The following is a 144179-nucleotide window of genomic DNA, read 5'->3' as shown; positions in this document are numbered from 1 at the left end:
CTCACCCCTCCACACAGCTCACCCCCTCCACACAGCGCACCCCCTCCACACAACGCACCCCCTCCATACAACTCACCCCCTCCACACAGTGCACCCCCTCCATACAGTGCACCCCCTCCACACAACTCACCCCTTCCACACAGTGCACCCCCTCCACACAGTGCACCCCCTCCACACAGTGCACCCCCTCCACACAACTCACCCCTCCACACAGTGCACCCCCTCCACACAGCGCACCCCCTCCACACAGTGCACCCCCTCCACACAACTCACCCCTCCACACAGCTCACCCCCTCCACACAGCGCACCCCCTCCACAAAGCGCACCTCCTCCACACAGCGCACCCCCTCCATACAGTGCACCCCCTCCATACAGTGCACCCCCTCCACACAGTGCACCCCCTCCATACAGTGCACCCCCTCCACACAACTCACCCCCTCCACACAGCGCACCCCCTCCACACAGTGCACCCCCTCCATACAGTGCACCCCCTCCATACAGTGCACCCCCTCCACACAACTCACCCCTCAACACAGCGCACCCCCTCCACACAGTGCACCCCCTCCACACAACTCACCCCTCAACACAGCGCACCCCCTCCACACAGTGCACCCCCTCCACACAACTCACCCCTCAACACAGTGCACCCCCTCCACACAGTGCACCCCCTCCACACAACTCACCCCTCAACACAGCGCACCCCCTCCACACAGTGCACCCCCTCCACACAGTGCACCCCCTCCACACAGTGCACCCCCTCCACACAGTGCACCCCCTCCATACAGTGCACCCCCTCCATACAGTGCACCCCCTCCACACAACTCACCCCTCAACACAGTGCACCCCCTCCACACAACTCACCCCCTCCACACAGCGCACCCCCTCCATACAACTCACCCCTTCCACACAGTGCACCCCCTCCACACAGCGCACCCCCTCCACACAACTCACCCCTTCCACACAGTGCACCCCCTCCACACAACTCACCCCTCCACACAGCTCACCCCCTCCACACAGCGCACCCCCTCCACACAGCGCACCCCCTCCACACAACGCACCCCCTCCATACAACTCACCCCTTCCACACAGTGCACCCCCTCCATACAACGCACCCCCTCCACACAGCGCACCCCCTCCACACAACGCACCCCCTCCACACAGCGCACCCCCTCCACACAACTCATCCCTCCACATAGCTCAACCCCCTCCACGCAGCGCACCTCCTCCACATTCAGCAACAGACTGGTTCCAGCAAGATGCAGTACAGAACGCCACAGGAGATCCTTCTTCCCTGTGGCTATCAAACTGTACAACTCCTCCCCCTTCGGTCGTGGGGTGGACTGACCCCCCTTCCCCCCCCCCCCACCCCCAATCTTTGCACATCCCCAATCCTTTCCACTCATCACTTTAATTTCATGTTTCATGTATTTTGTGCTTTATGACTGTTGCCATCAATTTCCTTCCTGGGATAAATAAAGTTCTATTGTATCGTATCGTATTGTTGTCACATCCCTTATAATAGACTCCATCATACTTTCCAACTATTGACGTTAATTCAACCACCTACAGTTCCCCATTTTCTCTCTCTGTCCTTTTTTAATCAGTGGAAATTTATTTATCCTCTCTAATTTGCAGGGGCCATTACATAGGCTAATGGGCAAAAGTTACAAAGGGCAGGGATGAAAACACAGAAGGTGTGAGACAAAGCACTGAAGATCTGTGGATTTTGAAGCTAGAGGAAGGAATGTAGGCAGAAGGGGAGGCGGGGGGGGAGGGGGGGAGGAAGTGGGGGATGGGACACACACCTATTTGAAGACAAAGATCTATCTTGGCTCTATTATACCCATTCACTGTTAGCCCTAGACATTAGAGAAAACTATACTTCCGAGTTTCCCCAATTATCATCCCTACGAAAAAGGTGCTGCTGAGCTATTTTTAAAGAGTTCAAGTTCAAGTTCAAACACTTTATTGTCCCCGTGGGGCAATTTACAAAGACACGTAGAGTAGTACAAAAACTATTGGGGGGTGGGGGTGGGATTAGTAGGGTGATCAGTGGGACAGGAGGGGTGGTTGGGAATTGAGGAGCTGAACAGCCTTGGGGACAAAGGTTGCCCCTCTCCTCTGTGTCCTGCAGCCTGGGCAGCGAAGCCGGCGTCCTGAGGGGAGCCACTCAAACGCAGAGAACAGGACGTGTGAGAGGTCCTGTACAATCCTGCCAGCTGACCTTAGCATCTGCTGGTCGCACAGGGTGGAGACGGCTCTGACAGGGAGTCCAATAATTCTGGAACAGTCTGTGGCTGTGCTCTGCAGGCGGTTTCTGTTCTGAAGGCTGATGGAGTGGAGCCAGCAGGTGAAGGAGAACGTGATGACGCTCTCAATGAAGGAGAAGTAAAACGTTATGAGGATGTTCTTGCTGACCCCAAAGGAGTTGAGCTTCCTTAGGAGATACTGCCGCTGCTGCCATTTCCTGAGGATATCCTCTGTGTTGGAGGCAAATTTCAGCAGGTTGTCAAAGTCTGTGCTCAACTACTTGTATTCCTCAAAAATCTCCACAGGCTTCCCGTGGATAGTGGTGATGACTAGAGAGTGGCAATTAGATCAATACTGACAGTGCTTTCATCTAATTAATATTTGTTTGGCTGTTTTGAATTTCTGTTATGATTGGTGTGCTTATTTAGATGTGAATTTTTGTTAATAAATACATTGTTCTGTCTACTTAGCAGATTGCACATTCTTACATTCTTTCTTAAAAGTTGTTATTTCAACCCTCTACCTTGCTGTTTTCCGGTCGGCTTCAACCACAGATCTATCTACTTTCTATCATTCTAAGGTGCTGCTTCGCAGATATTCAGCTTGCAAGTAACCACAAGCATTGCCAAGCCACTTGGCGCCATCAAATTGATGAAGAAATTAAGAAACTTTCCCTGTCATTGTATTGTTACATTCGCCATGAATGTCTTCAAATTACTGTAAATTGCTTAATTTGTCTATAAATTGTTGCTTTTTAACTTCAATGTAAAATTAATCTCTCCATAATGATGCAAAGTAATCACCTGTAAGATTTATTTTTGAAGCCTTTGATGTGATGAGTTATGATTGTATGTTGGCCAGAGCTGGGTATTAATATTGGCTTGCTCTATGCACGTAGCTTATTCTCCTTGCGGACATTGGCAATGGTTTGCAAGTTGTACCTTCACCTAATACACCGATCAGCCAAAACATTATGACCTGATGAGCCAAAACATTATGACCACCTGGCTAATATGCTGTTGGTCTTCCGTGAGCAGTCCCCGTACACAGCAGGATGCGATGCACTGTGTATTGTAACACATTCCTCCTGTGACCACCATTAAAGTTTTCTGTGACTTCCATCAGTTCGGATCAGACGGGATAGCCTTCATTGCCCTCGTGCATTGATGAGCCTTGGGCGTCCAACCACCGGTTTGTGGTTTGTCCCTCCTCGGACCATTGTCGGTAGGTACTCACCACTGCTGACTGGGAGCACCCCACAAGCCTTGCCGTTTCAGAGATGCTCTGACCCAGTCGTCTGGCTATAACAATTTGGCCCTCATCAAAGTCGCTCAGGTCTTTACTCCTGCCCATTTCTCCTGCATCCAACACATCTCACGGCATCTAACTTCAAGAGCTGACTGTTTACTTGCTGCCTAATATATCCCACCCCTTGACAGGTGCCATTGTAACAAGATAATCAATGTTATTTACTTCGCCTGTCAGTGGTCATAATGTTTTGGCTGATCGGTATATGTGCCAACTAAGTTCTAACTTCGATGGTGGTCAGAGTTGACATCTTTTGCACCCCTCAATCTGTAAGTTGGGTTTCAATCTGATTTTGCAAACTTATGGCACAGTGGCACAGCGGTAGCGTTGCTGCCTTAGAGCACCAGAGACCCAGGTTCAATCCTGACTATGGGTGCTGTCTGTACAGAGATTGTACGTTCTCCCAGTGACTGCGTGGGCTTTCTCCGGGTATTCCGGTTGCCTCCCACACTCCAAAGACGTACAGGTGTGTAGGTTAATTGGCTTCTGTAAGTTGTACAAATTGTCCCGAGTGTGTAGGAGAGTGTTAGTGTACGGGCTGTTCGCTGGTTGGCGTGGGCTCGCTGGGCCGAAGGGTAGCAGACATTGCAGTTAACACACCTTTTTTCAAACAGCATTGTCAGACATTTCACATGCATCTGAGGAAGCAAATGGGATCTTTATTTAACATTCCATCGCGCCTGAATAATATCCTCCATTATGAATGTGTTGAGCATCTGTTTATAATTTTGTGTTAAATTCCAGGAACAGGGCTCAAACACAAACCCTTCTAATTCAGCTTTAGACATTAGACTTTGGAGATACAGCGTGGAAACAGGCCCTTTGCCTCACTGCTTGACGGTCGGAGATCGCCCGTTACACTAGCACTATCCTACACACTGCGGCCAATTTACAATTTACTGAAGCCAAATAACCTACAAACTCGTACGTTTTGGGAGTGTGGAGGAAACCGGAGTACTCGGAGAAAACCCACGTGGTCACAGGAAGAGCGTACATACTCCACACAGACACGGCCCGCAGTCAGGATCGAACCTGGGGTCTCTAGCGCTGCAAGGCAGCAACTCAACCTCTGCGCCACTGTGCCACTGTGCCGCCCAGCTGAGGGGTTATGAACTAAACTAAAATTATATATATTTTACATATTGCAGACATGCAATTTAAACGAGACTCTAGGATAACATATTCCCCCACTCTGAAAGTTCCTTGCTACATGATTTTAATATAAATACCTCTTGTGGTTACTGACGTGATGGTCTGTTAATCAAAGGCAAATAAGGAATGGTACAATGATAACCATCATCTCAACATGTTATATTGCAGTAATTCTCTAGTTCCTTGAGATTTACATTAACAAAACTTACAAACTATGGTTTTGGAACTTGTTTTGTTAACTCGGTTTAGTTTACAGATACAGCATGGAAACAGACCCTTCGGCCCACTGGGTCCACGCCGACCATCCTGTAGTCAGGATAGAACTCGGGTCGTTGGCACTTTGAGGCAGAAAATCTACAGCTGCACCACTGTGCCACCCAAAACTTGAAATATGATTTTAATGTAAAAACCATTTATGGCTTTTAACATGACTTCTGTCAATAAAAGGTAAATAAGGGAATGCCACTATGATAACCATTAGGTCAACATGTTAAATAGCAATTACTTTTTAGGTCCTTCAAATTTGTATTAACATAATTTCCAAATTATGCCTTTGGAATTTATTTTGTTATCTCAGTCTGTTCTGCAATGTAATTGTACCTGTAGATCAAAATAATTTGCTTACTGATTTAAGATGTGTTGAGTAGTTTATTGGGTTAAATGTGTTTGGTAGCAGACAGAAAAATCATTTACGTTTAAATTTTTTAAAAATCTGAAAATGCTCAGCAACTTTGGGAGTATCTGTAGATTTTGTTTTTATTTGGTGAACAAAGGTTATTTTTTTAATTAAGTTATTCTGAGTCAATGTTTCGGTAGAAACCCTTTAAAGTAATTAACGCAAAGTATTAATTCTGTTTCCCTCTCCAGTGAACCTACCTGAGCTGTTTCCTGTATTTTGGCTTTTCACTAGACCGTGGGCCCGTTCCAAACCTCTCCTGCATTGGTGCAGCACCTGCTCCTTCCCCCCTCCCCCCTTCCCCCCTCCCCCCTTCCCCCCTCCCCTCCCCTCCCCTCCCCCCTCCCCTCCACCCCTCCCTCCACTCCATCACTCTCAACCCCCCTTATCCTCCCGCCCCCCCTCCCTCCACCCCCCCCCCCCTCCCTAGGAGATAGATTTAAACTTTTAAATGTGAATAACTTAAAAAATATAACACCGATTTCAATGAAACTTCTTCCATCAACACCAAAGGGACGACGGTGAGTAAAGTGGGCCTAAAATCATCGCGCTATCGTGTACCATTTTGGCTGTAGTTCAGGAAGAAACAAACAAACAAACAAGAATTTTAGTATATAGATTGCAGATTTTAAGCATCTGCAGTATTTTGCTTTTGTATTCATTTTTAGTTTAAGTGTCAGTTGGACCAAACTGACACTTGTCGACTGTAATAAAATGCTTTTGCTTTCTTCTTCGAGTTTCAAGGGCCCTCAATTTCAAACATAAACGCATCAACTGGGAAATGGCAGCATGGTGGCGCAGCGGCAGAGTTGTTGCCTTACAGCACCAGAGACCCGGGCTTGATACCGACTATGGGTGCTTGTCTGTATGGAGTTTGTACCCTCTGTGACCACATGGGTTTTCTACGGGTGCTCCGGTTACCTCCCACACTCCAAAGATATACAGGTTTATAGGTTAATTTAGTTCAGGTAAACACTGTAAATTGTTCCTGGTGCATAGGATAGTGTTAATACAGGGATCGCTGGACGACACGAATTCGGTGGGCTGAAAGACCTGTTTCCACGCCGTATCTGAATCAGAATACATGTTAACATTAAAATTGACAAGACTGAAAGTGGAATTGAGTCAGAAAGTGACCGGAAAATGGGGAGACAATAGGGAGATAAGGAGAGATAGAGAAGGTAATGGAACAACAATGAAAGTGTAAATTGAACTGAAAGTATCTGAAAACTGACTGGAAATAAACAAAGTTAAATAAAGATAGATCTTTTGCTTACTTCCATCTGTTAACAAGCTCACGGGAAATTTAAAATAAATCCTTGAAATACAGTATAGGGTTTGAACAACAGTCTCCACAAATAGTGACTAAATGGAGGTATTGGCAAATGTGTTTTGATAATTAAGTTCTCCACAGAGACTAGATGCATTGATGTTGAATACTTACTCTCACTGCCAATTTACAAAATGTTGGCCACATTGATTTGTAAAGTAAACTGTTTTACTTAAGTAACATGAAGATGGATTTTCTTGCTCTTATAGTGTTTAAAGTTCTGTTACATTTTTCTTTAAATAAATTCATTTATTTTTGGGAATTTATTAGCAAAGGGCAAAGTGTAATCTTAACATCACCAACCAAGAATGTGGGACAAATAAGATGGCATGCACTAGAAACAAGCTTATGCTTCTGTCTGTAGAGAAGAGTTGTTGCTCAGTTGAACAAACTAAACTAAACTAAACTAACTATAGAACAACCAGGTCCTATCGCAACGTTTAAGAAACGTTTAGATAGGTACATGGATAGGATAGGTTTAGAGGGAAATGGGCCAAATGCAAGCAGGTGGAACTAGTGTAGGGGGTGGGACACGATGGTCAGTGGGCGCAATTTGGGCTGAAGGGCCTGTTTCCCCGCTGTATGACTCTATGACTCTATAAGCAGCTGCAATGGGTGTGTTGCTGATATCTTGCCCACATAAAGTGCTGCTATTTTGCTAACTTTGCTTTGCTGAAGCCTTATAGCCAAATATCAAATGGGCTATCTGCCGGTAAATGCTCACAAACATCAAGAGTCAAGAGTGCTTTTGTGCTTTTGTGTTTTATGTCCACACAATGAAATTCTTACTTGCAGCAGCACAACTGAATATGTAAACATGGTGCTCTGTAAACAATATAATAATTATAATCCATGAAAAAAAGCTGGTATAATATTGGTATAATGTTGGTATAATAATTGGTTGAAATATATGGTGCACTTTTATTATCTGATAGATAGATAGATAGATAGATAGATAGATAGATAGATAGATAGATAGATAGATAGATAGATAGACAGACAGACAGACAGACAGACAGACAGACAGACAGACAGACAGACAGACAGACAGACAGACAGACAGACAGACAGACAGACAGACAGACAGACAGACAGATAGATAGATAGATAGATAGATAGATAGATAGATAGATAGATAGATAGATAGATAGATAGATAGATAGATAGATAGATAGATAGATAGATAGATAGATAGATAGATACACATAAATAAATACAGACACATAAAAACAAACAAACAATAATAGTGCTATAGAATCTTGTCTCCATAATAAACAAATAGTCACACCTCAGAAATATATGATGGACTACAAATGCTCTGAGGTATCCTGTGTGTAAGAAAGAACCGCAGTTGCTGGTTTACACCAAAGGTAGACACAAAATGCTGGAGTAACTCAGCGGGACAGGCAGCATCTTTGGAGAGAAGGAATGGACGAAGTTTCGGGTTGAGACCATTCTTCAGACTGAGAGTCAGGAGGGAGGGAATCACAGAGATATGGAAGGGAAGGTGTGAAAACGAGAAATCAAAGGGGACAAACCTCAAGTAAAATGTAGAATGGGATTATTTTATGTCGACCTTTCCAATTAATTTACAACTTTACCAACCTTTTAAGAGAAGTTTATGCCAATAAGACAGTTTTTGGCTGCTTGTCTTCTGTGGTTTACACATTGTAGAATCTATAATATGTAATGTGAAACAGGAGAATGCAAAACAATCCATGTTCTTTAAACAAGATGAACCAACGCTCTTGTCAGTTAAATAAACCATTTGCTAATTGAAGCTTTTATTGAAACAGCTTGGACAAATAGTTGGTTTGGAGGAAATATCTTGTTGCTTGCCAGAGCCAATGTTAGCATTATGAATCCATGTCCAAAATTCCTTACCTGCAGTTATGTATGCATTAACACAATTGTTTATCATACGTCTTCCAATTAAATTCTATTGTTCAAATGTAGTTTATAGTTGTACTGCCATCTGGAGGATCAGATCAGACCTACAAGCCCCAAGATAATCACTCTGGAGGCTGGAAACTTAAATAGGCAATAGACAACAGGTGCAGGAGTAGGCCATTCGGCCCTTCGAGCCAGCACCGCCATTCAATGTGGTCATGGCTGATCATTCTCAATCAGTACCCCGTTCCTGCCTTCTCCCCATACCCCCTGACTCCGCTATACTTAAGAGCTCTATCTAGCTCTCTCTTGAATGCATTCAGAGAATTGGCCTCCACTGCCTTCTGAGGCAGAGAATTCCACAGATTCACAACTCTCTGACTGAGGCCCCTTGTTCTGGACTCCCCCAACATTGGGAACATGTTTCCTGCCTCTAACGTGTCCAACCCCTTAATAATCTTATACGTTTCGATAAGATCCCCTCTCATCCTTTTAAATTCCAGTGTATACTTAAAATAATGGTTCAATGGTTCAAGGGTACTGTTCCAAGGGACAGGTTCAAGGATCTGACTAGTAGAACAGGAAAAAAGGTACACTCGTCCGTTAAGTTACAAATCAGTTTTATTGGCATGAGGGAGAACAAAAACAATATTTATCTCGGTATGTGCGGGGCCCATTTTACAGCAGCATACCTCCCTCTCTCTCTGCCTCCGTCCGCGGTGCTGATCGCAACCCAGCCGGTCGGTGAACTCCTCTCGTCAAGAACTACCTGATGGCTTACCGGCCGGCAGCTGCCTTTATACAGGCAGAAATCAGTCGATGAAATAACTGCCGGTAAGTCCTGGCTGATAGCGCTGCTCCCAAATTCAAACTACAAGGGGACTGCATCCCAGCAAGGCCCCTCTCCCCTGGAAACAAAGCGCTATCAGCTGCAGACTGGCACGTAAAGCAATACACACAGCGCTGCAGACATGGTGCACAATGGTAATACACACAGCGCTGCAGACATGGTGCACAATGGTAATACACACAGCGCTGCAGACTTGGCGCGTAAAGCAACACACACAGCGCTGAGACTTGGTGCACAAAGGTAATACACACAGCGCTACAGACTTGGTGCACAAAGGAAATACCCACAGCGCTGCAGACTTACCGCGTAAAGGAAATACACACGGCGCTGCCGGTTTGGAGCGCAAAGTTTTAATCAGAGCGCTGTCGGCTTAGCGCGCGGTAATTTAAACAAAGCGCTGCCGGCTGCAGTGCTATGGGTTCTAAACTTAGCGCTACCGGACACAGCGCTATGAGCTTTAAACTTAGCACTACGGGTTTTACACATAGCGCTATGGGTTACACACTGTTTGGGCAAAATTCTGGTATAACTGGTACTTTATTGTCACCTGTACCGAGGGACAGTGAAATTCATTTTTGTATACAGTTCAGGTCAAGTATCACTATACATAAGCACTTAGATACATCTTAGATAAGCATCTCATATACAGTACAAGTGTATAACAGTAGCGCACTGAGACAGGATACAGAGTCGCCATATTTGGTACCAATTTCAAGTCCTAGTTGTTGTAAGGGCAGGGTTCTTGATCTGACCACGACGGCCCATTGTCCTGGCAGCGTTGCAGGGTCGGCCTGGCCAAGTGTAGCCCTGGTGTCTTCCACCATTGTAGGCCGTGTGGGGTCCACGTCAAGTCAAGTCAAGTCAAATTTATTTGTCACATACACATACTCGATGTGCAGTGAAATGAAAGTGGCAATGCCTGTGGGTTGTGCACAAAAAGAATTACAGTTACAGCATATAAATAAAGTTAATAAGTTACTAAACATAGCACAAAAAGTGTCGACAAAAATTTAGTCTCTGGGGTTATAAAAGTTGACAGTCCTGATGGCCTGTGGGAAGAAGCTCCGTCTCATCCTCTCCGTTTTCACAGCGTGACAGCGGAGGCGTTTGCCTGATCGTAGCATCTGGAACAGTCCGTTACTGGGGTGGCAGGGGTCCCTCATGATCTTGCTTGCTCTGGATCTGCACCTCCTGATGTATAGGTCCTGCAGGGGGACGAGTGTAGTTCCCATGGTGTGTTCTGCCGAACGCACTACTCTCTGCAGGGCCATCCTGTCCTGGGCAGAGCTGTTCCCAAACCAGACTGTAATGTTGCCGGACAGGATGCTCTCTACAGCCCCAGAGTAGAAGCAATGAAGGATCCTCAGCGACACTCTGAATTTCCTCAGTTGTCTAAGGTGGTAAAGGTGCTGCTTAGCCTTACCCACCAGTGCGGCAATGTGCGTTGCCCACGTCAGATCCTCTGCGATGCGGACTCCCAAGTATTTGAAACTGCTCACCCTATCCACAATAGTCCCATTTATCTCCAGTGGCGTGTACGTCCTTGGATGTTTAGCCCTTTAAACCGTGCTCGGTCTCTTGGAGTGGCACCCAGTCCAGCCGAACCCCAGGCTGTTTCCGGGCCTCCAGCGGCCCACTCCACCATCGCTGTTGCACTGCCATCCGCAGCCGGTCTGCTTATCGGCTCTCCGTCTGACTCCTTCCTCTCTGGGCAGGTGAGCCGGGCCTTCTGGGTGAGTTCCCGGTCCACGGGGCAGGTGCTCCTACTAATAGCCCAGGTCTTTGTATCCACAGCAAGGATGCCCACTCTTTTAGCTGCTCATTGATCTTGACCAACATTTCCACAGATCTAGCACCATCCATGATTCAGAGGTCGCCCTTACCCCTGGATATGTCCTGTGACCCGCAGTGCTTCTTTTTAGTTTGGAGTTACAGCATGGAAGCAGGCCCTTCGACCCACCATGTTCTATGATATCCCACTTTCCCATCTGTTCCCTACACGCCAGGGGCAATTTTTTGGGGATGTGGGAGGAAACTGGAGGACCCGAAGGAAATTCAGGTCACAGAGAGAATATGCAAACTCCACACTGACAGTTCCAGTGGTCAGGGTGGAAGATAGACATAAAATGCTGGCGTAACTCTCTGCAACAACATCTGTAACAAGCAACATCTCTGCAGAGAAGGAGGAATGGGTAACGTTTTGGGTCGAGACTTTTCTTCAGACTGATGGATCAGGTCAGGACAGAACCTGGTTCTCTGGCGATGTGAAGTGAATGTGGCAATAATAAACCTAAGCAGGCGGCAGTGGAGTTGCTGTCTTACAACACCATACACCCAGGTTCAATCCTGACTACAGGTGCTGTTCGTGTGGAGTTTGCACATTTTCCCTGTGACCGCATGGGCTTTCCTCGGTTTCCTCCCACACTCCAAAGACGTGCAGATTTGTAGGTGAATTGGCTTTGATAAAGATTGGAAATTGTCCCTAGTGTGTAGGATAGTGCTTGTGTACGGAGATCGCTGGTCGGTACGGACTCAGTGGGCCGAAGGGCCTGTTTCCGCGCTGCATCTTTAAACTAAACTAAACTAAAAAGGAGACAATGAGATCCAGTCTGAGGCCAATAGCCACTTCGTTGCAAAGGCTCAGCAACAATCCTGTCGCCCCGTGCCTCTTCATGCTGAAGACACTGTGGAGGCACAGCGGCTGTGCGCTGTGTCATTCAGGTTATTTTCATCGTGGGCCCGATCCAACTCCTGTTTTCTTCAGTCTTCTCAGATTCATCTCTTTGCAGAATCTGAGCAGGACTCTGTTGAAGGAGGATATGAACAGGGATGACGTGTCTCACCTTGTGCACAGAAGCAGCCTGAAACCTTGGGGAAATGGTGATCTGCCACTGATGTTCAAGAACAAAGGAATCGAGAACCAGAGGACATGGGTTTATGGTTTAACAGGAACCTGAGGCGTAACTGTTTTACACATGGTGGGTGTATGGAACGAGCTGCCGGAGGAGGTAGTTGAGGCAGGTACTATCACAACGTTTAAGAAACAGTTATACAGGTGCATGGATAGGATAGGTTTAGAGGGATATTGGCCAAAATCAGGCACGTGGAACGAACGTTGATGGGACATGGGGGTCGGTGTGGGCAAGTTGGGCCGATGGGTCTGTTTCCACACTGTATGACTCTCTGACTCTATAACAAGAGGGCCAAGGTTTACAGTGAGAAGGGAAAGATTTAATAGGAACTGTAGGGGATACTTTTATTTTAAAACACAGAGTGGCGGATATATTGAATGAGTTGCCAGAGGAAATAGTTGAGGCAGCCACTATCGCAACATGTAAAGGGCATTTGGGAAGGTACATGGAAAGGATAGGTTTAGAGGGATGTGAGGCAGGCTCAAGCAGGTGGAACCAGCTTGGATGGGTCATCTTGGTCAGCTTGGATGGGTCATCTTGGTCAGCTTGGACAGGCCAAAGCACCTGTATCGGTGCCACACGACTCTAAAATGTTGGAAATATTTTGGAGGGCAGGCAGCACCCATGAAGAATGAAAGTGTTCTGTTGGTCTGAATTCTATCAGGATGATTTATATTAAACCAGTTTAAAATTCCTTTTGAAAGATAATAGGGAAATGCACAAAATTGAAAATTATTATTTCAAAAGGATAGATTTAATTGTGGAAAATATGCATGATTAACATGCAGAGAATTAGTTCCACATGACTTCAAATGCACAGAACCATACAGTATGTTTGCATCGGAAAATTCTCCTTCCTCTGGTGTAAATTTTGCTGAGTTAGTAACACCTCTGAGTCAGAAAGTTGTGGATCTTGTAATCTTACACCAGCTCAGTTCAGTGCCTTGTTGAAGGTGTATTTGTTCAACTGAGGTCAGAATCACATCGAACTCTTTGGAATAGAGAATCTTCTTGACTTTCTGCACTGTCCCTGCTCTTCACACGGCATCCAAAGGTAACTAGCTGGTTATTACTGTGCTGTTGATCCAGTGTGTAAAATAGCAGCCAAATGTGGCTTCATTACAATGATTTATCTTGTTTAAAGAGCTTTGTGTTGCAATAAGATTCTTGTTGCTGAGCCCTTGCAACTTCTGTGAATTGCAATAAGATTCAAAGTGAATAGCCTTCTACATTTCATATTCCTAATCCTGTAAATTCATGGTAGAGCAAAACATTATCAGAGCAAACGATAGTGGACACAAAGTGTTAAGGGTTGAAACACCTGTTGACTACTGGTCTTATATTCCTGTAAGTAATATTATGAATTTTGGTTACTACTTGTAGAAACACAGGTACAGATTGCTATACTCCTTGGATAGACACGAAATGCTGGAGTAACTCAGCAGCTCAGCATCTCTGGAGAAAAAGAATAGATGAAATTAAGCTGTATGATTTCCCTCCAGAGGGAAATTTCCTTCCATAAACTAAACCACTTGTGGTTTACTTTGCATTCCCTCACTTGGTAAAAGAAATTTACAGTGTAAAGTGGCACTGGATGCGTTACGATCACCAGACTGAGAGTCAGGGAGGGGGAAACTAGAGGAATGGGGGTAAGCAACACTTCGTACTAGCTTTCAGTCCAAGTTTACATCAAAAGCTTGAAATTATTTTTGGTACACACCTTCACATCAGTTGTGATCGAGATGTGAAGGGGAAGGTGGAGAAACAACCTAGGTGAGTTATTAGCTGACGGAGATGTTACTGGGGTATCCATTGTACCTAAAGGTCTGATGAATGTTATACGATACGATACGGTAACACTTTATTCATCCCCGGAGGGAAATTGGTCTGTCGACAGTCACAACACACAAGGTACACGAAGACTTGAAATTAAACGCAAAAAGAAAAAGAAAAAGAAAAAGACAAGCGACTGTTGGCTGGCTGCCGTGAGCACAGCGCCTTCACCAGAACAAATGAATGAACAAACAAACACAGACTTATCCCCTGGGCAGAGGATTCTAAACTAGAGTGCCCCCCCCCCCCCCCCCCGCCGGGTCCCCACCGTCCCTCACGGCGGTTCCCCCACGTGGGGTCCCCACCGTCTGTCATGGCGGTCCCCCCACGCCAGGTCCCCACCGTCTGTCATGGCGGTCCCCCCACGCCAGGTCCTCACCGTCCCTCACAGCGGTCCCCCACGCCGGGTCCTCACCGTCTGTCATGGTTGTCCCCACACGCCGGGTCCCCACCGTCCCTCACGGCGGTTCCCCCACACCGGGTCTCCATTGTTCTTTAAGGCCGTTCCCTCCCATGCCGGGTGTCCACTGGGTAATCTCTGATAGCCCAGGTTCAGCATTGCAGAGCTGTACGGTCTAATTCAAGAAAATCTTTGAATATTGTAAATGTTGCCCCGTATTTCATGTGGAATAGAATTGCCTTGACTTGTTTATATATAATTACAATGCCACAATTGTGGGCAAGACAAATGTATATGCTGAGATAGAGGTCAATCAATGGGGCAGCCAGGTGGCACAGCGGTAGAGTTGCTGCCTCACAGCGCCACAGACCCGGTTCGATCCTGACTATGGGTGCTGTCTGCATGGAGTTTGTACGTTCTCCCCGTGACCACATGGGTTTTCCCGGGGTGCTCCGGTTTCCTCCCACATTCCAAAAACGTACAGGTTTTTTAGGTTAATTTGGCTTCGGTAAAATTGTAAATTGTCCCTAGTATGTAGGATAGTGCAGTGTGTTGGGATCGCTGGTTGTAGCGGTCACAGTGGGCTGAAGGGCCTGTTTCCGCACTATATCACTAAATTAAACTAAACAATGCGCTTTAAAATTATCCTCAAATACTTAACAGAGCTCAATACAGAGAGTCATAGAGTCATCGAGCATCAAGCCCTTTGGCCCAACTCACTCATGCCAACCAAGGTGCTCCATGTAAGCTAGTCTCATTCATGTGTGTTTGGCCTCTAAACCTTTCCCATCCATGTACCTTTACGTGTCTTTTCAATGCTGTTATTGTATCAGTCTGATCATTCCATATAACCTCCACCCTCCATGCTCACCCTTAGCACATACTAATCAAGAAAAATAATAATCTGTTGGGGGCATTGGAATTGCACATATTTAGTATGATTCTCATCAATAGGGATAGTTGATAGGATAGTGGTGATGGTGGGTTGAGTCGAACAGAGTCAAAGACTGATGGTGTGCTTGGCACGATCTGCCATTTGAAGGTTCATTCCCCGACCTTGACTGTTATGCTGAAGTTATTGAACTTAATGTTAATGTATCAGGTCCCCAGGTTAATGCCTGGAATTGACTGCCACATCTATCCCCTGTAGGTACAAGTATAAAGTTGCATCTCTTTCACCAAGGCTCCCAAGACCATATCCACAACCACACATCGCTCCCCTGTACGGCAATTCTAAGTAGTCTGTGGAAAGAAGCTTGATGGGGCTTCCTACAGTCACGTTCCCCGTTCCTCAGCAAGTAGTGCTGTCTGCCATTGTGTTTCCTAGGGCAATTTTCAGTTCATAAGTCATCAGAGCAGAATTGGGCCATTGGGCCCATCTGGCCTACTCCGCCATTCAATCATGGCTAATCTATCCTTTTCCCTCAACCCCATTCTCCTGCCTTCTCCCCATAACCCCTGACATCCATACTAATCAAGAATCTGTCAATCTCTCCTTTAAAAATACCCAATGACTGGTCCTCCACAGTCGTCTGTGGCAATGAATTCCACGGATTCACCATCCTCTGACTAATGAATTTCCTGTTTATCTCCTTTCAAAAGGTGAGTCATTTTGTTCTGAGGCTGTGCCCTCTAGTAGCGGAAACATCCTCTCACCATCCACTCTATCCAGGTCTTTCACTATTCAACAAGTTTCCATATGGTGCCTCTTCATCTGAACTCCAGCGAGTACAGGCCCAGTGCTGTCAAATGCTCATCATTCTCGTAAACCTCCTCTGGACTCTCTCCAACACCAGCACATTCCTCTTCAAATATGGAGCCCAAAACTGCTCACAATCCTTCAAATGTGATCTGGCAGTGCCTTATAAAGCCTGTTTGTTTTTTTAATATTCTAGTCCTCTGGAAATAAATGCTAAATGCTCAGGTTAATCCTGAGCCTCAGCTCCACTACTGATGCCCGTAGTCGACAGAAAATGTGGCTAGTGCTGGCAGCATGCAACAAAGGTGAGAGATGCACCAAGGTATGGTGCCAGACTGTGTTTGAACTTGCCCCCACGCTCACGTCTCCACTCTTCCCACGACCACATAGGCCATTTGCAAATCTGCAGTTCCAATTGTTCAAGACCTAGCTTTCAAGATGTCCCACTGTGACTGTTCCCAGAGTCCTACCTCGAGACTTCCCCAATGGCATTTGGTTAGTTTACTATCATCACTGGCTTTTGAGCAATTATACATCACCAATGATCAAAAACATTGAAGGGCAGTTCAAATAGACTTAATGAAAACATGACATAAAATTGAAATAATCTTTTTAACAAATAAAATCATACATTACAAAATTAAAAGCATAATAAATTGAAGTAAAGCACTCTGAACTAGGGTCCCAACCAGGAAGATCACCGGTCCATCCACAGATGCTGCCTGACCTACCAAGTTCCTCCAACAGTTTGTAAGTTATAAGAGCAGAATTGAGCCTTTCGACCAATCAAGTCTACTCCACCATCCAATCATGGCTGATCTATTTTTGCCTCTAAATCCCATTCTCCTGCCTTCTCCCCATAACCCCTGACACCCTGCTTGAAACTGAAGTAGACAATCGTCAGCTTCATTACTTATACTTACCATTTTAATTAATTGTGGGGAGTTGTGGATGGAGTCTGTCTCATAAACTATCCCCCCCCCCCCCCACCATCTACACTTCACGATGCCTCTGCAAAACAGCCAACATAATCTAGGACCATGTTCACTCCCTCTTCTGCCCTCTCCAATCAGACAGAATATACAAAGGCTTGAAAGCGTTTTCCACCAGATTCAGGAACAGTCTACTCCCGACTGCTACCATTCTACTGAACAGCCCTCCCATAAGCTAGGATGTAGTCATAATCTTCCAACCTACCTCATTGTGGACTGCACTTTTTCTATTAATCTGCACTTTCTCTAACTCTAACACTATGACGTTGTAACACTACACTCTGTACTCTGGTATTTTTTTATTTGCACTACCTGCTGTACTTGTGTATGGGTTGATTGTACTCATGTACAGTATGATTTGACTGGATAGCTCACAAACATTATTCCACTGTATTTCGAAACAAGTGACAATAATACATCAATACCAACATCAATAATTCAAGTCAGCAACCCAGTTCAAATAAATGGGTTTGTGTTAAATAGAGTGGATATGGACAGGATGTTTCCACTAGTGGGAGAGTCTAGGACTAGAGGTCAGAGCCTTAGAATTAAAGGATGTTCTTTTAGGAAGGAGGTGAGGAGTAATTTATTTTGTCAGAGGGTGGTGAATCTGTAGAATTCTTTGCCACAGAAGGCTGCAGAGTCCAGGTCAGTGGATATTTTTAAGGCAGAGATAGATAGATTTTTGATTAGTACAGATGTCAGAGGTAATGGGGAGAAGGCAGGAGAATGGGGTTAGGAGGGAGAGATAGATCAGCCATGATTGAATGGCGGAGTGGATTTGATGGGCAGAATGGCCTAATTCTACTCCTGTCTCTTATAACCACCTTATGAAATACACATCTGGCTTCTCAGCCCAGGTTGGCAACTGGTGGAGCAGAGGATATTTGTATCAGCATCTCATTTCACATCTGCCACCGAGAAGAAGGTATAGGAGTCTGAGAACAGCAACGTCTTGGTTCAAGAACAATGTCTGCACAGCAATCATCAGGCTCTTGAACATTAAAAACACCAACTAAACTACGAATATGAACTGGCTTATTTACACAACGGACTTTTTTACACTAATATTGTTTTTTTTAATTTAGAATCTGGCACCAGAGGTCATAGCCTCAGAATCAAAGGATGTACCCTTAGAATGGAGATGAGGAGGAATTTATGTAGTCAGAGGGTGGTGAATCTGTGGAATTTATTGCCGCAGGCGGCTGTGGAGGACGCCAATCGATATTGTTCAGGTGGGGGTTGATAGATTCTTGATTAGTATGGATGTCAGGGGTTATGAGGCAAAGGCAGGAGAATGGGGTTGAGGGGGAAAGATAGATCAGCCATGATTGAATGGTGGAGTAGACTTGATGGGCCAAATGGTCTAATTCTGCTCCTAGAACTTATGAACTTATTATTCCATTTTCGGTACACATGGCAATTAAACACTCTTGACAATTTACCCCCTTGCGGCATCACTGAGATTAATTTTAGAGTTTGGAGATACAGCGTGGAAATAAACCCTTTGTCCCACCGAGTCCGTGGCCACCAACGATCACCCCATAAACTAACACTCACCCACACACCAGGGACAATTTTTGCAATTTTACCAAAGGCAATTAACCTGTAAACCTGCACGTCTTTGGAATGGGGGAGGAAACTGGATCACCTGGTGAAAACCCACGCAGTCACAGGGGGAACGCACAAACTCCATACAGGCAGCACCCATAATCAAGAGAGAATGGGTCTCTGGCACTTTAAGGTAAAAAATTCTACTGCTGTGCCACCGTGCCGCCCCACATGTTAAATAACTTATCACCTGCATCTCTAGAGATGGTAGTGGTGAGATTGGAGAAGGGAGGAGGAGGAGGTGAAGATGAGTAACTTGCTGACCGTTCTAAAATTAGAATTGTTCCTGTCAAAATACATCCGTAGGAGGGTCAAAGTTATAGAAGTTCACATTACAATTATCAAGTGACCCTCAGTGATGTTGCTGGAGGATTGACAAACCAAATATTTGCATCCCTGTCATGAAAGTGGATAGCAAGAGAGCAAGAGATCATTCATTATAAATAAAAGATACATAAATTGTCATCAGTTTTCTGTGTGTTCTTAGCTGTCATTGTTCACTCGTCTGATGGGGGCAGTGCTGGTTGTGCAGTCTCACAGCAGCGGGAACAAAGGACCTCCTATATCTCTCCTTGGGGTGAAGGAGTCTGTCACTGAAGGAGCTACTCAGTGCAGTGACTCTGTAAGGCAGTAACTCTACCGCTGCACCACCATATACTCTTGATGTTAAAGGTGTTCCATCATTAAAGTATTTTGCACTTTGTATGTGGCAGTACCCATTCTCCTGGTACATTCATTAGATTTTGTAATGGGGCAAACACCCTGTTCTGTCTGTATATGCAATCTTTTAATGCATGTTAGCTCTTACAGAAAACCACTAAGGTTTAGACGAGACTTCCTTTGAAGATCAGTGCTCAAGCAGACAGCGGAGACATGAAGGAGGCTTAAATTATTCCCTTTCCTGTTCTGATTTTCGGTGTTCGTGACATCAAATTGCATTTCTAAAAGGAACTCAACAAAAAACCAACAAAAGTAGCACTGATCCTTCCTTTCATTGCATCAACCCAAGGAAATTACCTCTGTGCAACCAACAAGGTATGTACAGGTGGGGGGAGGGGGGGGGTGGGGAGTGGGGAGTCAAACTCAGTGACAGTATGGAGCCGTCCTTCATTGCAAATTACTTTAGTTTTGTTTATTATCACATGTACTGAACTACGGTGAAAAGCTTTTTGTTGCTTGCTATTCAGACAGCCGAAAGACTATAGACGATTACAATCAAGCTGTTCTTGAACCTAGAGGTTATAGTTTTCAGACTCTAACACTCCTCCTTCCTGATGGCAGGAGTGATTATGTACACTTTGTACGGATAGAGGATAAAGGGAATAATGTTTTGTGCAAGATAAATTAATAATAAATTATTTTATTTAATATTCAGTTTTTGTCTGGGGCCATTTTTAATGGAGGCACAAAACCAAAATACAAAATACTCCCATTTCTTTAGTTTGGTTTAGTTTAGGCAGCAAATCTACCGCTGCACCAATGTGCCGCCCTGACATTTTTGACATATTCACCCTGGGGAAAAAGGTTATGACTGTCTACCCTATCTATGTCTCTCATATCTTGAGGCAAAATTCGATGTGAACTCCTGTTATTATTCTATGATTCAATGAACTCAGAACAAAGTTTCAATCTTAGACTGCTGGTTATGAATGTAGGCAGAGTGTTTTATCTGTTTTGAAAAAGAACAGGTGAAAGTAGGGCATGACAAAAGGCTTTAAAGTTATGTGAATTAAAAAGTGGCAAAGTGAAAGCTGGCTATGAAAGTGAACAACTGGATAAAATGTTGATATTCTTTGCCTGAACAGCTGCCATGTGTAAAAAAATAATTGGTGCTAACCCCCTCAGTTGACATTGGATATCATTTGGTTGCAAAACTGTTAGAAATTTCAATTCTGGACCTGTTTCTGTTTCTGCCCCAAACCATTTTGTATGTTTTGTTGCGTTTGACCCAATTACTGAAACTAAAATCGACTGTTGCTGGGATTCAGAGCCAAGGGGGAAAAAACATTGTGAAAAACAAGAGCCATTTCCAAATCATTCACTTGAAACACAATCAGTGAATGAGCAGCAGAAATACCATCTGATAGGCATTAGCAGAAACGTGATTACAAGGAGATCAAAGGAGATTCAGTATCCAGGGATGATGGACATTTACAAAGGACAGGCGAGTAAGAAAAACTACTCAGATTGCAGGAGGTAAAGCAAGTTGAGACAGACAGACAGACAGACAGACAGACAGACAGACAGACAGACAGACAGACAGACAGACAGACAGACAGACAGACAGACAGACAGACAGACAGACAGACAGACAGACAGACAGACAGACAGACAGACAGACAGACAGACAGACACAGACAGACTCTTGATTAGTACGGGTGTCAGGGGTTATGGGGAGAAGGTAGGAGAGAGAGATAGATCAGCCATGATTGAATGACGGAGCAGATTTGATGGGCCAAATGGCCTAATTCTGCTCCTATCACTTATAACCTTATGAAGAGAGGTAGAGCCCATATGAGTAGAGGTAGATAAAATAGCAAAGCAAAGTGAAAGTGGTAGTGTGTAGATCCCCCAGTAAAAGCCATACTGAACAAACGAGCACAAAATCAAGAAAAAATAGGAGCATGTTTAAAAAAAATAATGCATTGAATATGACTTTAATCGAGTCAAGTTCAGTCTGAGGAAAGCTCCCAGCCTGAAACATCACCTACCCACATTCTCCAGAGATGCTGCCTGACCCATTGAGTTATTGAGCTTTGTGTCTATTTTTGTAAACCAGCACCTCACAGTTCCTTGCATCTCAAGCTTATAGACACATGCATAAGTACAGTGAGGTACAGATATCATAAAAAGCTTGCTTGCAGTGAAGTATGCGAATGGTATGTTGGCATTCATAGCAAGAGGATTTGAGTTTAGGAGCAGGGAGGTTCTACTGCAGTTGTACAGGGCCTTGGTGTGACCGCACCTGGAGTATTGTGTGCAGTTTTGGTCTCCTAATCTGAGGAAAGACGTTCTTGCCTTAGAGGGAGTACAGAGAAGGTTCACCAGATTGATCCCTGGGATGGCGGGACTTTCATATGAAGAAAGACTGGATAGACTAGGCTTGTACTCGCTGGAATTTAGAAGACTGAGGGGGGATCTTATAGAAACATATAAAATTCTTAAGGGGTTGGAGAGGCTAGATGCGGGAAGATTGTTCCCGATGTTGGGGGAGTCCAGAACAAGGGGTCACAGCTTAAGGATAAGGGGGAAGTCTTTTAGGACCGAGATGAGAAAGCACACACAAAGTGTGGTGAGTCTGTGGAATTCTCTGCCACAGAAGGTAGTTGAGGCCAGTTCATTGGCTATATTTAAGAGGGAGTTAAATGTGGCCCTTTTTGCTAAAGGGATCAGGAGGTATGGAGAGAAGGCAGGTACAGGTTCCTGAGCTGGATGATCAGCCATGATCATATTGAATGGCGGTGCAGGCTTGAAGGGCCGAATGGCCTACTCCTGCACCTATTTTCCATGTTTCTATGTTTCTATCAGAGATTCAGACAAGACAGTCAAAAGAACTAGATTATGCAAACAAACAAGACACGAGGGCAAAAGTATTAAGTAGAAAACAAGTTAAGGGCCTGTCCCACTTAGGTGATTTTAAGGCGACTGCCGGCGACTAGGCTGTCGCCGAACGTTCGCCGGGGTGTCGCGGGCATGATCGTGAGGAGTCTTCAAAGAATCATAGTGGATCTCGGCGCGTCGCTGAGAAATCATCCGGTATGAAATTTCTCGGCGATAGTTGGCTTGTCGCCAGGTATCATTGCTTATTGCGGGCGCTGTCGCCTGCTGTCCCCAGGTTTGCAAGGTTGTCGCCTGTACTTTATCATGACATTGTAGCGACCATAGAGAATGGTCCAGGTCGTCGAACCCTCAGATTGGCCAGCGAGGTCACGGGTGAACGCGACCATGGGGATTGGTCCAGGGAGCGACATTGCTGATTGGCCAGCGTGGTCAGGTACGCTTTTGGCGCCCGAAATGTTCAGTTCGGCGAAGTCTTCGAGGAAGACAGTAAGTTTTTGATGGTTGTCCTTTACCTTGTTGTTTAACTCTGTATTCGAATATTGCGGCTGCAATAAACTTCTTCTACAACCAACAAGTTTTCGGACTCGCCATATTGGTGACCCCGACGTGATCTGGACGATCACCAACTATGCAGGGACACGACGTCTCGTTGTTGATTGCCGCGCCTGGCACACCGGAGTTAAGCGCGGTAAGCGTTCACCTTCCGTTGTTTTGGACACATTCACCGCAATCTTGGTTTATCCACACCGAAGCCCAATTTCATTTAAAGAAGATATCGGACGACTCCACGATGTATTACTACCTCGTCAGCGCTCTATCACCGGAGACGACCACATGCGTGATGCGGTTCATCGTTAATCCGCCTGCGGAAAACAAGTACGAGGCCATGAAGAAAGTGTTACTGCGAACCTTCGGGTTTAATAGGCATGATTGCGCTGCAAGACTTCTGCACCTACCGGATCTCGGAGATCGACGGCCTTCCGTTCTCATGTCCGAAATGATGATGCTAGCCGGTGAGCATACGGATTGCCTTATGTTCGAACAGGCATTCCGAGAGAAGCTTCCTGAGGATGTCCGACTGCTGCTCACGGATTGTTCTTTTAAGGACCCCGAAGCATATGCAGCGAAAGCGGACGCGCTCATAGCGGCTAAAAACAAGGCAAGCGGTTCGATCAACAAGGTCTCGACATCAGTGACCACGCCACAGCGACATCAAGATGGCGCCGCATCTCCCGCCATTTCTCCGAAAGCCCGCCAAAAAGATCCGCACAAGCGCGGCTGGTGCTATTATCACCTACGATGGGGTAGCGAATCCCGCAACTGCCGCTCACCTTGTACCTTCGCGGGAAATGCCTTGGCCGATCGTACATAGGGGCAGTTACGATTGGCCAGAACCGACGCCTCTACGTCCATGATCGATTCACGGACACAGAATTTTTGGTGGACACGGGAGCCATCGTCAGTATAGTGCCGCCGACCGACCTCGAAACCAGAACGGGTAAGACAGGTCCCACCCTCATCGCGGTTAATGGCAGCCCCATTCGCACTTTCGGTATACGGAAGATGTCCCTTGTGTTAGGCCTCCGCACGTACGAATGGCCATTCATCATAGCCGACATCAGACAAGCGATCCTGGGCGCAGATTTTCTCTGGGCTTTTTCACTGGTCCCTGATGTCCGCGGTAACGACCTCCGACCCTCCGCCGGAGAGGAGCCCGTCGCTCCGACAATCGCCTCCCCGCCCAGCCCTACTGTCCAGGCCGTCGTCGCGGCCCCTGACTCGTATGCTGAGATCCTGGCGGAGTTTCCAGAGCTGCTCATCCAACGCTTTGACACGCCTTCGGCCAAGCACGACGTGGTCCATCACATCCGCACCGAAGGCCCTCCCGTTTTCGCTCGGGCCAGGAGACTACCGCCAGACAAACTGGTGGTGGCACGGGCGGAATTTAGGAAGATGGAGGAAATGGGAATTGTCCGTCAGTCCGACAGCCCGTGGGCCTCGCCGTTACACATGGTCTCCAAGGCATCTGGGGGGTGGAGACCATGTGGCGATTATCGGCGTCTCAATGCTGTCACCACGGCTGATCGCTACCCCATACCGCACCTACAGGACTTTTCGTCTGGGCTGGAAGGAGCGGTGGTCTTCTCCAAAATCGATTTGGTGCGAGGATACCACCAGATTCCGGTGCGACCGGAGGACATACAGAAAACTGCAACGATTACTCCGTTCGGGTTGTTTGAATGGTTGCGTATGCCTTTCGGTTTAAAGAACGCGGCACAGGCTTTCCAACGACTGATGGACCGTGTGGGCCGGGGTTTACCCTTTTTGTTTATTTATTTAGATGACATCCTGGTCGCCAGCCCCTCAGTGCAAGAACACCAGGTCCACTTGCGGACTGTGTTCCAGCGGCTCCAAGACCACGGGCTCATTATCCAACCCTCCAAGTGTCAATTCGGCCTCCCTTCTCTTGATTTTCTAGGGCACAGAATTACCCCTGCCGGCGCCTCCCCTTTGCCCGAGAAGGTGGAGGCTATCCGGGCATTTCCCAGGCCCACCACAGTAAAAGGACTACAGGAGTTCGTAGGTATGGTTAATTTCTACCATAGGTTCGTTCCGGCAGCTGCGCGGGTGCTGTGCCCGCTTTTCCAGTGCCTTGCGGGAAAACCGGTAGATTTGATATGGTCCCCGGCCGCAGAGTCGGCTTTTACAGCAGCTAAGGCAGCTTTGGCAGACGCCACCATGTTGGTCCACCCGAGCCCCTCCGCCCCCACGGCCCTGACGGTCGACGCCTCTGACGTGGTGGTGGGCGGGGTCTTGGAGCAGCAGGTCGGTGGCCGTTGGCAGCCTTTGGCGTTTTTCAGCCGGCAACTAAATTCGGCTGAGCTGAAGTATAGTGCATTTGACCGAGAGCTTCTGGCCCTCTATTTAGCTGTTCGTCATTTCGGGTACTTCCTTGAGGGCCGCCCATTTGTGGCCTTTACGGACCACAAACCATTAACATTTGCATTTTTCAAATTGTCTGACCCATGGTCGGCCCGCCAGCAGCGGCACCTGACTGCTATCTCCGAATTTACCACCGATGTCCGACATGTCGCAGGTAAGCTTAATGCCGTTGCTGACGCCCTGTCTAGACCTGCTTTTTCCCCTATTTCGGCGGTGGACTGCGAGGTGGATCCCCAGGAGCTTGCGGAGGCACAGCTTCTAGCGGATACCGCTTCGGCATACCAGTCCACCACTTCGGGATTGAAGTTGGCTCAGGTAGCCTGCAGGTCGGAAGGCACAAAAGTCTGGTGCGATGTTTCTCTTCCCCGTCCCAGGCCGGTAGTACCGCCCTCCCTTCAGCGCCGGGTTTTCGATGCCATTCATGGGCTGGCGCACCCGTCCATCTGCTCCACCTCTGCCTTGGTAGCAGCTCGGTTTGTCTGGCATGGCCTACGGAAACAGGTAGCGGGTTGGGCGCGTTCCTGCGTTCCCTGTCAGACCGCTAAAGTCCAGCGCCATGTCCAGCCCCCAGTACAGGATTTCGAGGTCCCAGCAGTTCGTTTTTTCCACATCCACGTGGATTTAGTCGGGCCTTTGCCTTCCTCCCGGGGCTACACCCACCTCCTCACGGTGGTGGATCGGTTCACCCGGTGGCCAGAGGCTTTCCCATTGTCTGATATTTCGTCAGCGTCTTGTGCCAGGACTTTGGCCCTCCATTGGGTAGCTCGTTTCGGGGTCCCGGCAGTTATTACCACTGACAGGGGGCCGCAGTTCACTTCGTCCCTCTGGGCCGCGCTCGCAGAACTGTACGGTTCCAAGTTACAACCCACTACTGCATATCACCCCCAGGCAAATGGACTTGTAGAAAGGTTCCACCGTCAACTTAAGGCGTCCCTCAGTGCAAGGCTTGAAGGCCCGGACTGGGTAGACCAGCTCCCCTGGGTTCTTTTGGGCATCCGGACTGCTCCTAAGCTAGATCTCGGTGCATCGTCCGCGGAGCTAGTATATGGCTCGACACTTCGAGTACCCGGAGATTTGTTTCCGGACCCTTCAGACCAGCTGCCTACAGTCCCATCAGTGTTAGCATCTCTCTGGGAACGGGTGGGCTCCCTGGCTCCAGTCCCGACTTCACGTCATGGGTGTCCCATGGTACATGAACCGCCTTCCCTGAAGGACTTTGAGTTTGTTTTTCTGCGAAAAGATTCCCATCGCGCCCCGTTGCAGAGGGTCTATCAAGGGCCGTTCCGGGTTTTGCGTAAGGGAACGGCTACCTTCACCTTAGACATGTGCGGCAGGAGTGAGCTCGTCTCGGTGTCCCGGCTCAAACCTGCACACTTGGATCCGGATCAACCAGTCCTGGTCGGCCAAACCCCTAGGAGAGGCCGACCTCCGTTAGTTCCGCTCAGTCCAGGACCCCCCGTTCCGGCAGTTCCTCCAGGACCCCCCGTTCCGGCAGTTCCTTCAGGACCCCCCGTTTCGGCAGTTCCTCCAAGTCCGGAACCCCCGGCTCCTGTGGTTCAGGCTGCCCCTCTCCGTACTCGTTATGGTCGCGAAATCCGGCTCCCTGCTAGGTTCCGTACCTCGGGTTCTGGGGGGTCATGTAGCGACCATATAGAATGGTCCAGGTCGTCGAACCCTCAGATTGGCCAGCGAGGTCACGGGTGAACGCGACCATGGGGATTGGTCCAGGGAGCGACATTGCTTATTGGCCAGCGTGGTCAGGTGCGCTTTTGGCGCCCGAAATGTTCAGTTCGGCGAAGTCTTCGAGGAAGACAGTAAGTTTTTGATGGTTGTCCTTTACCTTGTTGTTTAACTCTGTATTCGAATATTGCGGCTGCAATAAACTTCTTCTACAACCAACAAGTTTTCGGACTCGCCATAACATCTCATTCAAAGAGTTTTTGAATAAAGTTGATTTTGGGGATTTTAAAAAAAATAGGTGTCGGAATTTATTGAATTTCTAAGTACTTTATCATGACATCTCATTCAATGATTCTAGTCGCATTCATTTTGACCATTAAAATCAAACGCTGACACACGCGCTGCGCTATGAGAACACTTTTCATTCATTCATTTAGATCAATGAGGCAAACACATATACAGGCATCTCACTACGTTTATTAAAGGCCAAAGCTCACACATAGACAGACACTACTAACACAAAGATAAACTGTTTTACTGCTATGCTGTTTGTAGAGGGTATGCACACCTGACCATAAAAGACAGTGGCGTGTGAAATGGTCTGGCCGGACCTGGCTGCCCTTATTTAGCCCAAGAAAGTCTCAGAATAAGGTACCGCCCATTCAATACCGAGAGCAAGAGCGGATTTCCTTTTTAAAGGGCAGTGAATCTTATATCTTATGAATCTTAAGACCATGTTAGAGTCATAGAGTCTTACAGCATGGAAGCAGACCCTTGCCCACACCAACCAACATGTCCCATCTACATTAGTCCCACCTGCCTTTGTTTGGCCCGTGTCCCTCTTAACCTGTCCTATCCATGTCCCTGTCTAATTGTTTCTTAAATGTTGGGATAGTCCCTGCCTCAACTACCTCCTCTGGCAGCACATTCCATACACCCACCACCCTTTGTGTGAAAACATTACCCTCAAATTCCAATTAAATCTTTCCCCCTTCACCTTAAACCTATGTCCTCTGGTTCTCGATTCCTCAACTCTGGGTATGGGACTCTGTGCTTCTAGCCAATCTATTCCTCTCATGATCTGATACCCCTCAATAAGATCACCTATCATCTGCACTCTAAGGAATAGAGTCCCAACCTGCTCAAACTCTCCCTACAGCTCAAAACCTTGAATCAATAGACAATAGACAATAGACAATAGGTGCAGGAGTAGGCCATTCAGCCCTTCGAGCCAGCACCGCCATTCAATGCGATCATGGCTGATCACTCTCAATCAGTACCCCGTTCCTGCCTTCTCCCCATACCCCCTCACTCCGCTATCCTTAAGAGCTCTATCCAGCTCTCTCTTGAAAGCATCCAACGAACTGGCCTCCACTGCCTTCTGAGGCAGAGAATTCCACACCTTCACCACCCTCTGACTGAAAAAGTTCTTCCTCATCTCCGTTCTAAATGGCCTACCCCTTATTCTCAAACTGTGGCCCCTTGTTCTGGACTCCCCCAACATTGGGAACATGTTATCTGCCTCTAATGTGTCCAATCCCCTAATTATCTTATATGTTTCAATAAGATCCCCCCTCATCCTTCTAAATTCCAGTGTATACAAGCCCAATCGCTCCAGCCTTTCAACATACGACAGTCCCGCCATTCCGGGAATTAACCTAGTGAACCTACGCTGCACGCCCTCCATAGCAAGAATATCCTTCCTCAAATTTGGAGACCAAAACTGCACACAGTACTCCAGGTGCGGTCTCACCAGGGCCCGGTACAACTGTAGAAGGACCTCTTTGCTCCTATACTCAACTCCTCTTGTTACGAAGGCCAACATTCCATTGGCTTTCTTCACTGCCTGCTGAACCTGCATGCTTCCTTTCATTGACTGATGCACTAGGACACCCAGATCTCGTTGAACTCCCCCTCCTCCTAACTTGACACCATTCAGATAATAATCTGCCTTTCTATTCTTACTTCCAAAGTGAATAACCTCACACTTATCTACATTAAACTGCATCTGCCATGTATCCGCCCACTCACACAACCTGTCCAAGTCACCCTGCAGCCTTATTGCATCTTCCTCACAATTCACACTACCCCCCAACTTAGTATCATCTGCAAATTTGCTAATGGTACTTTTAATCCCTTCGTCTAAGTCATTAATGTATATCGTGAATAGCTGGGGTCCCAGCACCGAACCTTGCGGTACCCCACTGGTCACTGCCTGCCATTCCGAAAGGGACCCATTTATCCCCACTCTTTGCTTTCTGTCTGTCAACCAATTTTCTATCCATGTCAGTACCCTACCCCCAATACCATGTGCCCTAATTTTGCCCACTAATCTCCTATGTGGGACCTTGTCGAAGGCTTTCTGAAAGTCGAGGTACACCACATCCACACCCTTGTAAAATGAACAATGAAGAATGAATTTCTTTTTTCAAAGGATGCAAATCTTATATTTTCTTGCTCAGGATTCAGCTCAAGAAAACTATGGAGGTTGAATCCAGGAATATATTTTTACCCTGTGAGTCCGCGTTGACCAGCGATCAACGCACACTAGCACTACCCTGCACGCATGAGCGACAATTTACAATTATCTCAAAAACGATTAACCTACATACCTGTATGTCTTTAGAGTGTGGGAGAAAACCGGAGCACCCGGAGAAAACCCACGTAGGTCAAGGGGAGAACGTACTGACAGCACCCACATTCAGGATCGAACCTGGGTCTCTGGCACTGTAAGGCAGCAACTTTACCGCTGCACCTCCAGGCCGCATTTCACCTGTCCAATGTACAAGTAAAACGACTAAGGAGAATGATAGCCTGCAGGTGTAACAGGTTTAATTTGGTATCAGACACAAAATGCAATATGTTTAATGCATTTATCCTAATGATTTATAAGCATCATAAATATTTTTTTCAACAATGTTATCAATGTTATTAATAATAACAAATTTTCCTGGACATTTCTAACCCAGGCATCTTCAGGTTTGGCACTCTCGTGTTGTTCAGAAGCAATGGGTGTGGGTAGACCCACATGTGGGTGTGGAGCTGCATAGATCCACTGGTTCACTTGCAACTGAAGGTGCCCGGGACAGGTGCACCTGAAAAATTATTTGGATGATCTATTTACCTTTTTCAATTCAGATTCTAATAACAAATATCTAGAATGTGAACAGAAGCAAACAGGAAGTAAATGCCACCACAATCTTATCTTGTTTTCACAAGTTCAATGACAACCCATGAAGTTGTTTGATCTTCTCACAGTGCAAGCTCTCGCGGTCTGAACATTTTGCAGATGGCAGCAATACCTTTACCAGGGCAACTGTGTAGGAAGGAACTGCAGGTGCTGGTTCTTTGAGGATGTAACTAGGAAAATTGACAGGGGAGAGCCGGTGAATGTGGTGTACCTTGACTTTCAGAAAGCCTTTGACAAGGTTCCACATAGGAGATTAATGGGCAAAATTAGAGCACATGGTATTGGAGGTTGGGTACTGACATGGATGGAAAATTGGTTGACAGACAGAAAGCAAAGAGTGGGGATAAATGGGTCCCTTTCAGAATGGCAGGCAGTGACTAGTGGGGTACCGCAAGGCTCGGTGCTGGGACCGCAGCTATTTACAATATACATTAATGACTTGGATGAAGGGATTAAAAGTACCATTAGCAAATTTGCAAATGATACAAAGCTGGGTGGTAATGTGAACTGTGAGGAAGATGCTATGAGGTTGCAGGGTGACTTGGACAGGTTGTGTGAGTGGGCGGATGCATGGCGGATGCAGTTTAATGTGGATAAGTGTGAGGTTATCCACTTTGGTGGTAAGAATAGGAAGGCAGAGTATTATCTGAATGGTGTCAAGTTAGGAAAAGGGGACGTACAACGAGATCTGGGTGTCCTAGTGCATCAGTCACTGAAAGGAAGCATGCAGGTACAGCAGGCAGTGAAGAAAGCCAATGGAATGTTGGTGGTTATGGGAGATTTCAACATGCAGGTAGACTGGGAAAATCAGGTTGGTAATGGACCGCAGGAAAGAGAGTTTGTGGAGTGTCTCCGAGATGGATTCTTAGAACAGCTTGTACTGGAGCCTACTAGGGAGAAGGCAATTCTGGATTTAGTGTTGTGTAATGAACCTGATCTGATAAGGGGACTCGAGGTAAAAGAGCCATTAGGATGTAGTGATCACAATATGATAAGTTTTATGCTACAAATTGAGAGGGAGAAGGGAAAATCGGAAGTGTCAGTATTACAGTATAGCAAAGGGGATTACAGAGGCATGAGGCAGGAGCTGGCCAGAATTGACTGGAAGGAGGCCCTAGCAGGGAAGACGGTGGAAGAGCAATGGCAGGTGTTCCTGGGAACAATGCAGAAGTTGCAGGATCAATTTATCCCAAAGAGGAGGAAAGATTCTAAGGGGAGTAAGAGGCACCCGTGGCTGACAAGGGAAGTCAAGGACAGCATAAAAATAAAAGAGCAAAAGTACAACAAAGCAAAGAAGAGTGGGAAGCCAGAGGATTGGGACTCTTTTAAAGAGCAACAGAAGATGACTAAGAAGGCAATACGGGGAGAAAAGATGAGGTACGAGGGTAAACTAGCCAATAAGATAAAGGAGGATAGTAAAAGCTTTTTTAGGTATTGTGATATCATGAGAGGTAGTCATAGAGGGGAGACACATTTCCTCCCGGTGGATGCAACAAGGACTACAAACCATCATGGCTGCCAGCAAAAGACTACAAACCCCATAGTCAGCAGGGCTGCCTGCCCTGCTGACACTGATTGCTGCTGACACTGATTGCTGCTGACACTGATTGCTGCTGACACCGATTGCTGCTGACACTGATTGCTGCTGACACTGATTGCTGCCCAGCTGAACCAGTTGAGCTGATTGCCTCAGTGAGAGAGCTAAAAGGGAAGGGAAGCAATTTAAAAAGAGAGACAACGACTGGAGCAGACAGGGAGAGAAGCAGTGTTTGAGTCATATTTTGTAAGAAGGCAGCAAGCTACAGTTTTGATTTAACTACCTGTTTTGGTTTTGTGTACCTGTCTGCAAACAATTAAGTTTACCTGTTTTTGGAAAAGACTAAATATATGGAATTTAAGTTTGAAAACAAGAACTTTTCTATTTTCATTTCCGGCACCCACACCTCCCAATCTTCAAGAGAAAAGCTCCCGACCTCTCAAGACATCACAGTATGTAAAGAGGAAAAAAACATTCAAGGCAAATGTGGGTCCCTTGAAGACAGAAGCAGGGGAATTTATTATGGGGAACAAGGAAATGGCAGATGAGTTGAACCGGTACTTTGGATCTGTCTTCACTAAGGAAGATACAAGCAATCTCCCAGATGTTCTAGTGGCCAGAGATCCTAGGGTGACGGAGGAACTGAAGGAAATCCACATTAGGCAGGAAATGGTGTTGGGTAGACTGATGGGACTGAAGGCTGATAAATCCCCAGGGCCTGATGGTCTGCATCCCAGCGTACTTAAGGAGGTGGCGATAGAAATTGTGGACGCATTGGTGATCATTTTCCAATGTTCTATATATTCAGGATCAGTTCCTGTGGATTGGATGGTAGCTAATGTTGTCCCACATTTTAAGAAAGGAGGGAGAGAGAAAACGGGAGAGAGAAAACGGGAAATTATAGACCAGTTAGTCTGACATCAGTGGTGGGGAAGATGCTGGAGTCAATTATAAAAGATGAAATTGCGGAGCATTTGGATAGTAGTAACAGGATTGAATCCGAGTCAGCATGGAAGGGGAAATCATGCTTGACTAATCTTCTGGAATTCTTTGAGGATGTAACTAGGAAAATTGACAGGGGAGAGCCGGTGGATGTGGTGTATCTATCTATTACATTTGCGACATGACAATTTTAGCTCCTCATTCAACTTGCACCCTATGTCGAGGCTACTGTTTGGGGGCCTGTTGGTAACTCCCATTAGAGTCTTTTTACCCTTACAATTCCTCATTTCTATCCATAGCAAAGAAGTCCTTCTGCAGTTGTACAGGGCCCTAGTGAGACTGCACCTGGAGTGTGCAGTTTTGGTCTCCAAATTTGAGGAAGGATATTCTTGCTATTGAGGGCGTGCAGCGTAGGTTTACTAGGTTTATTCCCGGAATGGCGGGACTGTCATATGTTGAAAGACTGGAGCGGCTAGCCTTGTCTACACTGGAATTTAGGATGAGAGAAGATCTTATCGAAACGTATAAGATTATTAAGGGGTTGGACACGTTAGAGGCAGGAAACATGTTCCCAATGTTGGGGGAGTCCAGAACCAGGGGCCACAGTTTAAGAATAAGGGGTAGGCCATTTAGAACTGAGATGAGGAAAAACTTTTTCAGTCAGAGAGTTGTGAATCTGTGGAATTCTCTGCCTCAGAAGGCAGTGGAGGCCAATTCTCTGAATGCATTCAAGAGAAAGCTAGATAGAGCTCTTAAGGATAGTGGAGTCAGGGGGTATGGGGAGCAGGCAGGAATGGGGTACTGATTGAGAATGATCAGCCATGATCACATTGAATGGCAGTGCTGGCTCAAAGGGCCGAATGGCCTCCTCCTGCACCTATTGTCTAATGTCTATAAACCAAAGAGATGCAAAAAATGCTGGAGTAACTCAGCGGGACAGGCAGCATCTCTGGAGAGAAGGAATGGGTGAAGTTTCGGGTCGAGACCCTTCTTCAGACTGATGTCAGGGGAGAGGGAGATACATAGATTAGGAAGTGTAAGGTGTGAAAACAGGGTAAAGGGAATGGAGATCACGGAACATGTAAAATGGATCATTGTTAGCTGGGAGAAGGTGACAACAAAGCAAACAGAGATAAAAAATATAGTCGGTGACAGTGAGACTGGTCGGACAACTGGGAAGGGGGAGGGGATGGAGAGAGAGGGAACGCACAGGTTACTTGAAGTTAGAGATGTCAATGTTCATACCGCTGGGGTGTAAGCTGCCCAAGCGAAATATGAGGTGCTATTCCTCCAATTTGTTCCTCCAATTTGCTTTGGGCCTCACTGACAATGGAGGAGGCCCAGGACCGAAAGGTCAGTGTGGGAATCAGAGGGGGAGTTAGAGTGTTTAGCAACTTTTTACCAGACCAAAGGCAGTTCCTAAGCAGGATTTCTTCAAGGTTGATGCTGCAGATAACAATATTTCATTTCATATTTCAGAAGAACAGTTATGTTAAAAACCTGAAGATTCAGTTCTCATTCACTACAGAACAGTACATATTTTTCTTGGAATATATATGGATTATCAAATATAATATTCACCTTTCCAATGTACAACTAAAACGACTATGGAGATCGATAGCCTGCAGGTGTAACAGGTTTAATTTGGTATCAGACTCAAAATGCAATATGTTTAATGCATTTATCCTAATGATTTATAAGCATCATAAATAATTTATTCAACAATGTTATCAATCTCTTAATTCAATTTTGGAACCTCATTGAGACAATCTTCTGAATCTATGCTTCTCTTAAATCTTAATTAAAATCTATTCCAATATCCAAGAGGTCTGGACAATCTCACAGAAATGTCTCATCTTCTGGAGACCAGAGATTCTTCCCCATTTTAAGCATCTTACTGTATGGTGTTCCTTGCAAGGAACGCAACTAAAATTCTATTTCTAACCCTATGGTCCTCTCACATCATCAGTGCTAATTTGATTAGCTATCAATTATAATCTCAGATCTTCAGCCAAACAGTTCAATTTTTCATTGGAGAATCAATAGAAATGGATCAAATAATGCCGACAGTTTTTCCAAGTTAAATGCATTGCTCTACTGACATGGTGGGCATCATGTCACCAGGACATGCAGGCAGTTTTGGAATCAAATGTCAGCAGGACACATGGGATCAATACAGAGAGATGATTTGATGAAAATCACCATCTATCATTAGCAAACAAACCACCATTTTGCCGACATGCGGCGGATCTGCCACCGCCTAATGACAGGAGGGACAACGTAAAACTTCAGGCGATTTACACTGAATGGTGCATGGCGTAAACCTGAAACAATAACCTGGATTTTCACCTTCAGCAGTTTATTTGATTACGCACTCTGGGGCAAGAGGAGCTTCATTAAGTTCATAAATTGTAGGACCAGAATTAGGCCATTCGGTCCATCAAGTCTAACCCGTCATTCAATCGTGGTTGATCTATCTCTCCCTCTCAACCCCGTTCTCCTGCCTTCTACCCATAACCCCTGACACCAGTGCTAATCAAGAATCTGTCAATCTCCACCTTGAAAATGTCCATTGACTGGGCCTCCACTGCCTTCTGTGGCAATGATTTCCACAGATTCATCACCCTTTGACGAAAGGAATTCAGCCCACGACTGAAATCCTTCTCTTCAAGTAACTCTAAACTTGATTATTCCAATGTCCTCCTGGCTGGTTTCTCGTTCTTATAGCAATGAACGTGAAGTCATCCAAGAATTTGTTTCCTACATCCACCATGTGCTAACAGTCAGTGGGCGACACAGTGGCACAGTCGGTATGGTCGCTGCCTCACGGCGCCAGACACCCGGTTCCCATTCTGACCTCGGCAGTCTGTGTGATGTTTACTGGTTCCTCCCTGTGACCACGCAGGTTTTCTCCAGGTGCTCCGGTTTCCTCCCAACTTCCGAAGACGTGCGGGTTTGAAGGTTACTTGGCCTCTGTAAATTGCCTGAAGCCAACTACATTTTTATCAACATGACCCAAACATGCTTACTTATTTCTTGAAGATTGGAATATTTTCAGGAAAATCAGGTACTAACTAACTAAAAGAAACGGATAGGCTGTCAACCCATTCACAGAGGTTATCGAAACTTAGCCTATTGCAACTCGAGGGTTGACAAATATCCAGAAATATCCTTATTTCAATCTTTTTAAAAAGGAGCATTATCAAGTGACGATAAAAGAAACAAAGTTTCATAAATAAATGTAGTTAATCTTAAGTGCCATTTACCAATCTGCAGACCAATTTATTGTGTGGTTACAGAGATATAGTTCAACCGTTTACAATGGTTCTTTATTTGTCACATGTACTGAGTGAGGTACAGTGAAATCCATTTTTGTATACAGTTCAGTACAAGTATCACTATGCGTAAGCCTTTAGATATCTCTTATATAAGCATCTCAGATACCATCAAAGTGTTTCGCAGTAGTACACTGAGACAGTGTACAGAGTCGCCATATTTGGCACTATTTTCAAGACCCAGTTGAGAGTACAGATTTAGATTTTTTAGATTTAGAGATACAGCACAGAAACAGGCCCTTTGGCCCACCGGGTCCACGCTAAGTCATTAATGACTTAGACGAAGGGATTAAAAGTACCATTAGCAAATTTGCAGATGATACTAAGCTGGGGGGTAGTGTGAATTGTGAGGAAGATGCAATAAGGCTGCAGGGTGACTTGGACAGGTTGTGTGAGTGGGCGGATACATGGCAGATGCAGTTTAATGTAGATAAGTGTGAGGTTATTCACTTTGGAAGTAAGAATAGAAAGGCAGATTATTATCTGAATGGTGTCAAGTTAGGAAGAGGGGATGTTCAAGGAGATCTGGGTGTCCTAGTGCATCAGTCACTGAAAGGAGGCATGCAGGTACAGCAGGCAGTGAAGAAAGCCAATGGAATGTTGGCCTTCGTAACAAGAGGAGTTGAGTATAGGAGCAAAGAGGTCCTTCTACAGTTGTACCGGGCCCTGGTGAGACCGCACCTGGAGTACTGTGTGCAGTTTTGGTCTCCAAATTTGAGGAAGGATATTCTTGCTATTGAGGGCGTGCAGCGTAGGTTCACTAGGTTGATTCCCGGAATGGCGGGACTGTCGTATGTTGAAAGGCTGGAGGAATTAGGCTTGTATACACTGGAATTTAGAAGGATGAGGGGGGATCTTATTGAAACATATAAGATAATTAGGGGATTGGACACATTAGAGGCAGGAAACATGTTCCCAATGTTGGGGGAGTCCAGAACAAGGGGCCACAGTTTAAGAATAAGGGGTAGGCCATTTAGAACGGAGATGAGGAAGAACTTTTTCAGTCAGAGAGTGGTGAAGGTGTGGAATTCTCTGCCTCAGAAGGCAGTGGAGGCCAGTTCGTTGGATGCTTTCAAGAGAGAGCTGGATAGAGCTCTTAAGGATAGCGGAGTGAGGGGGTATGGGGAGAAAGCAGGAACGGGGTACTGATTGAGAGTGATCAGCCATGATCGCATTGAATGGCGGTGCTGGCTCGAAGGGCTGAATGGCCTACTCCTGCACCTATTGTCTATTGTCTATTGTCACCCAGCGATCCCCGCACATTAACACTCTCCTACACCCACTAGGGCCAATTTTTACATTTGCCCAGCCAATTAACGGACAAACCTGTACGTCTTTGGAGTGTGGGAGGAAACCGAAGATCTCGGAGAAAACCCACGCAGGTCACGGGGAGAACGTACAAACTCCGTACAGATGGCGCACGTAATCAGGATCGAACCTGTCTCCGGTGCTGCATTCGCTGTAAGGCAGCAACTGTACCGCTGCGCCACCGTGCATTGGCCTGACCATGAAGACCATGAATGGTCATTGGCCTGACCATGAAGGCCTGTCGGCCTGGCCAAGCGTAGCCATGGTGTCCTCCACCTCTGTTCCACCACTGTAGACCGTGTGGGGTCCATGTGTTCGGCCTGTTGGAGCGGCGCCCAGTCCAGACCAGCCCCAGGCTGTAGCAGGGCCTCCAGCGGCCCACTCCACCATCAAGGCAGTGCACTCCCTCCCGCAGCCGGTCTGCTCACTCCGTCCAACTCCCTCTTCTCTGGGCGGACGAGCTGGGCCTAAGGTCGGGTATGGTCGTGGGACGCCAGGAGAGGGATGGCGATCTTCTGCTGCGTAGATGATCGGCCTTGTTCCTCTCGACTGCCATCACCGACTCCCTCCACTTCGGCCTTTCGGGCGGGTTTTCAATCCACGGCCGGGCGAGTGGAGGCCTCCAGGCAGGTCCTTGGTCTCCAGCGTATGAGTTGGATCTGTTGGTATTTCTGAAGAGTCTGAAGAAGGGTCTCGACCCGAAACATCACCCTTTCCTTCTCTCCAGAGATGCTGCCTGTCCCGCTGAGTTACTCCAGCTTTTAGTGTCTATCTTCGGTATGTCTGGCCGTCGGCTTGTATAAAAATGTGCGGTTAATGAAATATCATGAAAAGTATTCCTGTTCTGTGTCACAACTACAGGTGAAATGTGTCTGGTATAGCAGACAAAGTGGTTCTTTTTCAGCCCTGAATGTGGTTTCCAACATTCACAGAAAATAGAAACAACGAATTGTATCTATTTTGCTGAACTAGTGTCTTAAATGAAAACAAATGACTCCAAAAGCAGGCTTTTGATTTGAAGATAACATGAGTTCAAAGAGATGTTTCTATTTATATTATTCAAATGGAAGCATTACCCAGAAAGATGTCGCTGTCTTCTTGTAGCACAGTATGTTCTCCAAAGTTTCATGTGAAAGGTGTATGAAGACACTGGAACCGACTTCCCTTGACATAAATCTTTACCAGATTAAGACCGTTTCTAGGTCAAGGGCGGCACAGTGGTGCAGCGGTAGAGTTGCTGCCTCACAGCACCAGAGACCCGGGTTCCACCCTGACTACGGGTGCTGTCAGTGCGGAGTTTGTACATTCTCAAGGGGACCACTTGCAGGTTCTTCTGTGAACACACTGAGGGCACCTGGGTTTGTGGGACTTTGCAGCTGCACACTAATACTGATGCCCCACTCCCTGCCCCTCCAAAGTAGCACTATGATTCCACGATCATACGCCCGCACCTCCAGACTCAGGAACAGCTTCATCCCCAGGGCCATAGCTGCTATGAACCGGTCCTGCTGAGCCGGATGGTCACATCGCACAGCGATCCGGCACAGATCTACTTGCTCTTTATTCTGTCTTAAAACTGTTACAATTTGTTTCGTTGGGTTGTTGTTGTTTAAATTAATTAAATTATTGCATCGTATGGGAGGCGCATTCCCAATCTCGTTGTACCCCTGTACAATGATAATAAAGATATATTGTATTGTATTGTATTGTATTGTATGATCATTTATACTTTATTGCCACATGTACCGAGGTACAGTGAGATTCTTTGTTTTTGCATACAACCCGGTAAGATCATAGCGCAGACCTCACCTAGGCAGTGCACAAAGAGTCGCTACGTTTCCAACGCCGACAAAGTCACAAGGTCATCGAACACATATCTTCTTGCAGCAGTGAACCAAGCCCGACGGGTCCCCCTATATTCTCGGCGGCCCCCCCATCGGGTCTCCCTATGCTCTCGGCAGTCCCCTTCGCTATCGGTGGCCCTCCTTGCTCTCGAAAGCCCTCCTCACTCTCGACGACCCTCCTCACTCTCAAAAGCCCTCCTCACTCGACGACCCTCCTCACTCTCGATGGCCCTCCTCACTCGATGGCCATCTTCACTCTCAAAAGCCCTCCTCACCCTCGACGACCCTCCTCACTCTCGATGGCTCTCTTCACTCTCGACCACCCTCCTCACTCTCAATGGCCCTCTTCACTCTCGACAGCCCTCCAAGCTCTCGATAGCCCTCCTCACTCTCGACGGCTCTCCTCACTCTCAACGGCCCTCTTCACTCTCAAAAGCCTTCCTCACTCTCGACAACCCTCTTCACTCTCGACCACCCTCTTCACGCTCGGTGGTCCCCCTATGCTCTTGACGGCTCTCGGTGGCGTGGGTCCCCCTACACTCACCGTGCTTACAAATCTCTATGTCAATGGTACTTGTCGGTCTGATTACTTTTATTGGTAAAATACTGTGGTTTTGTCTATCTCCACAGAACCGCCACCTGATGGATGATGATTCACGATGAGACTTTTTGACCTAGGATTTCAGTCAAGAAAAGCACTGCCGACTAAAATGAAATCTCTTTGGAAAAGGCCACCGTCTGCCTTGCCAATGGTCACCATCCTTATTGCTCTTGCTCAACCAGGTATGCCATCCCATGTCTTTAAAGTAATGTGGATCACATTTCCGTCACCTTTAGACTTCAGAGTGGCGCAGTGATGCAGCGATAGAATTGCTCCCTTGCAGCACCAGAAATCGGGGTTCAATCCCGACCCCGGGTGCCGTCTGTATGAAGTATATATGTTCTCCCTGTGACCGCGTGGGTTTTCTCCGGGTGCTCTGGTTTCCTACCACACTCTAAAGATGCGCAGTTTTGTAGGTTATTTGGGTATGGTGTAGGATAATGCTGGTGTATGGACGTGATCATTGGTCGGCATGAACTTGATGGGTTTCTGTGCTGTATCTCTAAAGTCTAAAGTAAACTAAAGCATATTTTGTTATACATCTTTGGTTCGAAAACAATCACTAACATCAGGAAATGGAAATTTCCAAGGGCTTTCATGCTCAACAAATATCTACCTAAAAATGTGTTGATCTATGCACTTTCTCAAGTGGCATCTACTAAGTTTCGACTCAGTTTCGCATTTCAATAAAGGTGGGTGGTGTCCCTGAAGGATTATGTTACTCAGACACAAAATGAGTTATCAACAACTCAAATGTTCCTAAGCTGTGCTAACCGTCCATAAAGGCAAACCTGTTTGCCGCTAAGATCTTGAACACAATTATTGAGACCCTCGAGTTGCACCTCCAGATCCCCCCGTGGAGGTGGAGCAGAGCAAATCCTAGTATGCTTTGAGGTAACTCTTGGCCATGACAATACAACATGCACAGCTCTAATGAAGGTCAAAACTGTCAAGCTTTTGGATTACTTCTGAATCGTAGAGTCATACAGCACAAAAACAGGCCCTTCAGCCCAACTCATCCATGCTGACCCATTTACCTAACTGGACTAATCATACTAGCCTGCATCTGGCCCATGTCTCTCAAAACTGTTCCAATCTATGTACCTACTTAAGTGGCCTTTAAGTATTGTAATTGTACTTGACTCTATCACCTTCTCTGGCAGTTTGTTCCATATGAACACCACCTCCTGTGCGTAAAAGTTACCCTTCTGGTCCTTTTACATTTTTCCCTTGAGTTTTAGCCTCTCCTACATTGGGGAGAAGACTGTGGCTGTTCACCATATCTGGGAAGCTTCCAGCCCAGCCTACCATGCAGTACTTTGTCAAAGGCCTTGCTGAAATCCATGTAGACAATGTCATCATCAATGAAAGCCTGGATAGAGTGATGTGGAGAGGATGTTTCCACTATTGGGAGAGTTCAGGATCAAAGTATATTGGCTCAGAATAAAAGGATGTACCTTCAGAAAGACAATGAGGAGGAATTTCTTTAGTCAGAGAGTGGAATTAATAGACAATAGACAATAGGTGCAGGAGGAGGCCATTCGGCCCTTCGAATTCATTGCCACAGAGGGCTGTGGAGGCTGTCGATGGAAATGTTTAAGGCAGAGATTGACAGATCCTTGATTTGTAATGGTGCCAGGGGTTATGGGGAGAAGGCAGAGAATAGGGTTGAGAGGAAAAGATAGATCAGCCATTATTGAATGGCGGAGCAGACTTGATGGAGTGAATGGCATATTTCTGCTCCTAGAACTTATTAACATGAACATATGAATCGGTCACCTCTTCAATGTATTCAATCAAATTGGTAGGCAAGATTTACCACACACAAAGCCGTCCTGACTATCCCTGATCACTTCTTGCCTTTCCAAATGCTGGTAGATCTTGTCCCTCAGAATTTCCTCCAGGAACAGCAAGGGAGGCACAATGGCGCGGCGGTAGAGTTGCTGCTTTACAGTGCCAGAGAGCTCGGTTCCATCCTGAGTTCAGGTGCCGTCTGTACGGAGTTTGTGCGCTCTCCCCATGACCACATGGGTTTTCTCCGGGTGCTCCGGTTTCCTCCCACATTCCAAATACGTACAAGTCCTTAGGTTAATCGGCCATGGTAAAAGTGTTAAATTCTCCCTAGTGTGTAGGATAGTGTTAGTGTACAGGGTGATCACTGGTCGGTGCGGACTCGTTGGGCCGAATGACCTGTTTCCGCACTGTATCTCTAAAGACTAAAGTCTTGAGCAGCTAAAAGAAGGATATGTAACCGACAATGTGAAAATTGCCCAGTTTGTCCTGATGATAAAAATATATCAGATTTGATGCCAACATAAACACCAAAGGTAGGAGAAATATATTAATGTAGAAAATAATGTGCTGTCAGCTGGATAATGCTTCTTTCCGTGATAAGTTATTACTGCTGTTACTTACTTTAACCTTCTTTAATTTTATTTTTATTTTCCAGGTTTCACTTCTGTCAAAACTACAAGTGTATTGTTAGGTGATAAGGTGACCTTGAGATGTCCACTAGGTGGAAATGTGACCATGATATCATGGATGTTTCTGGAAGAAACAAGAATAGCGGCTCTCAAATGTGGATTGAATGAAGTGCTTTGGTCCTTGTACAACCACACCAGAATAACAATATCAAATACAGCATGTAATGCATCAGATAAGGAAATGAGACTCCAAATACAGCCTGTGATTCTAGATGATGATGGAGATTATAGCTGTGAAATAACAGACGAGTATGGTGTTCACAAAGTCACCTTCACCTTGTCAGTCATGGGTAAGTTAACAACAGTGCGGCACGGTGGCACAGCGGGAGAGTTGCTGCGTTACAGCGCCGGGGACCCAGGTTCGATCCCGACTATTGGTGCTGTCTGTACGGAGTTTGTACGTTCTCCCTGTGACTGCATGGGTTTTCCACAGGTACTCCAGTCTCCTCCCACATCCCAAAGATGAGCAGATTTGTAGGTTAATTGGTTTCTGTAAATTGTCCCTAGTGTGTCGGATAGAGCTAGTGTCTGGGTGAACACTGGACTCGGTACGGACTCGGTAGGCTAAATGGCTTGTTTCCATTCTGTATTTCTAAACTGTACTAATCTAAGACCTCAAGATTACTTCTCCGAATTATATTCAAAACTACAGCTAATATTAAACTTGTAAGATTATATGTTACAATATATAATCTGGGATTATAGGATCTGGGAATAACTGTGCATTGTTCCCTGAAGGTGGAATCTCATGTGGATAGGGTGGTGAAGAAGGCGTTTGGTATGCTTGCCTTTATAAATCAGAGCATCGAATATAGAAGTTGGGATGTAATGTTAAAATTGTACAGGGCGTTGGTGAGGCCGAATCTGGAGTATGGTGTGCAGTTCTGGTCGCCAAATTATAGGAAGGATGTCGACAAAATGGAGAGGGTACAGAGGAGATTTACTAGAATGTTGCCTGGGTTTCAGTACTTAAGCTACAGAGAGAGAGGTTGAACAGGTTGGGTCTTTATTCTTTGTAGCGTAGAAGGTTGAGGGGGGACTTGATAGAGGTTTTTTAAATTTTAAGAGGGACGGACAGAGTTGACGTGGGTAGGCTTTTCCCTTTGAGAGTGGGGAAGATTCCAACAAGGGGACATAGCTTCAGAATTGAGGGACAAAAGTTTAGGGGTAACATGAGGGGTAACTTCTTTACTCAGAGGGTGGTGGCTGTATGGAATGGACTGGTAGGGCTGAACAGGCCTGTTTCCGTGCTGTAGTTGTTATATGGTTATATGATTATTATATTATCATTACCAAAGTAGTAGGTATTACAGAGGACACCCACGCTGTCACAGGGAGAAGGTGCAAACTACGTACAGACAGCACACGAGGCCAGGATAGAAGCTCGGGTCTCTGGTGCCGTGAGCAGCTGCACTGGTCCCTTATTTTATCCCAAATAAATACATAAAGAAACCAAAGGACAATTCTGGAAAATATCTGTTAGAATTGTTGATGATTCAATAAAAATGTAAATGGCATGTTCAACGCAAAATATTTTTCTGCCTTTTCCAGTTCCTCCCACTGTATCTTTTAACTTTGACAAATTAAATGACACAATGATGATGGCTACGTGCATTGCCGCAAGTGGGAAACCAGCCTCCAAAATTACTTGGCACCCACAGAACAGAGGAAGCTCCTCAGTAAATGAGCGCATTCACGGAAACAAAACCATAACGGTACAAAGCAAGTATAGTATTACCACCCTCCCCCTCAACAGTACGATAACCTGCAGTGTAAGCCACCCAGCATTTAACGGAGGAAAAAACTACAGCATGCCCCAGAGTGATGCAGAGTATCCAAACGGTAAGCAGATCTAAATATATGCATCTTTATGAATGATTTTCATTGATCTTTCTATTGCTTATAGTAACTACAGTTAAGTAAGGGTAAACATAAATGACACTTGACAATTTGAAATACTGGCCTTGTCTGCAAATTGTGGCTTCTGTGCGGAGTACTTAGGAAGAAACGGATTGCAGAAGGGGTGGCAGTGTAGTGCAGTGGTAGTCGCTGCCTTACAGCGCCGCAGACCCGGGTTCAATTCTGACTACGGGCACTGTCTGTACGGAGTTGAAACATTTTCCCCATGACCTTGTGGGTTTTTTCCAGGTGCTCCAATTTACTGCCACACTTCAAAGACGTGTTTGTACGTTAATTGGCTTCGGCAAAAATTGTAAATTGTCCCTGGTGTGTAGGATAGTGCTAATGTAGGGGGATTGCTCATCAGCATGTACTCAGTGGGCCGAAGGGCCTGTTTCCACGCTGTATCTCTAAACTAAACTAAGTGAAATTATCTCCAAGATTCGAGGGCTTATAGGATGAATTCCCACACTTTTTAACCAACTGTAATGAATGCAAACCTTTTGTGGGATTCTGAAATTTACCCGTGATAATGGGCAATTTGAATAGATTTGCAGGAATCCTGCTTAGCAAGCAAATAAACCACTTAAATAATAAATAACTCAACACAATACAACTTTAAGCTGGAAATAGTGCAGATACGTTTTATGAGGATGTTGACAGGACTCGAAGGCCTGAGCTACAGGGAGAGGTTGGACAAGCTAGGATTTTATTCCTTGGAGCACTGGAGCCTGTTATAGAGGTATATAAAATCAGGAGTGGAATTCATCGGGTGAATGTCCTTTTTCCAGGGTTGGGGAAATCAAGAACCAGAGGGCATAGGTTTAAGGTGTGAGGAGAAACATTTAATAGGAACTCGAGGGGCAACGTTTATCACTCAGAGGGTGGTGGGCATATGGAATACGCTGCGGCAGGTACAGTAACAACATTTCAAAGATACAAGAACAGGTACATGGAAAGGAAAGGTTGAAAAAGGTGTGGACCAAATGTGGGCAAATTAGATTAGCTGAGATGGGGCAACTTGGTCGGCATAAACAAGTTAGACCGAAGGGCCTGTTTCCTCTATGTATGACTCTATGACTCCATCACTGCAGAATATGCTGATTGGCATTGTAGTATCATAGTCATACAGCGTGGAAACAGGCGTTGCAGCTCAATTTACCCACACTGACCAACATGTCACATCTACACTAGTCCACCTGCCTGCATTTGGCCCATATCCCTCCAAACCTGGCCTATCCATGTACCTGTCTAATTGTTTCTTAAATGTTGCAATAGTCCCTGCCTCAACTACATCCTCTGGCAGTTCATTCCATATATCCTCCACATTTTGTGTGAAAATGTTACCCCTCAGATTCCTATTAAATCTTTCCCCCTTCACCTTGAACCTGTCCTCTGGTTCACGATTCCCCTACTCTGGGTAAGAGGTTCTGTGTGTCTACCCAATCTATTTCTCTCATAAGTTTGTACATCTCTATAAGATCTTATACACAATAAGATTTCATACACCTCTGTAGTGGACTTAGTGACTCATGAGAATTATAGGGAAAACGACCAATGGAGGAGATTTATGCAGAAAACAGTGCCGACTGCTCACAAAATTGCCAGTTTCCAAGCTTTTTATTCTGTAATTCGGCAGTTTTGGTCTCCTAACCTGAGGAAAGACGTTCTTGCCTTAGAGGGAGTACAGAGAAGGTTCACCAGATTGATTCCTGGGATGGCGGGACTTACATATGAGGAAAGACTAGATAGACTGGGCTTGTACTCGCTGGAATTTAGAAGACTGAGGGGGGATCTTATAGAAACATATAAAATTCTTTAGGGGTTGGAGAGGCTAGATGTGGGAAGATTGTTCCCGATGTTGGGGGAGTCCAGAACCAGGGGTCACAGCTTAAGGATAAAGGGGAAGTCTTTTAGGACCGAGATGAGAAAACATTTCTTCACACAGAGAGTGGTGAGTCTGTGGAATTCTCTGCCACAGAAGGTAGTTGAGGCCAGTTCATTGGCTATATTTAAGAGGGAGTTAGATGTGGCCCTTTTTGCTAAAGGGATCAGGGGGTATGGAGAGAAGGCAGGTACAGGTTACTGAGCTGGATGATCAGCCATGATCATATTGAATGGCGGTGCAGGCTCAAAGGGCCGAATGGCCTACTCCTGCACCTATTTTCTATGTTTCTATATTTCTATGTTTCTACAGACACATTGAAATTGGAAAAATAACAGCAATGCAATATTACAAATAGTCGGTTCATGAATCTTCCCAAAGGATCATCAAATCTTTGCAAAGTTACAGTGTAACATGGTAACCTTCTTATTCAGTGTGGAACTGATTCAGATTATGATGTGAGTAAATGAAATGGTAAATCCTGTATTCCCTTGCCCGTTGAATGCATTAAAATGCCTTTGGTTTTAGACACAAAGATCGTCAAGAAATGCTCTGAACCCAACACAATATATGGTGTGGATCAATGCTTATGTTTTTTACAGATGGGAAAGAACAGCCGAAGATTGTATTATATTCATGCCTCGTCAGTGGTGTTGTAGTCGGCCTCCTGTGCTTCCTTATCATAGTGTATTTTAAGCATCTAAAAAAGCAAACTTCTATCAGGTGAGTTGTGAGTTCTGTGAAATATCTTTACAATCATGTCAAGCGGGATTAGAAATAATGCCGATTTGAACATGAACACTTCTCTGCTGATCAGAACAGATACAGATGCACAAAACTTTATCCTTGCCCAGCTTGCCTGTTGCCCACAGCATGTCTATCAGCGAGACTCACAATTGCTGCTTAGGGTGGCACAGTGGCACAGCTGGTGGAGCTACTGCCTCACAGCGCCAGAGATCCGGGTTCGATCCTGACCTCGGGTGCCATCTGTATCGGATTTACAAGTTCTCCCTGTGACCGAGTGTGTTTCATAGAAACATAGAAACATAGAAAATAGGTGCAGGAGTAGGCCATTCGGCCCTTCGAGCCTGCACCGCCATTCAATATGATCATGGCTGATCATTCAGCTCAGTAGCCTGTACCTGCCTTCTCTCCATATCCCCTGATCCCTTTAGCAAAAAGGGCCACATCTAACTCCCTCTTAAATATAGCAAATGAACTGGCCTCAACTACCTTCTGTGGCAGAGAATTCCACAGACTCACCACTCTGTGTGAAGAAATGTTTTCTCATCTCGGTCCTAAAAGACTTCCCCCTTATCCTTAAGCTGTGACCCCTGGTTCTGGACTCCCCCACCTTTGGGTGCTCCGGTCTCCTCCCACATCCCAAAGCTGTGTAGGTTAATGGACGTCTGTAAATGATGAGAGGGGTTTGGAGGGATATGGGCCAAACAGGGCAAGTGGGACTAGTGCAGAGGGGGAATCTTGGTCAGCATGGGCAAGTTGGGCTCAACGACCTGTTTCTGTCCTATATGACTCCATGACACTAAATATTCACACAACACTTGGAGAAAATATGTTTTAAAATTTAAAAAATGCTGCATTCACAAGCTTGTTGTTTTCCCCACAGGAGTAAGTCTGGGTCCATACAGGTAAGAGTTATTTATAACTTATTTTGTATATTTAAAAATATAATAAAAGTTGGTCAATAATGTAATGCTTTAACACAGCATACAAATTATACAGACTGTATAGGCTTTGGGGTGTCAGGGAATAAGCTAGGTATTCCCACCATTTCCCATTATATCTTTGGATTTATTGCATTTGTCTGTTATATACATATATATGTACACACGTGTGTGTGTATATATATATATATATATATATGTATATGTGTGTATATATAAACAAACGCATACACATATACATATACACTTGAAAGTAAACACAAAATGCTGAAGTAACTCAGGGGGACAGGCAGCATCTCTGCAGAGAAGGAATGGGTGATGTTTCGGGTCGAGACCCTTCTTCAGACCCAAAACGTCGCCCATTCCTTCTCTCCAGAGATGCTGCCTGTCCCGCTGAGTTACTCCAGCATTTTGTGCCTACCTTGGATTTAAACCAGCATCTGCAGTTCTTTCCTGCATGCACACTTGGCTCTCTTGATTGCAGTGCGTTGTTGAAGAACTTATTCATAGACCCTGTCATCAAAGTGTTTTCTGTCTGCTGTTGTTTGAAATTCTGGCATCAATACTTCATTAATTTTGGTTCCAGGATGCACCTCAATCAAATGGACCTTTTATACAGATGGAGAACTTCATTTATGACACATTTCAGCCAGAAACATTGAGGCAACCGTGAAAGTATTCTGCTCAATTACGTTGCACTGTTTTGGCAGCGGAATGTAATGAAAAATATGTCTTTATAGCTTTTTCACTCAGAGAAATAAATGTGTTAAAAGGGCTTCAGAAACAATCAGAAATATCCAAAATTAGCAAACTCTCCAAGCTGTCTTATTGTGTTTAGCATATCAGCACAGCAGTTCACCAATTTATTGTGATAATCAATTTGGTATTGGTTAAGAATACCATCCAAATACTCAACCCTCAAGCTGGCCAAAGCACGTGAACAATTGAGAATACGCACTATCAACAATCTTTCATCATCTTCATCATCACTGTCTAACCGGGAGAAAACGACCTAACAGCCATCATTTAGTCATCTATCATTCCTATATATCGGCGAGATCAAGCGCAGACTGGGCGATCAATTCACTAAACACTTTCACTCAGTCCACCTTGGCCTATGCGATCTCCCGGCTGCCAAACACTTTAACTCCTCCTCCCATTCCCATACTGACTTTTCTGTCCTGGGCCTCCCCCACTGTCAAAGTGAGGCCACACGCAAATTGGAGGAACAGAACCTCATATTCCGCTTGGGCAGCTGGCAACCCAACGGCATGAGTATTGCTTTCTCTAACGTCAAGTACAGCCCTTCTCTCTCCGTCCTTCCCCCACCCTAGTCGTTGTGCTAGTTTCACTGTCGTCCTGCTGAGTTTCACTGTTTGTATCACTCATTATCACCTTCCCCACAGCCAACAATGGACCATTATGGGCTCCACATATTCTTGGTCATTGTTGCTGGTTTTGTGTCTGGTGGGGAAACTCAAACAACAGAGGTCACAGCATTCTAGAGTCATACAGCATGGAAACAGGCCCTTCGGCCCAACTTGCCCATACTGTCCACTGCGGCCACATGAATGGGTGTAGCACCATGTACAAAACAGATGTGCTCATGCAACTCTGCATAAAACCAGCAACACTGAATATATTGACCGACATCAGAATGTATTAAGAATTTGCACTGTTTACCTTTGTATTTTTTATGAATAAAGCTTATTTTCAAAATAAAATAATGTGGGAACATCTGACCTTTTGGAGAGTCATAGTCATAGGGTCTGGAAACAGGCCCTTCCACCCAACTTGCCCACACCGACCAACATGCCTCATCTACACTAATCCCACCTGCCTTTGTTTGGACCATATCCCTCTAAACCTGTCCGATCCATGTACCTGTCTAAATGCTTCTTGAACATTGCAAAAGTACCTGCCTCAACTACCTCCTCTGGCAACCCGTTCCATAAACCCACCACCCTTTGAGTAAAACTTTTAACCCTGGTAAATTCCTATTAAATCGTTCCCCCCCCACCCCCATGACCTTAAACCCAAGTCCTCTGGTTCTTGATTCGCCTCCACTGGGCAAAAAGACTATGTTCATTTACCCGATCTATTCCTCTCATGATTTTGTACACCTCTATAAGATCACCCCGCATCCTCATGCGTGCCAAGGAATAAAATTCCAGCCTGATCAAACTATATGCGAGATGGAAAGAGGAATATGCTTTGTAATAACTCCCATGCCGTAAACCTCTGGCGATGCTTAATTCTCCTCACCCATGCTTAAAGGATGCCTTTCATTCAGAGTTTGAATCTAACATTCACACTCTGCTTCACACCATCACACATCCTGGATCACTACAAGTTTCACGCCCGTCTCTCACAAGTTGCACACACTGTCAGAAATTCAAGTCTGGCACCCATACAACATCATCGTCTCTCTCGCAAGAAACAAAACCTGCTGCAGAACTAGAGGTGGCGTGAAAAGTGCAGGAAGGAAGGGGCGTGCGCGAGTACTCCAGAGGACAAGCTGGATGTTACGTGTGTCCCAACGCTCAGAGAGTGGCACAAAGTGCTGGAGTAAATCAGCGGCTCGGGCAGCATCCCTGGAGAACATGGATGGGTGATGTTTTGGATTGGGACCCTTCTCCTCAATGTATAGTGAAGTTACAACAGGCCATGGGGGGGGGGGGGGGGGGGGAGTGGGGTGGGGGTCCGTTATTGCAGATTATCTGCTATAACCAAGTAAGGTATTATCATTCGTATGCAGTAGAAACAATGAACTGCAGATGATGGTTAATACACAAAAGGACACAAAGTGCTGGAGGCAACATCTCTGGAGAACATGGATTGGTGATGATTCGGGTCGAGACCCTTCTTCAGACTGATTCGATCTGCTGGGCTACCCCAGCACTTGGTGTCCCCTCACCTTAAAATAAGTGCTGCTGTTGGTCGGCACCGGCGAGCCCTTCTTCACCGGCTGCTGCATGGTCTGGCTGATGCGGCTCACGTTGTAGCCCCTGGCCGGCAGCGCTTTCTTCGGGCCGCCGCCACCAGCAGGATGCGCTCGGTCACCCGCGGGGCTCTCTCCTCTCACCAGCTGCCACTTCTTCCTGTTGTCCGTCACTCCCCACTCCACTCTACCTCCTCCTCCCGTCACTCTGTCCACTCCGCTGCTCCTCATCCCCCACAGTTGTCAAAACACCTTCCACAGAGGAGCATATCAGCAACTACGGGGGAGAAGGACGAGGAGGCAGCGGCGGTGGTGGAGGGGGGAGTGAGGGCGAGTGGATAAAGCAACAGGGGAATGGCCTTGGGGGAGGGAGGGGGGGGGACCAAATCGACTGAAGGCATCGGTAGAGTGCATGTAGAGAGGATGTTTCCAGTGGTAGGAGAGTCCAGGACCAGAGGGCACCGTCTCTGAATAAAAGAATGTATCTTTAGAATGGAGAGGAGGATGATTTTTTTAAAGTCAGAAGGTGGTGAATCTGTAGAATCCAGTGGCAGAGTTGGCAGTGGAGGCCACCTCTTTGGGTATTTTAAAAGTGGAGATTGATAGGATCTTGATTTGTAAGGGCTTCAAAGCTTACGGGCATAAGGCAGGAGAACGGGGTTGAGCGCGGAAAAATAGCTCCGCCATGTCGAGACTTCGACAAAACTTTGTGTAGAAAGGCACTGCATTTGCTGGATTAGACCAAAGATAGGCACAAAGTGCTGAAGTAACTCAGCGGGTCAGGCAGCACCTCTGGAGGGAAGGCATGGGTGATGTTTCAGGTCAGGATTCTTCTTCACACTGCCACGGAACTCCCATCAGAGAGGGGAGGAGAACTTCTTCAAAGTAGGCCTACCTTGAAGAGATTTCGCAGTGGAACAGATAATATATGCAGGAAGAAACTGCAGATGCTGTCCTGTACCGAAGATAGACAAAATGCTGGAGTATCTCTCGAGAAAAAGATGGGGACCCTTCTTCAGTCACCCATCCTTTTCCCCCAGAGATGCTGCCTGACCCACTGAGTTACTCCAAAACTTTGTGTCAACCACAGAAGCTTTGTCCATTTGGATCAGGTAATATGTGTCCTAACCAGAGGCGCAGAAGAAATGGAGAGCTAGTTCCAGACTAGTTTTCTGGGGACCTGGAATGTTTCTTTGCAGCCAACAAACTTGCAGCACCCACACAACACTCAGGCCAGCCCACCCTTTAGTTTTTAATTCTCGGAGGCTTCGGCCGTGGGCCCTGCAGACCGCAACATCGGGAGCTCGCAGGTCCCTGGCTGGCGACCGGCTTTTGGGAGCTCCAGCTGTAGCAGCTTTGACCGCCCCGAAGCGCAAGGTACGATCGACCCATTCGCAGGCCCTTCATCGCCCTGCGTGGCCTGGCCGCGGCACTTTCCATCGCCCGGTGGGGGCTCAGGACCTTCATCGGCCTGCTCGGCTCGGCCCTGGGACTTTCCATCGCCCGGTGGGGGCTCAGGACCTTCATCGGCCTGCTCGGCTCGGCCCTGGGACTTTCCATCGCCCGGTGGGGGCTTCAAAAAGTTGGGAGCCTCGATCACCTCGTGGCACCACGGGAGAAGGATGAGGAGGAGATAAGACTTTTCTTTGCCTTCCATCACAGTGAGGGTGTGCCTAGAGCAATCACTGTGATGGCTGTTTGTGTTATAAATTGTATCTGTGTGTCCTGTGCTTTGTGTTGTATACTGCCGGACCCTGACGTGAGAGGACGCTGGCGCTGTTTATTCGCCGCTTCTCCGTTAGGATAGTTTGTCTGTTTGTTTTTATGTTATGATTGTTTTTGTAAAGCGCTTTGAGCTTCTGGAAAGGCGCTATATAAAATAAATGCTTATTATTATTATTATTATTATTATGAACCTGCAAGATATCCATTCCCTTGATGTGTCCAAAGACTGAGAGATTTAGTCACAACACCAAATATGAAAGAGACCATCATAGATTGATTTCATCACTCTGGTATATTTAATCAAAATGCCAAGTACCAGTTTAGTTACAAATATACAAGAAGACTGATTTAAAAAAATACAAACCTCCCAATGTTCAATATTTATGCTCTCGCACATGTCGGTTTACTTTTTGTTTACATTCACTCTCTGTATTTAACGAGTGGCACCATTCTTGATATTCATGTTTCAAGTATTTTGGAAAAACAAATCACATTTTTAAAACCAAAGTTGAATGAAAGGCTACATACATTCTCTTCTATAAATTGAAAAACATCTGAATCCCAATAAATCTATAGCAGGTGAAATCAGTCTTGGGTAAGAGCAGAAAAAACTGCAGTAGGTGTTATACCAAAAAAAACAAAGTGCTGGAGGAACTTAGCAGGTCAGGCAGCATCTGAGGAGTGAATGGACAGAGACTGTTTCTGGTCAGGATTCGTCTTCAAAAGGCTCCCCACCAGAAAGAAGAAAGGTTCTGACCTGAATCGTACCCCATCCTTTTTCTCCAGAGATGCTGCCTGACCCGCTGAGTTACTCCAGCAGTTTGTTTCGATCTCCCCACCAGAAACATTGTCTGTCCATTCCATCCACAGATGCTGCCTGATCTGCTGAGTTCCTCCAGCACTTTGTTTTTGATCAAGATACCAGCAATTGCGGTGTCGTATGTCCCTGAAGAGTGTTTCTATTTACCTTGCCTGATTGGAAAATAAAGTGTATAGGTACAATCTGGTCCAGCAGGTCAATATTCCTTATTGTGTTCTATTTCTCAAGACTGATTTCCTTTCTAAGAATTATAATTCGTACCTTAACATTCCAATCAACTTCAGGCAAATAAAACGAAAAAAATATTTTATAATTGCCAGCATACTTCCCTCTTTGAATAATAATGAAAGCTGACTAAATTGAGGTGGAAAAGTTTCTCATAAGAAATTTCCCCGCTATCTCTCGGTGAAATGTAGCCAGGATTGTTTACATTGACTGGGTGAAGAATTTCTTTTTCCAATAGCAAATTACTACTTTTCATACTTCAAACAGAAACGCTATATAATTTATAGATAAAGGAAGAGAAAGTTCTGCTAATTTACCATAGAATCGCTTATGTGTTTTGTCTAATATCCATATAAAACAAACTTAATTCTTAGCATCTTCATCACCTCCCAGTTTGGTTCAAATAAATGCACTCTGGAATGAGGTAAATTAATAAACATATTATGTTTCCTCTGGAACGTCAGAGGTTTAGTGGAGACTTGATAGACGTATTTACAATTATGAGAGCCGTAGATAGAGTAGACAGTCAGAACCTTTTACCCTGGGTGGAAATGTCCAACAACATGTCCAATGGCAATGGCTATGAGGTGAGAGGGGAAAGTTTAATGGAAATGTGCACTTTACACAGCAGAGTGGGGTCTGGAACACTGCCAGAGGTGTGGGTGGAGGCATATATGACAGTGGCATTTTAGAGGCTTTTAGATAGGCACATAGAGATGCAGGGGCTAGAGGGATATGGATCATGTGCAGGCAGATGAGATCAGTTTAACCTGGCATCATGTTTGGCACAAACTTTGTGGGCTGAAGGGCTGTAAAGGGTCCCTTCTTGTTCTATGTTCCATGTTCCATATTGTGTTGAAGGATGTTCATTTGAAAGCAGGGGGAACAGAAGACGGGGGTGAGGGGGGAGAAAGGGTGGTATTTCAGCTCCTCTATCAAACAAGCCAAGTCAAGTCAATTTTATTTGTATAGCACATTTAAAAACAACCCACGTTGACCAAAGTGCTGTACATCAGTCCAGGTACTAAAAAAGAACATACAATGGCATACAAACATAACAACACATACATAAACAGTTCACAGCGCCCCCCTCAGAGGGCCTCAAACGCTAGGGAGGAGAAATAGGTTTTGAGCCTGGACTTAAAGGAGTCGATGGAGGGGGCAGTTCTGATGGGGAGAGTGATGCTGTTCCACAGTCTAGGAGCTGCAACCGCAAAAGCGCAAAACCGCAAAAACATCAATTAGAGTGAACAATTCTCATTTGAACTCTGACGAAAGTCTCTTCATGATAAAACATTTTTAATGTGTCCTTGAGGATAAAGTCACTAAACAGCATTTGCACTTTCTATAATCTCCAAGTGAGTGTTTGGTGGCAGGTGATAAATTGTCACCATGTCAGTCTGTTCCTATTCCACAACCTGCTTTCTGGGCCCCACTTCTTCATACTCGTGTGTGGCTTGTTCTGACACAGGGGTCTCTTGCACGCTGCTGTAGTTGATCACTGCATATTCACACGTGCCGGGGCTCACTGAATTTTCCTCATTGGAAACAATTGGGTTGGTGTGCTCTATTGTGGCATACAGGACTTCTTCATTTTTCTGCATTTAGAAGACAACAGAGAAATGCTTTGCTTTGCGTACAACCCGGTAAAATCATACAGCAGACCTCACCAAGGCAGCACACAAGTGTCATCATGTTTTGCCGCCGACAACCGGTTACAAACATAACAACATATACATAAACAGTTCACAGCGCCCCCTCAGAGGGCTTATCTATTGCCTGCTGCCGCACCTGGCACAAGTCCCCCTCACCCCACAGGTCCCCCTTCATTCTCGGTGGCTTCCCCTCTCCCCCCCTTCACCCCACTGGGACCCCCCCTTCTTCTCAGCAGCCCCTCCCCCCCGCCCCCAATCCCCCTTCGTTCTATTCTTCTCGGCAGAACAAAGAATGATTTCTGCTTGCAGCACATCTCCATAGCATGCCGTGTTGGTATTTTCAACACAATACACAGTGGAGATTTACGCCAATTTCAGAGGTATGCACATTTAATACAGTGTCAGCTCTTTACAAAGCAACTCATCCCCTCATGAACTTAATACAATAACAATTCCAATCATTTTGGCAGTGAATCTTTTTATAATCACGACATTAATTTTTGCTCCTTTTACAGCTTGTGTGTGGTTTAACAAAGCATAGAAGCTGCACCAAGGCACTTTTGCTTATTTAAAGTTGAAGCAACTTAACATTGATTGGTTGATTGATTGATTGATTGATTGGGGCAGCGCAGTATCGCAGCGGTAGAGTTGCTGCCTTACAGCACCAGAGACCCAGGCTCGACCCTGACTATGGGTACTGTCCGGAAGGAGTTTTTGTACGTTCTTCGTGACCTCGTGGGTTGTCTCCAGGCACTGCAGTTTCCTCCCACACTCCAAAGACACGCAGATTTGTGGGTTAATTGGCATCAGTAAGAAATTGCAAAATGTCACTAGTGCTTCGAATAATGCTAGAGTAGATCGCCAGTCGGCATAGACTCAGTGGGCTGAAGGGCCTGCTTCCATGCTGTTTCTCTGAAGATCTCTAAAGACTAAAGATACGGGGAGAAGGCAGGAGAATTGGGTTGAGAGGGAAAAATAAATCAGGCATGTTCGAATGTCAGAGTGGACTTGATGGGCCAAAGGGGCTAATTCAGCCACTATGAATTATGGTATTATGGGAGTGAGATGGTGAAATAAGTGTTTTTTAAAATATTATCTTGTTGCAAACATCAGTTGGCCAAAGCACATAGGAAAAAAACTCCCAAAATAACATGTTGGTACTCACCGTTGATTTATTTTCTTCCATTTCACCTAAAATTAATAACATATTTTATTAAAGCTTCAATCAGAAAGGCGATTATACCCATCCTCAATCCCCACCCCCTTGCCCCATCACACTGGTCAGTCTCCCCTCTCCCCCTCTCCCCCTCTCTCCCTCTCTCTTTGAATTGGAGGGAGAGACGTTTTCTTTAAATTCCAGGCCGTTTTGGTGATTTAATCCCCATGAAGTAGTCTGGCAGTTCGGCGCACCGTTTTATTTCCATAAGCGTTAAACTCAAGAGCCGCCTAATTCACCTAACCGAATTTGGTATCATCATTTAATAATAAATCGCCTCGGCGTCAAACCGTGACCAATCTTTGAGGCGAAAAGTATATTACAAATGGCAGTCTCCGTAGTTCAAGGGGTAAACGGAGAAGCTTACTTTCCACTTCGTCTACAGAGCGCTTCATCTAAGATTAACATTATCAATGTAGACACAAAAAGCTGGGAGTAAACGAGTGGGCCATGCAGCATGTCTGGAGAAACTGGGTACATGTGTAGGAAGGAACTGTAGTTGCTGGTTTAAACCGAGAACGACACAGAAACCTGGAGTAACTCAGCGGGACACTCTGGATGGGTGACGATTCGGGTCGAGACCCATCTTCAACCACAGAGGGAGACTGAAGAAACGTCAACCATTCCTTCTCTCCAGAGATGCCGCCTGTCCCGCTGAGTTACTCCAGCACTTTGTGTCTACCTTCAATGCCAACCGGCGTCTGCGGTTCCTTCCTACACGTTAACATTATCCTTTTTGAGCATCAGTGGTTATGCTGACAGTCTGATTTATTTTGTCTCTGATCTCGTCGTCCGCAGAATATGTTTGGAGAATTTATTCTCCTTTCTGATTTGGCGAATGTCAAGCCTGGGTGAAATATAATAGGAATCGGTCATTTTGGGGGGGTTTTTTTCCAGTCTTTTAGGACCGAGATGAGAAAACATTTCTTCACACAGAGAGTGGTGAGTCTGTGGAATTCTCTGCCACAGAAGGTAGTTGAGGCCAGTTCATTGGCTGTATTTAAGAGGGAGTTAGATGTGGCCCTTTTTGCTAAAGGGATCAGGGGGTATGGAGAGAAGGCAGGTACAGGCTACTGAGCTGGATGATCAGCCATGATCATATTGAATGGCGGTGCAGGCTCGAAGGGCCGAATGGCCTACTCCTGCACCCATTTTCTATGTTTCTATGTTTCTATGTCTCTGAAGCCATCCACCACACGCCTCAGTGTCTGTCCTCTGACTGCTGAAGGCTCCAGGCTGCCCCTTGTACCACTCAGTCCTGGACTGTACATTTTAGTTTAGTTTAGTTTAGTTCAGACATACAGCGCGGACACAGGACCTGAGGCCCACCAAGTCCTCATTGACCAGCAATCTCCATACACTAACACTATCCAACACACGCTAGGAACAATTTTACAATTTTACCAAGCCAATTAACCTACAAATCTGTATGTCTTTGGAGCACGAGAGGAAACCAGAGCACCTAGAGAAAACCCACACAGGTCACGGGGAGAGCGTACAGGCAGCACCCGTAATCAGGATTGAACCCGGGTCTCTGGCGCTGTAAGGCAGCAACTCTACCACTGTGCCACTGTTGTCCCCATGTTCAAGTACATGAAGGAAGAGCGTGCACCTCTGTCGTGTAATGTCCAAGGTCCTGCAGTTCAAACACAACCATCACTGGCATAGACACAACATGCTGGAGTAACTCAGAGTGTCAGGCAGCATCTCTGGAGAAAAGGAATAGGTGATGTTTTGGGCCAAAGCCCTTCCTCAGGCCTGTTCAGGGTCTGGAGAAGGGTTCTGACCCGAAACATCACCTATCTATTTTCCCCAGAGATGCTGCCTGACCCACTGAGTTACTCCAGCAGTTTGTGTCTATCTTCGGTGTAATCTAGCATCTGCAGTTCCGTCCGACACATTGCTGACATGCTGCTGAAGAAACAGATTAGCATGTCGATCATGACAATTTCAAATCTATAGAGTTTAAAACATTCAGCAGATTGTGGCGGGATACAGTGTAAGCACCAAACTGATCAATCCAGTCAGCTGGTTGCTGCAAATGCTTGACTGTTGGTCATTCTGAACTCTGCACGCCTGCTTCATTCTGGCTTATGATCGCACCAAACTATTCAAATGGGGAACTTACAATACAATACAATATATCTTTATTGTCATTGTACAGGGGTACAACGAGATTGAGAATGCGCCTCCCATACGATGCAATCATTTAATCTGCTGCTTCAAGATCACCGCTGCCCTGGTAATTCACATGGGCTGCAAAAGAATAAATGAAGATCATAGAGTCATGGAGCTGTACTCCCACCTTGATATGGGGAGAAGGCAGGAGAATGGGGTTGAGAGGGAAAGATAGATCGGCCATGATTGAATGGCTTGGTGGGCTAAATGGTCAAATTCTGCTCCTATAACTTATGAACTATGAACCTGACCATGCCAACCAAGTTGGCACATTGGACTAGTCCCATTTGCCTCCATTTGCCCCAGAGCTCTCCAAAATCCTCCTGGCCGTATCAGAAAGGTAGGGGTTTCACAACAGTCATAGCAAAAGCAAAAGCTCCTGATGAATACCAGACACACAAGGAGGATGCAGAAGAGTGGTAGACACTGCCCAGTCCATCACAGGCACTGACCTCCCACCATCAAAGGGATCTATAGGAGGAACTGTTTCAAAAAGGCAGACAGCATCATCAAAGGCCCACACCACCCTGGCAATGCTCTCAACGCACTACTACCACCGGTACGAAGGTACAACAGCCCGAAAACCATGACCACAAGTTCAAGAACAGCTTCTGCCCAACAACCATCAGCCTATTGAACACCACCCAACACTTTAGTGGTTCACGGGTACTTTATTGTCACCTGTACTGAGGTACAGTGAACTTCATTTTTGTATACAGTTCATTACAGGTATCACTATACATAAGCACTTAATACATCTTAGATAAGTATCAAAGATACAGTACAAGTGTATAACAGTAGCGTACTGAAACAGTGAACGTCGTTGCCACATTTGGCACCATTTTCATGTCCTAGTTGTTGTAAGGGCAGGGTTCTTGACCCGACTACGAAGGCCCATTGTCCTGGCAGCATTGCAGGGTCAGCCTGGCCAAGCATCTTCCACCCTAGTGTCTTCCATCACTGTGGGCCATGTCCTGTCCAGGTGCATGGCCTCTTGGAGCGGTGCCCAGTCCAGCCAGGCCCCAGACTGTTGCCGGGCCTGCAGCGGCCCACTCCACCATCGAGATGCACTGCACTGCCTCCCTGGTCCATGGGGCGGGCAGGGTCCGTGTTCGGCGGCCCCCCTCTCCGGGTGGATTCCTGGTTCCGCGGCAACGAGCCTGGCCTGCCGTTGGGTACGGCACCGGCAACTCAGGGCCACCTTTCACCACACTCCACTATCACTAGCTCAGCGACTAAGATCTTTTTTTTTTACAAAGGTAAATCTATTCAATTATTTACGATACTTTAGTTTAGAGATACAGCGCGGAAACAGGCCCTTCGGCCCATCGAGTATGCGCTAACCAGCATTGCCGTACACTAGCACTATCCTACACACTAGGGACAATTTACAATTTTACCAAAGCCAATTAGCCTACAAACATGTACATCTTTGGAGTGTGGGATGAAACCAGAGCACCTGGAGAAAATGCACGCGGTCACAGGTAGAACGTACAAACTCCACACAGACAGCACTCGTAGTCAGGATCGAACCCGGGTCTCTGCCTCTGTCAGGCAGCAACTCTACTGCTGCACAACCAGGCTGACCTCTATTATAATATTTGCACAACAAACAATAACATAACACCCAACACCATAATACAAAATTGCCAAGTATCTTTACTACTAAACATCAAATGACTATATTAGAATCCTGATCCCGGATACAGTCAACCCCCGCGGTGCCCAGCGGTCCCGGAACCCATCAATGATGCCCGTGGAGATCGAGTGTTCTTTTCCAAGGGACTACTGGGCACGGACGAAAAGGGGCAGGCAGTTGGCTCGGGCAGAGCCCTCGTCTGCTTGGCGCCGTGACCCACAAATGGCCAGGCCCAAGAGCAAACCAACCAGGACATCCTCGGATCTATCCACTCTCCTAGCAATTATGAGCTTTGAACTTTTATGAACTTCTATGGACTTTACTTTTGATCACACTACAGACTTCAATTTTGCATTATGGCAGTTACCTAGTCCTACTGATTATTAATTTATTGTATTATTGATTTTTGGATCTTTAGAGTTTAGAGGCGAAACATGGAAACAGGCCCTTCAGCCTTCCGAGTCCACGAAGACCCTCGATCACCCCCTCACACTAAGTCTATGTTAGCCCACTCTCTCATCCACTCCCTGCACATTACAGACAATCAACAGTGGTCAATTAACCTACAAACCCGCAGGTCTTTGGGATATGGGAGGAAACGGGAGCACCCGGAAGAAACCCACGCAGTCTCAGGAGGAAGGTGCAAACTCCACGCAGATAGCAGCCGATGTCAGGATTGAACCCGGTTCACTGGCGCTGTGAGGCATCACTGTGCAATTATTTGTGTGTTATTGAATTAATGGGCCTGTTAAGCTGCAGTATGTAAGAATTTTTGTTGCAGGCACACATGGCCATTAAACTCTATCTTGAAATAACAGCCCTCCCTCCAGTGGCTACCATTTACAAAGTCATGCGAGCAAGATGCCTTTCATATAGCCATCCCAGAACTTCAAGTAAAAAACATCAGTTGTTCAGTGCTGAACAAGCTGAAAACTTGCTAACAAATAATCTACACCTTTTCAAAATTATTTGCACCTTTTTAAAAAGTTCAACATAAATGTTTGCCTCCACGTCTCTTAGGAGCAGGAAATAGTTATGTAAATTCTTTGTTAAATTAGAATGCCTGGGCTGCTTGGGTATTTAAAACAAAATCACAATCCTTGATGTGGTGTTTTAGTCATAAAAACAGAAAATGCTGGAAATAGCAGACCAGGCAGCGTAGCATCTGCAGTGAGAGAAAAATAATTCTTTTTTTGCAAGAATTGAGAGAAAAAAATTGAAAAAGCAGAGAAAAAGAGGTGAAAGAAAAAGGTTAAGGACTGTTAATTGGAAATGGAAATGTTGGAATAAGAATGTGCTTTAAATTGAAGAGAAACGGGAATGGGATCCCTCCTTGTCCTTGACTTTCAGCCCATTACACCGCATTCAACCGATCTTCCTCCATAATTTATATACCTCCTGTACGATTCCACCACCAGATACATCTTCCCGTTCATTCCCCTTTCACCATTGTGAAGGATCCGTTTTCTCCACAGTAACCTCAACCACTCCACCAAAGCATTTCTCATTTCACGTGAATTACCTGCACTGCCGTGGGAGACACAGGTGGTCAGGGCCACTGCTTTCCAGCTGATCACAGACTTTCTCTCTGCCTCCGCCTTCATTTGTACCTCCATCTCCGTTTCAATTAGTTTACAGATTCAGCATAGAAACAGACCCTTGGCCCACCAAGTCCATACTAACCATCGAACACTATCACAACATTTAAAAAACATTTGGACAGGTACATGGATAGGATAGGATTAGAGGGGTATGGGCCAAATGCAGGCAGGTGGGACTAGTTTTAGTTTAGTTTAGAGATGCCGCACGGAAACAAAGCCTCCGGCCCACCAAATCAGCACCAACCCTGCACATTTACACTATCCCTGCACACTACACAGGGCAGTTTACAATTATACCAAGCCAATTCATTTACAAACCTGTACGTCTTTGAGGTACGGGAGAAAACCGGAGAAAACCTATGCGGTCAAAGGGAGAATGTACAAACAGCGTACAGACAAGCACCCATAGCCAGGAACAAAAACAGGTCTTCGGCTTTGTGAGGCAACAACTCTACCGCTGCGCCACCGTGCCACTCCTATAGCGTAGATGTAGATGACGGTTGACATGGGCAAGTTGGGCCGAAAGCCCTGTTTCCACGCTGTATGACTTTATGACACGCATTCACACCAGCTCCATGTTATCCCACTTTCTCTATCTCCGTGTATGCCTCTGCTTCTGACTTGCCTCTGTCTCTCACTCAATCTTCCAAAGATTGGGAAATTGAATGCTTTGTGGAACTGACACAGAAAAGATTTTGAGGAATAGGATAGGTCATATGTACATGAATTATAGGAACAGAATTAGGCCATTCGGCCCATCAAGTCTACTTCACCATTCAATCATGGCAGTTCTATCTTTTCCTCTCAACCTTATTCTCCTGCCTTCCCCCTATTACCCATGACACCCTTACTAATTAAGAATCTGTCAATCTCCACCTTAAAAATATCCATTGACTTGGCCTCCACAGCCTTCTGCGGCAATGACTTCCACAGATTCACCACCCTCTGACTAAAGAAGGGTAATGTTGAATGGAAGGACAGACAAGGGGCCTGGTGACGTATGCCTGCTTGATATTCCAGTGTTATTGTGTTGTTGTGTACTTTGCTACAGCACTGAAGAAGGATATTCAGCCCACAGGGTCCATGCTAGCTCCCAGTACAGATATCCCATCCATCCCGTCCCCTGCCTCTTTACTCCCCATGATCCTGCAACTTATTCTCCCGCATGTACACTTTAATTCTTTTGACCATTTACCTCTCCTCAGGGATAGTTAACTGTGGGAGGAAACGGGAGCACCCAATAGAGATATGCATGGTCCTTGGCATACTCCATACAACCAGTAGCTAATGTCAGGAGCAAGCCTGGGTCTTGGGAGCGATGAGGTAGCCGTACTAACTGCTGCACACTGCACGCCCTGCGATAAAGCCTGAAAGAAGCTGCCTTCTTGCGAATTTGCAGACAGGATCTGCTTACATTAGATTTCATGTTAATGCAAATCTAGGGGTATCAATTGGTCATAATGAAATGAAAAGGAGCTGCAGATGCTGGTGTAACTCAGAGGGTCAGTCAGCAGGTCTGAAGAAGTGTCCCAACCGGGAAATGTCACCTTCGTCTTTTCTCCAGAGATGCTGCCTGGCCCGCCGGGTTACTCGAGCATTTTCTCTAAAAAACAGAAGTCATCCCTTCCTTTCATGTTTCAGCAATGTTTGATTGAAGTGGGAGATCCCAGCACTCTGCCACCTACTGGCAGAGCAAATACTGCAGTTAATTGGGCACAGGTCTAAAATGAACTCAGACTTTACTACAAATCACGAATGGTAATGGATCCAGAGTGTTTCACCACCTCAAAAGTGTTCTGTTATGCAGGTTGCTAATGTAGCATGCCATTCCTCCCTTACAGTTTTAGCAGCCTTCACTTTCAAACTCATCCCATTTGTGTGTCGGGGATGTCCCACATGCATTACAATGCTAAAATGTGAGACAATAGCCAAATTGAAGATACAAGAAACTGCAGATGCTGGTTTACATAAAAAAGACAAAGTGCTGGAGTAATTCAGCAGATCATGTAGCATCTCTGGGGAACGTGGATGGGCAACAGTTCAGGTCAGGACCTTTCCTCAGACTCAGCAATGGAGCAGCAGGAATCACGAGGTGAACTCTGAGAGAGGGTCTGGCAGAAGTCCCACCAGAGATTGGAGAAGAACTTCTTCAAAGTAGATAGGCACAAAATGCTGGAGTAACTCAGCGGGACAGGCAGCATCTCTAGAGAGAAGGAATGGGTAATGTTTCGGGTCGGGACCCTTCAGTCTGAAGGTCTCGACCCGAAACGTCACCCATTCCTTCTCTCCCGAAATGCTGCCTGACCCGCTGAGTTACTCCAGCATTTTGTGTCTACCTTCGATTTAAACCAGCATTTGCAGTTTTTTTTTCCTACACATTCTTCAAAGTAGGTATACCTTGTGGAGGTTATGCAGTGGAGCACTCAAAATGGAGAAATAAGGAACTGCAGATGCTGGGTGACAGAAAAAGACACAAAGTGCTGGAGTAACTCAGCGGGTCAGACGGCATTTCTGGAGAACATGGATAGGTGACGTTTCACAGAGTGCTGGAGTAACTCAACAGGTCAGACGGCATTTCTGGAGAACGTCGATAGGTGACGTTTCGGGTCGGGAACCTGCTCAGGCCTTCATCGAACTGAATCGAAACGCTTGCAGTTGCATGCTCCAGCCACCAGGTGTTACTGTGGGACAACCTTGCTCTTTTGGAGCCTCCACTCCCTGACTGCCCTGGGGACTTGACCTTGGGCTTTACAACCAACAGCAGGGACCATGGGTAATCACCCCCTGAATACGGAAACTTTGCAATTAGATTTTATGTCAAATGCGAAAGTAGTGCAAATGATATTAAATGTCCAGGCATTCAGGAAGTGTCAACCAATCAATTAAAGAAAAACCAAACTATTAATGAAAGTAAATTAAATGGATATTTGAGCAAATAATTGACTGGCTGTTCAGACTTTAGAGATACATCGTTGAAACAGGCCCTTCGACCCATTGGGGCCGCCCGCGCTGACTTGCGATCATCCCGTAAACTAGCACTATCCTACACACTTAGTTTTACAGAAGTCAATTAACCTACAAACGTCTTTGAAGTGTGGGAGAAAACCAGAGCACATGGAGAAAACCCACGCCATCGAGAGGTGTCATTATCACTTGATAAGTTGGCCAGCACACCTGTCATGAAATGTCTTTACTCTATGTAACTGCAGGGAAATATTCTAAACCATTTGAAGGCTTGTATTAAAGACAGTTTTTCTAGGAAAGTCAGTTCCTTTACTCATTTCCTGCTGCCAGTTATTTTAGTGACTGCATTTGGAAATTTGGTAAACTTCTTAAATAAGAAAGCTTTTGAACCTTTTGTATGATGTATTTTCTTCCAATAATTTATTGTGTTATATATTATGTTCATGGTTCGACAATGCTACGAGTTGAAATGGAACAATAATCTGATAATTTCCAGGAAGTTATTTAGAATACACTGTGTGTGTGTGTGTGTGTGTGGGGGGGGGGGGGGGTGGGGTGTGTGTGTGTGTGTGGTGTGTGTGTGTGTGGTGTGTGTGTGTGGTGTGTGTGTGTGTGGGTGCACAGCAGCAGGGAGAGGAAGGGTTTGAGTATGTTTGCATATAATGAGGAAGTATTAATGTCCCTGTATTTGGTTTAAAAATCTTGGGCTGCTGAAATCATCGATCATAGAATGATTCATCGTGGATCAAGGTATTTAGACTGAATCTGTGAAATTCATTGCCACAGGCTACCCTGAAGGATAAGCCATTGGGTATTTTTAAGATGCAGATCGACAAATTCTTGATTCGTAAGGATGTCAGAGGTTATGGGGGGAAGGCAGGGGGATGGGGTTGAGAGGGAAAGATAGATCAGCCATGATTGAATGGTGGAGTTGGCCTAATTCTGCTCCTATAACTTAGGAACTTAGTAACATTTCCTTCATCTGCTGTGCCCTTGGGATAGCTTCAAAATTGAACACGCCATTTTCTATATCCTGCCAGATGAATCTTGATGATGACTGTAAAATAGTGACAGTATTTCCATGCTGTAATTCATCTAACACACAAAGTCAGACTTACCCGATTCTTTATTAGTTTCTTTTCTGTAAAGAAAGAGAACGAGGATTAACATAAACTCTCAGCTATGATGATCTGAGCTTTTAGCTCAATTATTTACAGTAACTTCGCTTGTACAAGACACTATTTTAATCTTGAAAGATCCTCGACAAGGACACCAGAAAAATCAAGGACGAGTCTCTCCCCGGTCACTCCCTCTGCCATCAGGCAAGAGGTACAGAAGTGTGAAAACGCACACCTCCAGATTCAGGGACAGTTTTGCCCAGCTGTTATCAGACAACTGAACCATCCTAACACCAACCAGAGAGAGGTCCTGACCTCCCATCTAACTTATTGGAAATCCACAGAATACCTTTAAAGGACTTCATTGTGCACTAAACGTTATCCCTTCATCATGCACACTGTCGATATCTGGATTGTACTTGTGTGTAGTCTTTCTGCTGATTGGAAAGCACGTGACAAAATAGCCTTTCACTGTACCTCAGTACATGTGGCAATAATGTAAGCAAAACTTAGGAGGATTAACCTTAGGAGGAGGAGCCAGCGCCGCCGTTGCAGCTGCGGCTTGCCTGCAGTCCGTTGTCTTTTGTGTTTTTTGTTGTTTTTGTCTGAATTGTAGTTTAAATATGGTGTAGTGTTTGTGGTTGTATGTTATGTGGTGGGGGGGGGGGGGAACTGTAACATTGTCTCTCCCTAACGGAGACCCGACCTTTGTTTCTGTGTCGCGTCTCCGTTCCTGCTGCGGCCTACCATTGGCCATGCACCTGGAGCTGGCGGGCTCCGGCTGGGACCACCTGGGCTCTGGTTCGCAGAGCCCGCGGCCCGGACTCACCACCTGCGGAGCTGGCTGCCTTCGGATGCTGCGGGAGCGGCTGCGGCTGCGGCTGCGACTCGTCTCCGGAGGCTCCGGCACGGGCCGCCTGGACGTCGGAAGCCCGCAGGCCCCTGGGTGGGGGCCGACATCGGGAGCTCCGGCAGCGGCAGCGTCTTCACCTGCCCCAAATCGCGGGGCTTGGGTCGGCCCACCGCGGACCTTTCACCGTCCGGCGCGGCCTGGAATAGGACACGGGATTTTCTCCGCCCGGCGGGGGCTTCAATGTCGGGAGCCCCGACCGCCCCGAGGTGGCAACTCCAACAGCCTGACCACGGGAGAAGACGGCAGGGGAAGAGAAAAGGACATTCTGGCCTTCCATCACAGTGAGGAGGTGACTGGAGGAGACTCACTGTGATGGATGTTTCTTTTGTTTGGTGTTAGTTTATGATTGTGTGTGTTATTGCATTTTTATTGATTATTCTTATTGGTCTTATTGTTGAACTGCGGGTAATTTTTCATTTCACTACACATTTGTGTATGTGACAAATAAATGACTATTGAACTAATTGTATTTGACAGGTTGATTAGAGGAATGTATTGGTCTCCAATGTAGATTGGCACCAGCAGCAACATCATGGAAGAACCAATGTTTCCAACAAAACCTTTTCCCTGTACCTGGGTACACATGACAATAAACTAACTAAAACTAACATATTTTCCCTTGCAACATTTTTTTGGAATAATCATCTTTTCTGAGTGGGTTTTTGGATCTGAGATGGAGGGTGGAGTTCTGGAGAGGCATAAATCCAAAGTGCAATTAAAGGAGGAGATTTAAAGAGACAGCTGAAAATACAGCGGCTGCTGGAGGAGAGAATAACATTTAGAAAGAACATGTACATTGTTAGGGCAGCACAGTGGTAGAGCTGTTGCCTTACAGTGTCAGTGACACAGGTTCAATCCTGACTTTGGGTGCTGTTTGTGTGCAGTTTGTATGTTCTCTGTCCACTAGGAGGTCTTCTTCTTATCGAGTCCACATCACGAGATTAGAAATTGTTCAGCCAGAGCTGAACACACTTCTCGGCATCTGCATATAATGTGCTTCTTGTGCTTTTTGTGCGTCGTGGTGGGAAGATTGGTGGAAACAGGGCCGCGACGTGAACGCTTTTCCTTGACCCCCACTAGGTGGTGCAAATTGGTTTCAATCAAAGGCCAGCATGCCGGATATTGTAAATGTCAGCAAACCTTCCCCTTGTAACTAATTCAGGTTATACTTTAATCAGCACTCCCTGAATGAGTTCCCCTCCTGTCTTTATCTAACGTTCTGAGTGATTTAGTTTGGCCCTTTACCTCAATTTTTCGATTTTTAAAAAATGTAACAAAATTGAACACAGTGGGAATCCACAATCGTTTAACTCAAAGTTCGGCGTATTGTCACTGGGGCAAGACTAATGTCTTGTAGTTCTGCAGTTAAAGGGCGGCACGGTGGCGCAGCGGTAGAGTTGCTGCCTTACAGCACTTTCAGCACCAGAGACCCGGGTTCGATCCTGACTACGAGTGCCGTCTGTACGGAGTTTGTACGTTCTCCCCGTGACCTGCGTGGGTTTTCTCCGAGATCTTCGGTTTCCTCCCACACTCCAGAGACGTACAGGTATGTAGGTAAATTGGCTTTGTATAAATGTAAAATTGTCCCTAGTGTGTATAGGATCGTGTTGATGTGCGGGGATCGCTGGGCGGTGCGGATTCGCACATTAACACGAAGGGCCTGTTTCCGCACTGCATCTCCAAACTAAACTAAAGTGCATTTGCAGGTATTTTCTAACTCTGTAACCAACAGTTTTACTCTTGCATCTGGATTGTTCTTAAGATGATCAACAACTACTGACTGTGGGCCAAAATGCAGCTACTTTCAAATTTTGTTCTCTATCTGTTCAAAATTTAATATCTACAGTATTCCCCGATCCCATTATGCAGTTTAATGTTCACAATGATGTCTTTCCAGAACTATCTACTAGTTTAGGTTTAGTTTAGAAATACAGATGTAAACAGTCCCCTCTGCCCCACCATGTCCACGCCAACCAACAATAACCCAAACACTAGTTCTATGTTATCCCAGTATTGCATCCTACACACTAGGGGCAATTTATAGAAGTCAATTAATTTACAAACCTGCACGTCTTTGGAATGTGGGAAATTCCTCCTCACCGCCTTTCTTAAGGTGCATCCTTTTAGTCAGATGCTGTGCCCTCTGGTCCTAGACTCTCCCACTAGTGGAAACATCCTCTCCATATTCACTCTATCCAGGCCTTCCACTGTTCGGTAGGTTTCAATGAAATCCCCCCTCATCCTTCCAAACTGTTTTGACGGGTTACTTTGCTTAACAGGCTTTTTCAACAAGTTACAGCAAGGAAAACAGCAAGATGTGACAAAGCTGGGGGTTCTGGTGGATTGCAACAAAGCCAAATATCGCATTGGATTCCTGATTTGGAAACAAAGCTCATTTTATTCATCATCTATGTTCAATGGAGAGTCAGGCCGACTCCTGCACTATTATGCATTAATGGAGAACATTTCATCTACAACCTGAGCCAAAGCCCACTTCCCTTTTGTTATTTCTCAAGAAGTATTAAATTTCCATTGCCATTTACGGTCATTTTTGTGACCTATGTTTACAGGTTGGTGTGCAATATGTAACTGTGACTTGTGTGATTGATGTGTGCATACATGCATGGAACAGTTCCACAGATGAATAAATCAGCTGTGGATATGTTTTTTTATAAACTGAAATGGGCCACGAAACGTATATTCAATATGCAAATCCTTTCATGGTATGGAAAGCAAGAAGATATTTTGTTTACCAAAGTGGTAAAAAAAATTTGACTGGGTCCATCTAATGTTTGTGATTGTGGAGAGCTACAATATTAGAACCTGGTAACCAGATGCCAGGTGAGGATGCCAGTGCCGGCACAGTGGTGCAGCTGGTAGAGGTGGTGCCTCACAGTGTCACTGACCCGGGCTCGATCCTGACCACGGTTGCTGCCGATACGGAGTTTGTACGTTATCCCCAACATCACATGGGCTTTCTCCGGGTGCTCCGATTTCCATGCACACTTCGAAGACATGCAGGTTGGTAAGTTAATTGGCTTCGGTACAAATTGTAAATTGTCCCTAATGTGTAGGAAAGTGTTAGTGTACGAAGTGATCGCTGGTCAGCGCAGACTCGGTGGGCCGAAGGGCCTGTTTCCACGCCGTATCTCTAAAGTTAAACTAAACTAAATCTTAAGAGACAAAGTGGAGGCACAAAGAACTGCAGATGCTGGTTTACCAAAAAAGACACAAAGTGCTGGAGTAACTCAATGGGTCAGGCAACATTTCTGGAGAACATCCATCCATGTTCTCCAGAGATGCTGCCAGACCTGCTGAGTTACTTCAGCCCGAGCTTGTGTCATTCATGGGCGGCATGTTTGTTTCTTTAACAGGCAAAGTCTTGTTTAAGAAACTGAAGTAGACTGTAAAGCCATATTCAGTAGTGATGCTTTAAAATCATACATGGATGCACAACAGTGCAAGGTACCAAAGCAAGGAAGTCATGATGAACCCTTTAATAAGACACTGGCTCAGCCCCAACCAGAATAATGCATCCTTTTCTGAGCACCATACTTTGGAAATGAGGTGAAGGCTAAGTAGAAAGAACAGAAGAGGTTTACCAAAATAATTCCATGGAAGAGGAATTTTAGTTACATGGATAAATCAGAGTTTTCTCCATGGAACAGAAGAGATTGCAAGATCTGATAGAAGTCTTCACAATATTGAACAAATCAGACAGTGCAGATTAGAATCAGAGACATACTGCATGGAAACAGGGCCTTTAACCCCACTTGCCCATGCCGACCAACATGCCCATCTACACTAGTCCCACCTGCTTGCATTTGGTCCATATCGTTCGAAACCTATCCTATCCATGTGCAGGTTCTGTAAAAAAGGTTCCTCTTGGGTCAAAAACAGGGACATTGAATAAAATGACTGGCAAAAGAACCAAAAAAGGGACACGAGATAAAACTTACTTTACACATTAAGTGTTTAGGGTGTGGACCTACACTGCAAATTCAAATGTAGCCTTTAATGGAAATCTAAATAACAAACTGAAAGAATTCTCAGAGCCAAGGAGAGTGAAAGAATCTGGACTGAACTGGGTTTATTTAGAGATTACAGCATGGAAACAGGCCCATTTATTCACAATATGCTGGAGTAACTCAGCAGGTCAGGCAGCATCTCGGGAGAGAAGGAATGGGTGACGTTTCGGGTCGAGACCCTTCTTCAGAATGGAAACAGGCCCTTTGGCCTACTGAGTCCATACCAAGCATCGATCACCCATACACTAGTTCTACATTATCCCACTTTTGCATCCTACACACTAGGAGCAATATACCTACAATTAACCTACAAACCTGCACGTCTTTGGAATGTGGGAGAAAACCGGAGCAGCTGGAGAAAATCTATTGGAGGAATCTATGTGAAGATCACAGGGAGAACGTACAAACTCCGCACAGACAGCACCCATAGTCAGGATTAAACCCGGGTCTCTGGCACTGTGAGGCAGCAATTTTACCGCTGCAGCATTGGTATTACTTAAAAATATAGCATTACTTAAAAATATAAATGAAAAATGCTGGAAACCAGTCAACAGATGAGGCAACACCTGTGGAAAGAGAAGATCCTTCTGCCTGGAAACGCTAATTGCATTTACATTAATGGGCTTTAGAATCCTCCACTACAATCATGCCCATTTTAGCTTGAAAAATCTTTGATAATGCTTTGGTAAGGTATTTTTGAGTCTGACTAAAGACCCCATGTATATTATGTTAAATATTACTGACTATCATCCACTATGGAGAGCTGACATCTGGTAGGAGAACCATCGGCCACCCCCAGCTACGTTCCAGGATGTCTGTAAGAGAGATTTGAAGGCGCTCGACATCGATGTGGAGTCCTGGGAGAGCCCTGAACCAACATCTCAAAATGGGGGAAGAGAAACTGATGAACGCAGCGGCAGAAAAGCGGGCACGCAGAAAGGAGCGCAGCAACTTCAACAGACCAGAGACCACACACAAATGTGACCTTTGCGACAGAGACGGTCACTCCCGCATTGGTCTCTTCAGCCACAAGCAACGCTGCTCTAGCCGAGGTGTGGAGCAAACAGCCAACTAGGATGCTTCACCCATGGTCAGCCATGACTGAGTGGGCCTAAGAAGACTGACTATCATTCACATTCAACCAAGCAATGCATGTGGCAGATAGAAAGGATTTAAAGGGTTTAGTTTAGTTTAGAGATACAGCTTGGAAACAACCCCATCGGCCCACCAAGTCCGCTCTGACCATGGATCACCTGGGATCTGGGTTCAAAGCAGGCACAGGTCAAGTTGGTCAACATGCACAAGGTGGGCAGAAGGGCCCGTTTCTATGCGGAGTTTTATGACACTAAGGTAGTAAGTGATGTTGATCACTGTTCATACAAATCAAATTTACGAAGTTAAAGCCACAAGTACCAAGGATGAAAATGTATTTTTAGAAAGTATTCACCAGCTACCCAAACACAATGTAAAGAATTGAAGAAGATTATCTGTGCAGCAAGAAATAGTTCTTCTTAGGATTAAACTACTGACAAGGAGATAAACGAGAATACAGTCAATAAAAACGTGAAATCAATTGCAAAGACAACAAAACTTGAAAGCACTGCAGAATTGATGTTATGCTTCGGTGTGATCTTGTATGGCATTAGACTTTTGAGTACTGAAGTTGTTAACTGATCGGTGAAGAAAGAATCAGGACAAAGAATGGCAAATGGCAGGGACATTGAAGAAAATCTTGGAAGCAACCCTTCCATGGGTCACTGCTGAAATACCTACCACAAAACTTGTGGAATACTTCAATTTAGGGAGTACGAACTGTAATCAGTTATGTAATGAGTAATGATCAAGCTACACTGACTTCATTTGTGGTGATTCGTTGAGAAATAGTGAGAGAAACTCTGCTGGAAGTGAGAGAGATGCATTAAGGATCAACTCTGGAGTGAAAATGTTTCTTCCATTCATATTGATCCAGAAGTTCAAGCCATTGTATTCAAACCATTCAACCCAAGAGGAACTATTTCTTTCTGCACATACACACCTCGTCAGAGCTTTACAATGTTTTTGTGGCTAATTGTGAACTATCATACGAGAATTCAGAGACATGGTATTGAAACTGAAGATAGAGCTCAAATGGCACAAAAACATATTGTTTGGAAATCAATGTGTTTAAAATAGAAATTAAAAGGAATGTATTGAATGAGGCAAGTGTCCCAGTTACAACATGAGATTATATAATAACTGGAAACTGCCAAAAGATTGGATTTGATCTATTTTTGATGCTCTAAACTCTGATTGTGTTTGGTGTTGATGCTAAACAAGGTCTGTCACAAAGGAAAATCATGGCGTTGATTAAAGAGTGCTTGTAGTAGCATTGGGATGTTTTACAATCAGAGAGAAACATGGAAGTAGGCCCTCAGCAGTTCCAATGGAACATGGCTACTGAATCCAGACTGCATTGCAAGCACACATCAGCTCTGTATAAGTGCAGGAACAAAGAACTGCAGATGCTGGTTAATACACATAATGGCACAAAGTGCTGGAGCAACTCAGCAGGTCAGGCAGCATTGGGTCAAGACCAGTCTTAAGAAAGGTCTCGACCCGAAGCGTCACCTATCCATGTTCTCCAGGGATGCTGTCTGACCCACTGAGTTACTCCAACACTTTGTGTCCTGTAGTTCATTATAAAACCATGTCAGGACAATGAGCTTCTATCAACTCATTTGGGGTGGGGGTGGGGGTGGGGGTGCACTAGTTTTGTAGTTATTAATTTATAGAATGTGTGTTTATTTTATATTACCAATGTTTACACACCTGTTACGCTGCTGCAAGAATCACATTGTTCCACTGTTAGTGCACGTGATGATTAAACACTCTTGACTTCACGGCACACGCCCATGGCAACTGAACAGCAGCAGGTACAGGTTCTCTGATTACGGAAGAACTGATTCATGAAAATTCTGACACAAAGGGCTGGAGTAACTCAGCGAGTCAGGCAGCATCCCTGGAGAACATGGATAGGTGGTGTTTCAGGTCAGGCCCCTTATGCAGGCTGATGGTATGGGGGGGGGGGGGGGGAACTGGAAGAGAGGTGAGAGGTGAGAGGTGAGAGGTGAGAGGCGAGAGCAAAACAAAACCAGGCAGGTGACAGGTGGAAAAAAGACACAAAGGGCTGGAGTAACTCAGCGGGTCAGGCAGCATCCCGCTTAGACGTGGATTTAATGACAATTCTCCTGGATTCTGTGCTTGGGTAGAGTACTCAAATCACTTCACCAGGAAACAATGCTGAAATCACCCACAAAAACACCCATTGTACTCTGGTCCAGCCAGTGGTCTGAGAGGTGGCCCTGTGCCCTGGTTCAGTCTGTTAATGTCCCCTGCCTCACAAGGACACTTATTCACCTCACACTGCAGCAAACAATGATCTCCCGACCCAAAGCCAGCACTGCTCTCTCACTCAGCCTTGGACTGGACTCTAAAAGCAAGAGCTCCGGTAGACCACAAAGGAAAACTGCATAGTCTCAAAGCTAAAGAGACCAGCAAGTTGAAACCACAAAGGGTTTTTACCGTAGCAGAGCACTAGAACATCAAAACCCACCTTAAAGGTTGTGGAAACAGAAAGAGCCTGAGCTGTGTAGCACATTTTTACTTTTCATTAACGTATTAGCCCCGTAGCAGAAGCGTCCACATCGCGGGTCTGGAAACTGCAAGTGTCCTAAGCTAGTTCTGCTACCACCATCATCTACTGTACACGCGATGGCTCCCACTGATTGTCGCCGGAAGCTTGTATCCTTTTCAGGACGGGCAATGACAGTGATGCAACAGTTGGAACACAGGCGATGGACACGAAAGAAGTAGATTAATGACTTGTCTTTGACACCATGCACATCTTAAGTCACTGGCACGGTTGAAACACATTCTTAAATAGGGTAAAAACACACAAAGTTCTGGAGTAACTCAGCGGGACAGGCAGCATCTCTGGAGAACATGGAGAGTGGGTGTAGGATAGTGTTAATGTACGGGGATCACTGGGCGGCACGGACTTGGAGGGCCGAAAAGGCCTGTTTCCGGCTGTATATATATGATATGATATGATATGACGTTTCACAGAGTGCTGGAGTATCTCAGCGGGTCAGGCAGCATCTCTGGAGAACATGGATAGATGACGTTTCGGGTCGGGACCCTTCTTCACCATGATTGAAGTAGGGGGCAGAAAACTGGAATAGATGTGGGAGCAAGCCAAAGCCAGGCAAGTGATAGGTGGAAATAAGGCACACAAATAGTGCTGGAGTAACTCAGTGGGTCAGGCAGCATCTCTGGAGAACGCGGATAAGTGACGTTTCAGGTTGGGACCCTTCTTCAGACTGATTGTTGGGTTGGGGGTTGGGGGGGGATCAAAGCCGGGTGAGAAGAGAGAAGCAGCACAAAGTGTGGCAGATAACGTGGACACAGGCAAGGGGGAGGGGTTGATAGGCAGATGATTGGAACAAAGGCCAGAGATTAAAACAGAGGCTAGGGTGGACAGTTGAACAACTTGTAGAGCTGCTGCCTCACAACTGCAGTGACCCAGATTCATTTCAATCCAGTGCTGCCTGGGTGAAGATCTGGATATCTCCTGCACTTATGGACCTCCTTTAGTTGCACTCGAGAGTGGTGCCGAGCCCCCTGCTTGAACGGCTACGGACCTTTTTGGTGAAGATTCTCTCAGAGTACTATTGAGTAGGGAGCTACAGAATTGGGCAAGAGGTACAGAAGTGTGAAAACCATTACCTCCAGATTCAGGGACAGTTTCTTTCCAGCTGTTATCAGACAACCAAACCATCCTCTCACCAAAGAGAAAGTGGTCCTGACCTACCAACTATCTCATTGGAGATGCTCGGACTATCTTTCAATCAGAATCCACTGGGCTTCATTTTACACCAAATTCCCTTATCCGTACACTGTGGATGGCTTGATTGTAATCATATAGAGATGGGGCCTTCCATCGCCCGGCGCGGCTCGGCCGCTGGACTTAACATCGCCGGCGCGGCTCGGCCGCGGGACGTTTCAGTGCCCGGTGCGGCTCGGCCGCGGGACGTTTCAGTGCCCAGTGCGGCTCGGCCGCGGGACGTTTCAGTGCCCGGTGCGGCTCGGCCGCGGGACGTTTCAGTGCCCAGTGCGGCTCGGCCGCGGGACTTAGCATCGACCATTGTGGCTCGGCCGCGGGGCCTTCCATCGCTGGCGCGGCTCAGCCGCGGGACGTTTCAGTGCCCGGTGCGGCTCGGCCGCGGGGCCTTCCATTCCCTTGCGGGGGCTGTGCATGTCGGTCGCCTCGGCAGGGGTCGAGCTGCCTGTCCGTGGGTGCGGGGGGAAGAGAGTTGCCTTCAATCACAGTGAGGGGGTGTTTGGAGTCACTGTGATGGATGTTTGTGTTGGGGTCGTGTGTCCTGTGTTCTTTGCTTTTTTTGCTGTGTTTTGTGACTGCTGAAATTTCATTCGGTATTTATACCGAATGACAATAAAGTTCTGTTATACTGTTATTATACTGTTATACTGGAGACCACGCAACAAAAACAAAGCTCTTCAATGTACCTCTGTACACATGACAATAAACTAATGTTAACTCTGCATAGCGTTATCTTCATGCAAGAGTGGCATAATGTAACCATATTGTTCAACAAAGCCTCATATCTCAATGATCTTCTAGGTCAAGGATTCTTCTGGGCTCAAAGTTACACCTCCCCATAGCTGGAACGTATCTCAAGATTGTATCTGCAAAACCTATCATGATCCAGAATTATGGAGATATTTACAAGGATGTTGCCAGGACAAGGGTCTGGGCTTTAGGTTGAGCAGGCCATTCCTTGGAGCACAGGAGGATGAGGGGTGATCTTATAGCGGTGTAGATCCGGTAGATGCAGAGTCTCTTGGCCAGAGTTGAGGAATCGAGAATCAGAGGGCATAGGTTTACAGTGAAGGTGGAAAGATTTGATAGGAATCTAAGGGGTGACTTTTTCACACAAACAGAGGTAGATGTATGGAACAAGCTGCCAGAGGAGGGAGTTGAGTCAGGGGCTATTGCAATGTTTAAGAAACAATTAGACAGGTACATGGATAGGACAAGTGTAAGGACGCAGGCAGGTGGGACTAGTGTAGGTGGGACATGTTGGTCAGTGTGGGCAAGTTGTGCTGACAGGCCCGTTTCCACGCTGTATGAATGGATGACCCACTGGATACTCAATATAGCAAATTCATTTTAAGTTAAGGAAGTGATTTTTGTCACAGCTGCAACAAGCTCAAAGTACCCTCTGTTCGATGGAAATGTTCATGATGAGCGTGGTGCAAGCCTGTTACAGATTTGATCACAGGCTACGATTATGGTTTTCAGCAAATAAAGTGTAGAGGGAGGGGTGTGTTGTAGGAGAAAGAATAGCGAGGGCTGATAACTAGCAAACAGGGATGTGGACAGTGCCCATGTGGTGATTGTCACCCCCTGAGATTAGAGACATGGAATGGAGCAATAACAACACCTGAGCTTCAGGAACCTCATTGATGGTGCTTATAGCCTGCACCCATCGTTGTAACAGAAAACTGGATCTACTGTCAATGAAGCTCCAACTTTGGTTCAGGAGCACAGCTCAATGCACCAAGAATGACAACGCTCCACATTCACACCTCGCACAGCGCCAGAGGAAAACTTACAAACAATATGGTGTCTGACTGTCTTTCCTCTTCGTTTAGTTTAGAGACACAGCGCGGAAACAAGCCCTTCACCCCAGAGTCCGTGACGAACAGCGATCCCCATACACAACCACTATCCTACACACTCAAGACATTTTACAACTTTTTTTTAACCAAAGCCAATTAATCTACAAACCTGTACGAACGTCTTGGGAGTTTGGGAGGAAATTGGACCTCCCGGGGAAAACCCACACGTTTATGGGGAGAATGTACAAACTTCACACGAACAGCACCCTTGGTCAGGATCAAACCTGGGTCTCTGGTGCTGTAAGGCGGCATCTCTACCGCTGTGCCACCCTCTCTACCGCTGTGCCACGCTCTCTACCGCTGTGCCACCCTCTCTACCGCTGTGCCACCCTCTCTACCGCTGTGCCACCCTCTCTACCGCTGTGCCACCCTCTCTACCGCTGTGCCGCCCTCTCTACCGCTGTGCCGCCCTCTCTACCGCTGTGCCGCCCTCTCTACCGCTGTGCCACCCTCTTCTTCATTTGCATGTTAACTTTTGCTGTGGCTCTGGCCCTATTATTTCTATTCCCCACCCAACCGGGTGGCGCCAGCAATGGCTGCCACGCCAACGATCTGTCGCGCCCCTTCCTTCTTTGTTGTTTTTTTTAGTACGTGTTAAAATGTATGTTTTAGTGTTCTTCAGCTTGTTTTATTGGTGTGTGGGGTAGGTTGAGGGAAACTTTTTTTTAAATCTCTTACCTTGACGGAGATGTGATTTTTTTTTCGGTATCGTATCTCCGTCCGCACTGCGGCCTAACATCGTGGAGATGGCAGCCTCTGCTGGAGACCGGCTTCGGGAGCTCCAACCGCAGGAGCCTGCAGGACTTAACATCGTGGAGTTCATGGTCCCTGGTTAGAGACTGACTTCGGGAACTCCAAGCCGCTGGAGCTTTGATCGCCCCGACTGTGGATGGTTCGACTGCCCCAACCACGGGAGAATAAATAGGAAGATTGGACTTTATTGCCTTCCATCGCAGTGAGGAATGTGGGGGATCCGCTGTGGTGGATGTTTATATTAACTTTTATGTAGTTGTGTTGCTTATTTTCTAGTATGGCTGTATGGTAATTTGCATTTCACTGTACCTTAATTGGTACATGTGACAATAAACTGATCTTTGAACATTTGAACAATGGGCCATTCTAATAATAATAATAATAATAATAATAATATTCATTTATTGTCATTGCAACGAGTACAACGAAATTAAAAAATAGCCAATCCTGACGGTGCGTACAAACATATATGCAATAAATGCAAAAACAAATAAATACATAAATACAATTAAATACAATTATATTAAGTACAAGATTTTTTAACGGTGTTGCCTAGTGCAAAGGTAGAGTTCAGTTCTCGTATGGCCCTGGGGTAAAAACTGTTCTTAAGTCTGTTTGTTCGGGATTTGATCGACCTGAAACGTCGACCAGAGGGCAGATGAACAAACAGACGGTGGCCGGGGTGGGATGGGCTTCACCCTTCCTTGGTCATCTGTTGCCGGCCCCAATTTATTTTGGCCTTTTCCCACTTCCAATTCCCTCCCCTCCACTTTCAGTCTGAAGAAGGGATCTGACCCAAAACATCACCCATTCTTTTTCTCCAGGGAATGCTGCCTGACCCGACAGCATTTTGTGTCTATCTTTGGAATAAACCAGGCTCTGCAGTTCCTTTCTACACATTTATTTTGCCTTTTCAAGTCTCTCCTCGTATTTATTTTTCCCTTCTCAGTTGCAACACCTCACATTCCCTGCCCAAATCCTTCCAGCTGCCTTTCGATTCACCTGCCACAGTCCCAAATTGGATTTCCTCTTAAATATGCCTCCCACTTCCCTCTTTCCTTGTCTCCACTTTTTCTGACGAACCCACCAAATCTCCCGTCACTGTCTCTCATGAATTGCAACCTCACAGACCACTCCCTCCTCTCTCACACAGACTGTTCCTCCCAGCTGACCAACCCAACCTCCTTACCGTGCAACCTTCTCTTCCCTGCAGTATCAGAATCGTACATCACTAAAACAGGCACGCAAGCTTACCGCAGTGCTTTTACATGTTAAACCCACTTTCCCGCATCAGGCTTAGTTCTCTCTAGTCCTTCCATGTCTAAGAACCTAACCAAATGCCCTTTAAATAGTCACTGTATCAACCTCCACCACCACATTCCCAATGTTCACCAGTTTATGTGTAAAAAAACATCCTATCAGACTGTGTAGGAAAGTTTCCCCGGTGTGGGACAGATAAAGGAATATATTATAACTGCAGATGCTGGTACAAATCGAAGGTGTTACAAAATGCTGGAGTATTGTTGACCGCTAAGTTACTCCAAGCATTTTGTGATATCCCATCAAACTCTTCACTGAATTGTCTGCCAGGATATCCACAAAGTGCCCCGAATGCATCTGTGTATGCCAGGTATTTATTCACAAAATGCTGGAGTAACTCAGCAGGCCAGGCAGCATCTCAGGAGAGAAGGAATGGGTGACGTTTTGGGTCGAGACCCTTCTTCAGACTCTACGTTTCGGGTCGAGACCCTTCGACCCTAACTACTCCCCACATCGGTCCTCATGCCCCCCTCTGCTCTGTTAACCCACCACTCCCTCACCATATGCATCCCCTCCACCTGCCTTCATCCGACCCCAACCCCCACACTTGCCAGGTGTTCACCATCCCCCCTGACTTCCCCCTTTCAGACACCGAACGGTCTGTCCTCAGCAGAGGCCTCACCTTTGTTCCCCTCCGCCCCCACATCAACGAGTTCCGGGTCCGCCATGACGTGGAGGTTTTCTTCCGCCGCCTCCGCGCCTTTTTCCATGGGAAGGAGTCCTCACCCCCCACTGATGACCCCTTCTCCCGTCTCCAACGGACCCCCTCCTCTTGGACCCCCCCCCCCCGGTTGGCCAACTACCCTCACTAGAACTTTTAATCTCCAACTACCGGCGTGACATTAACCGCCTCAAATTCTCCACTCCCCTGACTAACTCTAACCTCTCCCCTCCTGAACATGCAGCCCTCCACTCACTCTGCAAAAACCAAAAAAATACATTCTCCTCCTATGTATGCCAGGTAACTCCATTGACATTGTGGCTAGGCATGGCAAAGCTTCAACGTATAGTTCTTTTCTCCTGCCTAGGCTTTTCCACCAAAGATAGACACAAAGTGCTGGAGGAACTCAGCGGGTCAGGCAGCATCTCTGGAGAAAATCAATGGCTAACGTTTTGGGATGGGCCCCTTGTTCAGACTGAAAGTAGGTGGTGGGGAGGGGGAGGGGGAGGTGAAGAGCTGGAGGTGAGAAAAGACCAAGACCAATCAAGGTCGGCCACACATGACCTCAGGCAGGGCGGTAGGTCCATTGGTGGCTGGGAAGGTGTGATCTCAAGAGAAACAAACAATGTGGAGAACTGTGGAACTGGTGGTACGAGATTATATCTGGTTTAGCTGTCGAAGACCATACAGATCCTTAGGCTCGATTCACCCATGGCAACAAATATGTCCCATCTAAGCTATTCCCATTTGCCTATCTCTGGTTCATATCCCTCTAAACCTTTCCTATCCATGTACCTGTCCAAGTGTCTTTTAAATGTTGTCATTTTACCTGCCTCAACTATCTCGTCTGACAGCTCGTCCCATATACCCATCACCATCTGAGTGAAAAAGTTGCCCCTCAGTTTCCTATTAAATCATTCCCCTCTCACTTTAAATCTATTTCCTCTGATTCTCGATTCCACTACCTTGGGTAAAAGACCCTGTGCATTCACCCTATCAATTCCCTTGATAATTTTGTATACCTCTACAAGATCACCCCTTAGTGTCCTGTGCTCCAAGGAATAAAGTCCCAGCTTGCCCAATTCTTCCCTATAGCTCAGGCCCTGGTGCCTTGGCAACATCCTGGTAAATCTTCTCTGCACTCATTCCAGCTTAATGACATCCTTCCTTTGACAGGGTGACTAAAACTGGACATCGTACTCCAAATGCAGCCTCACCAACATCTTGTACAGCTCTAACAGAACATCCCAACTTCTGTACTCGGTGCTCCGACTGATGGAGGCCAATGTTACTATCGCCTTCTTTTCCACCCTATCTATCTGTGACCACTTTCAGAGAACTGCATACCTGTATTCCTAGACCCCTCTGCTCTACAACACTCCCCAGGGCCCCTGCCATTCGCTGTGAAGATCCTGCCTTGGTTTGACCGCCTAAAAAAACTACACCTCACACATCTGCATTAATCTCCATTAGTCATTCTTCAGCCCACTTGCTCAACTAATCAAGATCCTGCTGTAATTTGTGATAACTATCTTTGCTTTTTGCAATACCACCTACTTCATTGCCATCTGCAGACCTTAATCATATCTTGCACCTACTCATCTAAGTCGTTAACATAAACCACAAACAGCAATGGGCCCAGCATCGACATCTAAAGCACATCACTAATCACAAAATTTGGCCTGTACCACATCATATAATATCAAACCTTGATCTCCCCAGTACAAACCACTCATTGTTTTAAGAACACTCACAATTTTTTTATTTTTTTAAAATCATCTTTATTATTTACTCTGTTTCAATCCTTCACCAATTCCCCCAACACCCTTGAGGAGCTCCTGGATTTCCTTGTCTTAATGTCAACTCTATTGCTCACCTTCCCATCCTATCCTAGCTGGACTTCCTTATGGCTTCACCATCTTTCTGTAACTTCCTGCAGTGCTTTTCCGTCTCCTGCAGTGCTTTTCCTGAGCTCTTCTGACCCATGAAAACGGCCTTATTCTCTCAGAACACAATTCCCGTTTAACTGCTGGATGCCAGCTTCATTTCCTGGTGCTGGACTGCTGACATTTTAAACCGTTTCATAACATCATATACAACCCACTTCCTCATAGAGACCGTCTTTAGACTTGTGGAGACACAGTGTGAAAGCAGGCCCATCGGCCCACCGACCCCTCGGCAACCCGTGATCGCTCTTTATACTAGCACTGTACACACTGGGGGCAATTTACAAAGTTACCGAAGCTAATTCACTTACAAAACTACGTTTGAAGTGTGGGAGGAAACCCAGGGAGCAGTCACAGGGAGAACGTACAAACCCTGTACAGATAGCACCCGCAGTCAGGATCACATCCAGGTGTCTGGCGTTGTAAGGCAGCAACTCTTCTGCTGAGTCACTGTGCCGCCCCTTTGCACCTCTTCAATATCTAAACAAATCACTATCCTGTCTCACCAAAGCCACCAGCATAACCAATGACCTCTTCTCCCCTCTCACATCAGCCAAGAGGTACAGATGTTTGGAAACCCACACCTCCAGATTTGGGGACAGTTTCTTCACAGCTGTTATCAGGCAACTGAACCATCCTATCACCAACTAGAGAGCGGTCCTGACCTCCCATCTACCTCTTTGGAGACCTTTGAACTACCTTGAAACAGCCTTTATCTTGCACGAAAGGTTATAACCTTTATCCTGTATCTGCACACTATGGACGGCTTGATTGTAATCATGTAGTCAGTCTTTTCACTGACTAGATAGCATACAACAAAATCGATACAAATGACAATAATAATAAACTAAACTATCTCCTTTGTCTCCAAAGTCCTTGGTGGGTACACAAGGACAGCAAAGTTTCAAGAGTATAAACCAACAAAGCCCTGTTTTCTCTCCCTCTCTGTTTTTATTGTTTCCCAGTCCACATTCTTAATAAAAATCAAAGTAAAATCAGGGGATTTTATCAGAGGAGAAAGCAGAGGAGATGAGTTTAACTTGCCACCTGCTAAGGACTTGCTATGGACATTGTAGGCCAAAGAGCAAGTTCCTGTGCTGTGCAATGTTCTGTTTTAAAACAATTGCTCCAATGACAACAGATGCTTTATGACTCTCACATGCAACAGACTTTTACTGAATTTCAAAGGCAGGTGCAAAAAAGCTTGTGTAGTGGTTACCAACAATTCAAACTGCAAACCACCACACATCCTGCTTGTATCTTCAAGATGTTGTCTTCACGGTTTAGTTTGAAGTTGCAAAGTAAAAGTTTGCAGAGTGTCTCTCAAAGGTAGTAGCACCCAAGACTATTGTGAAATATCATTTTCGATACATTGCTGTGCTTTCCACTTAATTTCAAAAATTGTACAAATTTTACGTATAAAGTAAATATATGTAATGAACATTCTTCATACGTCGTCACCACCTTTAATTCAAACTATGTCACTCTGTTACATGGCACCAATTTTTCCTTTACATACCTTTCTTCAGCAAGTGGTCCGTGCGACACAGTGGCGCAGCGGTAGAGCTGCTGCCTTACAGCGCCAGAGACCTGAGTTTTGATCCTGACTAATCCAGAACCTACCAATCTCCACTTTAAAAATACCAAACCACTTGGCTTCCACAGCTGTCTGTGGCAAATGAATTCCACAGATTCACCACCTTCTGGCTAAAGAAATTCCTCCTCGTCTCCATTCCATTCCAACAGTATGTCCTTTTATTCAGAGGCTATGCCCACTGATCCAAGACTCTCCCATCAGTGGAAACATCCTTTCCACATCCACTCTGTCCACATGAATCAAATCAGATAATATTACACATAACTACAATCAATTATAATAGGTAGAGCAAAGGAAAAGATACAAAGTGCAGAACACGGTTCTCAGCATTGTAGCGCAACGGCCCACAGACAAAGTCCAATGTCCGCAATGGGATAGAGGTTTTGGAAAGACAAGAGGATGTCTTTCACTGAGGTGATAGTTTAGTTTAGTTTAGAGATACAGCGTCCTACTGAGTCTGCGCCGACCAGCAATCCCCGCACATTAACACACTAGGGACAATTTACAATTTTTCCAAGCCAATTAACTTATAAACCTGAGATAGACACAAAATGTTGGAGTAACTCAGTGGGTCAGGCAGCATCTCTGGAGAAAATGGATAGGTGACGTTTCGGGTCGAGACCCTTCTTCAGAATGAAGAAGGGTCTCGACCCGAAACGTCACCTATACATTTTCTCCAGAGATGCTGCCCAATGCACTGAATTACTCCAGCATTTTGTGTCTAACCTTAACATTGAACTAGTGTGAAGGGTGATCAATAGTTGGCATGGACTCGGTGGGCCGAAGGGCCTGTTTCCATGCTGCATCTCCAAAGTAAAATTTGATGGCTGACAGAATGTTTGAGCCGAAGACGATATCATTCATGCACAGGTATGCTTAGACAGAAAAATATCACTGCCCCTTTTCCACCAACATCCTTCCTGATGGAGTTAGTAACAGCTGCAATACAACATCCAAATCAGATATGCGAGTAAAGTCTTGCCTAACTCAATGTTTGATCAGGAACATTTACATACTGACAGGACAACTATTGTACACAACACACAAACACTTGCCTGTGAATGTCATTCTGTAACCGAATATTTCAGCATTGCAGCTACAGAATCAGTTCACTGACGGTACTTGTGTGATCCATTTGAATATTTTAATGGCCTCAGGAAGAAGTTAAATCAGACCACATTCAAAAGGGCACAATAAACAAAATCATTAGGACACAAAGTGCTTAAATGACTCAGCGGGTTGGACAGCATCATTGGAGAACATGAACTGGTGATGTTTTGGGAAAGTGTCTCAATCTGACGCGTCACATATCCATGTTTTCCAGAGATGCTGCCTGACCCGCTGAGTTATTCCAGCACTTTGTGCCCTTTTGTATATTAACTAGTATCTGCAGTTTTTGGTTTCGACAAAACACACTCATGATGCACATTCAGGAATTGGCAGATATCTATCCTAATTATTAGGGAGCCTCAACATTTGCTTTAGGACGGCAGTGAAGCCAGAGGATCAACGCCACTGACGATGGGCTCAACATGCTGGTGTAACTCAGCAGGTCAAGCAGCATCTCTGGAGAAAAGGAATATGTGACGTTTTGGGTCAATACCCTTCTCCGTACTAAGTGTCAGGGGAGAAGGTAACTAGAGGTATGAAAAGGTTCCAAACCACAGTATAGTGCACTATAGTCTGGAATTACTTTGCAATCGCAGCAGGTGGTGCTTCAAGCAAAGGCAAACCCTCTGCTCCCAAACCAACCGTCACTTCTGTGTACATCTGCACACAAATGCATAAAACAATGAACCACAGCCAAACATGCAACAAAACCATAACATTAAATGTTCTCACATAAACCAAATGGAAAGATGCTCCATAAGTTTCATGGCATATCACCTCTGTTTTGTAAACAGGACCATTAAGTCAAAGCCTGACTTTGTGCACATTAGTTTAGTTAATACATTGCTGCCGATTTTCATATTTGCCATTGTTCAACACAGAGCAGTTCGATGATCACCATTTCACATAAAAAATAATATTGAGAGAGAAAGGAACGGGGACCTCAGACCAACTGCTGTGCAACTGAGCTGAAGTAATGGACCACAGATGTGAGAGGTCAGGTGCAGGGAAACTAGGAGATAGAATTACTGGAATAAGAAAAGGATTTTTTTTTTTTTTTTTAATTGATGCATTATTGGTTTTTTACACACAAATAGTACTAACATAATTTGTTGTTCTTCCAACATTGACAACACATTGCGTTGCAGTGGTAGAATTGCTGCCTCAGGGTGCCAGAGACCCTGGTTTGATCCTAATCTTGGGTGCTGCCTGCGTGGAGTTTCCCTGTGAATGCATGTGGCTTTCTTCGGGTACCCTGGTTTCCTCCCACTTTCCAAAGGCGTGCGGGTTTGCAGGTTTAGTTTAGTTTGGAAACAGGCTCTTACAGTGTGGAAACAGGCTCTTTCGGCCCACTGAGTCTGTGCCGACCAGCGATCCCCACACATTAACACTACCCACTAGGGACAAATTTTACATTTACCAAGCCAATTAACCTACATACCTGTACGTCTTTGGAATGTGGGAGGAAACCGAAGATCTCGGAGAAAACCCACGCAGGTCACGGGGAGACAGCACCCGTACAGACAGCACCTGTAGTCGGGATCGAACCCGGGTCTCCGGCGCTGCATTCGCTGTAAGGCAGCAACACTGCCGCTGCGCCACCATGCCGCAGAGGTTAATTGGCCTCTGTAAATTTCCCCTGGTGTGTAGGATGTGAAAGTAGGAATAACATGCAACTAGTGTGCAGGTGATGGATGGAAGGCACGGACGTGATGGGCCAAAGTACCAGTTTCCACATTGTATCTCTAAATTAAACATTTATATCATTTGGGATAACACGACTCTTCCCAATTGTTATAAAATCCCTCTGGTGCACTAAAGTTCAAGAATCAAAAGTGCTTAATTGTCATATGCAACAAGAACAGAACAGAACAAAATTCTGACTTGCTGCATCTGTACAAGCCCATTAAAGGAATAACATGATAGATAAATGTACAATAATCAATAAATTATTACAGTAATATTGATAACCAAACTATAATGGTGCAAACAGGATTATGTGATGTAACCAAAATGGGGTCCATAGTAGATCATTGGGTTGGGGGCTGTGCAGTGTGGTTCAACATCCAAGTGGTCAATGGAAGAAGCTGCTCATGAAACTCTAGGTCATAGTTCTCAGATTCCTAAGGTAGCAACGAGATGAGAACATAGCCACAGTGGTGCGAGTCTTTGATGATATCACTGCCTTTTTGAGGGATTGTGGAATTTCCTCAATCTTCCTAGGAAGTAGAGGTGAGATCTCTTTATGATTACATCAATGGGCTGGGTCTAGGACAGATCTTCGGAGATGTGCATGCGCGGGACCTTGAAGCTGTTTAGTTTTTAGTTTGAGTTTGGTTTATTGTCACGTGTACTGAGGTACAGTGAAAAGCTTTTGCTGCGTGCTATGCAGTCAGGCTCTCTCCTCCCTCCATCAACCAGTCGATGAAGACAGGTTCATGGATCCTTGGCTTTGCCTTCCTGAAGTCAACAGGTTATGGATCTCCCTCCTGTACTCTGACTCATCGATACCCGCTGTTCACCCAACAACGGTGGGATTGTCGACTCATTTAAAAATGGCGTTAGAGCAATGTCTAGCTATACAGGAATAAGTCTAGAAGAGTAGAACAGGGGACTGAGCACACAACCTTGAAGTGACAAAACCATGAGAGGAATAGAACAGATAAATGCACAGTGTCTTGTCCAGAGCAGGGGAAATCGAGAAGAAGCGGACATATGTTTAAGGTGAGGGGGAGAGGGCAGGGGTAGAAAATCAGAACCCAAGGGGACTTTTTTCCCCACACAAAGAGTGGCGGGTGTATGGAACAAGCTGCCGGAGGAGGTAGTTGAGGCAGGGACTATCACAACAGTTAAGAAACATTTAGATGGGTACATGGATAGGATAGGTTTAGAGGGGATAGACACAAAAAATCTGGAGTAACTCAGTGGGACAGGCAGCATCTCTGGAGAGAAGGCATGGCTGATGTTTCAGGTCAAAACCCTGAATCTGAAGAAGGGTCTTGAGCTGAAACGTCACCCATCCCTTCTCTCCAGGGATGCTGTCTGTCCCGCCGAGTTACTCCAGCTTTTTGTGATTATCTTTGGTTTAAACCAGCTTCTGAAGTTCCTTCTTACACATTAGGTTTAGAGGGGTATGGGTCAAATGAGGGCTAGTGGGACGAGGGTAGATGGGACATGTTGATCAGCGTTGGGCCATAGGGCCTGTTTCCACCCGGTGTGACTCTATGCCTCAAAGTGCTGATGGTCCGAGAGGAAGTGTTGCCATTTTGTACCGACTGAGATCTACCGATGAGGAGGTAGAAGATCCAATTGCATTTGTCCACACCCAGTCCCTCCAAGTTTGCTAATGTGCAGAGGGGTTAATGGTAGGGAATATCGAGCTGTAGTCAATGAACAACAGCCTGATGTCCTGCGCTTTGTGTCTTATCCTCCCATCTATTACCATGGCCTACAGATGCTAGAAGCCCACCGGGTCAAGACCAGACCTCCTGTAGAGGAAACACTTCACACTTTTATCCAAATTAAACTCCATTTGCCATTCCTCAGCCCACTTACCCAGCTGATCAAAATACCATTGTACTACTTGATAACTTCTTCACTGATTATGATATCAATGATTAAACGGCTTTATTTTTCTGATTCTATTTATGAAAATTAGATGGTCGCCTAAGGAAATTGGGTGCCAAAATTTTGAAATGCGTCTGAAACTCAAGAAAGCATGCAAAGCACAAAGAACTGGAGAATACGCTGCAGGTCACACTGCATTTTCAATAACGTTCCAGAGAAACTCAGCAGGATAGGCAGCATCTGTGTGAAGAAGGGTCCCGACCGGAAAGGTCGTCTATCCACGTTCTCCTGAGATGCTGCCTGACCTGCTGAGTTACTGAAAGACGGCCACTTTCAGGCTAAACTATCAATAAATGCTCAGTGGGACACTTACATCAGTGCCGTAAGCCTGGTTTTCAAGGACATGGGACAGACGCCTCTCCAGGGCAGGTCTAATGCTCACCTACAAATATCACCATGGTGAGGAAAGGAAACAACTGGAGGCATCCATTTTGCTGGTGCAACTGATGCCAGACTGGTGCCAGTCTGAAGATCCCAACGCAAAAGAATGCTCTGTCCATTCCATCCGCAGATTCCACCTGACCCGCTAAGTTCCTCCAGTACTGTGTGTGTTGAACAACTGGTGCTAATCTGACATACCTACCAACTATGTATCCTATAGTTACACTTTATTTTTAGTTTGGTTTAGAGATACAGCATGGAAACAGGCCCTTCGGTCCACCGAGTCCGCACCGACCAGTAATCAACCATATATTAGTTCCATCCTGCATACTAGGAACAATTTACAGGGGCCAATCAACCTACAAAGCTGTACATCTTTGGAGTGGGAGGAAAGCGGAGCACCTGGAGAAAACCCACGCAGTCATAGGGAGAACGTACAAACTCCGTACAAACGGCACCTGTAGTCAGGATCGAACCCGGGTCTCTGGCGCTGTGAGGCAGTAACTCTACCGCTGCACCACTGTGGCGCCCCAGTTCTAGTGTCATTAACAGACTTGCCTTTCAGTTTTCACTGACAGCTAAATAGAGTCAATGGTACTTTATTGTTACGCTTACCCAAGCACAATGAAACTCATTGTTCACATTCAGTTCATTGACAATCCTGCTACACGTATATGGTACAGGGGCATGGAGTCATAAAGTACAGAAACAGGCACTTCAGTCCAACTCATCTAAGCTGGTCCCATATGGCCCATATCCCTTTAAACCTTTGCTATCCATGGGCCTATCCAAGTGACTTTTAATTGGTTTTATAGTTCCTGCCTCAACTACTGCCCCTGGCAGTTCTTTCCGTACACACACCAACCACTGTCTGGAAAAAGTTGTCTCCTGGGTTCCTTGCCCCGCTCACCCTAACCTCTGTCCTCTGTTTCTTGACCGTGGTTTCCCCCCTGGGATCCCCACCACCACAGAAGTCAATCTTCAGCTAATAGCTAATCTAATCTTCAACTATTCTTCAGCCGCTGAGAACAATGGGGGGGGGGGGGGGGGGGCAGCGAGGGTGGGGGTCGCCGAGAATGATGGGCACCTGTGACCATTGGCAGTGGCAGGCCTGGTTCGCTGCTGCAAGAAGATAAGACAGTGCGATGAACTATTGAAACTTTTGTCAGTGCCATTAACATGGCAACTCTTTGGGGACTGCCTAGATGAGGTGTGCTGTACGATTTTACCCGGTTGTAGGCGAAAACTAAATAATTCACTGTACCTAGGTACATGTGACAATAAAGTATCATGGAATAGTTGAATACGATTCACTTCATGTAATACCAAAACATTCGTAGACAGTACTGGACACAGCAAAGATTCTGCTACCAGACAACATCCCATCCTGTACATCAGAACTAGCTGTGACTTTAGCCAACCTCGTGTCCAGGCTAAATCTTACCCATCTCACTTTAAATGCTAAATGGAGACAACCTCTCTTTATGCTGCAAACTTTTAAGAGCCTTGGGTCGGATTGCTTCAGGAAGCTTGATACAGGTACGGGTGGCTGAACTCTAAAGTCATCCAAATATGTGCAGGAAGGAACTGCAGATGCTGGTTAAACAGTAATCCATCTGCCACTAAAGACCCAACCCTTTAAAGCAAAGATACAGCCTTTTAAAGTATGACTTCTGCTGGCTTTTCGGGATATAGTGCTCAAGGAGACTTCCCTGCCCAATACACACTACCCACTGTAACACAGCCACTGCCACTTCCCTGCCCAATACACACTACCCACTGTAACACAGCCACTGCCACTTCCCTGCCCAATACACACTACAACACAGCCACTGCCGCCTCCCTCCCCAATACACACTGCCCACTACAACACAGCCACTGCCACTTCCCTGCCCAATACACACTACCCACTACAACACAGCCACTGCCGCCTCCCTCCCCAATACTGACTACCCACTACAACACAGCCACTGCCACCTCCCTCCCCATACACACTGCCCACTACAACACAGCCACTGCCACTTCCCTGCCCAATACACACTACCCACTACAACACAGCCACTGCAACACAGCCACTGCCACTTCCCTGCCCAATACACACTACCCACTACAACACAGCCACTGCCACTTCCCTGCCCAATACACACTACCCACTACAACACAGCCACTGCCGCCTCCCTCCCCAATACTGACTACCCACTACAACACAGCCACTGCCACCTCCCTCCCCAATACACACTGCCCACTGCAACACAGCCACTGCCACTTCCCTGCCCAATACACACTGCCCACTGTAACACAGCCACTGCCACTTCCCTCCCCAATACACACTGCCCACTGTAACACAGCCACTGCCACTTCCCTCCCCAATACACACTGCCCACGACAACACAGCCACTGCCACTTCCCTGCCCAATACACACTACCCACTACAACACAGCCACTGCCGCCTCCCTCCCCAATACTGACTACCCACTACAACACAGCCACTGCCACCTCCCTCCCCAATACACACTGCCCACTGCAACACAGCCACTGCCACTTCCCTGCCCAATACACACTGCCCACTGCAACACAGCCACTGCCATCTCCCTCCCCAATACTGACTACCCACTACAACACAGCCACTGCCGCCTCCCTCCCCAATACTGACTACCCACTACAACACAGCCACTGCCACCTCCCTCCCCATACACACTGCCCACTGCAACACAGCCACTGCAACACAGGCACTGCCACTTCCCTGCCCAATACACACTGCCCACTACAACACAGCCACTGCCACTTCCTTGCCCAATACACGCTGCCCACTACAACACAGGCACTGCCGCTTCCCTCCCCAATACACACTACCAACTGCAACACAGCCACTGCCCAGATTATTTAAGACAATTCGACAAAAACATGAATGAATCAAAATGTTGATCATTGCAAGGAGTCGCCCGCTAACCTCCCCAGCTACACGCCCCCTTTTAAGCTGCAAGTGTCTCGAGGACTGAGCACCAGGTACTTACTCCTCTGCTTTCTTGCAACAGTTCCCCATCACGTTTGCCGGTCGAGAGCGGAGTTTCGTCAACACTGAAACCAACGCCCGTCCAGCCAGCACTGAGCCGCAACCACATTCATCAGGCGGAAGTCAATCGCCCTGAGGAAGGAGTGTTTAAGTGTTAAATTAAGATAAGGGCGTAATTTCCTCCTGCCTGTCAGTTTCGGACGGCTGCAACTCTGAGCGGGCTGTCATTTGGGACGGGTTTGTTTCTATCCAGTGTGGAGCACACACATAAAAGCATCTCCCTTACTTGTGTAGGAAGGAACTGCAGATGCTGGTTTACACCGAAGATAGACACAACATTGCTGGAGTAACTCAAGAGGGCCAGGCAGCATCTCTGGAGAAAAGAAATAGGTGACGTTTCGGGGTCCAGACCCTTCTTCAGACTGACAGTCAAGGGAGAGGGAACCAAGACATATGGAAAGTTACATCGAACAAATTAAATGTCAGATATGCAAAAAGACAGATCATAATGGGCTCAACCTTTCCTTGATCATCGTTGCTGGCTTTGATCTGTCATTAATTTGTTCTATGTGCCTTTTCAAATCTCTGGGTTCCCTCTCCCAGAAAAAAAATGACAAGAAGGGTCTCGACCTGAAACGTCACCCATTCCTTCTCTCCAGAGATGCTGCCAGTCCCGCTGAGTTACTCCAGCATTTTGTGTCTACCTAAAAAAAATGACAACTGTTGCTTTCGTGAAAGGATTTGGCAATACCTTTGAAATCAGGATGTAGAAATAAAGAACTGCAGATGCTATTTTATACCATAGGTAGACACAAAATGCAAGAGTAGCCCAGAAGGTCAGGCAGCATCTCTGGAAGTAAAGGATAGGTTATCTTTCAGCTCAGGACCCTTCAGCAGACTTTTTTTGTCTATCTCTGAAGATCAGGATGGCTTAACCTCGAGCATTATCTTCAGCAAATGAATTACTGTCTATGCATAAGTGAAATTCTAATCTTTAGCAGAAGACTTTTCCTAAGATGTGTGTTGGTAGGGTCATGCTCTCAGCAGAATGGAAGTTAAGGTACTTTACATTCCTATGCATTTGAAAGAACTTACATTTAGAGAGAGTTCCGTCGCATGTTTCAATAATACTACAAAATGCTTTATGTAGAAAGAACCGTGTTAAATAGTTACATTAATGTAGCCAATCTATTCATAGAGTTAGGGAAGATAGGAGGGAAAGTTAAAAATATGTCAGATGTCAATTTACAGAGGCCAATATCTTACAAACCCACACATGTTTGAGATGTGGGAGAAAACCGGAACTTATAGAGGAAACCCACTCAATCAAAGGGAGAATGTGCAAACACCATGAAGACAACACCGGAGGTCAGGATCAAACCTGTGTCTCTGGCTCTGTAAAGCAGCAGCTCAACTAGCTATGCCAGTGTGACAATGTCATAAAGCTCTACCAGGGAGAGACTGGTAGCAGGTAAAGGAATGTCTGGCAAGTGCGAATCTTTCAAAAGACAGGAAGAGTTCAGGCCCATCGAGACCGGCAGATCAAGGAATATTGAGGCTTAGGTCAGGAGAACCTGAATATTGGCCACAATAGTGAGGCCAATGCCAGTCATGGGCAGCTGGGAAAAAGCGAGTTCCTTGCGGTGTATAAACAGATGTGGGAGTATTTTAAGCAGGAAACTGGGAGGGAAAAAATAGGATAGGAGATATCCCTCACAGAAGTGAAGTAGAATCCGAAACAATTCTATACATATATTAAGAGCAAAGGGATAATTGGGGAGTGAATTTGTCACCTTAATGGGGCCATCCAGCTGTGGAGCCATTGGAGATGGACTGGGACTTAAATGAATATTTGTCGTCTGTATTTACTCGACATTCTGGAGAAAGACGTTTTGGTTGTCTTGCAGTGCATAAAGATGGATGAATCCCAGTGGCCTGACTATCTACTGTGAAAAACAAGGAAGCAGATTGTAGGTACTAGGCCCTTGGCAGAGAATTTCAAGAACAACATCCAATCAATGTGGAAACAAGGAACTGCAGGTGCTGGTTTACAATAAAAGACCCAAAGTACTGGAATAACTCAGCAGGTCAGGCAGCATCTCTGAGGGACATGGATAGGGATGCCTTCCTGAAAGGTTCCAACCCGTAACGTCACCTATCCATGTTCTCCGGGGATGCTGACTGATGCGCTGAGTTACTCCAGCACTTTGTGTCTTATCTTCCCATCTATAACCAGTTTTTTGAAGCACCCTGCACAATCCTAACCATCACCCTACCTCAACACCAAACCTCTGGTGGCTTTACACTACTGTGCTTACTCAGCGCACTTTGTTTTTGCACTATCACTGTGTGGTTTATTTCAAATAACAGACAATTCATTGCTTGTTTATTTGTTGTTGTTATTGTGTCTAACGTGCCTATAAAGCTGCAGCAAGCAGGAGTTTCATTGTTCCGGTTTACATCTGGTACATATGACAAATAAATACTTAGGGCACAGAAGAGCATTCGTGGGCACAGAAGAGTATTTAAAGCCTGCTGAGTTGTTACTGTGCAACCTGTAGTCAGAGACTTTAACCACTGCTGCAGAAGCAGACGGGGTGGAAACAGATGTGTGGGTGGACGTCTGTCCAGATTTTGCTTCTAAACAAAGATCAATTGGCAGCGTGTTGACCAGAAATAGATGACTTAACTCCCCCATACCTAGAAGGACTGAACATGTAACTTAGTTCAGTTTAGTTTAGATAAAAGACACAGCGCGGAAACAGGCCCTTTGACGCACTGAGTCCGTGCCGACCAGTGATCCCCGCAGACTAACACAATTCTATAAACACGAGGAACAATTTACAATTTTACCAAAGACAATTAGTGTACAAACCTGTACATCTTTGGAGTGTGGGAGGAAACTGAGGCGTCCGGAGAAAATCCACACAGTTCACGGGGAGAACGTAAAACTCTATACACAGAGCACCCATAGTCAGGATTGAACCCGGGTCTCTGGCACTGTAAGGCAGCAACTCTACTGCTGCGCCACTGGCCTGCTCCAAGTTCCTTCGAGCCAGCACCGCCATTCAATGTGATCATGGCTGACCATTCTCAATCCAGCACCGCCATTCCTGCCTTCTCCCCATACCCCCTGACTCCACTATCCTTAAGAGCTCTATCCAGCTCTCTCTTGAATGCATTCAGAGAATTGGCCTACACTGCCTTCTGAGGCACAGAATTCCACAGATTTACAACTCTCTGACTGAAAAAGTTTTTCCTCATCTCAGTTCTAAATGGCCTACCCCTTATTCTTAAACTGTGGCCCCTTGTTCTGGATTCTTAAACTGTGGCCCCTTGTTCTGGACAATAGATAGGGTGAATGCACAGTATTTTACCCATAGTAGGGGGTAAAAGTGGATGTGGGTAAGAGAGGCAAGATTTAATTGAATCCAGAGAGTCAACTTTTATCACTCAGAGTGTAGTGGGTATATGGAACAAGCTGCCAGAGGAGGCAGAAACAAATTACTGGGGTATTCAGCAGGTCAAGTAGCAAAATAATAGGTGACGTTTCTGGTCAGACAGTTCTGACCTATTCTTTTTCTCCAGAGATTTAATAGGAACCTGAGGGGTAAAATTTTCACTGAAAGGGAATGCAACAAGCTGCCAGAAGAGGTAGCTGAGGCAGGGACTATCCCAAAATTTAAGAAACAGTTAGACAGGTACATGGATAGGACAGGTTTGGAGGGATATGGACCAAACTCGGGCAGATGGCACTAGTGCAGCTGTGGGCAAGTTGAGCTGAAGGGCCTGTTTCCATGCTGTATTACTATACTCTATGAGAAGCAGCCTGACCCATCGAGTTACTCCAGCATTTTGTGTCTATCTTCTGTATAAACCAGCATCTGCAGTACCTCCCACACATTTTGCCAGAGGAGGCAGTTGAGGCAGGTACTATAACAACATTTAATAGAAACATCGACAGGTACATGAAGGGGAAAGGTTTAGAGGGATATGAACCACAGGTGGGGCAAATGGGACTAGCTTAGATGGAACATCATGGTCGGCATGGAAGAGTTGGGCCGCAGGGCTTGTTTCTGTGCTGTATGACTCCAAGTTGCTTGATTCTACTGAAGCCTGAATCAAAATACTACAGAATGATGGAAGTCTGAAGCAAAAATGGAAAATGCTGGCAACATTCAAGAGGCCAGACAGTTTCTGTGACTTTGCATCAGAGCCAGATAAGTCCATGAATGTGATGGAAGAAATAAAGATGTCTTGTGATAGGGTCAATGGCAGGATAGACGAAAGGGAAGATGGGAGATGGAAGGGAATTTGGAGGAAGAAAAAATGCATTTAGAGGAATTGTAAAATTTAAATGAAGATATCAGATCGATACTGGAAATTGTTGGACAATTCAATTTGGGAAGATGTTCAGTCAGGCAGAGGGAGGCAGGAACTGTTCTCACCGCCTTCCAAGGGACGGGTTGGACATCATTGGACCACAGAGGAGGAGAGGGACTGGTTTCCATGTTGAAAAAAAACAGAAGGAAACGGGAAATTGTCAAAAAGATGGTGGTGTGTGATTGGACACGTGGAGAAAAGAATTGGAATAGAAATAAATTCCAGGAATCATGAGGAAACAGAGCATTAGGCCAACGCGGATAATGCAGTAGACCAACCAGTCTAATCCTTCTCCTCACACTCACTTCCCTTCCACATTCCCCCTTTGCCACCTTCCCCCTCCCTAGTCATTTTACCAGTTCCACTGTTCTCCACATTGTTTCCCTCGTGAGATCACACCTTCCCTCGCCAACAATGGACCTACCAGGTAATCCCCATCACCTCCCCCTCCCCACCACCTACTTTTAGTCTGAAGAAGGGTCCCAACCCGAAACGTCATCCATCCTTTTTCTCGAGGGATGCTGCCTGACCCGCTGAGTTATTCCAGTGCATTGTGTCTATTTCAGGGTAGTCTGCTTGTGGGTTTTTGAAAGGAAGCAGAAACCAGCTGTGAATAGTTTGTGGCTTAATAGAACAAGGGCCATAGAACGATGTTGGAAATGATATAATGTGGTAATGTGGGAAACTACATCTGAATGTGCAGTGATCGCCTCATGGTTCTGAGGAAACTTCAAAGGGATGGAATTCTGACCTACGTCATCTTCCTCTTCTGCCTCAACCTCCTAAACATCTCTCGTGCATGCTTCAATAAAAATGTGTGAGGTGGAGCATTAGCAAACAGAGTGCTGGAAATCCAGAAGTTCGATGTTACAGGGAGAAGGCAAAGTAGATGTATGGTGACGGGAAATGTCACATCATCAGTGAGCACCTGGAGAGTGTGAGGCCAGAGGGAAGGGTTCCGGTATCCCCAGACATCTCATCAACTTAGAGATGACCTCTTCCACTGAGCTCAGGTGCAAGGTTTCTCCTCAGGTGATGCAGGGAATGGCAGACCAGTGGCACAGTGGTAGCGTTGCTGTCTTACGGGACCAGAGACCTGGGTTCGATCATGAACTTGGTGCTGTCTGTACGAAGTTCTCCCTCAAGTTTGGCTTGATTGTATTTATGTGTAGTATTGTCCAATTTGGATAGCACGCAAAACAAAGCTTCCCACTGTACTGCACTGTACGTGTGAAAGTAATAAACCTAAACCTAAACCTAAACTTATTTTTAGCATTATTCTAGTTAGTAATCCTTTTTTTCCTGAAAGGGACAAAGAAATTACAAAGAGAAAAAGGCATGGACCATTTTGTTCACTTTCTGCCATCCTATGTTCATGTTCAATAATGAAGAACTTTGTTGAATGTTGCCCAAGCACAGACTGGGCGATTGTTTCGTTGAACACCTACGCCAAGTCCGCCAAGTCCGTCATCTCCCACTTGCCAGAGATTTTAACTCCCCTTCCCATTCCTAGACTGACCTTTCAGTCCTGGGGCTCCTCCACTGACAGAATGAGACCACATGTAAATTGAAGGAACAGCACCTCATTTTTCGTTTACAACCCAATTTCAGGTAACCTTTGGGTGCCCTCTCTCTATATCCCTCCCCCACCCTAATCGTCAAACTAGTTTCACTGTTCGTATCCCTTCATTACCACTTCCTCCACAGCCAACAATGGACCATTGTGGGCCCCACCCTTCCATGGCATCTGATTGTTCTGTGCCTTTTCATACCTCTAGTTTCCCTCTCCCCGATTCTGACCCTGAAGAAGGGTCCTGACCCGAAATGTCACCTATCCATGTTCCTCAGAGATGCTGCCTGACCTGCCGAGTTACTCCAGAACTTTGTGTCTATCTTTGCTGAGTATTTGTTGATCCTACAAACACGATCTACATGGAGGAATAACATGAACCTGTTGCCACCTTGTGGCTATTTTGCCATATTTCAGTTGCAGCAATAGTTCCTCGAAAGTTGAGACTTGATTCCACTTGAGATGATGAGTGAACCTTAGCACAACCCCAGAGAAAGCTGAAAATAGACTGGATAGCTGGAGTAACTCAGCGGGTCAGACAGCATCACTGTAGAAAAGGAATAGGTGACGTTTCGGGTCGAAACCCTTGTTCAGACTGAGAGTCAGGGAAAAGGGAAACGAGAGATTTAGACGGTGTTGTAGAGATATAGAACAAATGAATGAAAGATATGTAAAAAGGTAGCGATGATAAAGGAAACAGGCCATTGTTAGCTGTGGCCAAAGTGAGAACGAGGACAGACAATGAGACTCAACAAGTCGATTTTGAGTCGTGGTTAAAACGTGGTTGTAGAATCAGAGAGCAGGAGGAGTCACAGAGGGGAGAAAGCTGTTCAGGTTTGACATTAATCCACTGTATCCACAACTTGCAGATTAAATCTTCAGCTACCCTAGCCTCTGAAAGGGTTATACCTTAAATTTATGTCTACCCTACCCAGCAAAGTATTCATGTGGCACATGGGAACTTTAGAACATAGAATATAGAACAGTACAGCACAGGAACAGGCCCTTCTGCCCACAATGTTATTGAAATTTGATGACACAGCTAATGCTGCGAAGATGTTCAATATGGCTAAAAAAGTATTGTTCTTCTTGGGCAGAGGAGTTTTGGAGAACCCTTCTTCATACCCAACCTGAAACGTCACCTGTCCATGTTCTCCAGAGATGGTGCCTGGCCCGCTGAGTTACTCCAGCATTTTGTGTCTCTTTCTTTAGATCGAATTGCAAGTAGGGAGAGGGCTGTTAGGAGGCTTCAAGGGGACGTGTCCAAGGACAAGACAGATGCAATATATTGTGAAAATGTTGACTTATCCACTTTAAAGCATAAACCAGAATAGAATATTGGATAGGAGTAGTTTTGAGTCAGGACCCTTCTTCAGACTGATTGTGGGGGTGGGTGAGCTGAAACCAAGAAAATACATTTCCTTGTTTCCAGTCCCCTACCCCTCCCCCTTACAATTGGTCTGAAGAAGGGTCCCGACCAAAAACATCACCCATCCATTTTCTCCAGAGACAGACACACTCAACTGGACAGGCAGCATCTCTGGAGAAAAGGAATAGATGATGTTTTGGGTCGAGACCCTTCTTCAGATTGAGGAGAGATGCTGCCTAGCCCCTTGAGTTATTCCAACATTTTATGTATATCTTTAGTATAAACCAGCATCTGCAGTTCCTTGTTATTAATTAGAATAGAATATTGTTTCAATGTGTGCAATTGAATATTGTTTAGTTTAGCCCACTTTTTAGTGGGGGGGTGGAGAAACAGGCCCTTCGGCCCACCGGGTCTGCACTGACCAGTGATCCTCGCACATTAACACTATCCTACACACACTAGGGACAATTTTTACATTTTCCAAGCCAATTAACCTACAAACCTGTACGTCTTTGGAGTGTGGGAGGAAACCGAAGATCTCGGAGAAAACCCATGCAGGTCACAGGGAGAACGTACAAACTCTGTACAGACAGCACCCGTAGTTGGGATCGAACCCGGGTCTGTGGCGCTGCAAGCGCTGTAAGGCAGCAACTCTACCGCTGCGCCACTGTACCGCCCATGAACTTTGTTGATGTTCGAAAGGATCTGGCAATCCAAGTACATAAGGCACTGGAAGCAAAGTATGCAGGTACAGCACACCATTAGTAAGGAAATATGTCAGCCTTTATTATGAGAGGATTTGAGTACAGGAACAAAAATATCTTACGAGAGTTATGTAGGGCCTTGGTGAGACGACATCTGGTGTATCCTGTGTTGTTTCGATCTGCTGTTGAAAAAGGATACAGATATGAAAGAGTCAGCGTAGCAATGGTCCACCAGGCTGCTTCTGGAGATAGACACAGTGCTGGAGTAACTCAGCGGGCCAGGCAGCATCTCTGGAGAGAAGGAATGGGTGATGATTGGGGTCGAGACCCTTCTGCGGCATCTGCAGTGCCCTCCATGGTTCTGGAGATGATGATTCTGCCATTTCAGTAGAGATTGATGGTCTATTTCTCTAGAATTTAGAAGAATTCATGGAATAAAATATCATTGAATCATTGGAGCTTTGAGAGGTATTTTCAACAAAACTTACAAGTCTTTTATATGGATTAACATAGTAGCAAAAGTAGCATTTTTGCATTGTCGGGTGTGAGGGGGTGAGGGTCTGTTGCCGGGTTGCCGGGTGGGATGGGGTGGTCGATTCACTCTTCTTGCTTGCTTAGGTGTTGTTGCCACTTTATTTGTTCTTCGTGGTTGTATTATTAGTTCTTGTACAAACAAAGTTTATTTTAATATATTCTGTGTTTCACATCAGCTCGGCACCTGAAAACACGATAAATACCTTATTATTTCCTGACGTCGCATGTTTATTTACATAAACCGTTTCTTTTTAAATGCATGTTTCATTGAATTTTTTTTCCATTGCAGACAGCAATGAGCAAAAGAGCCAGAGATATTGGACGTCATTATGCTTCTGGAAGTACAAAACATAAAGCAAAGGGAGAAAAAAGAAAGAAGAGACCAACTGGTGATATCAAAAACAAGTAAGTTGACAGAATATTTAAATGTTCATGGTGATGGTGCTATAACGGCCGAAGCTGGAAATATAGGAACAACTTGTACTAGTCAAGTCAAGTCAAATTTATTTGTCACATACACATACTCGATGTGCAGTGAAATGAAAGTGGCAATGCCTGCGGGTTGTGCACAAAAAGAATTACAGTTACAGCATATAAATAAAGTTAATAAGTTACTAAACATAGCACAAAAAGTGTCGACAAAAATTTAGTCTCTGGGGTTATAAAAGTTGACAGTCCTGATGGCCTGTGGGAAGAAGCTCCGTCTCATCCTCTCCGTTTTCACAGCGTGACAGCGGAGGCGTTTGCCTGATCGTAGCATCCGGAACAGTCCGTTACTGGGGTGGCAGGGGTCCCTCATGATCTTGCTTGCTCTGGATCTGCACCTCCTGATGTATAGGTCCTGCAGGGGGACGAGTGTAGTTCCCATGGTGCGTTCTGCCGAACGCACTACTCTCTGCAGGGCCATCCTGTCCTGGGCAGAGCTGTTCCCAAACCAGACTGTAATGTTGCCGGACAGGATGCTCTCTACAGCCCCAGAGTAGAAGCAATGAAGGATCCTCAGCGACACTCTGAATTTCCTCAGTTGTCTAAGGTGGTAAAGGCTAGTGCAGCAGAAGACATGATACAGCAACAACCAGCATCCATTGAATGCGAAAGAACAAGTGAAAAGACCAAGTACTCTAATGATATTGGTGAATGGCCAAACAATCTAGATGATTATGATCGTGAATATTGGATAGCCAAGGGAAGTGATGAATGTCAACATGCTAATAGTGACTTCTCTTCATCCATGCGATTGTATGACAATGAAAAGAATCCTCCGCACTGTCAGGAGTCTTATTTCACATATGTTCATAACCCTACGAACAAGCAGCATGCAAGAAATTGGTTATGCTATTCAGAAAGCAAAGGAAGCCTATTCTATTTCCCATGCAGGGTTATGACTTCAGGATGTTCATCAAAGTTTAGTGAAGAGGGGTTTAATGACTGGAAAAATGCAAGCAATCTATTACGTCGACATGAAGAAAGTTCCTCACATAGACAAGCTTTCATTTCACTGTCGATGCGCAAAAACAATTGTGAACGTGTCAATTCCCAGCTTGTGAAACAAATGGAGACTGAACAAATGTATTGGCGCACACTTCTGGAGCGAATAATTGAAGTTGTAAAGTTTTTAGCAGAACGAAGCCTTGCATTTTGTGGTAATGTTGAAACTGTTGGCTCTCCTCATAATGGCAATTACTTGGGGTTGTTAGAATCACTGGCCAAGTTTGACCCATTTCTGGCAGGGCATATAAATACATGCAAACAAAGGAAAGGGACATAAATCATGCCTATCTAAAACAACATGTGAGGAATTCATCAATCTGTTTGGATCCAGTATACAGGATCACATTATCGGTTAAGTGAAGAAATACAAGTATGATTTAGTTTCATTGGATTCTACTCCAGATATATCTAATGTGGACCAGCTGACTTTGACTGTGCGCTATGTTTTGCCGTCTGGACCAATTGAAAGATTTGTGATTTTGGATATGGAAGGTCATAGTGCTGAGCAGCTCGCTCAAAGTTTACTTGGCTTTTTAAAGGAAAATGACATTGATATAAAAGACTGTCGTGGTCAAAGTTATGACAATGCCAGCAACGTGAGTGGCAAGTATAGTGGCTTACAAGCACGAATTAAAGAGCTGAATGAGTTTGCGGACTCCATTCCATATTTTACACATTCACTAAATTTGGTTGGAAAATGTGCTGCTGAATGTTGTCAAGAAGCATTCATTTTCTTTGACTTTGTAAAAAGCCTGTACACATTTTTTTCTGCTTCTACTTATCGGTGGGATCTCCTTTCTGCTGCATTATCTGAAGGTGGTGCTCATTCGCCCATTGTGAAAAGAATGTCAGATACCAGGTGGTCAGCTCATGCAGATGCAACAAAAGCACTTTTACACAGCGTTTCTGCAATAAAACAAGTCTTGGATGACATTTCAAATAACAATGATCAGAAGGCAGAGTGTCGAGAAAAGGCTCGTGGACTACTTTCAACCATGATGAAGTTGGAAACAGGAATAATGGTCGCATTATGGGATCAAGTATTGCAGCATTTTCAAATGACCAGTGCTTCTTTGCAATCTTCTGGCCAAGACTTGAACACAGCTTGTGCACTCTATGAATCCTTGCATGGATATATTCAAGCTATGCAGTCTACTTTTTCAGGCATTGAGCAAAAAGCCAAGAATCTGACTCGGTGTGAAGATTATCAACAACAAACTCGAAGAGATCACAAGCGAAATCCTGCGTATGATGATTTCAGTGGTTCCAGCACTCTTGATCCACTTGTTGAATCTCAAACGTCTTCTCAGAAGTTTAAAAGCCGAACATTTCTTGCCATTATTGATTGCTTGCTTTCTGCCCTGTCAAAACGCCAGAAAGCTTATCAAAAGGTGAATGGTGTATTTGGATTCCTTCATCAGTTATAGTCGTTTACACCTAAAGAGATTGTAAACAGGTCATCAAATCTTATCAAATCAGATCCAGAAGATCTGGAAGAAAGTCTTTACTGAACTGTTGCAAGCTGATCGTGCTTCTCATATTGGCGCCGAACAAGACCTTGTAGAGTTACAGTTGTACCGTATTTTGGAGTCTTGTTTTCCAAATGTAGAAAATGCCTTGCGCATCTATTTGTCACTCATGGTTACCAACTGCAGTGGAGAACGCTCGTTTTCAAAACTGAAAAGGATTAAAAATGGACTAAGGAGCACCATGGGTCAAAACAGATTGAACAATCTCACTCTGATGAGCATTGAACATGAACTTCTGCATGAAATAGACATTTCCAATATCATCAACAAATTTGCTCATGTCAAATCTAGAAAATGTGACTTTTAAATTGAAGTTTTGTTACTTTTGACATTTGAAATTGAAAAAGTAATTAATTTATGGTTTAATATTTGTGTGTGTTTTTTTATTCAAGGCCCCTTTATGACATACACTACGGCCCCTTTATGACATACACTATTAAGCACTAGCTTAATCCAGCCCTGATGTGGATTAATGCACTGGTACAGGATAATGGTTCCCCAGGCCAAGTAATCAAACACCAGATCACATTCCTGTTTCTATTTATTAAGTTCTTGTGCTCTTCTGAAAAATTAAAGTAACTTGGACATTGCAGAATCAATGGGAGATTGAGAAAGAAATCGGCAAATCTGAATGAACGGCCGGGCCAGAGTTCCAGAGCCTTGGCCGCAGGGGGCAAATCCGACCCACCGATCGGCCACGGACTTCCCAATCAGGCAGAGTCCAGCTGCTTCAGCCGGCTGAGGCACCACATTTTCAGAGAGGACTTTGGGAGGGGATTTCAAGTGCACTCTTGTGATTTTTTCCTGATTAAAGGAGGTCGGATGACCAGTTGTTGGAAAATCAGAGGTGGACCTGGATGTCAGTTATATCAGCTCCACCCACCTGTCAATCAATCCCCTTTCTTTCACCTGTATCCACCCATCATTTCTCAGGCCTTGTTGTGACCCCACTTCGCTTAGCCAGCTTGTTCCCCTATACTACAAGGTGGGGAAGAAGGGCCCCAACCCAAAACATCATCTGTCCATTCCCTCCACAGCTGCTGACTGACCCGCTAAGTTCCTCCAGCACTTTGTGATTTGCTCAAGATTCCAACATCTGCAGTTCCTTGTGTCTTCAAAATGTTGAATGCATGAACATGTTATTGATACTTTCTCTTCCTGTGAAACTCTGAGTCCTGGCAAGAACTCTCCTGGTGCCCAACTATGAAAGCCAATCTCAATCTCTCCATGAATAAACCAAAAGCTCTCCTTTCCTCCATTTCTATTCTCTGGGTAATGTGCTGGAACAAAGCATAGTAAACATTTTGACAACCACAGGTATAATTGTGACAATGAGGATACTGTTCTCAGCAAAATGTGGCAGTGGAATTTCAAGTTTGCAAGAAAATGTTTGTTTAAGTTCAATCAAACCGTTACAGGATTACAAAATGACTCAGATTTTGAAGGGAGCGGAGAAAAAAAATGGAGGAGACATGCATTAACATTTGAATTGACAGACAGATTTTCAACTGGGTTTGATAATTGGGAAGATTTGAATACAGCACCCTCTGCAGGAGATCTGAGACACTGCACAAACACCGCAAAGCAATGAACCAAAAAAAGACACAAAGTGCTGGAGTAACTCAGTGGCAGATTTTTGTTTTGAAATGTAACTTGCAGGCAACAGAATGAACTGGCAGAGGTCCAGCCAAAGGACGCTATCAGCCGGCTGTCACCAACATAGTGCCAGAGCATAGCAACTCTTTGCCTGCTGGTCCCCGTCGAGGATCTACTGTCATCTGATACAATTGTTTAAACTACTCTTTTAAACCTATTCTCTACCTATTGTACTTGCATCGGATTTGATGCATTCATGTGTATCATTATCTGATTTCATTGGACAGCATGCAAAACTAAGCTGCCAGTTTAATTTAGTTTTGAGGTACAGCGTGGAAACAGGCCCTTTGGCCCACTGAGTCTGTGCCGACCAGCGATCCCCATACACTGTTTTTATGTTATCCCAGTTTTGCACTACACACTAGGGGCAATTTATAGCCAATTAACCTACAAACCTGCACGTCTTTGGAATGTGGGTGGAACTGGACGGAACACCCAGAGAAAACCCATGGAGAATGGAGAATGGAGAATGTGCGAACTCTGTGCAGACAGCACTTGTAGACAAGATTGAACCTGGGTTTCTGGGGCTGTGAGGCAGCAACTCTACCGCTGTGCCACTGTGCCTCAGTACAGATGATAGTCATAAACCTAAACCTAAAACTAAACCTAACTGAAGAGGATTTTCCAAATGTCCAAGAACCAATGACATTCCTAATGTTATAATGTAATAAAAAGGAACTGTAAATGCTGGTTTATACCAAAGATAGACACATAATTCTGCAGTAACTCAGTGGGCCAGGCAGCAACTCTGGAGAACATGGATAAGTGATGTTTTGGCTTGGAACACTTCTTCAGGTGGGCCGGATCTCCAGCAACGATGAGAAGGCCTACCGGGAGGAGGTGGCTGATCTGGCACTCTGGTGTCAGGACAATAGCCTCCTCTTGAATGTCACTAAAACAAAGGAGCTGATTGTGGACTTCAGAAGGGCTAAACATCCAAGGACGTACACGCCACTGGAGATAAATGGGTCTATTGTGGATAGGGTGAGCAGTTTCAAATACTTGGGAGTCCGCATCGCAGAGGATCTGACGTGGGCAACGCACATTGCCGCACTGGTGGGTAAGGCTAAGCAGCGCCTTTACCACCTTAGACAACTGAGGAAATTCAGAGTGTCGCTGAGGATCCTTCATTGCTTCTACTCTGGGGCTGTAGAGAGCATCCTGTCCGGCAACATTACAGTCTGGTTTGGGAACAGCTCTGCCCAGGACAGGATGGCCCTGCAGAGAGTAGTGCGTTCGGCAGAACGCACCATGGGAACTACACTCGTCCCCCTGCAGGACCTATACATCAGGAGGTGCAGATCCAGAGCAAGCAAGATCATGAGGGACCCCTGCCACCCCAGTAACGGACTGTTCCAGATGCTACGGTCAGGCAAACGCCTCCGCTGTCACGCTGTGAAAACGGAGAGGATGAGACGGAGCTTCTTCCCACAGGCCATCAGGACTGTCAACTTTGATAACCCCAGAGACTAAATTTTTGTCGACACTTTTTGTGCTGTGTTTAGTAACTTATTAACTTTATTTATATGCTGTAACTGTAATTATTTTGTGCACAACCCGCAGGCATTGCCACTTTCATTTCACTGCACATTGAGTATGTGTATGTGACAAATAAATAAATTTGACTTGACTTGACTTGACTTATGTTGATGGTTTCCCTGTGAGGACCATGATATAAAAGAGTCATCGGCTCCCACTCAATAATATAGATTATTGGTTGAAAACCACCACATATCAACAAATTACCTTTGAGGGGCTGACTGGATAAATGTGTTATGTTTTACAAACCACTACCGCCTGGCAAACCCAAATGAGCAAAAGCTGATATTCCAGAAATGTCACGCCTGATACACACATACAGTAGACAAGAAGCCAAAGACCCATTGCTTTCTGATTAATAGCCGATAACAGCTCTGTGAAAATAGCAGGATTGGGGCAGTTGAGGAATATTTATAATTAAATCATATTTTCTTACATATTTAGTTTTAGTAAAATGCTGAAGGAAGATTAAGCTGCTTCCCTGATACCTTTATTTTGAGATGAAACCCCAGGATACATTTGATTTTTGTGAGTGAAAATTAAATACAGAATTCTAATTGACGTAAAACAGCACAAATGGATCAGTCCAATACATTGTGAGAAAAAAAAGGGATTGTTTTCTGAGAGATGAATTGAAGAGTTGCCAAGAGCAGACATTCACTGCAAAGTGTTGCAATTTGGAAAGTCAAACCAGGGCAGAACCTTCACAGTGAATGGTAGGGCCATGAGGAGCGTTCTAGAGCAAAGAGATCTAGAAGTACAAGTAGATAGACACAAAGTGCTGGAGTAACTTCAAGTATATTCAACACAGATAATTGAATGATATTGGGACAATCATGTGATATTGTCCCAAGAATAGAAAGGCAGATTATTATCTGAATGGTGTCAAGTTAGGAAGAGGGGATGTTCAACGAGATCTGGGTGTCCTAGTGCATCAGTCACTGAAAGGAAGCATGCAGGTACAGCAGGCAATGAAGAAAGCCAATGGAATGTTGGCCTTCATAACAAGAGGAGTTGAGTATAGGAGCAAAGAGGTCCTTCTACAGTTGTACCGGGCCCTGGTGAGACCGCACCTGGAGTACTGTGTGCAGTTTTGGTCTCCAAATTTGAGGAAGGATATTCTTGCTATTGAGGGCGTGCAGCGTAGGTTCAATAGGTTAATTCCCGGAATGGCGGGACTGTCGTATGTTGAAAGGCTGGAGCAATTAGGCTTGTATACACTGGAATTTAGAAGGATGAGGGGGGATCTTATTGAAACATATAGGATAATTAGGGGGATTGGACACATTAGAGGCAGGAAACATGTTCCCAATGTTGGGGGAGTCCAGAACAAGGGGCCACAGTTTAAGAATAAGGGGTAGGCCATTTAGAACGGAGATGAGGAAGAACTTTTTCAGTCAGAGAGTGGTGAAGGTGTGGAATTCTGTGCCTCAGAAGGCAGTGGAGGCCAGTTCGTTGGATGCTTTCAAGAGAGAGCTGGATAGAGCTCTTAAGGATAGCGGAGTAAGGGGGTATGGGGAGAAGGCAGGAACGGGGTACTGATTGAGAGTGATCAGCCATGATCGCATTGAATGGCGGTGCTGGCTCGAAGGGCTGAATGGCCTACTCCTGCACCTATTGTCTATTGTCTATTGTCTATTGTCTATTGTCTATATGGGGTCGGTGACTTTAGAGATGCAGCACAGAAACAGGCCCTTCGGCCCATTGAGTCCACACTGACCACGCATATAATAGTTCTGTCCTATACACTAGGGACAATTAACTTTTTTTTTTTAACAATCAACCTACTAGTCTTTGGAGTGTGGGAAGAAACTGGAGCTCCTGTAGAAAACACACGTGGTCACAAGAAGAACACGCAGACTCCATACAGACAGTATCCGTAGTTAGGATCGAACCTGGGTCTCTGGCGCTGTGAAGCAGCGACTCTACCGCTGCGTCATTGTGCCGCCCATGTAAACCTAGTGATTCCGAGGTAAAAGAGCCATCGTGATTCCACCTACATATGTACAATCTTTTATTTCTGTTGTTTATGTTCTTGTGGTTTCTTGTCAAATGAATATAACTTGGACATCGCAGAACTGATGGGAGAATGTGAGGGTAATTGGTAAATGTTAATTGCAATGTTATTAGATTTACCATGCACATTCATATTTGTGAACAACGACAAAAAAAATTTTTAAAGTTAGTTAGTTATAGGTCAGTTCCGTGTTCAAATGCTGATTTTTAAAATATATATATAGGGAACATATTTAGACAACTGACGCACAGAATCAAACGGTAAGGAAATTCACAGAGACAGAGTGCAGACACGGAAGGAGACAATTGACCCAGTTTAACTGAGATGGGTCGAGTGGGAGTAAGATCAAGGGAACTCAAGAAAGATCTCAATATAACCGAGACGGTCTCCGTGTGCAGCACGTAACTAGTGGTTCGGGATCCTCGTGAGGAGGCGTTTCGGTCTAAATGTTAAAAAAACGACTGCGTCAAAGTACCGAAGGGATGGGATGACTTTGCCAAATAGCCACGGTAGCCGGTTGTAACTACAGCTGTCCACCTCTGTACGCGGCTCCCAAACGGCCGCAGAAAGGGCCCGCGTATCCACTGGAGACTCTCGCGGCTGGTGAAGTGTCCCTGGTTATATTGATAGACGAGAGGACCGTTCAAAGAGTCTCCCACAATACTTGCCCTGCTCCTGCTTTTCCGCGTCGTAGAATCAGGCTGCACCGTCCGTGAATTTCTATTGCTTAAATTAATCTGGATAGCACTTAGTGTCATAGAGTCATACAGCATGGAAACAGGCCCTTCGGCCCAAGTTGCCCATGCAGGCCAGCATGCCCACACTGGTCCCACCTGCGTGCGTTTGGTCCATAATCCTCTAAACCTGTCCTATATATGTATCTGCCTAAATGTTTCTTAAACGTTGCGATAGTACCTGCATTTAGGTCCGATCTAACTGAAAGCTCTAAGTAGAAACACAAGGAACTGCCGATGCTAGAATCTTGAGCGAAGTACAAAGTGCCGGAGGAACTCAGCATCTGTGGTGGGAATGGGCAGGCGACGTTTCTTCAGACTGGTCTATTGTTCAATGATTCAGTCTGAAGAAGGGTCTCGACCTCAAACGTCGCCCGTCCATTTCCACCACTCGCTGTTCCTCCAACACTTTTTGATAGCACAGGGTGCTGCATTGAGACATATTGCAGACAACTTCCGAAGTTCAGACTTTTCTGATGCGTTGGAGAGAGAAAGTTCTGAGTGCAGACAACTGATAACACTATCCTGTGGCATTTTTTAAATTCAGACCACAGTTTCTGTTAGACATCTTGCAACAGATAGTCGGGTTATGTGCAATAATTCAATCGCCAATTATAGTTAACTACCTGATTCAGAATTCTACAGCGCGGAAACAGGCCCTTCGGCCCACCAAGTCCGCGCCGCCCAGCGATCCCCGCACATTAACACTATCCTACACACACCAGGGACAATTTTTACATTTACCCAGTCAATTAACCTACAAACCTGCACGTCTTTGGAGTGTGGGAGTAAACCGAAGATCTCGGAGAAAACCCACGCAGGTCACGGGGAGAACGTACAAACTCCGTACAGTACAGCACCCGTAGTCAGGATCGAACCTGAGTCTCCGGCGCTGCATTCGCTGTAAGGCAGCAACTCTACCGCTGCGCCAAGGGGTTGGACACGTTAGAGGCAAGAAACATGTTCCCAATGTTGGGGGAGTCCAGAACAAGGGGCCACAGTTTAAGAATAAGGGGTAGGCCATTTAGAACGGAGATGAGGAAAAACCTTTTCAGTCAGAGAGTTGTAAATCTGTGGAATTCTCTGCCTCAGAAGGCAGTGGAGGCCAAGTCTCTGAATGCATTCAAGAGAGAGCTAGATAGAGCTCTTAAGGATAGCGGAGTCAGGGGATATGGGGAGAAGGCAGGAACGGGGTACTGATTGAGAATGATCAGCCATGATCACATTGAATGGCGGTGCTGGCTCGAAGGGCCGAATGGCCTCCTCCTGCACCTATTGTCTATTGTCCATTATCCCTTGTCGTCCTCCTGCGCTCCGGGGAGTAGAGTGTGCGTTTGTTCAACCTCTCCCTATAGCTCAGACCTTCGACTCCGGGCACCATCCTCGTAAATCTTCTCTGCAGCTTTCCCGCTTTGGCAAGTCAGGCAGCATCTCAGGAGAGAAGGAATTGGCGACGTTTCGGGTCGAGACCCTTCTTCGAACTGTAATCTTTAATACGATTAAAGCCAAACTTTATATTTTCAGCTGATTTCTCTCTCCCCTCCCCCCACCCAACTGTAGTATGTGACAAGCATAATAATTTTCTATGTTTTCTCTGTAACAACGGATAATTAGCGCAAAACTCTCGCTTTCGCTGCGTTCGCATTTAACACCGGGATCAGCTGTGAGTGGATTTTGATGGAGAAAGTTCTTTCCAGTTTTGAGCAGATGAATACAGGTGTGTAATAGAGCGCCTTGTGATCGTGAGAGGAATAGATCGGGTAAATGCAGTCTTTTGTCTAGAGTTGAGGAAAGGAGAACTAAAGGACGTGGGTTTTAGGTGAGGGGGGAAAGGGGGAAAAGGGGGAGGGAGATTTGATAGGAATCTGAGGGGTATTTTATACAACGGGTAGTGGGTGTACGGAACGTGCTGCCGGAGGAGGTAACTGAGGCAGGTATTATCAGAACGCTTAAAAGACATTTGGTCAGCTACATGGATGGGATAGGTTTAGACGGTTTGGGGTCAAGCACGGCTAGGTGGGACTAATGCAGATGGAGCATGGTGGTCGGCGTAGGCAAGTTGGGCCGAAGGGTGTGTTTCCGTGCTGTATGACTCTATGACTACTGGAAATACTCAGGGAGTCGTGCAACAGCTATGGAGAGAGGAACAGACAGGAGGTTTCACGGCGATTGTCCCACGGCATCTGCAAGGGTCTGAGGAAAAGTCACCAATCTGCAACGTTGGTCCTCTTTCTGCCTCCACAGAGGCTGCCTGCCATGCCTAGAATTACCGTTGTGTTTTTATTTCAGCTTTGCAGAATCGCAGCGTTTAGCTGTTGAACTGCAGTTCCTTGGTCCTTGCACACATATACGCCTCAAATTGACACAGGACCTCATTCCGGACAGCTCGCTTTACCAACTTGTTAAATGCAAACATTCAAATCCATCCCTGATAGTTTTCGGAAATGTCTCTAAGTTATCCCTGTTGTGAGAATCCTCTTCTTCCCGAATCTGAAGAAGGGTCCCCCGACCCGAAACATCGCCGATCCTCCCCTCCCCCCCCCTCCCCCTCCCCCCCCCCCTCCCCCCCCCCCCCCCCTCAGATGCTGCCTGCCCCGCTGAGTTCCTCCAGCACTTTGAGTTTTGCTCAAGATTCCAGCATCTGCAGTTCCTTGTGTCTATATTTCCTTTCAGTGCCAGGTCAGATCACAATCTGTAGCCTTATTAAGAAACAGAAATTGGTCCACGGTTAATTATTCTAATTATATCCTTAAGGAGAACTTGCATTGGTGATGGTGTATGAGGTATTTTGAAGCACAGTGGATCTCACACTGGATAGAAGGAAAACAATGCAGAGTTCACTCTAAGCGAGCATTTAAACTAATTTAATTCTTTATTCGCTGTCTAAATAAAATATTAACGGTCAGGAAATCGACCAAGGGTCGTCGACCGAAAACGATAACTGTTTCACTCCCCGTTGATGGTGTCTGAGTGTTTCTAGTCGTGTCGTGTTTTCATTCTAGATCGGAGTTGTCCAAATGAGTAAAAACAATGCAACAAAGCGTTGGCAAAAACTATCATGTTCATAACGTTATAGAAGCAAAATGAGACTATTTGGCCCATCAAGTCTACTCCGCCATCCAATCGTGGCTGATCTATCTTTCCCTCTCAAGTCCATTCTCCTGCCTTCTCTCCATAACCCCCGACACCAGTTCTAATCAAATTGAGTGCTGATTTTGAATAAATCCTTGTATTCATTTTTGATTGTACGAATTCGATTAGAGTTGCGCTTGTTTTAACGAAATCACTGATTACAATTTCCAACGTGAGGAAGTAACTCGGCTGTATCTTGGAGAGTTCCCAAAAGCACAAAGTGCTGGAGTAACTCAGCGGATCAGGCAGCATCGCTGGAGAACATGGACCGCTGAGTGCCTTGTGTTCTTTTTCCCCCGCTGAGTTACTTCAGCACTACGTGTGTTTTGTTCAAGATTCCAGCATCTACAGTTCCTTGTGATTGTGACTGACTACTTCTGGCCCAGATGCGGAGGGGCGGATTTTGAGATCTGAGGAATGGTGCCGAACAGAAACGCCATATTTTCCAGAGTTGCCGCCTGGCCCACTCAGTTACTCCTACACAACGTGTATGTGGGGGTTTTTTTTGCACCGGATTCCAGCATCTGCAGTTCATTGTGTCTACTTAAGCCCCAGATGCGGAAGGGTGCATTTTGAAATCGTGCCAGATTGGCAAGACTGTACCTGGCTCTGTTGCAGTCGTCAACTGAAAGACCACATCGCCGCCAAACAAGAATTAGGTCCCAGTGCAAGTGAAACGCGTTGTGTGCCTTTGGCATTCCCGCTAGAGCAGTTTGGACATTGCACCGGTTGGTGTTCCCTGAAGGTTGTAACCCGCTAGCCTTTAATTCAATCGCTGGTTGAACTTGTAACAACATCTCCTATCGCAGGCTGACATTTCAGTTCCGCGACTCGCCCCCTTCCTGAGCACCTAACCGCCACCTACCTGAGCAACGGGCGAGAATCACTGGCGGGGCAGCAAGGCCGAGTGGACAGAGGAGGTGTGGAACTGGACCAACGATGAGCTGCCTGGGAAAGTGCGTGCTGGCTCTACTGTGCGGCTGCTCGCTGCAAGGTAAACCTCTCATGGGTCGGTCACTCTTGGTTATTCAGACCCTTGCTCCGGGGCTCAATCTTAATCCTGTGGCCGGATCTCTTTCATTTTCAGCTGCAGTGCAAGCGGCGGCAACGCAGACTGTGAACGGCACGGTGGGTGGGACACTGTATCTCGCTGGTCCAGCCAGCGGCGCCTCGGCTCAGGTGCAGTCAGTGGAATGGAAGTATTCGCACGGCTCCGCCTGGCGTGTTGTCTGCAAGCTGATGTGGGACGCGAGCATCTCCAGATCCTTCCCCATCTACTACTCGGACAGGGCTCGCCTGTACCCCAACGGCTCGCTCTCTCTCAACCATCTGCAGGTGAACGATTCGGGCACGTATTCCTGCATTGTTACGGGTCAGGATGGGAACGAGTTCACCCACATCATCACAGTGAACGTGCTCGGTGAGTGTGTTAGACAATAGACAATAGACAGTCTGAAGAAAGGTCTCGACCGAAACGTCACCCATTCCTTCTCTCCCGAGATGCTGCCTGTCCCGCTGAGTTACTCCAGCATTTTGTGAATAAATCGATTTGTACCAGCATCTGCAGTTATTTTCTTAGACAATAGACAATAGGTGCAGGAGGAGGCCATTCGGCCCTTCGAGCCAGCACCGCCATTCAATGTGATCATGGCTGATCATTCTCAATCAGTACCAATTTCCTGCCTTCTCCCCATACCCCCTGACTCCACTATCCTTAAGAGCTCTATCTAGCTCTCTCTTGAATGCATTCAGAGAATTGGCCTCCACTGCCTTCTGAGGCAGAGAATTCCACAGATTTTACAACTCTGACTGAAAAAGTTTTTCCTCATCTCAGTTCTAAATGGCCTACCCCATATTCTTAAACCGTGGCCCCTTGTTCTGGACTCCCCCAACATTGGGAACATGTTTCCTGCCTCTAACGTGTCCAACCCCTTAATAATCTTATACGTTTCGATAAGATCTCCTCTCATCCTTCTATATTCCAGTGTATACAAGCCTAGTCGCTCCAGTCTTTCAACATATGATAGTCCCGCCATTCCGGGAATTAACCTAGTAAACCTACGCTGCATGCCCTCAATAGCAAGAATGTTCGCTGCCGTCCGTTTCTACCCAACCTGTCAGGGTCTCTACCCCGAAACGTCACCCATGTCTTCTCTCCATGGCGCCTGTCCCGCTGAGTTACTCCAGCATTTTGTGTCTTTCTTCGATTTAAACCAGCATCTGCAGTTCTTTCCTACACAGCAGAGGGCTGTTCCAGTCATTTGATTGTTCGGAAATTCTCGACTTTAGTTCATAAGTCGCAGGAACAGAATTAGGCATTTCAGCCCATAGTCATAGAGTGATACAGCGTGGAAACAGGCTCTTTGGCTCAACTTGCCCACATATGCCAAAATGTCCCAGCTACACTAGTCCCACCTGCCTGCGTTTGGCCCATATACCTGCAAACTCGTCCTATCCATGCACCTGTCGAACTGTTTCTTAAACGTTGGGATAGTCCCTGCCCCCAACTACCTCCTCTGGCAGCTTGTTCCATACACCCCCCACCCTTTGTGTGAAATAGTTACCCCTCAGATTCTGATTAAATCTTTTCCCTTTCACCTTAAACCGATGTCCTCTGTTCCTCGATTCAACTACTCAGGGCAAGGGACTCTTGTGCATCTACTCGATCTATTCATCTCTACTCCGCCATTCAAGCTTGGCTGATCTATCTTTCCCTCTCAACCCCATTCCCCTGCCTTCTCCCCATAACATTTGACACCCTTGCTAATCAATAACCTATCAATCTCCACTTTTAAAATAACCAGTGAACTAGTGTAGATGGGACATGTTGGTCGGTGAGGTCAAGTTGAGCCGAAGGGCTCCTTTCCATGCTGTATGACTCTATGATGATGACTTGGCTTCCACAGGCATCCGTGACAATTAATTCCACAGATTCTGCACCCTCTGACTAAAGGCTATTGGGAAAACAAAGTACTAAAGCAAGAAATGCTGAAGACATGTGTGCAAAGAACTGGGGATACTGCAAAACAAGATAGAAAGTTCTAAAGAAGGGTCCTGACCTGATGCATCACCTATCCATGTCTTCCAGAGATGCTGCCTGACCCGCTGAGTTACTCCAGCACTTTGTGGGGGGTTTTTAATGCTGAAGACTCAGCCTGTCAATCAGCATCTGTGAAGGGAGCGCAAAACAGAATTTAATGTTTCAGACATGGTCTTTCAGTAGAACAGGGGGGAAAAAAGCAGCTCTCCACAGGTTTTAGGGTCCAACGGTCAGTGGGGTGGGAGGGCAGAGCAAAGGGGAAGGTTTAGTTTGGAGATACTGCATGGAAACAGGCCCTTCGGCCCACCGACTCCACACAGACCATCGATCACCCATACACACCAGTTCTATGTCATCCTCCCACTTCCTACACTGGGGGAAATTCGCAGAGCCTAATTAACCAACAAACACACACATCTTCTCTGAAGCAGCAGGCTCTATCCTGCAACCTTGCAATAAAGTAGAGACCAGGAGACACAGAATGACACAAGCAGTTGTGGTGCTGCTTAAACAAAACTGAAGTGTGTGTGTAAATGCACACCTCTGGATTCAGGGACATTTTCTTCCCAGCTATTATTGGGCAACTGATCCTTCCTATCAACAACTAGAGAGTGGTTCTGAGTTGCTCTCTGCTGCATAGGAGCAGACTATCTTTATTTGGACTTTACTGGACTATATCTTGCACTAAACAGTATTCCCTTTATCGTATATCTGTACACCATAGCTCGATTGTAATCATGTTAGAAACATAGATAGAAACATAGAAAATAGGTGCAGGAGTAGGCCATTCGGCCCTTCGAGCCTGCACCGCCATTCAATATGATCATGGCTGATCATCCAGCTCAGTAGCCTGTACCTGCCTTCTCTCCATACCCCCTGATCCCTTCAGTCTTCAGCTGACTGGGCCTGTTATGCAGAATAAATAACTCTCATCTGAAATGATCAGAAAAGAGTAGGGGCAATGTGAGAAGCAAGGCCGGAATGTTGGATTACTAGTGTTGTTACATTTAGGTTTGCTGGAAAAAATCTGTAAGAAGTAAGTAAGGTTCTGCAAAGGGCAGCAGCTGGTAAAGCCGCTTCTTCACAGCGCCAGAGGCCCAGGTTCAATCCTGACCTTGGGTGTGGTCTGTGCAGAGTTTGCACGTTCTCCCTGTGACCATGTGGGTTTCCCCCGGGTGCTCGGGTTTCCTCCCAGTTCCCCAAGATGTGAGGGTTTGTAGGTTAATTGGCCCTCTGTAAATATGCAAGGAGTGCATGAGAAGGTGGGAGAATTAATGTGAACAGTTGATCAGCATGGACACGGTGGGCCAAAAGGCCTCTTCCACTCTAAATTCCGAAACTAATGTAAACAGCTAAAGAATAGGTGGCATGTGAATGTGCAGCGTAAGGCTGTGCACTTTGGTGAACAATGTATTAATGAGAAATTGGCAACTGTTGGTATATAGTGAGATGTTGGCGTGCTGACTTATGAGGCACAGAGAGAAACCCCACAGTGCAGATATTACTTGGTATGTTGGCATTTCATGTTGGGGGATTGCAGTATAAACGTGTGAAAGTTGTGCTGCAGTTGTACATGACCTTGGTGAGACTGCATCTGGTGAACCAGCAGCTTCTTGAGTCCACAGCTAAGAAAGGACACATGTGCCTTAAAGTTAGAGCAGTATGAGGTTGATTCCTGGGATGAGTGGTTTGTCCCAATAGAAGATGCTGATTTGGATATAAGAGTGCTGGAGAAGCTCAGCGGCCTTTATGTTGAAAGGCTGGAGCGATTAGGCTTGTATACACTGGAATTTAGAAGGATGAGGGGGGATCTTATTGAAACATATAAGATAATTAGGGGATTGGACACATTAGAGGCAGGAAACATGTTCCCAATGTTGGGGGAGTCCAGAACAAGGGGCCACAGTTTAAGAATAAGGGGTAGGCCATTTAGAACGGAGATGAGGAAGAACTTTTTCAGTCAGAGAGTGGTGAAGGTGTGAAATTCTCTGCCTCAGAAGGCAGTGGAGGCCAGTTCGTTGGATGCTTTCAAGAGAGAGCTGGATAGAGCTCTTAAGGATAGCGGAGTGAGGGGGTATGGGGAGAAGGCAGGAACGGGGTACTGATTGAGAGTGATCAGCCATGATCGCATTGAATGGCGGTGCTGGCTCGAAGGGCTGAATGGCCTACTCCTGCACCTATTGTCTATTGTCTATTGTCTATTGTCAGGCAACATCTCAGGAGAACACGAATAGGTGATGTTTCGGGTCAGGACCCTTCTTTCCAGCAGATCAGGCAGCATCTCAGGAGATAAATTGCGACCCCAAGGATTTTATTTATTCTGTACTCATGCAGGTTAAAAGTGAGCAGCACACAAACATTTACAGGACTTTTATTAATTGGCTGTTATACACCTACATGGCTGAACACAAGCTGGGGCATGTTAATACTTCTTTCAGAGAGTCGTAGAGAGTCAGAGAGTCTTACTGCACAGAAACAGACCCTTTGGCCCAAAGTCCTAGCGACTAAGATGCCTCATTTATGTTAGCCCCACCTGCCCACCTTTGGCCCATATCCCTCTAAACCGTTCCTACCCATTCACCTGTCCAAAAATTGGAATGTTGTGATAGTACCTGCCTCCACTACCTCCTCTGGCAACTCGTTCCATACACCCACCAGCCTCTGAGTGGGAAAATTTGCCACTCAGGTTCCCATTAAATCTTTCCCCTCTCACCTTGACCCTGATGGGATTGGTCAAAGTCAACATGGATTTATGAAGGCAAAATCATGCTTGACTAATCTTTTGGAATTTGAGGATGTAACAAGTAGGATGGAGAAGGGAGAGCCAGTGGATGTGGTTTTGTCTGGACTTTCAAAAAGCTTTTGACAAGGTCCCACACAAGAGATTAGTGTGCAAAATTAGAGCACATGGTATTGGGGGTAGGGTATTGACATGGATAGAGAGCTGGTTGGCAGGCAGGAAGCAAAGAGTAGGTATTAACGGGTCTTTTTCAGAATGGCAGGCAGTGACTAGTGGGGTGCCGCAAGGCTCGGTGCTGGGACCCCAGTTGTTTACAATATATATTAACGATTTAGACGAAGGAATTAAATGTAACATCTCTAAGTTTGCAGATGACACAAAGCTGCGTGGCAGTGTGAACTGCGAGTAGGATGCTATGAGGCTGCAGGGTGACTTAGATAGATTGGGCGAGTGGGCAGATGCAGTATAATGTGGATAAATGTGAGGTTATAATGTGGATTAATGTGGTGGCAAGAACAGAAAGGCAGATTATTATCTAAATGGTGTCAGATTAGACGAGGGGGAGGTGCAACAAGACCTGGGTGTGCTTGTATATCAGTCACCTGGAATATTGTGTGCAATTGTGGTCTCCTAATTTGAGGAAAGACATGATTGCTATTGAGGGAGTGCAGTGTAGGATCACAAGGTTAATCCCCGGGATGGCGGGACTGACATATGATGAAAGAATGGAGCAACTGGGCTTGTATTCACAGGAATTTAAAGGATGTGAGGAGATCTTATAGAAAGATATAAAATTCTTAGAGGATTGGACAGGCTAGATGCAGGAATAATTTTCACCCAGAGAGTTGCGAATCTGTGAAATTCTCTGCCGCAGAAGGCAGTGGAGGCCAATTCACTGTTTTTTGTTTTTTAAGAGAGCGTTAGATTTTGATTTTTTTAAAGATTTTTTAGATTTAGAGATACAGCGCGGAAACAGGCCCTTTGGCCCACAGGCCCTTCGGCCCTTCGGCCCACCTAGATTTAGCTCTGAGGGCAAAGGGAATCAAGGGATATGGAGATAAAGCCGGAACGGTGTATTGACTTTGGATGATCAGCCATGATCATATTGAATGACGGTGCTGGCTTGAAGGGCCAAATGGCCTTCTCCTGCACCTATTTTCTATGTTTCACCTTAAACCTACGTCCTCTGGTTCTTGATTCCCCTACTCAGGGTAAAATGAGCATTCATAAAGGATTCTGTGCATGTATATCGTGTTGATTTCTCTGATCTGAAATTTCGTATTTTAATTTCTTTCCTCAATATAACTTTCGTTAGTATTTCATTTCCTCATCACAAAGTAATTTATTCGTAGTTTTTTTCGGGCCCTCATTAAATGAATTTGCAAGAATGATTTTCAAGGTATTTTACTCTTTTCATTTTTACAATCCATTTTTAAAGGTTAAAGTGGGTTTCTTAATTACTGTAAAAGGTCATCGCTAGTTGACAGGGATAATAATGATCTGCTTCAAGCTGTGGAAACAGATTTTAGTTTCGATTAGTTTAGAGATACAGCATGGAAACAGGCCTTTCGGCTCACTCTGCCACTGCGCCTCCTGTAAAGCTGATTTTGTTATTCAGATTTCTTACTTTAATGCAACAAAATATTGCAGTGGGTTTGTTCTGGGGTGAGTGAGATACACCAACCCTGACAAACACGACTAGGTTAATTCCCGGAATGGCGGGACTATCATATGTTGAAAGACTGGAGCGACTAGGCTTGTATACACTGGAATTTAGAAGGATGAGAGGAGATCTTATCGAAACGTATAAGATTATTAAGGGGTTGGACACGTTAGAGGCAGGAAACATGTTCCCAATGTTGGGGGATTCCAGAACAAGGGGCCACAGTTTAAGAATAAGGGTAGGCCATTTAGAACTGAGATGAGGAAAAACTTTTTCACTCAGAGAGTTGTGAATCTGTGGAATTCTCTGCCTCAGAAGGCAGTGGAGGCCAATTCTCTGAATGCATTCAAGAGAGAGCTGGATAGAGCTCTTAAGGATAGTGGAGTCAGGGGGTATGGGGAGAAGGCAGGAACGGGGTACTGATTGAGAATGATCAGCCATGATCACATTGGATGGTGGTGCTGGCTCGAAGGGCCGAATGGCCTCCTCCTGCACCTATTGTCTATTGACCCCCAGGGGTTGGTTACAAATTGCAACCGTCCCGTAATCTCAGGATAATCTCTAGCTACTCGGACTCACCACCTGGTCCAGAGAGGTCAAGTGCACTGCCAGCACTATCCAGCTCGTGAGTTACAAAGCAACAGCATGGTTGTTGGTGGGTGCTAATCTATGGATAGGACATATCTCCATCATTTATTGTATGAAGCACCAGCCAGGGGTAAACATAATCCAAAGCATACGTGGTCTATTTGGCTGGCCCTGCTCAACGAGTGAATGTTCTGGAGGCTTAATCGTTCTGTGGATCAACCGTCACATCTGCTGCGATCATGTTCATAAATTATAGGAGCTGAATTAGGCCATTCAGTCCCATCAAGTCTCAAACTGGCAGCTGATAGCACGCACCAAAAAAGCTTTCCAATGATTCACTGATTCAATGATTCTTCATTGTCACATGTGCCTTGGTGCAGTGAAATTCTTTGTCTTTTCCGTACAATACACAAAGCACACAAAGAGTCACCACGTTTCTGGCACCGACAAAGTTACAAAAATACCTCGTACTTCGGTACACATGACAAAAAACTAAACTAAGCTAAACTACACCAACTAAACTGTGATCTAAATTAAACGAAATTAAACTGAACCAAACAAAACTGAACTAAACAATCCTCCACAAATGACCATGTCCTAATTTACAAAAATGTACGCTAATAACAAGGTGCCTATTCATGTTTCTCATTAATTTTTCAAATTAAATTTTGCTTTTGGAGGAATTGAGACGGAAGTTAATGACAGGAGAGCAAACTCAGAGTTTAACCTAAGTCACCACAACAAAAGCAACGGCAGCAATGGTAAGAAAGTGGTTTGATCAATTACATTTCTTTCTGTAATTTTCCATATCCCATGTTTGGCAAATTAACTTACAGATACTACTTAGATATTTATTATAGAGTAAAATATTATATTTCTCTCACTTTTAATATTCTGTCTGACAACTATCAAAAGCTAATTCCAACCAAAGCAATGCCGTAGCCTCTCTTTTATCAGTTCTCTCTAATGTTCTCTGTCGGGTTATAGTATTCAGAGCAACTTACGATCTTTTCATCAAACTGATTGAAATTTATTTGCAAACTCTCAGATGATAAAGGTGGAGTCCAAAATGGTGAGCAGTTATTGTTCTTAGTTTAGAAGAGTTTAGTTGAGTTTATTTTATTTTATTTTAGTTTAGTTTAGTTAAAAAATACATTGTGGAAACAGGCCCTTCGATCCACCAATGCCAAGCCGACCAGCGATCACCCATACACTGGTTCTACCCTACACATTAAGGACAATTTACAGAAGCCAATTAACCTACAAACTTGCACGTCTTTGGAATATGGGAGGAAACCTATAGGGTAGACATAAATTCCATACAGATTCACTAGGGATGTATTTTCTAAGCTCCCCTTAAATTCACTGGGGACTCGTTTCTCACAATCCCTTTGAATATATTGGACCCCTCTTTCTTGAGCTCCCTTTAAACTCTCTCCTGCCTTGTTTCACACACTCTCTTGAAACTCAGCGAGTTCACTGGACATTTATTGTCCTCCTTTGTCACAACTAACAAAAATGAATTAAAAGAGTATAAAGGATATTAACAGGAATGATTTCTAATGGTCCAGATTTTCGGAACTCTTTGAAATCACTACCATTAATCCAGAGAATGCTGCATTTTCACGGGTTTCTCTTGAATCAATTTTTATTTATACAATGTCTTTCAATTCAACATTCATATCAAATATCCTCTTCATTTCTTAGGTAACAATTTGGTAAATTGTGCTTATGTGGGTGTGTTCACTGGAACAGTAGCTGCACTGCTGGTTCTCGTGGGTTCATCGATATGGGCTGTTGTGAACACTTGCAGGACAAGATCAAGCAGACAAGGTAAAAATAAAAAGTATATTGCTATAAATGTTGCTGTATTATTAAGAGAAAGGTAAAGCAGAGACTGAGGTGAATAGAAAATAAAGGAATAATTATATTCCAAATCAAAAATATCTAGAAATCTAGAAAATTTTGAATCAGTGAAATATATTCTTGTTTAGCTTATTTTATTTTAGTTTATTATTGTCACGTGTATCAAGCTACAATGAAAAGCTATTGTGTGCATGCTTTCCAGTCAAAGAAAAGACTATACATGAATACAATCAATGAATGAATCAATGAACAATCAATGAATAAGGGTCTCGACCTGAAACGTCACCTATTCCTTTTCTCTGGTTTGTGTCAAAATAGTGTCTTTGTATAAAATATGAGCAAATTCATTAATGTCCTTCAGTTAAATAAAGCTGTTATTCTTACCTGGTCGATGAGAGCTCCAATGCAGTAGGTCGGCACTGAATTGATCAAACGTCAAGGTGATTCGATGTGATAGCCCACTCCTGGCATCTTGTAGCTGTCAGAAGTGACAATGAACCAGTGTTCAGGGTCAAACACGAAGTAAATAAATGATCTTCAAACCAGTATCATAAACGCTGCCTTATTGCAAATGACTTAGTATTTTAACACCTTGTTCTGAAAAAATTAATTGTTTAGTTGATGTGCCAATGCAAATTTCTTGAAAGGATGTAAAGAACAACATGAAGAATTAGATTAAAATATATAACCTAATATAAACCTAAATAAAGAAGGGCTCTGACCCAAAACATTACCTCTCCGTGTTTTCCAGGGATGCTTAGTTTAGTTTAGTTTGTTATGGTCATGTGTGCTGAGGGACTGTGAAAAGCATTTTTGTTTCATGCTATCCAGTCAGCTAACAGACTATACATGATTGACGCACTGAGTTACTCTAGTACTTTGCTAGTTTCCTCCTTTTCAAAAATATTTAAGATTTGTTTTTGCGGCCTTCCTAAAACTGATGGATGTGCCTCAGTTTTTTAAATAAACAGAAACGTGTATTTATTTAGCACTATTTTGTCACACTAAGTTCAAACAATTGGCACTGAGTCAGAGAAGCAGAAACGAGAAATGAAGACCGACGGCTTGGTTAGAGATTAAATGAAGTGGAGTGAGAGATGTTAAAACAATTAATGCACAAGAACTAAAGTAAGGAAATGCATTAGAAGAGTTAGATTCTGATCTTGATATTTCACTTTTAGCTAAATGGTTTATTGATAATGGGCAGGTTCGATTGTATTGGTGGGATTAAAAGATGTGCTATATTTTAAATAAAAATGAAAGAGCTTCAGATAATGTACTTGAAAGGGGGAAATGAAGATAATACTCGCAGTTCAGTTTCAATGAAGACTCTTTACCTGAAATAACAACTCTTTTTTCTTTGCAAATTCTACCTGTCTTGCTGAGTATTTCCAGCGTTCTCTGTTTTTATTTCTATACTTTTAATACATTTGTAGCAGTATCTTTCCTCTTTGTGTCTGTCCGATTTAATTTCCTGAAGTAACCTGCAACCTTTTTTTTGCACATCTCAATAACCATTAAGAATAACTCAAATTTTAATGGCTTTGAAAAAAATGAAACAAAAGTTTTTCTTTTTTTTAATTATCTGCATTTTCACCAGGATTACATTGTGAATAACCTTCTGTAAGTATTACAGGTGCTTTGGGAAGTATTATGAATATAAATGTCACAAAAAGTAAAATAACATTTTTGGTAGGTTTTAAAGACTCAGTTTATTGTTTTGTGAATAAGATTGGTTGACTATATTTGACTTTGGAAAATGTAGCACACATCACAGACCTCAACCACAGACACCTCATGGGGTATAAAATTCCAGTCATTTAACAATTTTTTGCGTGATATTCTTTACATCAACGGGCACAATGAAAAGAATATAGCAATGACCTCATACCTATTCAATGGAATGGACTATAAAGGATAGCGTGCAATACAAAAGTCAATGCTGCAGGTGATTCATACAGAAAGTCTGAAAAAACTCAGTCTGCATCTGTAAATGTCACATAAATAAAATTTAGGCAACACCAATATATAAACCATTATAGACACAATAAGCTTGAGCAAATCAGTGGGACAGGCAGCATCTCTGAAGAGAAGGACTGGGTGACGTTTCGGGTCGAAACCCTTCTTCAGACCCGACCTGAAGTGTCACCCATTCCTTCCCTCCAGTGCTGCCTGTGTCTACGGTTTAAACCAGCTTCTGCAGCTCCTTCCTGTAAACCATTATCATTGCTGAAAATAAAGCAATTTTCTTAGAGTAAATACAGGCTAAAATGTATGTATACTTGGTACTCCTACCAACCTAAAATAATTTGTAAATTGAATATATTCGAATATACACATATAGTGAAAGGCCTGGATAGAGTGGATATTATGCGGTGGCGAAGCGAGCAGATGGCTGCTTAGTCTCGAGCTCCCGATAGCAAGTTAAAACCAACCTCCCTTAATTCACTAATTACCACATAAACCGCAGTATTCTGTATTGGAATGAGTGGGGGAATGACAACTAGAAGTCAAAAGAAACCTGACGGATGAGAAAGAAAGAAAGAGAACTCTGGGTTAGACATGAAGTGAACAGGAAAATGGCGGACGGTGCGGATCATGGATTTGGGGGCAGCTCCTGGTTTTAACCACCGGCCTTGAGAAAAACCTACAATCTACAAAACTGTTGACGACCAAGTTATTGTAGAGGATGAGTTCCTTAATTTCCTTGCGGTTAAAATTAGGACAATGACCCAGGACGAACTAGTCCTTGTATCCTCGAACACCTTTGGCTCTGAGTGGATTGAGTCTTCTAAAAAGGTGTTGTTTGATCTTTGTCCTGATACTAAACAACGGTACGTGGTCTCTAAAGGCAACCATAAGGACGCGAACAATGTTAAAAGCTGCTTAAAACTGCTGAATGAGTGTGGAGAAAATATCCCTCGTTTTGTTTCCCATTACTTGGACGAGCTGCCACCTGTGACGTTTAACAACCTGGATGTCTCAAACCTGCTCAGCAAGATGGAGTGGCTGCACAGTGAGGTTTGCGTGCTAAGGCATGCCGTTAAACTACAGGCGGCTGTCGGCGAGGACCTGCGTTCTGTGGCTGTGACCATGGGCTACAGAGTTGTTGCTGTTGAGAGCCGGCTGGAACCGAGTAGTGGTGGAGGGCTGGTTGTCTCGACTGATACTGGAATGACCTTCGGGAACACACTGCTGGGGGGAATGGCGTGGTGCTGGCTAATACGAGTGCCCCTGGCTCTTCTGAAGGTGGTGATTCCAACTGTGGGTTCCTGGCTCCTGCATCATCTCGCACGGAGTTGATCCCGGGCGTTTCTGTCGGGGCAGGTGCGGGGAGTGGGGCTGGGCATGTTGGTCTGACTCCTGGAGGAACTGTGGAAAACTCCACGAAATGGAGCCATGTGGTGAGACATGGCCAAGTTCGAAAGAATCATGCCGAGGGCCAGCCTGCCTTGTCCAAACAGCGTGCTGGAAAACCTGTACGGAGGGTGTCCAAGCCTATTGTTGGTACTCGTGCGCAAGGGAATATAAGAGTGGTTCACACGAAGTTGGTGAGTGTTTTTGCTACCAGATTCTCACCAGACCTTGATGCAGAGACGTTGTCTATCTACTTGGCTGCTCAACTTGGCCGTGTCGTTAGATGTGAACGTATTGTCACTGCGAGCACCAGATATAGCTCGTTTAAAGTGTGTGCTGAGTGCAATGAAGTTGCGGACATGTATAACCCAGAACTCTGGCCTGAAGGCTCTGTTGTGAGGCGATATTATGAACCACGTAAAGCGGGAGAGACGGGAGCAAGAGTGCTGAATGGGGCTGCCACCCTGCCCAGTTAAACTTTATGCGGGTTGGATCATACAACTGCCGCGGGCTATGCCTGGGTAACAACGCAGGAGACAGAGCCAGACGTATAGTAGTTGACAACCTGCTGAAAAGCTGTGACATTTTATGTTTACAAGAAACGTTTTTATCGAAACAGGACTTGGGAAAATTGAACTCTTTTAATGATGATTTCCACGGGGCTGGTGAGTCCACTACTGACCTATCTATGGGAATAGTGAGAGGAAGGATAGCAGGGGGAGTGGCCAACCTTTGGCAGAAAAGGATGGACTCTGCTATTAATGTCATTAGGCTAGAAGTTGACTGGTGTATCGCTATACAGATAAAAATGAATAACAAAGAGGTTACTATCCTCAATGTATACACACCGTATGAGTCACAACAAAATGAAGACGAATACCTGATTAGATTAGCTTTTATAAATTCTTTTATTTCTGATAATCATTCCACAAGTATCTATGTAGTGGGTGACATGAATGCTGACCTATCAGACAAAAGTTCCTTGTTTGCAAAGCATATGCTGCAGTTTTGTGTCGATAACACTCTCATATTATCCAGCCAAAAGCTCCTACCTGCAGATAGTTATTCATACATAAGTGAGGCCTGGCACTCTACATCATGGCTTGACCACTGCATTAGCACTGCTGATGCTCATGATATTCTAAGATCTATGGAGATTGTGTATGAGGCATCTATGTCTGATCATGTTCCTTTTGTTATGGCACTCGATTGGGGCAGTCTCCCGGAGATGTCTCAGGAGGTTAATAGTGCCTGTAAGGCTAAACTGGATTGGTCTAAGCTCTCAGATGAGGATGTGATGTTATACTATGGGAGAACTGATGTCCTTCTAAGTAATGTATATCTACCCAGAGATGCGATTATGTGTACTGATGTGAATTGTAATAACAGCGCTCACTGTAAGGACCACTGTGCTATGTATAATTGTATTGTGGGTGCTGTGTATGAAGCTAGTAGGCCATGCTTTACTCACTCTGATAAAAGACACAGCATTAAGCCAGGGTGGAATAAACATGTGGCGGCTCATCATGCTGAAGCTAAGGATGCCTTTAAGGCTTGGGTCCTGGCAGGTAGGTCCAGAGAGGGGCCTGTCCTGGATCACAAAAAGCTTAGTAATGCTCGGTATAAATATGCAGTTCGTTATATCAGCAAACACGAACAATTAATGAGAGCAGACTCTATGGCTGATAAGCTCCTTGGTAACGATGTTACTGGCTTCTGGAAGGAGGTGAGAGCTCTGAACAGAGGCAGTACATCATTACCATGTACCATAGAAGGAGTCTCAGGAGCCGACAACATAGCTGATTTGTGGAGGCAACATTACTCTGAGCTATTCAATTGTATTAAAAGTGATCCCTACAAAGTGGGCAACATTGCCAACAGTGACAAAGTGGGAATCACAGCCAATAAGGTCTATCAAGCAATCACACAGCTAACTGATAACAAAGCTAGCGGCTTAGATCAGATCACTGCAGAGCACCTCAAACTTGCAAGCCCGAGGGTTGCTGCCCTTCTTGCAATCTGTTTTACTGGCCTTATGAATCATGGTCTGTTACCAGACTCCATGTTGTCCGTTACTCTGGTGCCTGTCATCAAGGACAAAGCGGGCAAGGTGGGGAGCTTGGATAATTACAGACCGATTGCTCTAGCCAGTGTGTTATCCAAAGTCCTGGAAAGAATTTTATTAGATAGATTATGTTTTTATTTGGGTACTACAGACAACCAGTTTGGCTTCAAGGCTAAGCATGGTACTGATTTATGTATCTATGCCCTGAAGGAAATGGTTGAAATGTATAGAAGGCAGAATTCCTCTGTGTTAATTGGTTTTATTGATGCCTCTAAAGCTTTTGATCGAGTCAACCATCATAAGTTGTTCCAAAAACTGAGTCAAAGAGGAGTGCCTAACAGTATAATTAGGGTCCTGGCATATTGGTACGCCAACCAGAGCATGCAGGTCAAATGGGGTAATGCAGTCTCTGTACCATTTTGTGTTGGTAATGGGGTTCGCCAGGGGGGGGCTACTCTCACCAGCCCTCTTTAATGTGTACATGAATGATTTATCTGACCAGCTTAGAGGCTGTAAAACAGGATGTATGATTGGTAACACCCTGGTAAACCATCTTATGTATGCCGATGATCTGCCGGTTTTTTCTCCTAGCAGTGCTGGGTTTCAGCAGATGTTGAATATATGCTCTGAGTATGGTGTCCAATTTGACGTGAAATACAATGCTAAAAAGAGCGTTGTCATGATTTGTAAAGTAAAAGGGGACAAAGATCTAGTCTTCCCATCATTTTACCTGTCTGGGCAGGTTCTATCTGTCTGCTGTAAAGCTAAGTATCTGGGACATGTCATCACAGATCAAATGTCTGATGATGAGGACATGTATAGACAGCGCCGCATGTTGTATGCACAAGCTAACATGTTGGTTAGGAAATTCCACTGGTGCTCAGGAAATGTCAAGATAAACCTGTTTAGAGCGTACTGTACTCCTCTTTACACTGCTCCTTTGTGGATAAAGTTTAATAAGTCAAGCATCCATAAACTTAAGGTTGCCTATAATGACTGCATGCGCATATTGCTTAGAAAGCCAAGGTGGTGCAGTGCAAGTGAACTGTTTTGTAGTGCAGGAGTCAATACGTTTCATGCCCTGTTGAGGAATCTCATGTTTAAATTTATATGCCGATTGAATGGTTCTCAGAATTCCATCATTGTGCTGCTGGTAAATCCTGGTTTCAGTGCCGTGAGATACCTGACACCTATGTGGAAACATTGGTATTGTTGCCTTTTCTAATTTAATTTAATTTTATATGTATATACTGTGTACTGTATGTGTATTCTAATGGACCATGAGTCTGCTTAATACATTTTAATTAATTAATTATGAAGAGGATGTTTCCACTAGTGGGAGAGTCTAGGACCAGAGGCCATAACGTTAGAATAAAAGGAGGAACCTTTAGAAAGGAGAAGAGGAGGAATTTCTTTAGTCAGAGGGTGGTGAATCTGTGGAATTCATTGCCACAGAAGGCTGTGGAGGCCGTCAATGGATATTTTTAAGGTGGAGATTGATAGGTTCTTGATTAGTAAGGGTTTCAGGGGTTATGGGAAGAAGGCAGGAGAATGGGGTTGAGAGCAAAGGATTTATCAGCCAAGGTTGAATGGTGGAGTAGACTTGATGGGCAGAATGGCCTAATTCTGCTCCAATGATTTATGAATTTATGAACTTATACTTACGGAAAGAAACAAAGCATTTCAAGAATTCAAGAATGGCAACTTAAAATACATAATCACAGACAGACTAATTATCTATAAAGTTGCAAGCTCTTGCCACAGCGACTTGGTTGGCTTTTAAAGGAAAATTGATGAACACCTAGATAACATATTACATCGCCTGAGACATAGAAACCTGATTCTGTCGACTTCAATGGAAATATGTGAAGAAAGGTTTGAAATTGGCTAAAAAGTGGATTCTTTCTAATCTTCAGACGGAAGATTTCAAGTTTGACCCTCTGACCTTAAAGCCATGCCTTTTAGTCCTTGACATTATTTCCCAGGGACAAATGTTCTGACTGCCTATCCTATCTAAACCTCTCTATGTTGTCAAGCTGGAGAGGGTGCAAAGAAGATTTACGAGGATGTTGCCAGGACTCGAGGTCCTGAGCTTTGGGAGAGGTTAAGCAGGCTAGGCAGGAGGATGCGGGGCGATCTTGTAGAGGTGTACAAAATCATGAGAGGAATAGATTGGGTAGATACACAGAGTCTCTTACCCAGAGTAGGGAATCAAGAACCAGAGGACATAGGTTTAAGGTGAGGGCGGAAAGGTTTAATTGGAACCTGAGGGATAACTATTTCACACAGAGGGTGGTGGGTGTGTGGAATGAGCTGCCAGAGGAGGAAGTTGAGGTAGGTACTATTGCAATGTTTAAGAAACATTTGGACAGGTACATGAATAGATCAGGTTTGGAGGGGTATGGGCCAAACACAGGCAGGTGGGATTTTTGTAGATAGGACATGTTGGCCGGTGTGGGCAAGTTGGGCCAAAGAGTCTGTTTCCACGCTGTGACTCTATGACTCTCAAAATTTCATTTGCTTCCATCAGGTGTCCTTTCAACCACCGACAGAGTTTGATTGCCAACTTAAACAATAATGGTTCACAGCCAGTTAATATACAGCTTGGTAAACCAGAGTTATAATTGGTCATTTGGATTTTCACCTTGGCATGCTTGGATGCTTACGGTTTAGAAATGAACCACTTTTGTGTTTTTAACCAAAATTCTTCATGCTGATTTTTTCACATTAAAAATCCCAGACGGGGCACTTCCGTGTGTCATAGCTGAGCACCTTCCTGTGCTGTTCAAGTGGCATGGAGGCTCCAAGCAGACATGTTCTCACACCTCCAAGTATCGGTGGTTTCAGCACTCTGACCAGGAGCCCACTCGCAAGCTGTGTCATCCTGAGCACACCAGACATTGCATCAAAGTGAAAGTGTCAGTGTAATAGTAAGTCGTCTGAGAGGTTTCCCTCAATTTCACCCACCACTCTGTCTCTCTCTCTCTCACACACACACACTCTCTCCCTCTCTTTCTCTCTCCCTTTCCTATTTCTCCCTCTTTCTCTCCCTCTTTCTCTCCCTCTTTCTCTCCCTCTTTCTCTCCCTCTTTCTCTCCCTCTTTCTCTCCCTCTTTCTCTCCCTCTTTCTCTCCCTCTTTCTCTCCCTCTTTCTCTCCCTCTTTCTCTCCCTCTTTCTCTCCCTATTTCTCTCCCTAGTTCTCTCCCTCTCTCCTTCTCTTCCTTTTTCTCTCTCTCTCCCTTTCTCTCTCTCTCTTTTTCTCTCTCTCTCTCTTTCAATCCCGACTATGGGTGCTGTCTGTATGGAGTTTGTACTTTCTTCCTGTGACCCCAGATTTCTCTGAGATCTTCGGTTTCCTCCCACACTCCAAAGACGTACAGTTTGTAGGTTAATTGGCTTGATATAAGTGTAAATTGTCCCTAATGTGTGTAGGTTAGTGTTAATGTGCGGGATTGCCAGTCGGTGCAGACTCGGTATCCTAAGTTATGAGAGGCGTAGATAGAGTAGACAGTCAGAACTTTTTTCCAAGTGTGGAAATCTCCAGCAAAAGAGGGCATAATTAGAAGGTGAAAGGGGGAAAGTTTGATGGAGATGTGTGGAGCAAGTTCTATGTTCTATTTGGAGCCCCAGTAGGTTAATGGCTGACCTGATCTTGGCCACAGATCTCTGCCTGTTGACTACAGGCCTGAGCTTGTCGATAGACTAATAATTCCATCTAGTTCAACCTTGAATACATTCAACCTCCACTGTTCTCTGGGGAGGAGAATTCCAAAGATGCCAAGGATAGAACTTCCTCCTCTAGAATTCATCTAGAATGGGCAACTCTTTGTTGCCAACTATATTTTGATACCCTTCAAGAAGGAAAATGCCCCATGCAAATATATATTTAAAAATATGATACCAACACTAAAAGACCAACTATAATTGATCTTGCCAACCAAAACTACATTGGTAAGATCAATTGTACGGGCTGGTGATCTTACCTGCACAATTATAGCAAAAAATATTTATTTTACTTTCCATTCCCTTTGCAATATAGACTAGCATTCCATTAGCCTTCCAAATTATTTAATCTACCTGCAAGCTAACCTGCTATGTCACACATAAATTATTGTGTCATCTGCAAACATACTAATCATTAATGTCCACAATAACACAGGAACCTCTGATTTTCTATTTTTATATTGCTTGCTAGTTTACTTTCACAATCCATATTATCTCTCTATTGCTTGTCATTCATTCTTTGCTGGTTTCTAAATGTTTCATTGTGTTCTGACCCACCACTAACTAAGCACGCACACAAAATGCTTTTTCTTTCAATTTGACACGAGTTTAAATTCTTTGGTTAGCCATTTGCTGGTTATTCTTCTCACGGTCTCTATTTCTCAATAGAATCCTCTTGAGAGTTGTAAAAGTTCCCCCCAGAGCCTGATCTACTTTACCCATCCTTGCAATCATGCCTTTATTTAAATTTAAAACACGAGTTTCAGGCAAAAGGTTTTCACTGTGAAATTCAATCATACCACTTTGATTATCACCTGAGCATTTTTTAAATTATGGGATGATTAGTTAATCCAGTCTCAATACAAATGGCCACATCTCCAATGATATGTTCCCTTGGTGGGTCCAACACCATTCAGACATGAAGATAGACAAAATGCTGGAGTAACTCAGCGGGACAGGCAGCATCTCTGGAGAGAAAGAATGGGTGACGTTTCAGGTCGAGACCCTTCTTCAGACTGAGAGTCAAGGGAGAGGGAGACTAGAGACATGGGATGGTAAAGTGTGAAAAAGACAGATCAAAGCAGACGGTGATCAAGGAAATGCAGAATGGATCATTGTTGGCTGAGGAGAAAATGACAATGACGAAGACAAACATTAAAATTAATCAGGAAGACAGTAAAACTAGTCGGAGAGAGAGAGTGAAAGCAAGGGTTACTTGAAGTGAGAGAAATGAAATTCATACCGCTGGGTTGTAAGCTGCTCAAGCGAAATATGAGGTGCTGTTCCATCACTTTGTGTTTGGACAGTGGAGGAGGCCCAGGACAGGAGGGGATGGGCTGATATGGGGATAACTAGCATCCATGCCACAGCGATCCCCGCACATTAACACTATCCTACACACATTAGGGACAATTTTCACATTTTTACCCAGTCAATTAACCTACACACCTGTACGTCTTTGGAGTGTGGGAGGAAACCGAAGATCTCGGAGAAAACCCACGCAGGACACGGGGAGAACGTACAAACTCCGTACAGACGGCGCCCGTAGCCAGGATCGAACCTGAGTCTCAGGCACTGCATTTGCTGTAAGGCAACAACTCTACTGCTGCGCCACCGTGCAGAGGTAGAGCTCCTTCCTCACAGTGTCGGACCTGGGTTGGATCCTGACCACTGGTGCTATTTGTACAGACTTTGTACGTTCTTCCTGCGACCATGTGGGTTTTCTCCGGGTGCTCCGGTTTCCTCCCACATTCTCAAGACGTGCAGGTTAATTGACTTTGATACATTGTCCCTAGTGTGTAGGATAGAACTAGTGTACGAGTGATGGCTGGTCAGCGTGGGCTCGGTGGGACGAAGGGCCTGTTTCCACGCTGTATCTCTAAACTAAATAAACTAAAACAAAAAATTGAAGGTAATGCAAGTTGTAGGAACGTGGAAATTGCAACGTCCAGATTCAGGAGCTGCTTCTTCCCTACAACAGTCAGGCTAATACACATTCCAACCTCAAAATAAGCTCCGAACTACACAGACTTGGGAGGCATTGGTTTTGTCTTGCACTATTATAGTTTGTTCTTTTCATACACTGAATGTTTTTTTGTTGTTTATTATGGTGTTTGCAGAGTACGAGATTTACATATCTGTTGTGCTGCTGCAAGAATTTCATTGGTCTGTTTCGGGACATATGACAATAAAACACTCTTGACTAACGACTAACGACTTCCTTTGACAAGAGAGATTTAAACACAAGTGACTTTTGTCCTTTGTTATTTCATATCTTTACCCAAACTGAGGCTATGTTTTGATCTTTGAGAGAAGATCGTTTTTCATTGGGGTGCTGATCTAACCCATTATGACAGTGGCGAAATCTCCTTTACGCTTTTGCTTAATCTTATACTCAAATATTATATTATATTAAGTACTCTGAAATAAGCAGGTACGATCACAATGTTTAAGCAGGTACTATCACAACATTTAAGAAACATTTAGACAGGTACATGGATAGGATAGGTTTAGAAGGATATGGGCCAAACGAAGCCAGGTGGGACGAGTGTAGATGAGGCATGTTGGTCGGTGTGGGCAAGTTGGGTCGAAGGGCCTGTTTCCATGTTGTATGACTCTATGACTCTATTCAATCCTGATCCTGATCTACAATAGCTATCAAATCAACTTTCATTTATTTAAAATCATATACATTTCTTTCTCTCTGTGGATAAATTCATGTGTCTTATTATGGATGTTGTGTGCATTCAGATAATGAGCCTTAGCGTAGCTTTTGTAAGAAAATAACTGCAGATGCTGGTACAAATCGAAGGTATTTATTTCACAAAATGCTGGACTAACTCAGCAGGTCAGGCAGCATCTCAGGAGAGAAGGAATGGGTGACGTTTCGGGTCGAGACCCTTCTTCAGACTTCTTAGCGTAGCTTTTTATCGTTTTCCCAAAGTGACTATTTTATCCACACGTTAAGTTTGTATTGTGCTCACATAGCCACATGCTAACAATGTGGCTCATTTAGTTCATTTGAGAGGGCAAGGGACCAATGTTTCTATATCTTGATGGTAAGCAGGCATACCATTAAGTATGAGTTCACATATGGAGAGATCACAAATATTGCAACACAAATGGAAATATTATTAAGATTAATATTTTAATGTGTAGTCCTTTTGTTTCACTAACTCAACAGAGCAGTTTTAATGTAGAAACAAGGAACAACAGATGCTAGTTTACCAAGAAAAGGTACAAAATGGTGGAGTAAGTCAGCAGGTCAGGCAGCATCTCTGGAGAATATAGATAGATGATGTTTCAGTTCGGTACTCTAAACATCACTTATCCATGTTCTCCTGGGCAGTTTTCACACCTGTTAAATCTAAACCAGCTGCAGTGACATTAAGCTGATCACATAATCTGAGGATGAATATGTGATATTTATAATTACATATAATTACTCACCAATTAATGCACTGAATCCAGAAAATCCTGGCTCCTTGTAAAACTAACTGTAAATATGGAGACTCAAGAAAGTGCAGGTACTTGAACCCTGAGCAAAACACAAAGTGCAGGAGGAACTCCATGGGTCAGACAGCTACTTGGAGAGAATGGGCAGGTGATGGTTCGGGTCAAGATCCTTCATCACACCAGCACACCCCTTCCACAGATGCTGTCGGACCCACTGTGATCCTCCAGTGCTTTGTGTATCACAAGACATAAATATGATTTCATTCGTAATTTCTTGAAACAAGTTAATTTGGTGTTCAATTTTGTTCACACAGATCGAAGAAACAAGACCAAACAATCTGATGGATCCAGAAGAAGTACGACCGACGATATTTATGAGAAAATGGGAATGGTGCCAAGATAAGTGTGGATTTGTAGGCCGAGGATGTTCATCTGTTAAATTAGGGAAAGAGGGCACTGCGGGTGAAAAGTATTTTAAAGTATGCAACCTGGTTCTGTGTTCATATCTTAGGTGATTTAATGCAGTTGGTTAATAAGATGGGTCTGAGATATTGTTGCAAACTGGTGCTGCCTTCCTGATATTCAGCCCCCAAATAACATTAACAGGACTGCAATGCCTATAATTTGTTTCTGGTGTGATTAACAATCATTCTGGTCTAAGTCACAGCAGGCTGTTTTTGCTCACAAAAATCCCAGCTTCAGACTCAAATTCCAGTGAATATAAATGACCAGACACCTTCCCCTCTGTTGTCAGGCTTCTGAATGGTCCTTCCATAAGCTAGGATACTGGCCAATTCACCTCTACCCCATTGTGGACATTGGACTTTGTCTATGGAACTGATGCTCTACAATGCTGAGAACTATATTCCTCACTCAGTATCTTCTGCATTGCTCTAACTGCTGTATTTGAGTTTGACGTGATTGTATTTTTGCGTAGTATTATCGGATCTGTTTTAGATAACATGTAAAACAAAGCTTTTCACTGTACTTCAGTACACATGACAATAAAAAACCTAAAGTTAAACCCCTATCTCCTGAAAATTTAGGCAGCGTGCTGCACTGAAGTGAAGACACAAGGAACTGCAGATGCCTGAAACTTGAGGGAAAAAACACAAAATGCTGGAGGAACGCAGCAGGTCAGGCAGCATCAGTGGAAGAAATGGACAAGCACAGTTTCAGGTCGAGTCTCTTGGTCAGTCGGGAGGAGGCCCTGACCTGAAACAGTGCCTGTTCATTCCTTCAACAGCTACTGCTTGACCCGCTGAGTTTCTCCAGCACTTTGTGTTTTGCTGCATTTAAATGGTCTGTCCCAAACTGCAATCGCGGTCACTGTGCAAAGGTGGCTCCAACAAGATCTCCCTCGGTATTCGGTTGCAAGAGATGCCAGAAGAAACTCCCCAGTAAGAGACATGGCTCCATGTTCATTATATGGCATGGGTAAAAGAATAGCATTAACCTGTCGTTGACTTTCAGGGCACTTAAGTTTGCTGGACAAAAACAGGTGGTAAACTCTCTCGAAATCAGTCTAATCTTCCAAGCTTTGTTGCCCACCCCCCTCACCCAATCCTATCAGTCCCATGATCAAAAACATTACCTGTTCATTCCCTCCACAGATACTGCCTGACCTGTTGAGTTCCTCCAGCACTTTGTGTTTTGCTCAAGATTACAGCATCTGCAATTCCATGTGTCATCACAGTCAGAAGCTATGTATCGAGAACCTTCTCCCTGTCGGTCTCTGCCTAGATCTCTAAATGTACCGTGATAGACACAAAGTGTTGTAGTAACTCAGTGTGTCAGGCAGCATCTCTGGAGAAAAAGGATGGAAAACAAAGGAGATACAAATGTCTCTGATTCAGGGAGGGCATTTGTATCTCCTTTGTTGTCCATCCTTTGCAGCACGTAACAGAAACGGAAGATCCCAAGTTTTGAATGCAACATCTCCAAGTTTGCGGATGACACGAAGCTGGGGGGCAGTGTTAGCTGTGAGGAGGATGCTAGGAGGCTGCAGAGTGACTTGGATAGATTAGGTGAGTGGGCAAATGCATGGCAGATGCAGTATAATGTGGATTAATGTGAGGTTATCCACTTTGGTGGCAAGAACAGGAAAGCAGACTATTATCTGAATGGTGGCCGATTAGGAGAAGGGGAGATGCAGCGAGACCTGGGTGTCGTGGTGCACCAGTCATTGAAAGTAGGCATGCAGGTGCAGCAGGCAGTGAAGAAAACGAATGGTATGTTGGCATTCATAGCAAGGGGATTTGAGTTTAGGAGCAGGGAGGTTCTGCTGCAGTTGTACAGGGCATTGGTGAGACCACACCTGGAGTATTGCGTACAGTTTTGGTCTCCTAATCTGAGGAAAGACATTCTTGCCATAGAGGGAGTACAGAGAAGGTTCACCAGATTGATTCCTGGGATGGCAGGACTTTCATATGAAGAAAGACTGGATAGACTCGGCTTGTACTCGCTGGAATTTAGAAGATTGAGGGGGGATCTTATAGAAACTTACAAAATTCTTAAGGGGTTGGACAGGCTAGATGCAGGAAAATTGTTCCCGATGTTGGGGAAGTCCAGAACAAGGGGTCACAGTTTAAGGATAAGGGGGAAGTCTTTTAGGACCGAGATGAGAAAGTTTTTTTTCACACAGAGAGTGGTGAATCTGTGGAATTCTCTGCCACAGAAGGTAGTTGAGGCCAGTTCATTGGCTATATTTAAGACGGAGTTAGATGTGGCCCTTGTGGCTAAAGGGATCAGGGGGTATGGAGAGAAGGCAGGTACGGGATACTGAGTTGGATGATCAGCCATGATCATATTGAATGGCGGTGCAGGCTCGAAGGGCCGAATGGCCTAGTCCTGCACCTATTTTCTATGTTTCTATGTTTACTTGTGGAGCCAATTTGGACTTCAGTGAGGCATCTGTAAACTGGATAATGGTATACTTGGTCTGAAGAAGGGACCCGACCCAAAACATCACCCATCCTTTTTCTCCCGAGGTGTTGCCTGGCCCGCTGAGTTAGGATCGAACCCGGGTCCCTGGCACTGTAAGGCAACAACTCTACCACTGCGCTGCCATGCTGCCACATGTGCTGGCACATCTGGATGAAGCTTCTGTGGCTTTAGACTCAACTTGTAAAATGTACCGTGGACTGTGCAGTGGCCAGCAATGAACCCTACCCTCAAACAATTGTCAGATGTCCCTTGAAAGACTTTCAATGGTTCAATAGCACTTTATTGTCACATATACCAAGGTGCAGTGAAATTACTTTCATGCAGATAGCTCAAAGAACGAGTAGTAGCTTGAGCCCATTAGACACAGTATTTTTGTCTTTGTGACTTGAATATTAACTACCTAAGTTGTGGTAAAAATAGGTTCCGAAAGGTTAGAAACTGTCAGTGAAGAACAAAACTATATGGTCTATCACGTATTTGTTTGCTTTCTGAAAAAGTATTTTGTTCATTTCCATTATTCTTCATTTACTCAAAATTTTTGTTCACATTTCTTTCAAAAACTAACATGTATTTTGCTATTTTTCTCCAGCATAAGGCAAACAAATTCATCATACTTTGACATTTCTATTGAAATAAACAATCCTCTGAATAATCTCTCTTGGCCTGCTAATTGTCGACTCACCAATTAGAGTTAATCTTATTTTTATTTTCTTATTGATATCTTCAGAATTTTGCAACCAAGCAGAACATCGATTTTATCTGCTTTCTGCTGGCTAACTACCGTATCAGGGACTGTGTGAAATATATATATGAATATATATGTTTAATAATCTGGGTACTAGTTGCTCATTTGGGTTTTATAAATAAAGCTCTTTGCAGCTCAAAGCCCATGTCTCTAGATTTTGCATATGTTTGTCAGAGAATGGCGATAGAGCTGCTGTCTCTCAGCGCCAGAGATCACTGATACCCAACTCCCTGATCTAAATGAGATAATTGGGAAGAATTTCTAGAAACACAAATATCTCCAGATAATCGCACAGTAGGCAGAACCTTTTCTTCCCAGGGTGGAAATGGCCAACACTGGAGGACAGAGCTATAAGGTGAGAAGGGGAGAGGCTAAGGGAAATGCGCAGGGTACGTTTTTTACACGGAGAGTGGTGAGGCCCGGAACGCATTGCCAGGAGTAGTGGTGGAAGCAGATACGATAATGCTGTTTACGAGGCTTTTGGATGGGTGCATGGAAGTGCAGGGAATGGAAGGATATGGATCATTTTAACATGGCATCATGTTTGGCACAAACATTGTGGGTCGAAGGGCCCGTTCCGGTGCTGTACTGTTCTTTGTTCTATGTTCTATGCTTCCCAGTTCAATGGGAGTGAATTCTGCCCTCCCAGGTATTTCCTTTGCAATAACCTGATCCCAGAGTAGCAAGAGGTCCACCTCCTCCCACTAACATTCCTTTACATCTCCCTGGTTCCATCCATTTACTATCCCCACATCTTACCCTCCTCCATTTAGTTCTGGGTTTTTTGGACCCTTCACCTCTCCGTTAATGATTCCCATTATTGCCTTCCTTACTTATCAGATTCCAGTACTGGGAGCCTTTATGTTCCAGTTTATCAGCCCCCTGGCTATTTCCACCTTCACCCTCCTCTCCAGCTACGTGGCTCTTTCTACTTTTATTTTTTGTTTGCCTCTGTTTTTCATCCTCTTGCCTCTGTCTCCCAACTCTGCCTCTCCCCCCTCTCCTATCTGGCTCCAACTGCCCACCATCCTTCACCCTCCCTTAGTCCATCAGTCATCTACCGCCCCTGCCTGTCTCACCACCCCTTCTCTCCTCTCTATTCTAGCTGGCCTCTGTCCTCCACTCTTCGTCCTGAAACAAGCTTTCCACGTGAAGTGTCGGCAATTCCATTCCCCTCCATTGATGCTGCTCGACCTCCTTCACACTCAGTTCCTCCTGCGGAGTGCTTGTTGCTCCAGATCTCGGCATCCGTAGCCTCGTGTGTCTCCACCCCCTCCCTCTTCTGTTCTCCCATTTACGCAAAGTTAATGTTATTTTGTGATTGCAGATGCTGGTTTATACCAAAGGTATTTTAAAAGCAGAGTGTGTCAGATTCTTGATTAGTACGGGTGTCGGGGGTTGTGGGGAGAAGGCTCTCCCTCTCACAATTATTTATTCCTCCCGCCTTTCTTTTTCTGTATTCTCTTTATTTGGTTTACTAAGCACATCGATACAACCGCGAAGGAAGCTCATCAATGGCTGTACTTCATTGCAAGATCCAGGAGATTCAGTAGTGGAGAGCATATGGCTGGTTGCATTAAGGCCTGGTTCAGAAACTTGAGCTCTCAATGGTTCAATGGTGCTTTATTTGTCACATATGCATCTGCACATTGAAATTCTTTTTGCATAATATTACACATGCGGGTACTGCCATTTTGGACACCATTATTCAAAGTCCAAAGTCCGGTCAACCCATGCACTCGATATACTGGAGCAGTTGCCGTGAACCAAAGTCCCTCTCCTCTCCTCTCCTGGCTATCTTGGTGTCCCGGGGGCACCTCCTGCAGCCGCCCTTGAAGGCACAGGGAGCATTACCCCAGTTCACCCTCCTACCAGCCCACTCCTAGCGCATGACGTCTCCAGCTACTCCATCTGATAAACAGCACAAAGGAGACTTCAGATAGTGGTGGACACTGCCAAGTCCATCACTGGTACTGTCCTTCCCATCATCGAAGGGATGTACAGGAAGCCCTGCATCAAGAAGGTAGCTAATATTATCATGGATCCACACTACTATAGCCATGCTTTCATCTCACTACCACCAGCAGGAAGAAGGTACAGGAGCCTGAAAACCGTGAACTCCGGGTTCAAGAACAGCTTCTTCCCGGCAACTATCAGAACCTGGAAAACTACACGACACTAACCTCAGCAACTATAATCTTCTTTGGAAAGAAACAAAAATATTTTGGGACTGTGCATTTGGTTGCACGTCGGGCTTTGGTTTTGCATTATTACACTTTACCTAGTATGCGATCATTAATTTATTGTGTTATTGATTATTAGAGTCATAGTGTCATACAGTGTGGAAACAGGCCCTTCAGTCCAACTTGCCCACACCGACCAACATGTCTCATCTACACTAGTCCCACTTTCCTGCGTTTGGCCTAGTTCACTCAAAACCTGTTCTATCCATGTACCTGTCTAATTACTTTTTAAACATTGAGATAGTCCCTGTCTCAAATACCTCCTCCGGCAGCTGTTTCCAGACACCCACCACCCTTTAAAAATTTACCATTCAGATTCCTATAAAATCTTTCGCCCTTCACTTTAAACCTATGTCCCCTGGATCTCGATTCCCTCATTCTGGGCAAGAGACTCTGTGCGTCTACCCAATCTATTCCTCTCATGATCTTGTACACGTCTATAAGATCACCCGTCATCTTCCTGCACTCCAAGGAATAGAGTCCCAGTCTGCTCAACCCTGTAGCTCAGACCCTCCATTCCGGGCAACCTCCTTGTAAATATTGTAGATTTATCTGTATGCTATTGTGTTTACAGGCCTGTTAAGCTGCAAGAATTTCATGAATTACAGGAAAGAGAGTGTAGGAAAGGTCACATTTAAACTAATAGAGCCCGGGGGATGGGAACCAATGCAAGGAGACAGAGGGCCATAAAATGACAGAAGCAATAGGTAGAAGGGAGAAAAGAAAAACAAACTTGAAAGCTTTGTGTCTTAATACGAGGAGCATTCATAATAAGGTGGATGAATTGAATGTGCAGTTAGTAGTTAAGGGATATGATATAGTTGGGATTACAGAGACATGGCTCCAGGGTGACCAAGGCCGGGAGCTAAACATGCAGGGGTATTCAATATTCCGGATGGATAAACAGAAAGGAAGAGGAGGTGAAGTGGCATTGCTGGTTAAAGAGGAGATTAATGCAAGAGTAAGAGAAGACATTAGCTTGGATGCTGTAGAATCTGTATGGGTAGAACTGCAAAATAGCAAAGGGCAGAAAACGCTTGTTGGAGTTGTGTACAGACCACCAAGCAGAAGTAGGGAAATTGGGGATAGCATCAAACAGGAAATTAGAGATGCGTTTAGCAAAGGTACAGCAGGTATCATGGGTGACTTTAATCTTCATATCGATTGGGCTAATCAAATTGGGAACAATGCTGAGGAGGAGGATTTCCTGGAATGTATACCGGATGTTTTTTTAAGCCAATATGTAGAGGAACCAACTAGAGGGCAGGCCATCCTAGACTGGGTATTGTTTAGTTAGTTATTGTTTGTTTAGAAGGATTAGTTAGCGATCTTATTGTGCAAAGCCCCTTGGGCAACAATGACCATAATATATTGGAATTCTGCATTAAGGTGGCTAACGAGGGAAATTGAGGATAGTGTTAATTGAGGATAGCTACTCCTGCACCTACTTTCTATGTTTCTGTTGTCGGTACTTATGACAAATCCACATTCTTGACTTGACTTGTGTTCTTGCAATACTGCCCTCTGCTGATGTAGGAAGGAACTGCAGATGCTGGTTTAGGCAATCAAATATGCACCTCATATTTCATGGGCAGCTTACAACCCAGCGCTAGCACCTCATATTATGTTTGGGCAGCTTACAACCCAGCAGTATGAACATTAATTTCTCTAATTTCAAATAACCCCTGCATTCCTTCTCTCTCTGCCCCTCACATAGACGCCCCTCGGTGTCCTGCCAGTTCCACTGTTCGCATCCATATATTCCTTCGTTATCACCTCTTCCACAGCCAACAATGGACCATTGTGGGCTCCATCTTCCCTTGGTCATCGTTGCCTGCTCTGATTTGTCATGTACCTTTTCACACCTCTAGCTTCCCTCCCCCTGGACTCTCAGTCTGAAGAAAGGTTTCGGCCTGAAACATCACCTATTCCTTTTCTCCAGAGATGTTGTCTGACCCGCTGAGTTACTCCAGCATTTTGTGTCTACTGTCCTCTTCTGGTTCCTGCCTGGTACTGACTGGTTTGACTCCATCATCAGCAACATCCTTCCTTTCTGTTCTTTGCTGCCTCCCCTCTGGTATTACTTCACTCTCAATCGCTTTTTACAACTTCTCAAAGTTCCCACATTTTACTCCCATATAATTATTTTGTTGGTCCCAACGGAATACTGATAGGATACCTCAGGCTGGATGAGCCATGGTGAGAGCCTGGGCAAAGAATTAGCAGCAAAGTTGTGGGATGCTTTTAACCTGGGTGGACAATCAAATTATGGTAGTAAGCAGGAGTTTAGTGTCCTAAACGCCAATATTTGGGGTCATTTGGGGAGTATATCTAAATGCTGGAACTACCTACTCACAACATTATAGAAATAAAATCACCAGAAGGTTTACATGATTCAGAAAGGCAGCTCACCGCAACCTTCCTGACAGTAATTAGAGATGGGAAATAAATGCAGTCCTTGTCAGTCACACCAAAACAGGTAAATTCCGCACAGTCTCCTGACGATGATTATACTTTATATTCCCCGTTCAAAGAAGAAGTCAGACGGCCTCGGGGTAAAAAAGTCCACGGGCAGAATGATCAGCAAGGTCTGCTTCACGACTTCCCTTTAATGTCTCCGTGACGACCGTGCTCCGAAATACCACCTTGGAACAGGTCAAAGGTCACAGAACTTGACCTTCACCAGATCCTAATCTGCTGACTGCTGTGGGCTGACGTTACACGCAAATAATGCAGAATTGTGATAATTAGGTCTGATTTCACAGAAATCCATCGAAACGCTGATGCCAAACGCAGCAAGCAAGAGTTTCAGAGGAGCGAAAACATGGGTGGATACCTGTAACTAGAAAAACTCTGAAAATATTTGGAAAGAGACTCGACATGTTACTTCTTGAGCAGCAATGTTCAGTATTCATGTACATTAACCAGCTGTTATCAGGTAACGGAACCATCCTCTCACCAACTAGAGAGCGGTCCCGACCTCCCATCTACCTCACTGAAGAACTTCGAACTACGTTTAATTGGACTTTACTGGCCTTCATCTTGCACTAAGTGTTATCCCCTTTATCCTGTATCTGTACACTGCGAACGACTTGATTGTAATCATGTACAGTCTTTTCG

At 45.1% G+C, this 144179-nt stretch overlaps 3 protein-coding genes across 3 annotated transcripts; 2 read left to right on the top strand and 1 right to left on the bottom strand.

The window, feature by feature from the left end:
- The first annotated feature begins 39935 nt into the window (after window positions 1-39935).
- LOC144598513 (cell surface glycoprotein CD200 receptor 1-B-like) lies at window positions 39936-48531 on the top strand. Its single transcript, XM_078408679.1, has 7 exons — window positions 39936-40026; window positions 42294-42617; window positions 43879-44169; window positions 44346-44356; window positions 46728-46834; window positions 47739-47760; window positions 48383-48531. Exons 1-7 carry the CDS (start codon window positions 39954-39956, stop codon window positions 48467-48469), a joined length of 915 nt encoding a protein of 304 aa, XP_078264805.1. The 5' UTR covers window positions 39936-39953; the 3' UTR covers window positions 48470-48531.
- A 4323-nt stretch (window positions 48532-52854) lies between these two features.
- Window positions 52855-92068, bottom strand: LOC144598516 (uncharacterized). Its single transcript, XM_078408682.1, has 4 exons — window positions 91970-92068; window positions 65879-65901; window positions 56328-56353; window positions 52855-55105 (listed from the first exon to the last, which is right to left on the bottom strand). Exons 1-4 carry the CDS (start codon window positions 91996-91998, stop codon window positions 54914-54916), a joined length of 270 nt encoding a protein of 89 aa, XP_078264808.1. The 5' UTR covers window positions 91999-92068; the 3' UTR covers window positions 52855-54913.
- A 16705-nt stretch (window positions 92069-108773) lies between these two features.
- Window positions 108774-135870, top strand: LOC144598514 (uncharacterized). The gene is made up of 6 exons (XM_078408680.1): window positions 108774-108840; window positions 113436-113620; window positions 113714-114046; window positions 121338-121418; window positions 122365-122490; window positions 135440-135870. The coding sequence occupies exons 2-6, from the start codon at window positions 113566-113568 to the stop codon at window positions 135526-135528; spliced, it is 684 nt and encodes a 227-aa protein (XP_078264806.1). The 5' UTR covers window positions 108774-108840; window positions 113436-113565; the 3' UTR covers window positions 135529-135870.
- Window positions 135871-144179: the final 8309 nt, after the last annotated feature.

Source organism: Rhinoraja longicauda, chromosome 12 (assembly GCF_053455715.1).
Source record: "Rhinoraja longicauda isolate Sanriku21f chromosome 12, sRhiLon1.1, whole genome shotgun sequence".
Classification (NCBI taxonomy): Eukaryota; Metazoa; Chordata; class Chondrichthyes; order Rajiformes; family Arhynchobatidae; genus Rhinoraja; species Rhinoraja longicauda.
The sequence above is the reverse complement of the archived record's forward strand: the minus strand, read 5'-3'. Positions and strand labels throughout refer to the sequence as shown.

What these genes read in the sequence shown, in the direction of transcription:
- LOC144598516 (XM_078408682.1), bottom strand. Translation starts at nt 91,998, where the DNA reads ATGGGGAACTGTTGCAAGAAAGCAGAGGA. An exon ending in TGTTGCAAGAAAGCAGAGGA is followed by an intron (nt 65,902 to 91,969) that starts GTAAGTACCTGG and finishes CTTTCTTTACAG; the next exon opens with AAAAGAAACTAATAAAGAAT. An exon ending in TGGAAGAAAATAAATCAACG is followed by an intron (nt 55,106 to 56,327) that starts GTGAGTACCAAC and finishes TTCTAAATGCAG; the next exon opens with AAAAATGAAGAAGTCCTGTA.
- LOC144598513 (XM_078408679.1), top strand. Translation starts at nt 39,954, where the DNA reads ATGAAATCTCTTTGGAAAAGGCCACCGTCTGCCTTGCCAATGGTCACC. An exon ending in TATTGCTCTTGCTCAACCAG is followed by an intron (nt 40,027 to 42,293) that starts GTATGCCATCCC and finishes TTTATTTTCCAG; the next exon opens with GTTTCACTTCTGTCAAAACT. An exon ending in AAAAAGCAAACTTCTATCAG is followed by an intron (nt 46,835 to 47,738) that starts GTGAGTTGTGAG and finishes TTTTCCCCACAG; the next exon opens with GAGTAAGTCTGGGTCCATAC.
- LOC144598514 (XM_078408680.1), top strand. Translation starts at nt 113,566, where the DNA reads ATGAGCTGCCTGGGAAAGTGCGTGCTGGCTCTACTGTGCGGCTGCTCG. An exon ending in CATCACAGTGAACGTGCTCG is followed by an intron (nt 114,047 to 121,337) that starts GTGAGTGTGTTA and finishes TTGCTTTTGGAG; the next exon opens with GAATTGAGACGGAAGTTAAT. An exon ending in GACAAGATCAAGCAGACAAG is followed by an intron (nt 122,491 to 135,439) that starts GTAAAAATAAAA and finishes TTGTTCACACAG; the next exon opens with ATCGAAGAAACAAGACCAAA.